Source organism: Nothobranchius furzeri, chromosome 16 (assembly GCF_043380555.1).
Source record: "Nothobranchius furzeri strain GRZ-AD chromosome 16, NfurGRZ-RIMD1, whole genome shotgun sequence".
NCBI lineage: Eukaryota > Metazoa > Chordata > Actinopteri > Cyprinodontiformes > Nothobranchiidae > Nothobranchius > Nothobranchius furzeri.
In genome coordinates, this window is record NC_091756.1 from 1,708,462 (window position 1) to 1,845,413 (window position 136,952).

Sequence of the window (136,952 nt, forward strand, 5' to 3'; positions counted from 1 at the left end):
ACGGAATCAGAACCATAAATCAAACTTTATACATTTCAATACTTGGTTGCAAATCCTTTGCAGTCAATTACAGCCTGAAGTCTGGAACACGTAGACATCACCAGACGTTGGGTTTCATCCCTGGTGACGCTCTGCCAGGCCTCTACTGCAACAGTCTTCAGTTCCTGCTTGTTCCTGGGGCCTTTTCCCTTCAGTTGTGTCTTCAGCGATTAAAATGCATGCTCAGTCGGATTCAGGTCAGGTGACTGACTTGGCCATTGCAAAACAGTCCACTTCTTTCCCTTCAAAAACTCTTTGGTTGCTTTTGCAGTATGCTTCGGGTCATTGTCCATCTGCACTGTGAAGCGCCGTCCAATGAGTTCTGAGGCATTTGGCTGAATACGAGCAGATAATATTGTCCAAAACACTTCAGAACTCATCGTGCTGCTTTTGTCAGCAGTCACATCATCAATAAATACAAGAGAACCAGTTCCACTGGCAGCCATACATGCCCACGCCATGACACTGCCAGCACCATGCTTCACTGATGAGGTGGTATGCTTAGGATCATGAGCAGTTCCTTTCCGTCTCCATACTCTTCTCTTCCCATCACTCTGGTACAAGTGGATCTTGGTCTTATCTGTCCGTAGGATGTTGTTCCAGAACTGTGAAGGCTTTTTTAGATGTTGTTTGCCAAACTAATCTGGCCTTCCTGTTTTTGGGGCTCACCAGTGGTTTACATCTTGTGGTGAACCCTCTGTATTCACACTGGTGGAGTCTTCTCTTGATTGTTGACTTTGACACAGACACACCTACCTCCTGGAGAGTGTTCTTGATCTGGCCAACTGTTGTGAAGGTGTTTTCTTCAGCAGGGAAAGGATTCGTCGGTCATCCACCACAGTTGTTTTCCGTGGTCTTCCGGGTCTTTTGGTGTTAATGAGCTCACCGGTGCGTTCCTTCTTTTTGAGAATGTTCTGAACTGTTGTTGTGGCCACGCCTAATGTTTCTGCTATCCCTCTGATAGGTTTCTTTTGTTTTTTCAGCCTAATGATGGCTTGCTTCACTGATAATGACAGCTCTGGATCTCATCTTGACAGTTGACAGCAACGGATTCCAAATGCAAATAGCACACTAGAAATGATCTTTGGACCTTTTATCTGCTCATTGTAATTGGGATAATGAGGGAATAACACACACCTGGCCATGGAACAGCTGAGAAGCCAATTGTCCCATTACTTTTGGTCCCTTAACAAGTGGGAGGCACATATGAAACTGTTGTCATTCCCACACCGTTCACCTGATTTGGATGTAAATACCTCAAATAAAAGCTAACAGTCTGCAGTTAAAGCACATCTTGTTTGTTTCATTTGATATCCATTGTGGTGTATAGAGCCAAAAATGTTAGCATTGTGTCCATGTCCCAATATTTATGGACCTGACTGTATTTATGATTTATTTCTCCTCATTAGCAGGGCTCTGGGGTTGTATGGGATTTACTCACTTCCCATAGGGATGCATGTTTCAAAAAATGTATTGAATCGTTTATTACAGCCCTTACTCGGTTAACCTTAAACCACCTCCATCCCTCAGTCACACACACACACGCACACACACACACACACACACACACACACACACACACACACACACACACACACACACACACACACACACACACACACAGTGCTGCCAGACACAGCAAAGTAGGACGCTAAATCAAAGTCAGACAATCTCCAAAAGCAAGACTGCTCATGCTGTTTTTTGTTGAATAATGGAGACACGGCAGACACACACCTTTGCCCTGCTCTATAATCCCTCTGGGATTAATAAAGTATTGATTGATTGATTGATTGATTGATAAATTCAAACACTTTCTCGTCTACTATTTTTAACATAATTCTGATGCACAACCAACGTCCCACATTCGTTAAAACATTCATAAACTAAAGTAATGTTGGATGAAATTTAAACAGGTGTACTGTGGGGTACCTCAAGGTTCAGTATTAGGATCCAAGTTATTCACACTTTACATAAATGACATCAATAAAGTAACCAATCAATTGAACTACATTCTCTTTGCAGATGATACCAACATGTATATCACAGGGAAAGACATAGAACAACTATTGAAAATGGTTGGAAGTGATCTAAAAATACTAAAGACCTGGTTTGACAGTAACAAATTATCATTACATCTAAGTAAAACTAAATACATTATATTTGGAAAACAAACAAAACAATCTTCCTAAATTAATAATAAATGGGGTAGAAATAGAAGGAGTAAGTGAAATTAAATTCTTGGGTGTCACATTACACCAAAGGCTGAGCTGGAAGCCGCACATAGAAAATGTTAAAACTAAGACGTCTAAAATTATTGCAGCGTTAAATAAATCAAAACATATTATAAATGGAAAATCATTATGCCAATCATTAGTACTTCCTCATATGATGTACTGTCTGGAGGTCTGGGGAAACACAAATCTCACATAAAACCCATAGTTTTACTACAGAAAATAGCAATAAGAGTAATTACCAACTCTGATTACCATGCACCAACGCACCCCCTGTTTATAAAACTAAAAATACTTACATTTACAGACCTGGTCAGACTACAAACAGCACAAGTACTCTATAAAGTACAAAATAAAATATTTCCGGATTGTACTCAGAAGCTATTCCAGGTTACAGAAACTCAGTATGAACTAAGGGGGAAGGACTATTTGTCAGAAAGAAAGTAAGAACAAATGTTAGAAGTCAGAGTTGCACAACAGTAGGAGTCAAATTACGGAATAACTTGGATACTGGAATCAGGGCATGTAAAACTGTTAAATCATTTAAAAATTGTACGTCAAGAAGATGATGTCATACTACCATAATGACCGTATGTGAGCTAGTGCATCTGATGTGAATGAAAATGTAATGTTCTTGTACAAGTTATAATATTTAAATCTCTGTTTTGATCATTATCATACATTGACTTATTAAGATTACTGGTAGTTTTGTATAGTTCTGTCTTTAGTTCTGGGTATTTTTCCTCTTGCTGAATTATGGTTGTTGTTGCTCAATATATTTCAGTTATTATCATAATTATTAATTTTATCTCACTCATTTTTATTATTACATTACTTTTATCTTATTATTGTGATTTACTTTTTTTTTTTGAGAAGTAATGTGATTGAGTAAATAGAGTAGGCAAAAAAAAAGCTAGGCTTCAGCCTAAACCTTTTTGGTTACTATAATCCAGATTCTGTATTACTTTGTTCTTTTTCCTTTTAAATGACCAAAATAAATAAACAAATAAATAAACAAATAAATAAAATGAGAGCTGAAATGTCCGTCAGGACCTGTACACACGGTGCTGCTTATCAGCGCATTCTGGAGGCCAACCTTGAAGTGTGTATTTTTCCTGGCGATAGGGGGCAGTAGATACCCAAATCATTGCAAGCAAGCAGTATTTTTGTGTTGGAGTAAGACGTTACCAACAGATGTCCATTAGGGTCAAAAAGCCTGGGGAGAGCAAACTTTAGCAAAATCACCAGACTCCCTTTCATCACACAACAAGTGAAGAGGTGAACGTGTAAAACAACGTTTATGAATGACGAAAGTTTTGTAATCGTTTGTAGCAAATCAGTAAATGCATTTTGTCCTGATGGGCTCCCGTAGAAGGAAACATGGCGTCGTCCAGAGACCACTCCGCATGTGTTGTAGACCTGATTTTTATGTTACGAAGCCGCCAATATTTTTCAACAACTGGATGTCATTTCATTCACTTTCAACAACATTTTGATGAACACTTCCAGAAATTAAAGGTAAAATTTACACATCATCTCTAAAAAAACCATTTTAGTTTCCTTACTGTTACTGCTGGAGCCTTTTTGCCCTGGGGATGGGAGCTCAGGACATAAATTGCTGCCACCTCCTACCTCCACAAAGGCTCAGCAATCATCAAAGACCTCCTCCTCCCTCCTGCTTCCACACCTGGACTCAATCAGCTCATCAGCCTCAGTTTAGCTAACGAGAGGAGCTGCCACTGGAAAGGGGCTGAGACTGATTGACCAAATCCGTGCCACGGCTTCTTGTTGACGCCACTGGTGTTCTAATCTGTCCCGCATTTTCCTCCATTTCTTCATGCAGTCCCCCACCTCCATTTCCAAATTGCAGGCAACTTCCTTCCAGGATCACCCTGGGCATCTTTACAGTCCTTCAGAGAAGGGTTATAGAAATGTTTGTACTTCTGCCAGACGGTCCTCCAGCTGGTCCATATCTGCTTTGAAGAAAATCTTCACCACAGACCGAAAAGTTTAAAGAAATGGCATCAAGACAGGAGTGGTCTCAGGTTTCTGGACCGACCAATCACAAGCTTGCGTTTCAGTCTTGTTCGACGGATGTGTAGAAAAGTGGGCTTAGCTTCGTCCGTCCTTGCGAGCCTTTGCAAGGACGGATAATGGCGCACCGACGCAGAAGCATAAACTAGGCTTTACTCAGCCAGTCCCACTGTTAGGTTCTGAATCTGTGCAGACGGTCTTTTGGTTTTACTGAATTATCGTTGGTTGCCCATGACAAAAACACCGTCTGATGAGGCCTCTTATGGGTAGGCTCCTGCAGCACACTCCCTGTTTGATCTATAAGTGAATGCTGCACTTGGCTCCTGTGAACAACCGGTGGCTAGGTCTCATATCCAGAACTCACTTCTTCAGGTATGTACAACTCTGGAGGTTTTCTCCTGTGGCCGTCTCGTACTCTTCTTGATGAGATCTTGGACTGCCGGACATCTACCAAGAAAGCTCTGAGACACTTTACACCCGGCTCAGCTCTGCTACACTGCTGGAGAATCACTCTCGCTGTCCCTCACTGGCCCACAGCACTGAGAGACAGAAGAGCATTTGCAGCAGACAGAGCAACGTAAAGAAGAACAGACGGAAACAAATAACTAAATGCCTGCTGCAATCCAGCCCTTAAAGCCGAGCATGTCTGGTGTGACCCGGCCGGGATTTTAACCCCGATGGTGCTGAGGCGGACCCTCTAGAGCTAAGCCACTGAGAAGGTTTGATGGAAGTTTATAGAACAAAAGTTTAAAAAATATAAATGATTTTAAACTACATAATAAAATTGGCAAAAATTAAAATTGTGTTTAAAAAATTGTGAAGAAAGAGAAAGTGAAGAGCAGGAAGTTATTGTTTGTTTTTAGTAGATTGATCTTTGTGATCTGTGGTGTTGTCTTTTGGGTTTGATCCAACGTGGCGGGGCGGGGGGGGGGGGGGGGGTAATTACTGTAAGTATATATGTTCTGTCTTTGGGTTTTAAAGGAAAGACCTTGTTCAACAAAGATGTGAATTTTCCCAGACACCCCTCCCCTGGGAACAAGAACCAGGCTGGACCAGGGTCCTCCTGGACTGCAGCCAGTGACGGATCGGGCACTGCAGACCCGAAAACAACAACTATCCTAAAAGAAGAAATTAAAAACATACAGCCTTAAAAAAGGAAAGTCATGTCAACTAAGATCGTCAAGCGCCCACAGAGGCCATGTATAATAGTGCGTCTTTAGCCTGTTCTTAGAAACAGGCGTTGGTGGACGCCTGACAAGCAAAAGGAGTGCAACCCCACTAGAATGGCCCGGCTGGGTGGAGCCAGAACATCTGCATGTAGAGGAAGATAACTCACTGATCCATCGCTTCTGATCCTCTCTGCAGCCTCGATGGGGTGATCCAGGCTGGGCCGGCCCAGATACAGGTCCTGGCTGTGGTGGTAGGAGGACAGCAGACGCAGCAGGCTGGGCAGGACCACGTAGTTGTCATCATCCACGTGGCAGAACCACCTACACACACACACCCATCAGTAATAGTTGGCCATTCTAAGTGTATGCCGTGGATGAGCAACAGTGGACTCACTTCTTCTGGGACTCGATGAATTTATCATACTCCACTGACATCTTGCAGCACAACGCCTGTCTGTTATGCGCTGCAGAGCAGTTTGTGTTGATTATGTTAACTCCTGGAAAGCAGAAGTCAGCAGACGGGTTAGGAGAACAGTAGCTGTTGTGACATGGCGCAGATGTACAGTCAGATCAATTAGGGCCCTTTTTGGTTAAATCATTCTTCTCAAGCACATCCACAAAGCTGCAGAAATACTCAGCAAGCATCTGGATGGACCTACGAATCCGGTTCCGACTACACACACAGCTACAGTTGTGGTCAGAAGTTTACATACACTTGTAAGAAATATATAATGGCTCTACTGAGTGTCCCGTTATTTCTAACACTCTGATTTTTCTCTGATAGAGTGATTGGAACAGATACTTCTTTGTCACAAAAAACATTCATGAAGTTTGGTTCTTTAATGTCTTTATTATGGGTTAACAGAGAAAAGTGATCACATTTGCTGGGTCACAAATATACATACAGCAGTGCTAATATTTGGTTACATGTCCCTTAGCCATTTTCACTTCAATCAGGCGCTTTTGGTAGCCATCCACAAGCTTCTGGTTGAATCTTTGACCACTCCTCTTGACAGAATTGGTGAAGTTCAGTTAAATTTGATGGCTTTCTGACATGGACTTGTTTCTTCAGCACTGTCCACATGTTTTCAATGGGGTTTAAGTCAGGACTTTGGGAAGGCCATTCTAAAACCCTTATTCTAGCCTGATTTAGCCATTCCTTTACCACTTTTGATGTGTGTTTGGGGTCATTGTCCTGTTGGAACACCCAACTGCGCCCAAGACCCAACCTTCGTGCTGAGGATTTTAGGTTATGTTGAAGAATGTGAAGGTAATCCTCCTCCTTCATTATCCCATTTACTCTCTGTAAAGCACCAGTTCCATTGGCAGCAAAACAGCCCCACAGCATAATATTCCCACCACCATGCTTGACTGTAGGCATGGTGTTCTTGGGGTTAAAGGCCTCACCTTTTCTCTTCCAAACATATTGCTGGGCATTGTGGCCAAAAAGCTCGATTTTTGTTTCGTCTGACCACAGAACTTTCCTCCAGAAGGTCTTATCTTTGTCCATGTGATCAGCAGCAAACTTCAGTCGAGCCTTAAGGTGCCGCTTTTGGAGCAAGGGCTTCCTTCTTGCACGGCAGCCTCTCAGTCCATGGAGATGCAAAACACGTTTGACTGTGGACAATGACACCTGTGTTCCAGCAGCTTCTAATTCTTGGCAGATCTGCTTTTTGGTGATTCTTGGTTCACTCTTTACCCTCCTGACCAATTTTCTCTCAGCAGCAGGTGATAGCTTGCGTTTTCTTCCTGATCTTGGCAGTGATGAAACAGTGCCATGCACCTTATACTTACAAACAATTGTTTGCACTGTTGCTCTTGGGACCTGCAGCTGCTTTGAAATGGCCCCAAGTGACTTTCCTGACTTGTTCAAGTCAATAATTCGCTTTTTCAGATCCATGCTGAGCTCCTTTGACTTTCCCATTGTAGCGTTTGTGGGCGCTTGTATCCAATGAGCCCTATTTACCTGGCCTAAGAGAAGTCACCAGCTGTAGTCACTCATAATCACTCACAAGAAGTTAAGAGGCCATGCTATGAAGCTCAGTTCACTGACACGTTTCTAAGTCACCTAAATTGCTAGTTCATGTTGCTGTATGTATATTTGTGACCCAGCAAATGTGATCACTTTTCTCTGTTAACCCATAATAAAGACATTAAAGAACCAAACTTCACAAAGAAGTATCTGTTCCAATCACTCTATCAGAGAAAAATCAGAGTTGTAGAAATAACGGGACACTCAGTAGAGCCATTCTATTATATGTTTTACAAGTGTATGTAAACTTCTGACCACAACTGTAACGTGTAGTGTTGTCTCTGAAGGCCTAGGCTCAGGCGGAGCTCCTGCTCCTTCTGAGGACCGGTACAGATGAGTGTGTGTCTCAGCTCTTCGGTGGGTAAACAGCAACAGGAGGGTCATGAAATGCCCGTTTGTGGGAGCAGCGCAGCACCGCACCTGCTCTCAGCTGCAGCTCTCTGTCCTCAGCGTCGGTGAAGATAAACGTCTGGAAGACACGGAGCACACGGATTACGTTGGGAAAAGAATTTAAACTAATGAGAAGCAGAAGAAGGTGAGGTTACATGTGCAGCAAAAGGCCCAATAGAGTATGGAGCAGGGACTATGAGGGCATCAAAACACGCATGACTATCTTTGTAAACACCATTCATGGATTTTCCAAGTAAACAACAACAACCTGCTATCACTCAAGAACCACACACCCGTACAGCAGCGGCACCGGGACCCTCACACGGTTCACTAGTGCTGGTAGTGGTACACAGACGGGTTCTTCATGTCCAGTCTTAACCACAGAGAGATGCCATTTCAATTGGGTTAGGTTGCTAATGCTAACGGTTAGCTTCTACTAGCCGAGACGTGCTCTGCTCTCTCCTGGACGCCAAGATGGGCGAGTCCATGAATGCTAATGTTCAGCGGTGGTGCAACAGATTAAAAAACGCACGGATCCGATCACGTCATGGTCCCGCGTCGCCGCTCGATCCTTTTCGGATCGGCACAAAGAAAAGACAAGTATCTCTGTTTACTGTGTAAAACACTTACTGCAACATTTTCTGTTGAATGCTCATTAAATACAAACTAAGTTTAACTCAAGACGTTTTAAACGCAGTTACGTTCTGTAATATCTGTAATTTCACAGACTGTTAGAACTGGGAGAGTCTCACCATCTAGCACAAACTTTTCAGATATTCAGTAAGAATGTCCTTATGGAAATCTGGGATTTCTTCCAGGAACATTACAGATGTGTGGAATACGTGCCTAATGAATGTTGAAAGGTCACCTTAGGTTTGTGGGATGCTGAGATATCTCTAACTTAACTCCTACCTAAGCTAGAACCTCTGCAGTAACAACACAGCCGCTGATGTCTTCATTTGCATGTCTGACTGAAGCGATACCATTAGTACCAGGATCAGTGTAAACACTGCCACATGAAAAAGGAAATACAGAGAGGTCCGACCTACGTGACCTGCTGTCACTCATCACCTCGCCTCTCTGAAGCGCCCTTTTTCTTGTGACCTCTTTCACCCACCGATATTTCAGCTCCATCGTAGATTTTCAGCCAAGTCCCTCGACGTGAGCATATCTGTGGACATCCAGTGCCTCTGGCTCTGCAACAGCTTTCTGAACGTCTCGCAACCAAACTCAGCCGCTAACAGTCTTCCCGTCTGTAGTTGACTAAAGGTAAATAAATGCACCTTTGGGACCACAGCAGCAAGACTCCGCCCCTCTGAGCTTCGGTGTCGATCTCACACGTTTAACCGATAAGGATGGTTCAGTAGCGTTTTGCTGCTGAGGGACTGGAGGCGACGGCGAGAAAGGAGCGATGATGAATTGATGAGTGGGTTTTATGTAAAAGGATGAGAAGGACGAACGACCAGCAGACAGATCAGCTGTTTAGCTGGACGACGGGGAAAGTAGACTCGCAGCCGGAGTCCGAGGCCAAGCGAGGGTTTTGAAAATGACCCTTCCTCTCTGAGGAAGATGAGCTGACACCAAGTGTTAAAGGTGGTGCTTTTTATCTTTTCAGCCTTGTTTTGGTTAGCGGTCTGCTTTTAGTGACGTGTGCTCATCTGGAGGTGTTCTGCTGGAGAGAGGTCCTACAGTCCTCCTCACTGAAAACCTGCGCCGTACAGTGTTACACCTCTCTGGGTTCTCACAGTGTGACATGAACAAATCCTGTGTGACGGCCCAAAAACCGCAGCGTGGTCCCGGCTTTAGGCCCTAAAAACCAGGATCCTGAAAGGAACCCTGAAGTTGACTGACTGGCAGCTGGTGACGCGGGGTGACGCGGGTGCGTTTGGAGGACTCGGTCATCCTGAACCACCTGCAGACGGTTCAGGGAGGTTCTGCTCAGACACGTGAAGACAGATGCAGTAGTGTGAGGAGCGTAACTCTATGGAAGTGTTATTTAGAGGCAGCTATCTAGAGTCGGTGCAGATGTTAAGATGCTTGTTGAGTAGGAACAGAAACATCCACGCTTACCTGCTCCTTAGCTCGGGACACCCAGGTTTGGAGCAACAGCTGCAGTCTTGACTCATGGTACTTCCTGGTGGTTTTCACTGCAATAAAAATGTCCCTCAGCTCCAACGTGTCTGGGGACCTGTATCCCATCAGTGAACCCATACGTCTTCCATCACTGCTTCTCAAATCCTCCCTAGACCCAGCAAGTTGACTGGGGCTTTTCCTCCCACTAAGTTGGGTTCTAGTGGGTGGTCCATGAGTTTCCAGGTTCCTTAGAGGACTGGCAGTGGATGTTGGAAGCCTTGCACGGTGTGTCCGATGAGCTGGGGGCAGTCTGGTGCGGGGTCGAGGTCGAGGCAAGTCCAGCTGGGACGGGGGGCTCTGGAGAGCTGGTATGAGCAGGAGGAGGAGAGAACAAAATGCCACAGAGAACAGAAAGCAGAACTTGCTGATACCCACTGAGGCCATGTGCATCCTGCCAGGCCAAACTAATGGGGTCATCAGCCGCTGGGGCAACGGTTGCTCGGGACACCTCCTCGTCTGGTCATCGCACCATCACATGGAGACCTGCAGAAGGATTTACAGCTCTTACTCAGCAACGAAACCACGTTTCTAACATGTGGCTGATGGGATTGCCTGAATTCATCCCAGTAGTAATGAAACTACTACTGAGGCTCAATGAGCAGAACCAGGGCTTCATTTAATCCCGGAGCGACCGGCTGAGCTGGTGCCAGGACCGGTTTTCGCTCCGAAGGTCCTCACACCGTTCACAGCTACCCAGGATCAGACGCCCTTTCAGGCCCTTTCTTCACTCGGAGCTTTCTAAAGCGCCTCCGTTTAAAACCATTAAAGGTCAGTAAGGTCACCAGATCGAGCGACTCAAAGCAAAACGGACCTGTGAGCTCTAGAAAGGCTCTGGGAATGACCACGTTACGGCTGGAGGTTTCATTTTAAAGTGCAGATTCTCATCTAAGACAGAAATCTGACAGCTCTCACACACATCAGAACCACGGTCCACTGACCCGTCTGCAACTGGTCTTTCTTCTGCAGCTGTAGGTGCTGATGAAGCTGTGACTCCTGCACCCAAATTCAGCCATGCCTCCAGAAGTTGCTCAGGTGAGAAAGTTGACACGTTTCTTTAGATCTTCTGCTGTTCTTGTTGAAGTCAGAAGGCCAACCTGACCTCTGATAAAACACTGTTTGACTCTCCTACTGAACTTCAAAGTGTAGAAAACAAAAATAGTATGTTTATGCACCTGCCACATGAAAACCCCTCGTAGTCTGGTGATCTGGTCAGTTCACTTCTGAAAAGCCACGGAGCAAGATGCAGAGGCATCCATCTGTGGAACAAGCTCTGGATCAGCTCCTGCAGCCTGATCCTCCTGGAGAGAATGAGGAGAGTGAAACACCTTCAGTGGACTGTGAGGTGGAGGCAGACCATTCTGTTTCCTTGACTTCTTCTCCTGACCTGTCCAGTGAAGGAGAAGGGCTCTACAGCTGCAGAAGAAAGACCGTTGCAACAGTGGCTCTTGGCACTGGCCCCACTGCAGCAGCGTCACAGAGACAAGGGGACCGTGCTTGTTGTGCACAGGAAAAAAAGAGAAAGAAAGCAGTCACACGTTGTTTTAGATGTGGCTAATTCACATGCAAACAGCACACAGTCCTGTGCTGCTAGTCTGGCTGGACTGAACTTTGTCTCACCTCCAAATGCAAGCAAGCATTCCCTCTTCTGCACATGCATAAACAACCTGAACTACTGAGAGAACTACTGAACTACTACGAATACTGAATATGTACCTGTAAAAATAAATACTGTAAATATGGTGTCCCTACTTTGCGGATTTTCACCTATCGAGTCCAGGTCTGGAACGCATCTACCGCGATAAACGAGGGATCACTGTAGTGTTTTTTTTCATAGTGTTCCCTTAGTCTATTTTAAAAATTCCAAATTGAATTTCAAAATTTGTTCAGAGAGGTTTTGTGACAAAATTTTGTACCATATGCACAAACGGTGGTGAAATGGCGTCAAAAAGAAAAAAAACTGCCCAAATGGACAAAAATGTCCCTAATGAAGCCTGAGGGTTAAAGCTGATCAGGGAGGCAAGTGTGATATGAACCAGTGCTGAAGGTCGGAGTCACATAAAACGTGCTGGACATCATGGACGTCAGGTCCATGCTGACACACAGACAAGGTGCTGGGGCTGTTGTTTCAGACACAAACACGCTAAACTCTTTTAAAGCACATTAAAGAAACAATGAGAGTTTTTTGGCCCCCCCTAGAAAAGTGCTGCTGCCCCCCCCCCCCCCCCCCAGGAAAAGTCAGTTTTAATAAATCATATTAATGTTCAGTCTAACCATATATTAATCTTGTTCATTCAAGACATAATTGTAAAACAAAATAAAAATAATACAATTAAGTAAAGAAATAATCAGAATAAATAAATACATATTTTTCCACTGCTCACCATTTTACGGAAGTTTTTATCTCCATGTTTTTTTTGTGAACACAGCAACAGGTGAATTAACCTAAAAAAATTGGAATAACATTTTAAAAACTAAAATGTACTTTTCTGAAATGTTTGTGTTTGTAAAATTTAAGTTAAATGTTTTGGATACGTCCTGCTTTTTGAATAAAAATGAATAAAGGAGCAATGCAGTACACCGCCACAGGCTAAACTCTCCCAGAGTTACCACAAGGTTCAATTTGGTGTGCCACCCCAAAAATTTGTTTGGCCCCATCTGGCCACCCCTATAAAAAATTTCTGGAGGCGCCCCTGACAAGTATGGACATTTATTTAACGGGATGTTGATTTCAGTGGAAAATTAATTAAAACAAACATAAATGGATCTACATGAGAAAGGGCAAGCAGACAGGCGCTGGTGCTGCCCTAACCCCGCCCTACCGGCCTGTCGTGGTGAGGAGCTCTGAGCCAGAAGCGAAGCCCGAGGTTAGCAGCAGGTGGAGCCGCTGCAGCGCCCTGCTTCAGCATCTGGGGGGGTGGGGGGTGTTAGATGAACGGATCTTTAAAGGGACTCAGCTCTCACCGTTCACTTTGAAAATCCGTTCAAAAGATTCGATTCGTTCCTGAACGTCACCTCACCCCGACACCATGCAGTTAAGGTGATTGAGTCGGAAACGTGGAATATGTGAAAGGCTTTCCAACTTTACTGAAGTCACACATATATGATGATTCATGAGCGACACAACGAGATTAAATTATTTATCACTTTCCATTGTCAGCCACGACGAACTGAACGATAAAGTAACAGCACTCGTCTTTCATCCTTCATGAAAGTAAAACCGCGAACAGTTAGCAGGGATGAGCTGCTGTTTCTGCCCGACGCGGGGGTTACAGATAGCTAGTTTACAGAAGTACCACAAAGAAAACGGTAATACACAGCTAAGGTCCAGACATCACCGCGTCCGGTCCTTGTTCACTGTTACAACTATTAAACCACCCAGGCGTCCGTAAACGGCTGCAGCCAGCACACGCGCTCACCTGTAGCGTGATCCAGGTCGTTACGTACCTTTAAACCAGCTCAAACCCCTGTTTCCAATCTCCTAGAGAGCGCGAGTCGAGACAAACACAACAAACGAGTCTCGTAATAGATTCCTGGGTCCGTTTTCTTTTTGTTCCGACATCAAACATCCGCCCGCTTCTATGGTTCCGACCACAGACCCCGCGTGACCCCTACTGCCTATGCGCAGAAAATACTACTCAGCCAATTTAATAAACAATATAATAATAATAATAATAACAATAACAATAATAATAGCAATAATACATTTTATTGTAAGCGCCTTTCAGGACTCTCAGGGTCACTTTAACAGAACTTACATAATACAGGTAAAACACTCAGTTAAGTTAAAAATACAAATCAAACCGTGAAACAGACACAAGTTAAAAACAAAAACAGTAAAATGCTAAAATACTAAACTAACAATTCAAGTTTAAATTATCAACAGATAAGTCATAATTAATCATTATCATAAATATACACATTACACATTAGTTAAAACTGGCATAATATAACAGGAAGTAATAGGGGTTGCATGACTTAATTTTTTTAAAAGTCGACTGTCAAGTAATGAAAATTGAGTCGACTTTGACTAGTCGTTGATTACGTCATACACCTGAGGGGGGGGGGGGGGGTTCGCTGGAGTTTTTGACAATTAATATTGCGCCCACATTTTCAAAGTTAAACACATCTCTTTTAACAACGGTAGTTTCTGCATCTATACTGCTCCGCTTAAGCCCTCTCCCCCCTCCCCCTGCTTCAGCTCTCTCCCCCCCCTCCCCCTGCTTCAGCCCTCTCCCCCCTCCCCCTGCTTCAGCCCTCTCCCCCCTCCCCCTGCTTCAGCCCTCTCCCCCCTCCCCCTGCGCAGCGGCCGTAAACTCACTGATGCGCCTGCGGCCTCTCGGAGTTCCTGCTGCTCTAAACATTAAAATAACTATTTCATTTTCTGTTCCTCACTTCTGATGACCTTCAATGGTGTCTGTTTGTTGCAACAGCAGGTACAAAAACTAACTTGTTTTTATTTGACTATTTTTCTGTCCTGTCTGTTTATTATCTTCCTGCATCTCCTCTCAGTCCTAAAGAGAAACTGCTACCTGGGTTCATATATATTCACCTCATGAGTTACCTTTGAACTGCAGTTCTAAAAGATCTACCGACCGCTAAAACAGCGGAGTGCTCGCCGACCGACTACAACGGGACCATTTTTGCTGCGGAGTTCCTGCCGGAGCAGAGCGGAGATAGTGGAATCTTGGGGGTGCGTCCCTGGAGGACAAAACAGGTGGTGCGCCTCGCTCCGCAGCAGCGAAACGCATCAGGCACAAATAACAGAAAGAAAACATAAAAGGAAATGAGCCAACATGAACGATCGCATGTTTAATTTGTTTTTGAGGTGGTGACACCTGATTTGGCGGTGCTCAGGACGCAGATGTCTGGAGCTTATCAACGATCAGAGCGTTGCAAGCTGGTTAAGATTAGCATGGGGGTGAGGGGAAGGTAAAATTGCAAGAGGGAAAAGGTCACAGTTTGGTTAAATGTCCGTTTTACCGCCGGTGTGTCAGTACCGACGCTCTGGCACAGCGCATCGCCTTCGCCTCCCGACGCAGGGGCTCGTCACCTGCTGTCTTTTCCGAGGACTGCATCTTGTCAGTCATTATCACGTGACAGCGACTAGTCGATGACAGGCATAAAAAGTCACTACAGAGCAGTGAAGTCGACTAGTTCATACAACCCCTAGTGTGTAGACAGGTCAGCTGGTACGCAAACTGCCACTTTTCTCTCGGCGTGCTGTCACATGATGACATCACGTTCATAAACTTTATGGAATGTCTCTAAAGTTGGACAAAACATTTTAAACTATTTACAAAGGAATAAAATATAAAAGCAACACTTGTTTTTGCTCCCATTTTTCATGAGCTGAATTCAAACACCTGAAACTTTGTCTACATCAGTGGTTCCTAACCTGGGGGTCCCGACCCCCACAAGGGGGCGCCAAAGCCTCTCAGTGGGTCGCCAGGACCTCTCCACTTTAAGGGGTTAAAACTTCATTTATTACTTGTTTATAGCCTACATTGTGCTCACATTTTTTCATGAGTGAAACGTTTACTGATATTAGGACAGGAAATAATTAGTACAGAAAAAGTAACACACTTTTAAGAACATTTTGCTCAGCTCACTGTTTTATTTTCAAGTGTCAAAAGTTCATTAACGATAGGACTGATTGATTAATCACAGCCTTTACAGTAAATAATCTAGTATAAACAGTAATGTACACATTTAAGTACATTTTGCTCAGTGTACTTTTATGTGTCAAACGTTTATTGAAAGGAATGATTGATTTATCAGTGTTGACAAGAAACAATGTGTTCAGAGAAGTAATACAAACTGTCAGTCACATTATGCTCTGTTTGGTTTTGTTAATGACTTTGTTCTGTACTGGAGCCTACTATTACTGTTATCTATTGAATCAAAGCATATTAAAATGTGCTTGAACAATTTTATCATTTCTTAATAATGTTTGTACTGGAAGAGAGAATGGGGGGGGGGGGGGGTCATCAAAACGGGGTCCCTTGGGAAAAAGGTTGGGAACCACTGGTCTACATGCACAAAACACCCATGACTCACATATTGTTCTGAAATCTGTCTACATGCGAGTTAGTGAGCACTTTCCCATTACCAAGATAATCCATTAACCTCACAGATGTGGCATATCAGGGGCTGATTGCATAGCATGAATAATGTACAGGTGTGCCTTAGACTGCCCACAATAAAAGGACACCCTGACATGTGCACAGTTTTGCTTTATGGGGGTGGTGGGGCAGAAAATCAGTCAGTATCTGGTGAGGCCACCATTTGCCTCACACAGGACAACACATCTCCGTCACATACAGTTGATCAGGTTCTTGATTGTGGCCTGAGGAGCGTTGGTCCACTCCTCTTCAGTAGCTGTGTGAAGTTGCTGAATATTGACAGGAACTGGAACACGCTGTCGTATACACCAATCCAGAGCATCCCAAACATGCTCAATGGGTGGCATGTCTGATGAGTATGCCATGGCCATGCAGGAACTGGGAAGTTTTCAGCTTCCAGGAACTGTGTACAGATCCTTGTAACATGGGGCTGTGCGTTATCATGCTGCAACATGAGTTGATGGTCGTGGATGAATGGCACAACAATGGGCCTCAGGATCTCGTCACGGTACCTGTGCATTTATAATTCCATCAGTACGATGCACCTGTGTTCGTTATCCATAACATACGCCTGCCCATTTCAGTACTCCACCGCCACCATGGGCCACTCGTTCCACAACCCTGACATCAGCAAACCGCTAACCCACACGACGCCATGTCTGCCATCTGCCCTAAACAGTGAAAACCGGGACTCGTCTGTGAACAGAACGCCTCTCCAAAGTGCCAAACGCCATTGAATGTGTGTGTTTGCCCACTCAAGTGGGTTACGACGACGGACTGCAGTCAGGTCCAGACCCCGATGAGGATGACGAGCATGCAGATGAGCTTCCCTGAGACGGGTTCTGACAGTTTGTAGGTGCAGCTGTCTGGGTGGCTGGTCTCAGGCGATCCTGGAGTTTAACATGCTGGATGTGAAGGTCCTGGGCTGGTGTGGTCACAGGTGGTCTGCGGTTGTGAGGCTGGTTGGGTGCACTGCCAAATTCTCTGAAACGCCTTTGGAGACGCCTTTGGAGACAGCTTATGGTAAAGAAATGAACATTCATTTCATGGGCAACAGCTCTGGTAGACAGTCCTGCAGTCAGCATGACAACTGCACGCTCCCTCAAAGTGTGTCTAGTAGGTCCTGCTCCTCGTCCGACTGCCCAGCGCGGAGCCATCGGCATTCTGCATCCCGGAGCTGCGGCGCAAAGGTATCCGGACTTGGGTCGCTGGGGCAGCAGCCTAAGCAGGGATCCCAGACTTCCCTTTCCCCAGATACTTGGGCCAGTTACCCCGGGAGAATCACAAGGTATTTCCTGGTCAGTTGAGAGACATAGTCCCTACAGCTAGGGTTGCAAGGACTAACCCATATGACTATTAACCACGGTGTGAAACGCTGCGGTTAACCCATCGCAAAGACATCTCCAACGGTAAAAAAAACAAAAAAACAATAGAGAACTAAAGCGAAAGTGAAACTGAACGAATGCACGCAGTAGAACCAGCATCAACACCCACAAGGACTTCTTCATTTCCAGTTAGGAAGTGCTAAAAGTCTCCTGTGAGGGGATATTTTAGACTCCCAAAGCTGCTAAGAGAAATTTAGAACGATGTCTCTTGTCCATCTGCAGAGCTGAAAAAAAAGGTTTGACACGCCCAACTTGTTACCATCTCTGACATCATCACGCAGACAAATGAGCTCCAACTGAGTGAGATTACATTTGTGACTGAACAGATTTACCAGTAATATTAGAACGATCCAGCGAACAACGGTTCATATTGTGTTGTTTTATGTTTCCCCTGTTTCTGTCTAGAAAAAGCCAGTACGGCAAGCCATTTTAATATTTAATCAGCAACATCTCTGTAATTCCTGTTCTAGATAACAATAATATAATTTATTCTTGTCCAAATAATATTCTTACTGATGAAATTTGCAAAGTAATGAACAAGTAGAAATTACATTTAAGCAATATTCATAATAACAAGTACACTAGTAGGAAGTTAGCTGCGTAATTCATGAAGGTGTCTCCATCCTTCAGCGCCAACCCTGACCAGTTAAACCTTTTTGTCTTTTTAAAGAAACACAAAATGGGATGTGTCACTTGGAAAAATGTTCTCTGATTATGAAAGTTTGGCTGAACAGCGCTTGTTCCCGTCTCTAATATGGAGAAGCATGACGCGTCCAGTCTGAGGCAGAATAGCCTCTTCAGCTCAGAAAGCACCTGTAGAGACATTTGATCACGCACAAAGTTTATGTGGAGCAGAAGCGGTCGGGCCACGGCAGGTGGAACGCTCCTAGCCTACATGAAGTGAAACATTAATATGTTACTGGACACGCTGGTCTGGTTGGTTAGACCAGTGTTTGAAGTGGAAAACACACACACACACACACACACACACACACACACCAATTAAAATAACGCTGATAGCGTGGACTAGAAGACAGGTGATGGTTACGTATTTAAATGATGATCAGGCTGATGTAAAATGTAATCTCCATCCATCCACAGCGCTGTGGCTCCCAGTGTTTGCTTTACTGTGGGAAACGGGTAATAATGGCTCTTTGATGGGAACAGGTTGCCGACCCCTGGTATGAGATCTGAGCTGGTAAAACAAAAATCCTCATCAGCAGGCTTTTTTTAAGTGTGGGGGGGGACACAGCTGCCAATCACAAATTTTAACCGGGTACATGTCCCCGGTTAAAATGACGCCTATGCGGGAGCGGTTCTGATACTTTTGGGTCGCAGCTGCTCGCAGCGCCGCTTCAACAGTGCGATACCCTCACGAGGGACGAGCGAAATATTAAACACTCCAGAAGTCCGTGCGAGCTCGCGACTGCTGATCGGCGGCTGGTCACGTGGTGTTAATCGCCTCTCGTGACCCCCTGTACCCTACACGCCCGCTCGGCGCTAAACTCGCCCCGATCTCGTGGATTCCCGCACGAGTGGAAAATCGGCTCAAAAAAGTGAAAAAGTCGCACAGTGCACGCCCGGCTTTACAAAACACACGTGCGCGCGCACGCGCACAATAACCACGGATTAAAACGTAAACAAAAGGCTCGTCCAGGTCACGTGATGCAGGCAGAATCAAAACAACCACCCCGCTGATGCGATCAGCTGCTTCTACTCTCAAAGAGCACCCCCACCCCGCCCACGTGCGCGCACGCACGTACGTACGCGTGACGTCATCAAAGCGATAGCTCATTACTTTGTTGCGTCATCAGAAAGAAGACCTCAGTGTGTTAAGGTCGTTGTACGAAACGGATCAGATCACCGCTCCCTACAGGAACCGCTTACACAAGTGTGTCACCACCGCTTAAGTCACCAGTTAAAATGGCTCGTGAGCTGAATCTTACAGAGTTGAAGGCTAAATTAGACAAGAGTAAGGCCAACGAGATGTTACTCACAGCCAAAATCATCGAACTGACATCAGAAGTTAAGAATTTTCAAAAAGTTTTATCTGAAAAAGAAACTGGGTGGAAGAACCAGTTGGACGATTTAACAAAGAAAAATACCAGATTTCAAAGGGAAATGAGAAAGGAGAAAAGTCAGCGGTCTAATGCAGCGCTTCAGCTGACGGAGCGTACGGCTAAACTAGAAGAAACCGAGAAATGCCTGAAGTCCTTGAAGAAGGAACACCAAAGGCTTGAAAAAGACTTGGAAACGCAAACGTCACGCAGAAAGAGCGTTGAGAAAAAACTAAACAGTTCAGTGCAAACAAACACTGAATTAAAAGTACAAAACGAAGAGTTTTCTAAGGAAAATGAAAAACTTCAAGCTTTAAATGAGTCATTATTGAAAAACAAGGAAATATTGCAACGTTCACTGGCTCAAGAAATACTTAGAACAACAAGTTTGAAAAAGAGACTCGCAAACTTCAAAGCTGAATATGAAGACGAGGACACGGTCAGGAAGAATGTTGAAGTTCCGTTAAATAACAGGATTAAAGAGTTAATGGACCACAACGACCGACTGAAAGCTGACGCTAAGAAAACGTCTGCATATGTGACACGTTTAGAAAAAGATAAGAAAAATTTACTATTAGATTACAGACAGCTGAAAAGGACAAATGATGAATGGCCAGAGAAATACTTTGCACTTACTCAGGAAAACCAAAAGCTTGCTACAGAATTAGACAACACGCGGATTCTTTTAGACAAAAATGCCTCAGAAATCCAAAATCTAAATCTTCAAATATGCAACGCTGTCAGTAAACGACTTGACGCTGAACAAGAGAAAAGGAAACAAAGTGAAGCTCATGAATCTGAACTCAATGCCATTGTGGAACAGAAGGACAGCGAAATAGAGGAATGGAAGGCAAGAGAAAAACTGCAACTGAATGAAGCCACACTTGCTAAAAGTCTAAAAGCTGAATATGGAAGCAATCTGTTTAAAGCTCAGGATCAAATTCAGTGTTTGGAACAGAAGATTAGTGTGCTTACAGATGCCAACGCACTGCTTTCAACAGAGAAAGAGTCTTTAGTCAAGGCGACATCGTCCCTGTCTCGCCAGCTGAAGGAAGTTAAGATGCAGTTAGAAAACACAGAGCAGCAACTGTCGTCAGCTCGGAATAAAGACGCCCAACATTCAAGCATCTTAGCGACTAAAGAAATGGAGAAGGAGCAAATTATCAAGGAGCTTGAAATAACAGCGACAGAACTACAGAACGCAAAAGACGAAATTAGCGATTCAGCAAAGAAAACTCAGGAACTGATTTCCAGAGAGAAAATGGAAGTTCAGGGAAAACTTGACAAGCTAGCCGAAGAATTCTCTAAAAATGGCTTGAAATCAGTAGCAATGCATGTGAAAACGCTGCTAAGTGGTACGTATAAAAAAGGCCAGAATAAATATACTGTTGGTCGTTTAAACCTGGAGTTAGAAAGCCAGAATTTTATGAAAAAGATCACAGAACAGAAGGCAGAGATTGAGCAACTGAGAGGCAAATTGCATAAAGCTATGGCTGCTCAGAGTAGAAATCTGTTGGCCAAGAGGAGAATCATTGATCCGGAAGGGCCCTCATCTTCACATGAGTTAGTTATTAAACTGAATAATGACAAGTCATTTACAGGTCAGAGGACAAATATGGTTCAATTGAATAAGCCCTGCATGTTTCCATCTATTGGTGTAGAGGGCAGAACCATCTGTGGAGCAAAGTAAGACGATGGTTTCTGGATGGGAGTTACTGAGGATGCACAGTCCGCCCTCCCTCCCCCTTAGAGCACTCACAGATACAGACAACAACGGGGCTGCATGACGGAAAGATGGACACTTTAGTCTTGCAGTGAGGTTCCTAGTTCAAATCTTGGCAGGAACCTTTCATGGTAGCATCTTGTCCTTCACGTATGCGTGGGAGGTAGGCTGTAACTTTTGTACACAATTTGATTTACCACGGCAAAGTTATTAGCAAAAAACTTTGGAAAATGTCTGAAATTTGGGCAGATTGAGTTATCCTTTCAAACGTTGAGTGTGTGGCTTTTTTAGATTTGCGTTAGCACTGTCTTGTGCCAGGTGGCAGGACCCTTTTTATTATGTTTTCAGGAATTGTCTAGTTTTTCTTACGCAGCTCGAACGACAGCGTGCACCCCTAAAACTATACATTAAAACAACCCGCTCAGCCGTGGGAGGCGTGGCCTATGATTACGGGTCGATTACCCAAGCTGGACCTGTTTAGACTAAAGAAAATCACTTTTTTCACTTTCTTCCTCACCGCATTGAAAATGAATCCAAATTCAATTCAATTCATAGATACTTTATTAATCCCAGAGGGAAATTAGAGTTTCAGTGCACACAATTCTGAGGTCAGACACACATAGGCATAGACACATGACAAGAATTGGTGACTGTGGTCATTCGCCACCCGAGTCGCGCTGCGCTAATAGAGATCAGAGGGTTTATATATGAGGATTGGTTCAGGTGGAGGAAAAAAGGCCCTTCAGAGTTACCTCTCCATATTGACTGAATGCTACATGTGTCTTTGTGTGAAGTCCGACCTTGTTTACTTTATGATTTCACACGGTTGCTATGACTACAAAGAATCATGTCATCAGCTTTAATATAATGGACATTCCGTCTAACAGGTCAGAATTAATTGACCAAATAAGGGCTCTTCTGCTGCTGCAGCAAGCAGTAAACCAGTGCAGGCCCAAACGTATTGTGAGGGTTTGCTGGGAACTTCTGGCAGTCTCCTGTCAGAAGGAGCTTCAATTCCCACCTCCGACAGAACTTCCAAAATGTTCCAGGGGAGGCAGGGGACATTGAGTCGGAGGGACCGGTGGTGCCTGTGCTCGGCAGCCTCACCTCTGTCAGTGCGCCCCAGGGCAGCTGTGGCTACATTGTAGCTCATCCCCACACGTGTACGAATGCGTGTGTGAATGGGTGAATGACCGATTTTGTTGTAAGCGCCTTGGGGGATGTAGAACCCCAAGATGGCGCTATACAAATACAGGCCAGTTACCATTTAATACAAACAGAAGCCATCCAGGCTGTTAGCACCTGCCAGAAAAAGCATACATGCTAATTATTCAGAAGAAAACCTGCTAGAATAATGTTTATACCGTGTAAATAGTTATTTTTACTCCTCCTGCCTCTTATTTATACAATGTTTTTATTTGTTTGTTGATTTGGGGTTCAAATATGTTATTTTCCCCGTGTTTTTAGAGTAGATGTTTGTATTTTGTACACAAACAAATTGTTTGGACTTTATCTTCACTACAAACTTTTGTTTTGCACAAAAATGTTTATTGTGTGCAACTGTTTAATTCTTGTGCCTTTACTGTTTGCACTGAACATTTGTTGTGATTTTTGCTGTAATTAAATAAAATAACTTTTAGTTATTTGTTATCATATCTTATAATTATACAAATAGGTACCAAAAAAGTAGTGTTAAAACTGTTGCGTCGATATGTTGTTTGTCAATTTGATTGGCTTAGATTTTGCCCTAAGAAATAAAAAGTCATGGGATCATTGAACATTTGTGTTATTTATTTTTGTTTGTTTGTTTGTTTTAAAGTACCGATTTAAATACCGTTTAGGAACCGGTACCATTTTAAAAGTACAGTGATCCCTCGCTACTTCGCGGTTCGTTTATCGCGGATTCACGACTTCGCGGAATTTTTTTGGAGCCTTATTCAAGGGAAATTCGCCGATTCGCTGTATTTTTCACAGATTCACAGTATTTTTCTATGCGAAATATAAAGAAATTCCTGTTTTTTTTTCATCAATTTCATCATAAAATGCACTTTTTGTAATGAAACTAAAAAAACAAGTAAAACATTTTTCTTGAGTTTTACCCACAAAAAGAGAATGTGATCATACGATAATTCAATATAGTACTGTATGTCGGACTGGTCGGCTGGATTCGGGAGTTGAGCTTGTAGGGAGCGCGTGGTTTCACAGACGCGGAAGTGAGAGCGTCGATGAAACGCCGGCTCACGCTTAATCTAGGAAACCCCCGAGTGTTCAAGCGTCAACGAAGTGACACGGAAATGCCGGGCTTTCCAGAAGTAAGTAAGATAACTTACTATGAGCTGATAGTTCGTTGGATTGATCGGTAGGTTGGAAACTCTGATCATGAATCTGAAGAAACGATGACTGAGTGGTGAGCTGGAAAGGTGACTTCCGTTTATAGCCGCGGTTTGTGACGTAGGTGCGACGTGGAGGGAATCCCCGCGAGGGGCATGCTGGGAGTCCCTACTTCGCGATTAGTCGACTTCACTGCTCTGTAGTGACTTTTTATGCCTTTCAGCGACTAGTCGCTGTCACGTGATAATGAGCGACAAGATGCAGTCCTCAGAAAAGACAGCAGGTGCCTGCGCAACGGGAGGCAACGCGCTGTGCCAGAGCGTCGGTACTGACACCCGCCGTAAAACGGACATTTAACCAAATTGTGACGTTTACCCTCTAGCAATGTAACCTTCCCCTCACCCCCATCCTAACCTTAACCAGCGTGTGCATGCAAAGCTCTGATCGTTGACGCGCTCCAGACATCTGCGTCCTGAGCACGGCCACAGTAACATTATCAAATCAGGTGTCGCCACCTCAAAAACTAATTTAACATGCGATCGTTCATGTCGGCTCATTTCCTTTTATGTTTTCTGTCTTTTATTCTCTTATTTGTGCCTGATGTGTTTCGCTGCTGTGGATCGGGGCGCATCACCTGTTTAGTCCTCCAATAACTTCACCTCACTGATGTGGCCGGCGAGCAGCGAGCACTCCGCTGTTTTAGCGGTCGGTAGATCTTTTAGAACTGCAGTTCAAAGGTAACTCATGAGGTGAATATATATGAACCCAGGTAGCAGTTTCTCTTTAGGATTGAGAGGAGATGCAGGAAGATAATAAACAGATACAGGACAGAAAAATAGTCAAATAAAAACAAGTTAGTTTTTGTACCTGCTGGTTGCAACAAACAGACACCATTGAAGGTAATCAGAAGTGAGGAACAGAAAATGAAATAATTAATTTAATGTTTAGAGCAGCAGGAACTCCGAGAGGCTGCAGGCGCACTGCGCAGGGGGAGGGGGGAGAGGGCTGAAGCAGAAACTACCGTTGTTAAAAGAAATGTGTTTAACTTTGAAAATGTGGGCGCAATTTTAATTGTCAAAAACTCCAGCGAACCCCCCCCCCCTCCGGCTTCAGGTGTATGACGTCATCAACGACTAGTCAAAGTCGACTCAATTTTCATTACTTGACAGTTGACTTCAGTTGTGCAGCCCCTACCAGAGAGGTGACATTTCATGTACCAAACCTAAACTAATCTAAACTAAAAGTTCATTCACACCATACCTCTAAACCCAAGTTTTAGGGTGCTTAGCATTGTGTGGACCAGCAAAATGTCCCCACAATGAGGAAATGTCCACATGTTACAGGTTAAAGTTAAAATTTGTCCACTTAAACATATAAAGACAAGTACACACACACTGACCAATCTCTATGTATGGCTGGAAGGGAAGGACTGCTGCCAGGACCAGTCTTCCAGTCCCAGGTACTAAGGAGCTCCGGATGTCCTGCAGCAGATGCAGAGGGTCATCACAGCGGTCCAGCAGGTTCAGACAGCTGATCACATCATACTGAAATCCAGTATTTTGCCACTCTTCTATTCCCAGCAATCTGTGCAGACAGGAAACAGAGAACATTACTGAAGCAACCACTGACCTAACATGGCTGATGCAGGTCGCCTCTTGTTGGTTCGCATACAGAGTGCAGACTCATTTCAGTTCTGATCATCCAGAAGGCTCAACAAACTTAGATGCTCAGTGATGTGAATGTGCAATTGGGCTGAAACAGCTTATAAAAAGTGATCTGTTACAGCAACAGCTCACTGCACAAGAGAAAACCGTATAATGGACTGGGTGGGACAACACAAGGATCATAAACACCGAACAACAGAAATACAAAAGATGGATAAAGGAAGCTATCGAGATAAGGAGACATGGATGGGGGACCATGAACAGAGACGATGGAGTTTACTCATTGGATCGCGCATGGGACTGCATCATCGGAGAGGGCAGAGCGGGCAGCAGAGGGCGACAACGTCCTCTGCTGCCCGCGGATAAACGGAGTAGGAAGTGACGCTACCATCAGCGTCAGCTCTGAAGATGTTTGCAGCTGCAAACGAAAAGTCAGCAAGGTAAAGAAAAACCTTATCTGTGTTAAAAAAAAGAACCAAAAATGGAATTTGAAGACAAACACAGCAAGAACGTACAAAAGAGGATTTATCTGTGTTCATTGAAAGCTTATTCCCATGGAACCATAGTTTGATTTTTTCCAACGCTGTTTGTATCACTTCTATCATTTGATCAATATTGTCTCCTGAATAATAAAAAGTTGTGTAATCAGCAAATAAGATACACCTTAACATATTAGATGCAGAGACAATATCATTTATATAAATAATAGTTTAAGGCCTAGTACTGACCCTTGTGGTACTCCACAAGTAATATTATACACCACCACCTTTTTTATTTTCCCGATTCTGGTAATACATCTCACATCTATTTGATAATCCTCAACATCTCCTTCTTGTAACCATGTTTCTGTAACTGCAATGACCTTAAATCTCATTTTATTTAGTGTTAAAAACACCAATATTTTATTATAATTGCAATGCAAACTTCTACTATTCTCTCTTTTCTTTTTCATCTTTTATTTCATTTAAAAACATAGTAACTTTAAAAAATAATCAAAAGAATGAATACATCTTACAATGCTTAAATGAAAAGGAGCAGATAGAAGAAAGTCTTATATGTAATCTGCCCCATTCACAGCCTTAGCAAAAAATAGACATACTCACTAACAAAGATGTCTGAGACAGCTGCCAAGCAGCGTGCCACTATTTAACAAACAATCCTTGAATGGAGTTTCAACACCTTAGTTCGAAATCATTGCTGATCAATACAGAAAAAATAAAATTAAAAGAAAAATACACTCAAGAGTATTCCATATAATTTCTTAACATATAGTTTTTTACATTCTGTTTGAGCATTATAATTGATCGGCGTCTTTCACTACGTGTTTCAGACGGTTCCATATCCTGACGCCATATACAGAAACACAGCACTCCAACTTTTTAGTCCTAAATCTAGATTTTATAAATATCTCGTACCCTTTTAAATTGTAGCAACTTAGTCTTTTTTTCAAAGTTAATTTGAATATTTATTGGTAATGATTTTTGTGATCTTCATACATGAATTTTAATATGTTATGATCCACTAAATCTGGAAACTTTAATACTCTTAACTTGGCTAATAATGGACCGGACGGTGCTCTATAATTACTCTGAGTGATGATTCTTATGGCTATTTTTTGTAGTAACAAAAGTGATTCTGTATGAGTTTTATTTATTGTTCCCCAGAGTTCAGTACAATAAGCAGTGTTGGGAGTAATGCAGTACAGAAGTAATTAATTACTGTAATGCATTGCTTTTTGATGTAATGTGGTAATGTAAGGCATTACAGGGAAAGAAAATGGTAATATTTACTCGGTACAATTGTCAGTAACGTGGTAATTACAATGCATTTTAAACCCAGAATCAAGATGCGTTTCTTAAAAATTCAAATTGCGGGAAACCCGAAAAAAGATCCAGTGTCTGCATATATTACGTCATTTATGGACTCAGCTTTGCGGGCATATAGGACGCCGCGGTAACGGCTCAGCTACTCCAGCTGCGTCCTCCACGCGGCCGCTGTAACATTCACAAAATCGCTCCACTAAAACAAAATAATTCACCTGCGATCGTTCATATCAGCGCATGTTCTCTGGTATTTTGTGCTTTTCTGACGTGCGTTGCCTCCGCTGAGTTAATCTGGGCCCCGGTGATTTCAACTCATTACTGCTGGAGCGCCGCACATGTGAAGATCCCTTTGGCTGATCGTTAGAAAGTAGGAAGTCTAGGAAACGGGTTTTCTGGAAGACGGAGAGAACATGCAGCATGCAGGAAGGTTAGAGAGAGAAAGGGCAGAAATTATTCAAATAAAATCAAGAAAAAACAAAGTGCTTGAAAAGAAGAAAAGTAGGTAGATTTATCCCCAATACACATGTTTACCAGTGAAAAGCAATAATATATAAGCATTTAATATTTATACATGTGATAGAATCAGATCACCCCAGAAGTCAGTCCCACATCCAGGGCCGTATCAAGGCGTTTGGGGACCAAGGCTAAATAGGCTTGGAGCCCCCACCACCTCACTCCCTGCTCAGTTAATCTAAGATGGCGGCGTGCTGAGAGTACAGATTGTTGTTGTTTTTATTTAATAAACAATCATTTTAAAGCACTGTTATGATATCTGACTGTTTTTAACAGCAATCCTAGCTCAGACACCACATCACCTTCCACCGGATGTGTCATGAGCTCACAGGCATCAGATTACCAAACTCATACTGAAGTTGTTTTGGTGAAAATAACTTAAAGTAATGCAAAAGTAGTGTAATGCCATACATTTTAAAATCAGTAATATTGTAATGTAATGAATTACTTTAAAATGAGGGTAACAAGTAATAAATAATGCATTACAGTTTTGAAGTAACTTGCCCAACACTGACAATAAGTCATATATGGTGCAATCAAGGAAAAATATACTTGAAGTAATGCTTTTTTATTTAAAAATGTTTCTATTTAATGCAGTAAACCAATTGCTCTGGCCATTTTTGTTTTTACACCATAACATGTGGCTTCCATGTAATATCTTCATCGATAATGACCCCTAGAAACGTAATTTCCTTCACTCTTTCAATTTTAAAATTTTCTATAGCTAATGACATGTCACTGTTTGCTCCTCTTGTTCCAAATACCATAAACTGAGTTCTCTAAAAATTCAGGGATAGTTTATTGACATTAAACCACGGTTTCAATTTTACTAGCTCTGACTGAATTACTTCTCATATTTTCTAGATTGTCACCTGCCTAAAAGAAGGGTGTATCATCAGCAAATAAATGTAATTCAACAATTTAGATACACTTGTGATATCATTGATATTGAAGTGGATGATGGACAGTGTATCATTCACCAAAGCACAGTCACGTAATTCTTGGTCGCTATAGTATTTGCATTTATTGTTATGCGTGTACAGATATTGCAGAGCCGCGGCAGCCAGCACAGCCCTTCAACATCCAAAGCCTTAAGGAAATGTGGGTGAATCTCATCCACTCCCGCAGACTTGCCACTGAGGAGCTTTTTGACAACCTCATTGACCTCAGCACCAGAGATTGGAGAGACCAACCCAAAGTCCCCAGACTCCGCCTCCTCACTGGAAGATGCGCCGGTGGGATTGAGGAGGTCTTTGAAGTATTCTGCCCACTGATGCATAACGTCCCGAGTCGAGGTCAGCAGCACACCATCCCCACCATACAGTGTTGTTAGTGCACTGCTTTCCCCTTCTGAGGTGCAGGATGGTGGACCAGAATCTCCTCAAAGCCGTACGGAAGTCTTGTTTCATCGTTTCACCTAACTCCTCCCATGCCCACTGATGCACACCGTCCCCACTGTAGTGAACCTGATTAGGCTCTTTTAATTATGTAGAGTAATGGTTTTTGCTCTTTTATGAAAGATGAACCATCCTACATATTAATTTGAGATATTAACTTTTAATAAATTAATAACCAAATTTTATAGTTTTAAGAAGACTCAAAGGTTGTTTTCATCGATAAACTGTCGATAATATCCGTGGGTCTGTGTTTCAGTTCAATGAAGAGACAAGTTTGAAAGTGAAAAGATTTAATTCTTCAAATTAAACTAATGATTTTGAAATGACAAGCATAGGAAACAACAATCAACATTGGCAACTTTGTTGAACAATCTTTAACAGTTGATATTTTAAACTTGCTCAAATAGACCTTGTGTTGGATGTGCTGAAAATTGAGAATGAGGTGAGATGAATGCGTGTGTGCGTCTGATTTTGCTTCAGGAAGAAACAGGTGTCTGAGTGAAAAGTGATGGTTTGAATAAACGTAGGTTTCGTTGGAAAAGATGCATCAAACACTATCTCTCGTGGACTGCCTCACCGTATTCGGACCCTCTTTTAGATCCGGGACGTCAAAGGAGGATGTTTCATCCAGGGCACCTCGGCTGACAGAGAAGACGGAGGTGTCCGACGCTCCGGTCCAGAGATGACCTCGGTACACGTGATGATGAAGCGTTTGCAGATGCGCTTTTAGCGGTTGCAATTCAGCTATCCTGTCTGGCTTGGCAGGAATAGCATGGGGGGGGGGGGCGTTGGGCTCCGTTCCCCCGTTAACGGTTGTTCGCACGTCCTCCCTCTTTCGTTGACCAACACCGAACTGAATCATGAACTGAAAACTTACCAAAAACCTTTCTCTTCTCAAAGCAAATGTGTGCGTCAGAGCCAATGTGTTTTGGAGTTTACTGTGAGAGTTTGTGTGTGAGTGTTTGAGTGAGTGTTTGAGTGTGTGAAGGTCATTACCAAACATCCTCAGAACATTATTTAATTAAGCAGTGATTCATTAGTTATTATGATTACCCAAAGCATAATAATCATTCATTTGATTAAAACACATTTATAATGAGCAAAGTGATAAAATGATTATTTAACAACTTAAAATAAAGGAAAGGAAGTTTAAGACTTTGTTATGTTATGACTAGCTTTTCCATGAGAACACATCTTCTGGCACTGCAGGTGTTCAGATGTTATGGTTTCTCCCAGACTCGCTGGCGTTCAGGTCTTAATCTGTGGGTGAAAGTTCTCAGCGACCCGGCTTTGACCCAGCCGAGTCAAATGAAACCTTTGGCACAGAAAACCCATATTTCCTCACGTTACACCACTATACACAGTGTTAGTGCACTGCTTTCCCCTTCTGAGGTGCAGGATGGTGGACCAGAATCTCCTCAAAGCCGTACGGAAGTCTTGTTTCATGGTTTCACCTAACTCCTCCCATGCCCAAGTATTTGCCTCTGTGACCACCCGGGCCGCATTCTGCTTGGCCTGGCAGCTGCCCCTAGAGTCCCACAGGCCAAAAAGACCCAATAGGATTCTTTGTTCAGATTGACGGTATCCCTAGCCGTCGGTGTCCACCAGTGAGTTCCGGGATTGCCACTACGACAGACACCAACAACCCTGCGGCCGCAGCTCTGGTCAGCGAAAATGGAAGCAGGGAACATGGCCATTCCGGACTCAAAGTCCCCCGCCTCCCCCGGAACGTTTTGGAAGTTCTGTCGGAGGTGAGACTTGAAACTTATTCTGACAGGAGACTGCCAGATGTTCCCAGCAGACCCTCACAATACATTTGGGCCTGCCAGGTCTGACTGGCATCTTCCCCCACCATCGAAACCAACTCAACACCAGGAAGTGGTAAGTTGACAGCTCTGCCCCTTTCTTCACCCGAGTGTCCAAGACATGTGGCTGCAGATCAGATGAAACAACAAAGTCGATCATTGTGCTACGGTCTAAGGAATCCTGGTGCCAAGAGCATAAATGGACACCTTTTATGTTTGAACGTGGTGTTCATTATGCTACACAATTTCTGACAACCCTGATCTCTAGCCTCCTTCAGAAGTTTATTCCTGTAAGGCACAGGTGTCAAACTCAGGCCCTTGGGCCACATTTGGACAGCAGTCCATTTCAAATATCAAATATATATTAAAACTGGCTCGCCAGACGATTTTGCAGCAAAGACGACAAATCCCATAGTGCTTTGCGGCATTTGTGCATCTCTCCTTTCTGTTTACATTCATTAGCATCCACACTACTACTCGGCGTCTGCAACATTACCTCCTCTGCCTCGGACAAACTGAAAACACTCCTCTTACTCAGCGCAGAGTTTACTCAGAAATTTGCCAAATCTAAAGCCCAGAAATGGATTTTAAATGCTCAGTTCCTTTAAGCATGAACATAACTTGCTTTTCATTGCGATTGAACCCACGCTCCTTCGGTTTTTTCACAAGCTGCTCGTAAAGGTATCTGTCCTCCACAGTCCACGTGAACTGTCTGGTGATCTGAGCTCCAGCTCTAATGGAGAGAAGCTCCTGAAGATCTGAATTACTCCAGTTTTCATCTATCTCAACTGATTTTGTTTACAAAAGCTAAACTTACAGCCCATGTTTACTCTTATTTTCAATATACTTGCCGGTTGACATCACCCTCTATTGTGCCAAGGCATAATATTAATTCACAACTGGCATTGCAGTAATATCACTACCAATCATGGCAGCACGAATGCCGTAAAATTCCTGCCAAGGCGCTTTCATAAGACCCACCGTGGTGGACCGCGTGAGTATTACGCCAATTAGCCAACATGGTGGGTCTTATGAAAACGGCTTTAGTGTTATTACTGTAACCCAGAGATCCAGGAGTTGCCCCAGAGCGCAGGGATCCCAGGGAGACTGTAACCGGAGAAGCCCCAGCCCCCTCTCAAGAGGCACAGAGGATTGCCCCGGGGGCCACAAACAGCAGAGTCCCGGGAGATAACAGCGGCAAGCCCACAGGCCCGCCCGCAGCCTCCCACCCCAAAGCTGGCAGGGCCCGGGACCCAGCGCCCCGGGACCCAGGGGTGACCAACCCCGCCGGGGACCCAACAGAGCCCATGGACGTAGATCCCACCAGGCAGCCACTGGGGCCAACCAGACAGATGCCAAAAATCTTAAGCCCCCTGACATGGGAGCTGCGAACACTCAGGCAGACCAAGGCTCCACACTCAGCAGCAAATGTGGCAGGGGGAAGGCAGGCAAAGATGTGTAGCAGCACAGGAAGACCCTAGAGATGGGAGGAGTCCAAAACCCCACCTGACATACACAGTCATACACAAACAGAGTCACACACTCCCTCATGGTCACACATACAACCGGAGACTTACAAAAGTGAACGCTAGGCACCCACTCGCGCTCCCCATACACACCCTGTTCAATCTGGTCCTGCTACTACTGCACAGAGGCTGCTGCTCAACCATCCCAGGACCAGTGAAGAAATAGCAGTAAAAATCCTCCAAGCTTCACAGCACATATCGCCAACAGAGCTACTCCAACATGCAGCCACCCAGAGCAGCGCAGTTCCGGAATGAATAAGGAATAAGGGAGGTGGTGGAGGACCTAAACTTGGAGACGGCCACAGAAAAGGAGCGCTCAGAGAGTTAAGAGGAGAACCACTCCAGAGCAGACCCTGATAGGCCTACCCAGTCTCTCAGCCTCTCCAGTAGCAGGTGATGGTCAACAGTGTCAAAGGCTGCAGTCAGGTCCAGCAGGACCAGAACAGAACAGTCCCCTGCATCACTGTGAGTCAGAAGGTCATTAGAGACCCTAAGAAGAGCTGTTTCAGTAGAATGAGCTCTACGAAACCAGGACAAACTGTCACAGATGAACGTGCCTGGCCCCGTCTGCAGGTGGATCACTGACTTCCTGACAAACGGGAAGCAACAAGTTAGGCTGGGGAAGAAAGTCTCGGACCTGCGGACCATCCGGTTCCCCTCAGGGCTGTTTCCCCCCCTTCGATCTTCTCCTTGTACACCAACAGCTGCACCTCCAACCACGACTGTCAAGCTTATCAAGTTTGCAGACGACACCACCGTCACTGGACTCCTCTCCTGGTGCAGCCACAACCACCTGGTGCTAAACACCAAATTTATGCATCTGCCTAATACTGTTTTAACTATTATTGCACTGTTTCTGTAAATCCTAAAAACTTGGTTTCACATCTCAAACATCACCGCGTGGGTCTCCTACATGATACGTTTAACTGGACATTTTATCATAATAATCAATGATTTACAGGAAAATCATGAAGATTAATAAGACTGCCCAAACTTTTACATCCCACTAGTTCAACAGCTGGCTGTACCTGTGTGGAAATGGAATATTTACACACACACACACACACACCCTGGAAACTCTAAATTGGCTCAGAGGTGCGTGATGGACTGGTGTAACCTTGCCTCTCCTGCAGTGACCCTGGATTTGGGCTCCAGCTCCCCGTGATACTGAACAAGTCAAAGGGTAAAATGGGAAGCGAGGGAAAAGTCCCTCTTCAGCCAACAGGAAGCTCTATGAAAGCGTTACTGTTTTGGATGATGTCATAACCAGTGTGGCCAGTTACCTGTGAGACTGTGGAGAGCCGGTCATCTGGTCTTCCAGTAACAAACATTCATAACTCACATTTCCAAATCAGAATGGAGTTTTATTGCCAGGTAGGGGGGAGTCTCACGTTACTTGGAGTTTGCTTTGGTGGAATGGTGCAAACATTGAAAAATAGATGAAAAAGATGACAAATAATAGATGTAAAGCGACTGCTGTATGGTTATAACGGTTATTTGGTGTTCAGAAGTCCTACAGCTGAGGGGAAGAAGCTGTTTTAGTGGTGCGAGGTTCTGGGCCTGCCTGATGATGGACATCTCCTGACTTCATGGGTGATGGTGGTACCAAGAAAGCAGTGAGAGTCCATAGTTGAGATGGGGGTTTCCTTCAGGGTTAATGGAGCCGACACCCTCTTGAAGTCCACAATCATCTCCACTGTCTTCTGGGCGCTCAGCTCCAGGTTGTTGTGGCTGCACCAGGATGCCAGTGGTTCCACCTCCCTCCAGTAGACAGACTCGTCCCCGTCTGAGAGGAGACTAATGAGGGTGGTGTCATCTGCAAATACGTCTCACACACTGGTGGCTGGAGGGCCACAGGTCATCGAGTCCGATGGAGAGAGGTGACCTGGGAGAAGGGATGTGTGGGGGCATCATGGTTGGCTGGTGGTGGGAACCATTCAACACAAAAATGATTCAATTAGCCATGACACTGTGAGCATGAAGATTAATGGTCCCTGGATGAACTTTAATGCATAAACATGAGGTTGAGCAAAGCACTGAACACGTCAAAGGTCAAAACACATTTATTTGTTTTCTTTGTGCATTCAAAGCATCTTCTGACATGAAGGTAAAAACCTGAGAAGGTAACATGTTCAGAACCCCATATGTCACAGAAGAGTCGGGCTCTGATAGCCAGGTGAAGGTGAGAGAGCCCAGCGGCTAACCGATAGTTAGCATGAGGCATACCACTGCTGATGGTGAGGGATGTTTTTGGTCTGAAGTGGTAAGAACCTATCAGAGGGTGGTCCAGCCAGGAGCATCCAACGTTGTCTGATGAAAGACTAGTCTGTGCTCCAACTGAAGAGCTGTTGCTCTAACATTTATACAGCATAACCGGATCCAGGTGTGCTCCATTGGAAGGGTGTCAGAACATAGACATCGGGGTACTGAGCCTATCTCTACCATCGGAACAAGCCTGTCAGCTCAAGACTTCCCAGCAGGTAGGCCTATGACACAAAAACAGGGCGGGGCTTCGGACTGCTGCACGTGTTAGGGTTCTGACCCTCCCTACACTTTAGGGATGGTTCCCCTTCTTAGAGCTGGTACTTCCAACAGGAAAACACACACCACTGGGTTGAGAAACACAAAACAGAGTCTTGAGAGTTACTTTTAAATGTCAGTCACACGAACATTTCTGCTAAACAAGTTTGATTCCAAGTCCAGCTCCCAGGACCGAGAACCTGCTGCTGATAAGTACCAGATACAGCTGAGGAGTCAAGTCCAAACAGGTCCACGATCAAACCTACAGCTCACCTGTAAAGATCTGACCTGGAGTTTCCATCCCATAATTACAGCTGTTAGATAATAACAGCCAACACGGCTAACATGCTTCAGAACCGGCTCAGGAGCCCATCCAAGTACATGACGACGTGTTGAAAGAGATGACCAACAGTTCACGATTCATTTAGCACAAGAATCTGAGCTGTTACAGAATCATCACACACTGCCGGCCCGCAGAAAAAGTCTCCACCTGGATTTACCTGAGCAGACAGGTGGGAGCCTCCTATTGGATAACTGCTGCCGGGCCATTATCTTTTAGCTGCAGCAACTCATTTACCCAACTGGTGCAACGAGCCGCTTCTCGTCTCCTAAACAACCACGTGGAAAGACACATCTGGTGGAAACCAATGGTTCCCAACCAACGGCATGCGTCCCCCTAGTGGTCTGTGAGCACATTACAGGGGTACGCAGAACAACGAATGTTATTTCTGACTTTACATCTTTCACTTCAAATTATGTAAAGTTTTGTGTTTTCATCACATTTAGCTCTTACTTTGTTTAAATAGCTTCATCTTTATTCCTTTTATGAGGATTTTTGTGTCTGGAAAATGAATCATAACAACTTCCGAAGTTTTGTAGATTTTAAAACACGTTTTAAACGTTAAATGTTCTTTAAATGGCATTCAATGCCTCATAATTGTAATTCTGACAAATATAAATACATGAAAACAATATTTTGTTATGTAGATTTTAGGCCATATGACCCATACCTTTAGATCAGGTGTGTGGCAGCAGGGAAACACCTAAAACATGTAGGACGGGGGAGCTGAGGACCAGGGTTAAGACACACTGTGAAGGAAAACCAGAGCAGGGCTGCAGCTGCGACTGAGAGAGCGCCTGAAGCCTCGTTCACACTGAATGCAGAATGGATGCGGTCCAGTTTCACATGGATCAGAAATCATCGAGTCCATGCAGAACATTTACTCCAGCTGTGGTGCTGATCCAGATGCTGAGCTCCAGAAAGTTTCCACGTGGGGTCTGGACCCTGCATGAGGATTGTTAAAGTTAAAGAGCTCACCTGAGCCAGGCAGGGAGTGAGACGTGGTTCAGCGTTGAGATTTACTGAAATTATTTTCATTTATTAATCAGTTGTACGTTCTACTTTTGGGGAATCGTCAACACGAAGGAGGAACTCGTGGTACGAGAAAATGCCTCAGGGGTTAAATGGTTTTGCTCCTATTTATCCAACAGATCCACTACTGTTCAGATTGGTGAACGTTCCTCCTCCCGTCTCCCACTGCCTTGGGGTGTGCTGCAGGGCTCCGCTCTTGGGCCTCTTTTTTCTATATATCTCCTACCACTGGGCAAAATCCTAAATCGGTACAGCGTGAATTATCACATCTACGTCGAGGATTGTGGCACTGAACGAGAAAAACTTGGGTTCCCGTTTTTCGGCATGCTTGGCAGACATAAAGAGGTGGCTGGCTGCCAGTTTTCTAAAGTTAAATGAGTTAAAGACTGAGTCCAGGGGCGGATGTAGGACTGAAGAAGATCCGGGGCTTAACACACACACACGCACGTGCGCGCGCACACACACGTGACTAGGGCTGCAGCTATCGAATATTTTTGTAATCGAGTACTCTATCGAATATTTTTTTCGATTAATCGAGTACTCTAATAAATTACCCTTTTGTGTTTGTAAACCATTATATCAAATAGCATGTTATAATTATGAAAGACCTGTTAAAATGAGCAAGCAGTTGCCAGTTATTCTTCAAGTTTTATTCAAAATTAGTTTGCAAAACTTCAGCACTTCAACTTTACTTCACAGTAAACAAATGGCTGTGCAAAAAATAAGTACACAACCTGAGCCGATTTTCCCCTCGTGCGAGAATCTGCTAGCCTGCAAGCCAGAGGATAACTGTTGAAGTAGCGCTGCGAGCGGCTGCGGCCCAAACAGATCCAGAACCGCTCATGGCGTATGCGCAAACAGCTCGCCGGCTGTTCCCTATTAACACACGTCCGTTTTAATTTCTACACTTTTTTTCTCACACAATAACAAGGATTGTCGAGAAAGCATGTTTGCCGTGGTTTTGTCAAATTATACTGATCACAAAACATTTATTTACTTTCTTTCGTTTTCCTCTCATAAATACCCGTGTCCTCCTGCAGCAATCCCGAGGGACAACGAATATCAATAACAACACAGTAAAAGTCCGACGTGTTGTGTAAAAATGCTATTTTTTAAGCACATTTTAAGTCCGACGTGTTGCTACCAGACGTACGGTGTGAGCTGAAACTGAGTGCTACAAACGAAAAAGTCGCACAGTGTCCGCAGAATATATAGAAAAACAGGCTAAAAAGCATTATCTTGTAGAGGCTCCGAGTCCGCTTGCAGAAGTGACATTTACAGGTGCTGCAGCACGGAGGATGTGGTGTTGTGGTAGGCTAAATCCATTTTACAGTATTTATACTGGACTACGTTTTCCGCCTAACGACGTGAAAAATGGTCCCACATCTTGACATTCTCTGTCTTTTTCGCACTCCACCGGGGTCCACGTTGTCCGCCATGGCTTAAGAGAAAGTTAAGTTACATTCGCTACTCTCGTGTGCAGTCCAGTGGGCATGTGCGTCACTTATTTCAGTCCGGGTGAAACATGACCACGGGCGACTGCAAAGCCACGAATTAATTAAATATGAATTAAACGAATCCTCGAGGCAGAGAATTTGACTCGAGGATTTTTTGTACTCGAATTATTCGAGGTACTCGAGGAATCGTTTCAGCCCTGCACGTGACACTCACTAGTCAACATCATATATATATATATATATATATATATATATATATATATATATATATATATATATATATATATATATGTCTTGTACCACATAATTTTTAATCTGAAGCTACATATTAAACATATTCAGGGCAGAGTATTGTTCCTGTTAGTGTTTAGTGTGAGATGATAGTAAATATTCCTTTTTTTTCTCCAACCACTTTACCTGATAAGCTAACTTTAGGCAAACCAGCAGCACCAAAAATATTTTCAAATAAGACTCACAAACCTGAGTCAGCACCAGTCTCATCAAAGCTGGGGTTCTGTTGTTGTACTTTTGGTCTAAAACACGTCCTTATGTCCATCTTCACTCATGCGTTTCAGGCAGAGAGTGTAGAAGAAGCCGGCTGCTGAAGGTCTTCTTCTTCAGTGGTGGAGGCTCAGGCAGGCTGTATACAAACTACTGCCAGCTGCGCCCTCTCTGTTGGACTTTGGTACTGCATGTTACTTCCGCGATTTAGATCCGGGGCTTATCATGAAAGATCCGGGGCTTCAGCCCAAGTAGCCGGGCCTAACGCCGCCCCTGACTGAGTCCATGGTCTCTGACACCCGCAATCCTTCTGGCTCTCACTCTGCTTTAGATTGTTTACCTCTAAATCCTGAGCAGTGTGTAATAACCTCGGGGTAACATTGGAAGCCAACATCTCAATGATCCCTCAGATAAAAATCAAGACCTCACCACTGAGTTTATCAGTTACGCCGCCTAACTCGTCCTGAAGCGGTGGCACTTGGAATTAATCATCCATGCCTTCATCACCTCTCGTTGGGACAATGCAAACGCACTACTTTGAGGTACTCGAGTCTCTGCCCTGAACTGGCTGCAGGTCGTCCAAAACGCTGCTGCTAGGTTTCTAACAAACACAAGCCAATGTAGCCATATGACCTCAGTCCTGGCACGTCTCCACTGGCTCCCCAACACTTTTCGTGTACGTTTTGAAATACTGATGTTTGTTTTTTGAGCTTTACTTGATCTAGCACCTCCCTATCTGTCCAACCTGCTCACCCCCTATTTACCTATACGCATGTTGAGGTCAGCTGACCTGCTTCTCTGCACTCCCCGGATGCGCTACAAATCACAGGATGAACGTGCGTTTGCCCATGCTGCCCCCACGCTCTGGAACTCACTGCCTGTAACAGTTAGGCAGGCATCCTCTTTGCCTGTTTATAAATCTCGTTTAAAGAACCACTTTCATGACTTGGCTTTCAGACAGTGACTCGTTTTATTGTTTCTACTGTTGTGTTTTATCTACTGTTCCTACCGCTTTTACCTGCTATCGATGCCTTGTTTAGATCCTTATTGCTTTGGTCTTTTTCTTTAGTTGATCCTGCCTGTTCAGCACTTTGGTCAGCTCTCACGCTGCATTTTAAATTGTGCTATAGGAATATAGTTGGTATGGTATGGTATCTTCCCTGATGGCAGTGCCTAGATTAATCTGGCTCAGATAGAGAGAGTGGTTCAGGAAGCATGAGACATCATTTTCACACATGGGTTGGCCACGTTGGGGGGTCAACGGGCAATCAGGCGGGGTACACCCTGGACAGAGAGCCAGTCCATCGCAGGGCAACACAGAGACACACAGGACAAACAGCCACGCACACACACACACACACACACCTAAGGACAATTTAGACAGACCAATCAACCTAACAGTAGGGCTGCACGATATTAGGAAAACCTGCGATATTCGATAACAGTGCTTAATATTGCGATATCGATATTACTCACGATAAATGAACAAATACTAAAGTATGCAGTGTTGATGTCGTCTGGCGTGTGACGTCTGCTCTGGGTTCAGAGCAAACAAAAACTAATGCATGAATTCCATTACAACATAACATTTTTATTGCAAAATTATGCAGCTGCACCCGCTACTGTGTTAGCAGCTGCACCTGCTACTGTATTAGCGGCTGCGCCCGCTACTGTATTAGCAGCTGCACCTGCTACTGTATTAGCAGCTGCACCTGCTACTGTATTAGCAGCTGCACCTGCTACTGTATTAGCAGCTGCACCTGCTACTGTATTAGCAGCTGCACCTGCTACTGTATTAGCGGCTGCGCCCGCTACTGTATTAGCAGCTGCACCTGCTACTGTATTAGCGGCTGCACCTGCTACTGTATTAGCAGCTGCACCCGCTACTGTATTAGCAGCTGCACCTGCTACTGTATTAGCAGCTGCACCCGCTACTGTATTAGCAGCTGCACCTGCTACTGTATTAGCAGCTGTACCCGCTACTGTATTAGCAGCTGCACCCGCTACTGTATTAGCGGCTGCACCCGCTACTGTATTAGCAGCTGCACCCGCTACTGTATTAGCAGCTGCACCCGCTACTGTATTAGCAGCTGCACCCGCTACTGTATTAGCGGCTGCACCTGCTACTGTATTAGCGACTGCACCTGCTACTGTATTAGCGGCTGCACCCGCTGCCGTGTTAGCGGCTGCACCCGCTGCCGTGTTAGCGGCCGCACCCGCTACCGTGTTAGCGGCCGCACCCGCTACCGTGTTAGCGGCCGCAACCGCTACCGTGTTAGCGGCCGCAACCGCTACCGTGTTAGCGGCCGCACCCGCTACCGTGTTAGCGGCCGCACCCGCTACCGTGTTAGCGGCCGCACCCGCTACCGTATTAGCAGCCGCACCCGCTACTGTGTTAGCACCCGCACCCGCTACCGTATTAGCAGCCGCACCCGCTACCGTGTTAGCAGCCGCACCCGCTACCGTATTAGCAGCCGCACCCGCTACTGTATTAGCAGCCGCACCCGCTACTGTATTAGCAGCAAAACAACAAACTGCATGCATGCAGTTTCTCAGTGACTTTAAAACATCACCTCCACCATAAAACTTTTTCTGATGCTCCAAATACAGAAAAACATCCCTTACCAGGGTTTTTAGAATAAATAAAACAACCAGAAAATAAGTTTAAATGTTAAATAATAGTTAACATCACTTACATGCAACAGCTAATTCTCTCATTGCTACTGAACATTTTCTCCACTTATGTGGTTATGATATAAGGCTGTTGCTGTAACTGGGAAGTGAACTGTGCTGGGCCAAACTAGGAGAATATTAAGATTTTTTGAGGGAAAGAGAAAAAAAATTGTCTACCTTTCAGAAGAGGAACTGGCAAAAAAAACTACATGAAAACATGTGAAAACGTTTGTTTTTAAGCCCAAATTGAACAAGTTTACCTAGATCTTCAAAAGCAGCTCAGATGATGAAACTGCAACTATGATTCTGATAACAAGCTAACAAACTGAACTAGCTCCTCTAAGATAACCGGCTAGCAGAGCTTCTGACTGACAGTTTATGTGCAGCAGCAAATCAACTATCCTGATTAACAAGGTTATAAAAGCTCATAAATGAAAAATAACTTTGATGTGTGGGGGAACTTTTCCAGGCCCTCTTTAGCAGGGTGGGACTGGGAGGAGAGTGCTGTAGCCTTTTAGCTGGAAGCTAACCGGAGCCTGGGGCTAACACCACCACCCGGTGGAACACTAGCGACATGGAGGGAGGTGGGTTGGTTCACCGGCACGTGTCGGAGTCAGCCCGGTTATTATCAGCTGCTTAACGACACTGAGCGGACTCGCGTTCTCGTTTGAAAGCAGCGCCGAATCCAGAAACCTCAGCACAAAGTGCGTTCGTTGCTCTGAGCCAGCATGACGAACAAGGGAACGGCGCCGCTATCTCAGTTCGGTGATACCTTCCATCCTAAGGGTCTACGTAGGGGGCGGGTGTATTACGTGAATGGACCCATCTGATTGGCCACATATCAGAAGGACTACATTTGACTGGTCAAATAATACTTCCGCGTAAAAAACAGAGCTGGTTTACAAAAAGGTGATGTATGACATGGATGGAAATGTTTGAACCAAACATTTATCGCTGTTTTTGACGTGCTTTGCGATGGGCCTATCGCACGTCCTGTTATCGAGATGACGATAATTTTTCAATATATTGTGCAGCCCATAGGCGGAGATCCTGGGGGGACGGGGGGGGGGGGGGGGGGGGGGGCAGCCCTACCTAACAGTCATGTTTTTGGACTGTGGGAGGAAGCCGGAGTACCCGGAGAGAACCCACGCATGCACAGGGAGAACATGCTAACTCCATGCAGAAAGATCCCAGGCCGGGAAGCGAACCCGGGACCTTCTTGCTGCAAGGCAACAGCTCTAACCACTGCACCACTGTGCAGCCCATGATTAAGTCACTAAAGAAAATCATTAAAAACAAAAACATCATAAAACAGATGACCGTGTCATAATAGAGTAAAACAACTGAATAAAAGGGTCTTCAGCTGCTTTTAAAGGTGAACAGTCAGTACTACGTAAGGACGTTCATTCCAAAGTTGGTAGCGAACAGCCTGGAAGTAGCAATCACCTACATGTCATATCTAGTCTTTGGAACTTCTAGAATGTTTGTGTACCTGAGGAGCTGGAATTTATCAAAGTAGTTTAGTTCCAGAAAAGTAATGAGTTGATCGACCACGGCTTTTTCTAAAATTTTAAAGATAAAACATCAAATTGCACCTGAAATTTTTAGGCTGAGTGCAAACTAGGGGTGAACCAAGCCCCCATAACTTGGGTCTGGAAATGAAGCAAAACAGGAAGTGACAAAAACTGCAGTTCCACCCTCATCCACTGGGGGCTGGGGAAGGCTAGCAGCTTATTTTCCACCAGAAAAACGCGTTGTTGTTTCATTTAATAACAGACTCCAAACAGAAGTCTGCTATTTCAGCTAAGGCTCGCTCCTCTGCTGTGCCAACGGGGCGTGCGTCTTGCACGGTCATCTTTTGTTTGCACAAATTACTTCATCAGTGTTTACCGGCTTCCCTTTTAAGTTTGAGTCGAACGAGAAATACTCCCAATCTGCAGAAGTCGTGTAGTGTGTAGTAGGGGTTGCATGACTTAATTATTTTTAAAGTCGACAGTCAAGTAATGAAAATCGAGTCGACTTTGACTAGTCGTTGATGATGTCATACACCTGAAGCGGGGGGGGGGGGGGGGGGTCGCTGGAGTTTTTGACAATTAAAATTGCGCCCACATTTTCTAAGTTAAACACATTTCTTTTAACAACGGTAGTTTCTGCTTCAGCCCTCTCCCCCCTCCCCCTGCTTCAGCCCTCTCCCCCCTCCCCCTGCTTTAGCCCTCTCCCCCCTCCCCCTGCTTCAGCCCTCTCCCCCCTCCCCCTGCTTCAGCCCTCTCCCCCCTGCGCAGCAGCCACAAACTCACTGATGCACCTGCAGCCTCTCAGAGTTCCTGCTGCTCTAAACATTAAAATAATTATTTCATTTTCTGTTCCTCACTTCTGATTACCTTCAATGGTGTCTGTTTGTTACAACCAGCAGGTACAAAAACTAACTTGTTTTTATTTGACTATTTTTCTGTCTTGTCTGTTTATTATCTTCCTGCATCTCCTCTCAGTCCTAAAGAGAAACTGCTACCTGGGTTCATATATATTCACCTCATGAGTTACCTTTGAACTGCAGTTCTAAAAGATCTACCGACCGCAAAAACAGCGGAGTGCTCGCTGCTTGCTGACCGCATCAGTGAGGTGAAGTTATTGGAGGACAAAACAGGTGATGCGCCCCGATCCACAGCAGCGAAACGCATCAGGCACAAATAAAAGACAGAAAACATAAAAGGAAATGAGCCGACATGAACGATCGCGTGTTAAATTAGTTTTTGAGGTGGCGACACCTGATTTGATAATGTTACTGTGGCCGTGCTCAGGACGCAGATGTCTGGAGCGCGTCAACAATCAGAGCTTTGCATGCACACGCTGGTTAAGGTTAGGATGGGGGTGAGGGGAAGGTTAAATTGCAAGAGGGTAAAGGTCACAATTTGGTTAAATGTCCGTTTTACGGCGGGTGTCGGTACCGACGCTCTGGCACAGCGCGTTGCCTCCCGCTGCGCAGGCACCTGCTGTCTTTTCCGAGGACTGCATCTTGTCGCTCATTATCACGTGACACCGACTAGTCGCTGAAAGGCATAAAAAGTCACTACAGAGCAGTGAAGTCGACTAGTCGACTAGTTTATACAACCCCTAGGAAGTACACAATCAAACAAATGTTTGCCGTTTCAGAAGGCATTCGAGGAAGAGCCCATACGGATGTCTGATGGGATACTCTTCCATAACTGCGGAGCCTGCGAGCCAAAAGACCTGAGGCCCATAGAGGATAGACGGACTTGAGGTATAACCATCGACATACTGTACATATATGGACAATGGGTTTCCATAGTCTCCAATATCACGTTTTTGTGCTAAAATGGGAGGTGGCCACCACCGCCATTTTGACCATGTCACAGGTTCCGTCAAGCCCAGACAATTCCAAAAAAGGGAAGAGAGGTGGAGCTTAGGGTGAGGCTGTAAGGCTGGGATCAACTGACGACACCCGGTCTAACTAGCTACAAGCTAACCTGAAGCTAACCCTGGCTAAACCAAAGCTAACGCAGAGGTGGGAGCCAAGCTAACGGATGTAGCCACCTAGCTACAACCGGAGCTAACTCTGTGGAACACCCATCGACCGCATGGAGTTCAGGTGGAGTTTGCGGCGCTTTTTCATGAAAAGTACCTTTCTGTGAATAAAAAAATATTAAATCGGTAGGTTTATAAGTTATTTCCGTAATGAAAATATATTTTGCTTTGACTATAAGTCGCTCCTGAATCGCACCAGTCATTAAATGTATAATGAAGAAGAAAAAAACATATATGTCGTATTTTGGGGGGAAATTAAATTATTTTTCTTACAAAATCTGAGACCAAGCGTTTCACATTGCAAGACAAGTACCGGTAACAATAACCGAATAATGCGCCCAAGGGCGTAGGAACCGGGGGGGGGGGGGGGGGGGGGACGTGTCCCCTCCAATATTGGACAAACGCGCATTTGCCCCCCCCCCCCCCCCCCCAATAACATGGAGAAGAAAAAAATTTATATGGAAATATTTGACGCGCGAGCTTTATTTTGAAAGACACCACGGACTTCTCTCCGACAGAGCCCCTCCCCTCAGGGAGTCAGGCTGGCTGAGTGAAGCAGGAGTCGGAGTAGACACAGGTGTCAGAGACAGACGACAGCAGTTCAGCGAGTTCTTGTCATGGGCAAAAGAAAGAAAGGAATTGTGAGTTGGTAATAATTTAGTCCAAGAGGATAATTGTATTTCTGGTCAAACGTTAGACTGGCTGACTAGCGTAAACATCTTGCCAGGCAGCATTAAACATTAAACAACACTACTAGTCAACAAAAAATGGCGAATTTTACAGTAACAGACAAAAACCATTTGACACAAAATAAATAAAAAAGTTGAATCTCCACTTAAAAATGGAGTTTGTAAGTGTGATTGTTGCTTGTTTGTGACATTCTCATCACATTTTATCTTTAAACCTTATTCATGTCACTTTTTTCATATAAGAGACCAGAGCAAGTTCAGCAGGAAATGATGAAGAAGGTGAGACAGGCAGCACCAGACCTGCTGAGGGTGAGACAGGCAGCGCCAGACCTGCTGAGGGTGAGACAGGCAGCGCCAGACCTGCTGAGGGTGAGACAGGCAGTGCCAGACCTGCTGAGGGTGAGACAGGGAGCACCAGACCTGCTGAGGGTGAGACAGGCAGCGCCAGACCTGCTGAGGTGCAGGTAGGTGCTACAGTGAAGAGTGAGATTTTAGATGGTTGATGATGAGAGGAAGATTCGAGCATGATAACAAGTGAACGCGACTAAATAATACTATAACAACCATGATTTTAATGTTGCACTAGTCGTCCAATAGTATTTTTACTCCTTATTCATGTCCACTGGTTTTATATTAGAGATCAGATGAAGTTCAGCAGGAACCAGTTGAGGGTGAGACAGGGAGAGCCAGACCAGTTGAGGGTGAGACAGGGAGAGCCATACCTGCTGAGGGTGAGACAGGGAGAGCCAGACCTGCTGAGGGTGAGAGAGGGAGAGCCATACCTGCTGAGGGTGAGACAGGGAGAGCCAGACCTGCTGAGGGTGAGACAGGGAGAGCCAGACCTGCTGAGGGTGAGACAGGGAGAGCCAGACCTGCTGAGGGTGAGACAGGGAGAGCCAGACCTGCTGAGGGTGAGACAGGGAGAGCCAGACCTGCTGAGGGTGAGACAGGCAGCACCAGACCTGCTGAGGTGCAGGTAGGTGCTACAGTGAAGCATGAGATGATTTTAGGTGGCTGATGAGAGGAAGATTTGAATGTAATAATAAGTGAACACAGTTAATTACAAGTAGAGCTGGGCAGTACGGTTGAAAGGGACTTTGCAGAGTTTTGAACTTTTATGCTCGCGGTCGCCCCCTCAGGCCAAAAGCGTAACGGCAGCTTCAATAGTAGGCTCGTGCACGAGGCGCGCATGCTGTACGTGCACACTCCTTAACGAAAATAACAGCTGAGACAGTCAGCTCTGTGTGTGTGTGTGTGTGTGTGTGTGTGTGGCCCGGAGGACAGAGGACAGGAGAACGTGCAGCTAATTAATTAAATAATGTGGTTCTGTAGCTTTCTCTTCAGCACAGCCGACAAAGGTTTATGATGGGTCAGTCCTCCTGCATGCTCAGATCATTCCCTTCCCTTGCTTGAAAAATTGTTCCAAAATGAAAGTTGAACCCACATCTTTTTATCTGTGAATTCAATGCCGTTCGGCGAGTCTCAAATAAAAATTTGGGCATCTTACTGTAAAAAATATACCATTAATGAAAAAAAAAACCTCTAAATAAACTATGTTCCCATCCGGAATCGAACCCAGGGCTTCTGCACAAAAATCCAACATCTTACCAGGCGAGCTAACGACCAGTGACATCACCTGTATCTGTTTGTTTTAAGAACGGTTCGGAGGGCGATGCCTGAGCGTGAACGCGCATGAAGCAGCCTGCTCGACCCGAGCATCTCTCTTTTTCTGTGATTTTACAGAAAAACAGGTAATCACAGTAAAAATGCCAGGGCTCATTCTACAGGACCAGGGCATTGCAGGAGAATGTATGAAGAAGATATTTATTATTCCTATACATGTTTTGGCTGTCACACTTCCATAATGTCCCTTTAAACCCAGATGAAAAGGGCTCGTTAAGATTTACTTGTTTGGATTTTTTGCAAACTGGCCAAGCTGGTTTATACTAATATTAATAATAACATTCATAATATTAAGACACCCAAGCACATTTTACAAGGCAGCTAAAACACGGCATGAACAACATAAGCATATGAAACAGATAAAATACAAGCTTTAAAAACAACGTATCCTCACTCATGTTTGTTTTACTACAGTGAAAAACATGAAAAATGAAACATTTCAACAACTTTGTTTACTGTAAGACAATTTTACGTGTACAAAAGTACTACTTTTATTTTAATAGATTTTTCAGGTTTTAAAAATTCTGATTTACCATGTCCCCTGAAAGAAATCTCCAGGCTCTACAGTAAATGCATGCATGCTTATCCTGCAGCTCAACAGCAAACCCGGTGAGGAGGAGCTTGTTGTTGCAACATCCAATAATTGAAGAAATCAGAAACAATCTAACCCCCCCCCCCCCCGGCCCTCCACCTCTCACCCGGAGCAACTCCAGCAAAGTAGAGTGTCCAACCCCTCTCCAGGTCTCGGGTTCCAGAGCCAATGCAATGTGTCGAGGTGAGTCCGACTATATCTAGCCGGTACCGCTCAACCTCTGCCACAAGCTCCGGCTCCTTCCCCTCCAGCGAGGTGACGTTCCATGTCCCAAAAACTAGTTTTCTTGTCCGGGGATCGGACCACCAAGGCTCCCGCCTTGGTCTGCCACCCGATTCGCATTGCACCGGACCCTTCATGTTCCTCCTGCGGGTGGTGGGTCCACAGTTGGACGAGCCCATGTATCCGGTTCGGGCTGGGCCCGGCCGGGCCCCATGGGCGAAAGCCCGGCCACCAGGCGCTCGCTCACGGGCCCCAACCCCAGGCCTGGCTCCAGTGTGGGACCCCGGTAACCCTCCGGGCCGGGTAATTCGACTCTTCGTTTTAACCGCCATGAAAGATCCTTCGAACCGTTCTTTGTCTCAGCCTTCACCTAAGACCAATTTGTCATGGGAGACCCTACCAGGGGCACTAAGTGCCCCAGACAACGTAGCTCCTAGGATCATTAGGGCACTCAAACTCCTCCACCACGATAAGGTGACGGTTCAAGGAGGAGTATTCTCAACCGGAAAAGGGTGGCTTGCCACCTCCGGGTCGGGGGAGTGGTCCTACCTCAAGTGGAGGAGTTTAAGTATCTCGGGGTCTTGTTCACGAGTGAGGGTAGGAGGGATCGGGAGATCGACAGGCGGATTGGTTCGGCGTCTGCAGTGATGCGGACGCTGAGCCGATCTGTCGTGGGGAAGAGGGAGCTGAGCCAGAAAGCCAGGCTCTCGATTTACCGGTCGATCTACGTCCCAATCCTCACCTATGGTCATGAGCTTTGGGTAATGACCGAAAGAACGAGATCGCGGATACAAGCGGCCGAAATGAGTTTCCTCCGTAGGGTGGCCGGGCTCAGCCTTAGAGATAGGGTGAGGAGCTCGGACATTCGGGAGGGACTCGGAGTAGAACCGCTGCTCCTCCGGATCGAAAGGAGCCAGTTGAGGTGGTTTGGGCATCTGGTCAGGATGCCTCCTGGACGCCTCCCTGGGGAGGTGTTTCGGGCATGTCCTGCCGGCAGAAGGCCCCCGGGTCGACCCAGGACACGTTGGAGAGGTTACATCTCCAATCTGGTCCGGGAACGCCTTGGGGTCCTGCCGGAGGAGCTGGTGGACAAGGCCGGGGAGAGGACGGCCTGGAGCTCCCTAGTTGGGATGCTGCCCCCGCGACCCGGACACGGATAAGCGGAGGAAGACGACGACGACGAGAAACAATCTAAGTGGTAAATGGCCGGTATTTGTTTAGCGCCTTCTTAGGGTTCTACAATCCCCCAAGACACCGGTACCACCGGTCCCTCCGACCACCAGTAGCAGGCAAGGCGGGCTAAGTGTCTTGCCCAAGGACACAACAGCAGCATCCTCTGGTCGGAGCCGGGGTTGAACCTGCAACCTTCCAATTGCTGGACAACCCGCTGTACCTCCTGAGCTGCTGCTGTCCCAAAATAAATAAATATATGATACAGTACACACACACACACGTTTTCATGTTTGGTGTGTATTACTTTACAGTAATATAGGCTGATGCATTTGTTTCATAATGAGGATGTGATGAATTAAATGCCTTTCTTTCGTAATGAAGGGTTAACAATGTAACACACCGCTTGTCCAAAAGGTCTCCACCTGGATTTAACTGAGCAGACAGGTACGAGCCACCTATTGGCTGTGTGAGATGTCCTTAAGCCTGCTCAGCCATTTGGTGTAGCATATTTTGAGACACCATATTTAATGGGCAGGATTACTTAACTTAACTTAACCTTATTGAGCCATCTCTACCACTTGGTTGAGTTATGTTGTACTATAAAAATCCACTAGATGGCGCTGTGTCAGCAAATTGCAGACCTCATCTGCAGGAAATCAGAAACAAAAAAAAAACTCTGGACACATGATTGTTTTGGCAGAAAATTTTGAAGGTAAGTACATTTTTCCACAGTAAAATCATGTCATAGTATTTGCAGAATGTTATTATGTCATTTGATACCAGAAAATAACTGTAATCAATTCAGAATATATTTTCTAAAACATGCTCAACCAAACGGTCGAGTTATCAATCGATGGTAAGGTTAGCAACACTAAGCTAATGTTTAGAAATTTAGTTTTGACATGTTAAATTGACTATTTTCCATGAAATAAAATGATTTAATGATCTATACATTTAAGTGTTAGGTGTTTTAATTGTTTTACATGACAAAGTAAAAAAGATTTACTCTGTCATTGTTTTTAAAATGTTGTTTTAAATGATAGGTAAAACAAAAATAAAACCATTGCAGTTATTTGAATTTTACAAAACCCTCTACAACACCTACAATTTCCTTTTCTTTTACATTTAATAGATGGATTGCAAATCCTTTTATGGTGCAAGGCAACGCACTTCTCTGGCCCTTGTGCCTGAAAATTCTCAGGACTCTGATGGTGAACTGAGTGATCATGACCCTATAGAGGATCCAGATTTTCAACCCAATTTTGCAGATGATAGTGATGAAAGCTATTTTGATGTTTCCATGGAAGAAGATACTCCTTCAACAAGCAGATCAACACAGTTGTCTCATAAAAAGAGCAAAAAAAGGAAACGCATCCTAAAAACTGTTTCCTTGGAAGAAGCAGAGGATACATTATACCCATATTCCTTCTCAGTCCCCAATAAAGATGCAAGAAGAATCCGACCCTAACCCTAACCCAACACTACCCTCAGTGAAGAGGAGCAGATGTTACCTTTGGGAGCCAAGGTGGTGACAACACTTTGTAAAACCATAACACAGCCCAGGCTTTCTGTTGTGTTTTGTGACAACTACTTGACCAGTTTTAAACTGGTGGAGTACCTGGACACCTCGCTGGGTGTCAAATGCTTTGGCACTGTTCGACCAAATCGCACAGGTGGAGCCACTTTGATGACAGACAAAGAGCTGACAAAGAAAGGGCGTGGAGCTTTTGACTACAAGGCTGCTGAAGGGGTGATCGCAGTGAAATGGGTTGACAACGAATCTGCTGAGTAATGTCGTTGGGGTCATGCCATTGTCAACTGTCAAACGCTGGAGCAAAGAGTCCGAGGCAAAGATTTCCATCCCATGCCCATCGCTCATCCATGCCTACAACGAGCATATGGGAGGGATTGATCTCTCTGACATGCTGGTACACCTGTACAAGACCCCAGCCAAGTCTACAAGATGGTACCTACCACTCTTTGGGTACGTGCTTGATCTATGCATTACAAATTCCTGGCTGGTCTACAAAAGGGCGTGTGGACAACTGAATCAGAAACCAATCTCCTTGAAAAGATTCCGCCTTGCAGTTGCCCATAGCTTGAAACAAGTCAACAAGCCAGCATCCAAAGATGGCCGACCATCATCCAGCTCTCCACCCCTATCAAAGAAACGCCACATCACAAGACCCTCACAACCACAACCAGATGTGCGATACGACAGCTGTGGGCATTGGCCACTTCACTGTGACAAGCGAGGCCGATGCAGTTATTGTCCAGAGGGTGTGTCAAGATGGAAATGCCAGAAATGCAACGTTTTTCTGTGCTTGAATGCAAATCAGGAATGCTTTGCAGCGTACCACCAGAGGTTCTAATGACCAGGAGGTTTTGGTGCAGTTGCATCATAAATGAGAAAAGAAAAGAACCTGAAAAAATTCAGCGTGTTCTCTAATTTCCAGTGCAAAGTGGAAATGGTGAATAGGACACTTTCAGAATTTTATGGAAAGTAAAAAATGTTTATGCTGTTTCAACACTACAGTGAAAGGTCAGAAGTAAACTTGCATGCTCTGAGCATCTTTTACAGTATTTGTATGAAATGTTTCTGATCATTATTTGTGTTGTTTTTTTTTTTTACACTTTGTTAGAATAACTTCCAAAGTTGAAATGGAATCTAACTGTTTGGTGTCTTACTACCAAAATAAAGTGGGTAAAAATTTTGAGTAGTTATTTTTATTTCAAAAAGAGTGTAATGCTGACCTTCTTTCCCCTAGTTGGTATGTCTATTTTACTTTATTTACTTTTACCATAGAGACACATCTCAACCGTTTGGTAGAGGGTAGTAATTAAAAAACTATGAAGTGTGTATAAAAAATATATTGATTGTGATCATTATTCACTAGAAGGAATAGAAAACACAAACAAATATTTTTTTCATTAGGTTTTTCTTGGTGGGGCCGTCAAAGTACTAGATATTAGTAACAAAAATACGGAGCGCGCCTGGTGACATTGAGGGAGAAAAATAACCCGTGACCACAGGATACTTCGACGTGTGAAACACGTTCCTACGAGTTATTAAGTCGCGGCCATGAGACCAGTATTTTGGTTTACTCATTTTTTGTTTTGGCCAATAATTTAGATTTCGATGCATCCCTGATTATTACATTTTTTAAATTCATTTCTCCTTCCTTTTGCTCAGTTTTTAATCACGTTTTTTAAATTTATTTTTATTTTTAATTTGTTAAATTTTTGTTCCTGTGAAGCACGTTGTGATTTTTTACTTGAGCTGCTATATAAAAGATGGTTTTGTGGAGAAACTCAGAGACGACTCGTCTGATCACATCATTTATTCTCTCCAAGTGAATCAGCACAACACAAACGTAACATCTTTGATGGTGGCGTCACTTCCTTCGTTTATCCGCGGGCAGCAGAGGACGTTGTCGCCCTCTGCTGCCCGCTCTCCCCTCTCCGACGATGCAGTCCCAACATAAACACCAACACAGCCATACACAACAGTTAGAAACAGACTAGTACACCCAAAAGACAAGATACCAGCTGGACTTAAACGTGGAGTCGTTTACCAAATCCCATGCAAACTCTGCAATAAAACATACATAGGAGAACCCGGACGCCAACTCAACACACGAACAATAGAACATAGAAAGGAGTGTGAGAAAGAAACAAGTCAAAAACACACAAGAGCAGCAAAAGAAGAAGCAGAAAGCACAATAAAGAAGTCAGCCGTAACAGATCACTGCACAAGAGAAAACCATATAATGGACTGGGACAACACAAGGATCATAACCACCGAACAACAAAAATACAAAAGATGGATAAAAGAAGCAATTGAGATAAGGAGACGTGGATGTGGGACCATGAACAGGGACGATGGAGTTTACACGCTGGATCGTGCATGGGACTGCATCGTCGGAGAGGGGAGAGCGGGCAGCAGAGGGCGACGACGTCCTCTGCTGCCCGCGGATAAACGGAGAAGGAAGCGACGCCACCATCAGCGTCAGCCTGAAGATGTTTGCAGCCGCAGACGAAACGTTGCAGGTAAATAAACCTTTTCTGTGTCGTAAAAAGAACTGAAAGATGGACTTTGAAAACAAAAGTAACATCTTCTGCCACACATCTCATCCTATCTTCTGGGAGTGAGTGGAGCTTCTTTACGCTTCTCTCCCATATTCCAGTCAGAACGGACAAAGCTCCATGGATGAGAAGTAAAACATTAGAGACGTTCGTTGAGCCACGGTTCATTAATTAGAATAAAAAAGTTTCTTCTAGCAGGCACGGGATGTTGGTAGGAGTTTGTATCTCTGTTACCTGCCAACAGTTTTGCTTCTGGGCTGAAGCCTTCTTCAACCAAACATGGTGGAGACGCGTTTGGTTACTATGCTGAACATAACATAAACCCTCATGTACTCATCACCCTTACATGAATTGTCTCTTCTGCTGCATCGTCTCCGCTCTGATCTGTGATGTAACTTTGTCTTCTCCTTTAGCTCTAAACTGTAATTCCATCTGTGTGTATCTTTAATGTGTTCTCGTGTTTGTTGCTGGTTCATTTCCTGCTAACTGTAAAGCAGCTGAATTGTTCGTGTTTGAAATGTGCTCTATAAATAAAGCTGCCGTGCCTTCTTCATGGGCTGTCACCAGGTGGATTGCTGACGTGGCCGATGTCCGGTATTCCCGGACCAAGCAAACCCCGACCGACGACGCAATGTCATCTATAAAGTACCTGCCTGTCATGTAAAAAACGTCACATCGGAGAGGACGACAGCTGCACATCCGAACAAACGAACATCATACGGAGTGTGAAAAAGAGACTAGAACCAGTCTAACAAGACGTAAAAGCAGGTGGCTGACAGCAACACAGAACCGGCCACTGCAGACAAAGTAATCGTGTGATGGTCTGGAACAACACGGATTACAGGAAAATACAGAAATCTATAAAAATCAAAACACACGACAGCTCAACCATAACAGGGATGAAGGAGCATACGAGCTCGAGACCCCGGGACACGCTCCTCAGCGCCGCCACACCATCAAGCGCATGTGGACACCACATCTCCACACGCTCTCTGGGGAAACCGGATATGAGCCACGTCAGCATTCCTGATGACGGCCGGTGTGGAAGGCTTCAGCCGAGAGGCTGGACCTGCTGGCAGGTAAGAGAGAGTGATACAAACTCCTCTCACCATCACCCCATGCCTTCTAGAAGAAACGGTCTCCCTAACTTTTCTAGAGATGTGAAACGTCTTCAAGAAACCAAATGGTAAACGGTCTGTATTTGATATAGCGCCTTCTAGAGTCCTGGAACCCCCCAAGGCGCTTTACAATCAGTCATTCACCCATTCACACACTGGTGGTGATGAGCTACACTGTAGCCACAGCCGACCTGGGGTGCACTGACGGAGGCGAGGCTTGTCCATCAACTTCCTGTTTATGAATCACAGAGTTTGTGTGGAAAGTCGCGTAGGCAGTCTTCAGACCGTGTTTTGTGTGTAAGCAGCTTTATAAAGGAGGCAACTTGAGACCTGTTGTAGTTAAAATAAAAAAGGTGTGTGTGTGTGTGTGTGTGTGATACGGACAGAGCTGCAGAACAACCGAACAAGCAGCAATATGTCCGCAGGTCTCCTCTTTATTACCAGACATAAGTCACCGTTCATAACAGCAGTCATCACGTCACAAACAACACCTACAGGTAGGTCAGGGCTAACGTGTGTGTGGAATGCTGTGGACCGTAGTCTTTATTGTGTGTGTGTGTGTGTGTGTAAGTACATCAATTACACTGGGTACCATCCAGTTCATTACCATGACAACGAATGCGTACAGAATTCAACAGTGAAGAGATGCTAACAGTGTGACGTATGTGGCGGATAAAGTCATGTAAACACGATATACAACACTGTTTTAGAGCTGCAGCGTCTGTAGGGGGGGGGGGGGTAGACGCAGGCCCAGTCCCAGCACTCACACTCGCACCCTTTATTCGTGCGTTCCCAGCCAGCGGTGCGACTGCGTAGGGTGTCTCGGTTCTCAAGTGCAGAAGTTGACCACGCCCTCATTGCACCCTTAATTTGCGCTTCACCCAAGTCCAAAGCGATGCGATCCTCGGTCGAGGGTATTACCCACAATTCACTGCTGCGGGAGAAAAGGTTCAAGTTCCTTTTGTGAAAACGTGTATTTTCTAATGAAATTAGTTCATTTCAGGACGATTAGTTGATGCTCTGAGTGTTTCAGACGAAGCAGCAATGAATGCAAATTTATTTCAAAGAACTGGTTGGCTGTTTGTTTAAAAGTTGTTAATAAAGGTTTCTGAAAAAGCCACCAGCAGCCCGGCACGCGTTGTGATCGATGAGGCAGCGCTCCCTGTCTCAGTGCACACTTCCTCCTAGTGCACGTAGCCGACGTCCGCGGTGTGAGTGTTGAGACTGGGCCAGAGTAACAGAGTTACAACGAGCTCATGCACACTAGTTCACTAAGTACCACCGGGGGGTTACTAGACCATGTAAACACAACACATGCACATGAATGAACGGCTGAGGAATCCGCGGGCTCCCTGTGGACCTCGGGGTCATTCATCAAACCGGCCCTCCATGATGCTCTCAAAGGAAAACGGGACAAACTTGAATCCCTGGCCCGAGTAGAACTTGTTCTGGAATTCCACCCTGAAAGGAGATGCCAAGAAGGAAAGAGGCAGTCAGGAGCGCGTCTGCGTATATCGACCAGAACACAAAGTTTCCAACTCAGGGCTGCTTGATGATGGCTAGAATGATCAACCTGCACAGAGCAGTCAGAGGGAGAGGAGAAAGCTCCTGATCCCGGGTACAGAAGAGCCAGTGCACTAGTCCATAGTGTAGGGCCGAAAGGCTCCACTTTTTCAGTCATACTCAGTACTATACGTACCCAGTTTAAGTTATCATGCATACTGACAGCAAAAGAGTAACGGGCTCGACACACGGGAGGCCACGTCGCCTCTCCTCCATTCATTTTCAGTGAGACATGCGTGACAAAGCGATAGTCGCGGGTCTCCCTCCTACCAAGCGAAACGCGAAAAACGTGCGTGTGAAAGTTTGCGCTCATGCACGTGTCGTGCACGTACAACCCAGCGATGTGATCCCAGAAAGTTGAAATATTTTCAACTTTTCATCGCTGTCGCTCGGACGAGGACCAATCAACGGAGGTTTCATTCACTGACCAATGAGCGGACAGGATGCTCCGTACATCTCCGAGCAAACATGGAGGAGAAGTTGATTATTATTATGTTTTATAGTAAAATCAGAAGTAAGACTTCACATAACTCTAGCAGCACCTTGTGAAACATCATATCTACCGCTTTATTAACTCTGAACCGCTTAAATAACCTTAATTCCCTCCAACCTGACACAGCCAATCAACACAACGGAAGTTTAGATTTCGCCATGGAACAGAACGCGTAGACGGCTTTGCCGCTGTCGGGGTCGCCCTCCGTGTGTCAGGGAATAAAAGCGACGGCGACAAATTTCGCTGATCGCGGTCGTTTGTCGCCTCCCGTGTGTCGAGCCCCTTACAGTGCATTTATAACATACAATACATAGAAACATGTATGTTGTGGTGAACTTCCACCACCTGCTGCATAATAAACATGAATCCTGTCCAGCGGTGCTGTAGGGGTGTGTACAGCAGCGGCCCGTCTTAAGCTTGGTTTATGCTTGACGCATTCACTTCCCGCTTGGTGATGCGGCTCGCGGCTGGAACGCGCTTCACAACTCGCAGCGTTTATGGTTCATGCGGCTCGTCTCTGCGGTGAGCCAATATTCTCCCAAACTGTAGGGGGCAGCATGGAGCTCTAAAGCATGCATCCAACACTACACCATAGTAGAAGTAGAAATTACTGTTTACAACACGGCATTCCAGCATTTTTAACAGCGTCCTCGTCTTTTCCGACAGTGCGAGCTATTTCTCTCCAAGAATTATTAACAACATGTTGATCACGGTGATCTCTGAGAGCTGAATCATACAAATGTCTGTGTTTACCAACCTCTGCCGTACTAGTTCTTGCCGGTCCGCCATGTTTTTCCACGTCCGACCGTCCGCGTGGTTAGAAATTTTCCGAGGTACTCGTTGCGGAAATCTTGGGCCGTGCGGAGACGCGGTGGAGGGGCGTGGTTGTTTAAATGACGCAACTTTTCCGCGCAGAGCCGTGCGGACCTCGCAGACGTGTCAAGCATAAACCAACCTTACGCAGCATCTGTGTGGTTGGACCTGTTCAGGTGAACACCCAGGTACCTACAGGTGTCCACCACCTCAGAGTCTGTTTACTGGTGAGTGAACACCAGATCTGCCGTACACATTTATAGGAGCATAACTCACCTACAGTACAGTATGTCATGTGATCACGTGCATCTCTCACCAGTGCAGACGCAGGGCATGCAGGAACGCCGAGAGCCCCTCCATGATGAGCAGGATTGCCACAGTTAGAGCAGCAAAAGCTGAGAAGATGATGGACAATCCAAAGAACCCCCCTCCACTCCGGGAGGACAGACCCAAGTGCATCACCATGGACCACAACACCTCAGACAGCTCTACACACAAACCAGCAGCACACTTTGCTTTGGTCATCTGTAACGTGCAGCATCATCATTTCTTTGTAGAGACACAAATCCTTACGTGCATGGGCAAGGCTGAGGGCCCAGAGGCGCAGGTAGGAGGCCGTGTTGGATATGCAGCCCAAGCAGTACTCAATGGTGTGGATGGCCTGGTGGACAGCTACATCCCCAAAGTTAAACTGGAGAGAACGAGTCATTTTAGCATCTGTCCGTCTGCCTGCATGCTTCCCGCTAAACTGCAGTTTTGGTTTGATGACAACAAAACTAGAGAGCAGAAACTCCAGGAAGCCGGCTAAATCAGGACAACACGGACCGACCAGTGCACCTGGCATGCATGCTTTTGTTTGTGAGAGAAAACAGGAAAGCCTGAAGAAAACACACATGCATGTGAGAACAGGCTAGCTCCACACAAGAAGGGCTGATGAGGGAACTGGAAGCAGGTGAGACTGATGAGCAGGTGAGGTAAAGCAGAAATTAGGACGAGGCCACCAACTAAACTGGATGAAAAAGGAATCCGGTAAACTAAGATTCAACTAAACGGCTGAATGAAACCTAAGAATGACTGGAAGATAAACTGAAATAACTGGAGAAGAAAAACCAGTCAGCTAGAGAGGCTGAAGGGCTGGGAAACACGATACTAAATAAATGAAACACGAAACTAAGATGTGTAACTAAAGGGACTAGAAGACAGGAACCAAAGGCAGTAGGGGGGGGGGGGGGGGGTATGAAGGCATGAGCACAGATGAGGGAGGGAAAGAGCTTCTCTGTCGGGCCTAGCATCCCTTCTAGAGCAGTTCAGCACCTATTCAATGCCCCAAACTGCCATTCAGGCTCAGCTTTCCTTTGATTTAGTTTTACAAACACTGTGACATATCAGTTGCTATGGAAACGTATCCAGTGTCCAAGTCAAAAGTCCAGTTCTGAACGGTGTTCAGCAGTCAGTCAGATGTTTTCACTTAAGTTTCAACGTATTTCACGCTCTCGAAACACGTGAGCTCACAGACCGAATATCTGAGTCTGTAATTCACGAGTGACTGTTGTTCCCGCGGTGGGGTGTTTCTCCTGTTGCGCTGCAGCTTTTGTGATGTTCGAGGCGCGTTAGACCACACCGGCGTGGACGGGCGGGGAGGACAGAGACATGCAACACAAACAAGGAAAGAGAGGGAGGGAGGATGGAGGGCGCACAACAAACACAGCCAGGACAAACATCACGATAAAGTCTCAGTCGTCATAATAAAGCTGGGCACTGCGGTCGATGTTCCTGGTGACTTTACGAGAGCAGCGAGGTGTGGAGCCTGGATTATTGCAGTGAGACGAGCCTCGACGTGATCCACGATGAATATTTTATTTATCAACATATCTTTATAAGGAGGATTGACCTTGAGATGAAACATCTCGTTTTCAGGGGGTCCTCCATTACTTCAGATCAACGATGAACAGAAAAAGCAGAGCGGCGGTCACACACACACACAAGCAGCATTACGACCTGGATAAACATAGAGTATGTCTCCGACAGGGCTGGCATGCGATGACAGGTGGGATGTCGGGGCCGGGCAGCTGTGTACTGCAGGAGAGCACCTGTTTGCAGGTGGACGAGGGACAGGAGGAGCCAGCCCACTGCCAACCAATGCTTTGTTTGAAAAATCCACATCTTTCCCCAGGGAGGGGAGAAGGAGCGGGCCAGGTAAGAACCCACCCAGAACCCGGCGTCGGCCAGCGAGCGTAAACTGTCAAAATAAAATCCTTAAGAGCGCGGCTCACAAGCAGCATCCGGTGTTTAGCAGACAGCACAACACTGTGAAAGGTTTTCTGGAGAGCAGCAGCGACAGACACGCCGGCGTTCCCTCAAACCGGAACTGTGTTAGACCTACAGGCAACCTTTGACCTCTGTAAATGCAAACAGCCTAGAAGTCTAGACCGTCTGCTGCAGAAGCGAAACGATTTCACTCCGCATGTTGGTTCAGCCACATTCCACTGAAACCTCCGCCGCCGCGGGGAATCTGGTCGGTGCTGGCCAATCACAGCACCTTACCTGTTTGGGCGAGATGTTGCTGCGACGGAGCAAAGCTGAGTTGGAGGTGGATCATTTGAAAAGGCTTTGGCATCAACTTTGGACCATGTAGATTCGGGCTTTTCTGAGTCACGAGCAGGTAGAGGTACTTCAGTCCTTTACTTTGAAAAATTAAGCACGTGTCGTCTTTGAGGGTGTATGGCGGACTACCCTGTTGACTGACATCCGTAGCGGTGAGTACGTCACGTAGTTCATTGTCCAATAGCACGAGGAGAGAGAGTGAAAGACAACCATAGATCCCGCCCCACCGTTTAAAACCACCAATCAGTCGTGGCCTGATTACACATTCACATGTATGTGATGGCCTGCCAGGCTAGCAAACAGAGACGTGTGTACTAAATGGTACGCTTGTTTTCCCAGGTGTGCGGCGGTGCAATACAAATAAATTCTTGAAAGGCCGTGTGTGTGAAGTCCAGTGTAGTCATGCTCCTCTTCAGCGCCATGCAGGTCAGCGTACGTACCACAGCTACGGTGGCCCACTTACAAGCCAACAACCTCCAGCTTAGCGTGCGCGTGACGGTATAATCAGCTTTCAGTCCCTCCAGCCTGACCCACACAACGCATGAAACTACTCGACTTTTAACTGAGACTGTTGCATCAACCTATGAGTCCTGAAGGAAGCAAGCTGGTTCTGCTTGAAGCTGTCATGGTTCACACATGGAGGACATCAGCTAGCAGGTCAGGTGTTGTGAGAAATTGTGTCCCCCTGAAATATTCTGTCCCCTCGCGTCGAGAAGTTGCTCTTCAGGCTATCTTCACAGCACTTGAGATCGACTTTTACGAGAAATGGTGCAACAGTGTTGTGCTTGTGCAGTTTTTTTATCTACATTTCCTCCTAAAAACAAAACGACACAGCAAAAACATTCTTTGTTTACTGTTTTGCAGCAAGCTTATTTATCATTTTTGAAAGTTATGTAAAAGGATGAAACTCACTCAGTTTACCCGTCTTTTACTGGAGGCTGTTTAGTCCTCATTATGGACAACAAGTCCTTTGAATTTGGAAATATTTGCTCTTGGCTGCCTAAGGGAACCAGAATATTTCAGGAAAATCCATAACTTCCCACAGCACCTGTTTCATGTGGATCTGGGAGCAGCGTTGCACACAAGCTGGCTGCTGCTACTGGCTAGTGGATCTGGAGCGATCAGCTTGTTAACCACAGCTAACGCTAACGGGGGGGTGGCTAGAGCCGGGGACTGGCTGCAGAGGTGCTGTAAACGGAGCATTTGTCCGTGCTGCCCCCAGCAAGCTGAGAGGATTAGTTAGAATTAACGTTGGTGGGAAATGAAAACGGACACGTTTGTGAACTGCAAACTCAGGAGTTGATGGTAAACAGGTACAAATATCACACGCTCATTGCTGAATGCTCTCTACAATGTGAATTTCAGACCTCCGTGATTTCTAAGTGGGAGAACTTGCAAATCCAGGGTGTTCACATACATCTGCTCGTCTGTGTGAGGCTGGAGGTTTAAGTCCGGAGGTCTGATCCCAGAGCTTTGGAAGAGATGTTTGATCACTCCAGCCTGGAGTTAATGGAAGTGATCTGGCCGAGCCCAGATTTGATTACTCTTCCTAAGCTATCATTAAATGACAGATTTGACCTTTGACCTGTAACATGGAGCCCACTCAGGTCAAAGATGAGGTGTTTTGTAAAACCACACCACCTCCTTGTTCTCTCCTTCCTGAGACACAGCTGACCTTTCCTGTGGAAAACCGAATCCCATTGTCTGGCATTACATTGGAAGTTGACTCATTTCCTTTCTCCACATAATCGTCTTCTGATGTTCATAAAGGACCCGAGGAAAGGGAGGGAGCAGTGCAACAGAACTGGCAGATAAACGATGGTGCTTCTGTTTACTCATGTGGCAGATGTACAAGACCTAACCTACAGGGCACGTTGTGACCTGTGGGGGGAACCGGAGCACCCGGAGGAAACCCACGCACGCATGGGGAGAACACGCACCTCCACCCAGAAAGGCCGCAGCCGAGTTTCAAACCTGCAACCTTCTTGCTGCGAGGCAACAGTGCTAACCGCTGCACCACCATGCAGCCCTGTGACATCTTATGAAATCAGTATAACAGAATCATGTGGTGCTGTGGTGACGTTGCCCCCGACAACAACAGACAATCAGGGCAAAAACACGCGAGTCATGAAGCCCGATGCTTGTTTTCACCAGGCTAATGACTCGGCAGGACTGGGTTCTTTGCTCTGGGTGTGTCTTTAGTGTTCATACCAGAGGTATGACCAAGTCACTGCCTTGCAAGTCACAAGTAAGTCAAGTCTCGAGTCAAGTCCAAGTCAAAGACAACCAAGTCCAAGTCGAGTCCAAAGTCAGTGATGTGGAAGTCCAACTCAAGTCCAAGTCCTTAACGTTGAATTTCCAAGTCATCTGTCCAACTTCACTTTAATGACGATGATAATGAATAAATTCCAGAATAAAACTTCTTGAAGCGTCGTTTATTCGCTCAAACAGCAGAAACTGAACTGGATCATCAACGCAGTGCCGCTGCATGTAGCAGTCAATCACACCCAGAACCAAGGAGGATCGATGGGCTCTGTCCGTGTCGGGCCACTTTTGTGCTAAAATATCAAACGTGCTCAAGTCGTCATCAAGTCAACAGATGCAAGTCGATTCACGTCGCAAGTCCTTGGTGTTCAAGTCCGAGTCAAGTCGTAAGTCTTTAGAGATTTTATCAAGTCAAGTCAGAAGTCATTAAAATAATGACTCAAGTCTGACTTGAGTCCAAGTCATGTGACTCGAGTCCACGCCTCTGGTTCATCGTGACTGGACCACAGGTGCACCGGCAGCTCACCCAGCGCTGGGTCTAACAGAAACAACTGAACGGGTCAGGCAGCATGCATGCTCATGATCAGCTCTGGCTCTTACCGGCTCTTCTTCTGAGTGCTTGGAAATAAGCAGAGGTCAAAGGTTATCAGCAAGACAGAATACAGAATACAGAAATGTCTCATGAAGATGGGCTCACCTCATCTCCCTCATCAGAGTGCTGAGAGAGCTGGTCGTGGTCCATGATGCCAGCCTCATCCTCTGTGGGTCCGTTGCCCACACGCACTCCTCCGAACTTCTGCGTGCCCTGTTGGGTGAGTCCGGTGCATGATGAGGTCACCCCTGTTTGCTCTAAAGACTGCTCTAGATTCTCTGCAGGGGCTTCTTCCCTCTTCTGGGACTAGATACAAAAGCCACAAAATCTGTGTCTAGCTTAAAGCAAGCCAAAGGGTGAAGTCTTCCTTCTTATTTTACTCCAACTGATTACAACCAAGCAGTGATGATGACAGACGAACATTCATGTAAGCGGCTGATTTATGAAGGACAACATGATTAGCTGCGTCAAAGAGCACGTTTTCATTCAGGACAACACTGAAGATGAACACAAGACAACAAATACGATCCCGTGGCATCATCCTAGGTGCAGGACTGAACAGGGAAGACCAAGTGGCCGGGAATGTGCTCAGGAACATCTGTCCAGGAGGTTCAATGGATCAGCTGGGACTTCCAGATCCAGACAGACAAACAGCTGACGGACAGATGTAGAGAGCCCAGGTGACAGGAAGACGGCACACGAGAAGCAGGACAAACACCAAGAGTTGAAAGAGGAACTAGAGGAACTGGTGAAGGCCACGACATCAGTGGTCATCAGAGCTGTGACCTTTAGACTGGTAGAGCAGCTAATGAGCAAGCTCTGAGCTCTTCCAGAAGAGAGCAGCAGGAAACGCTGAGATAAATGGTACATTTGGTATAGCACCTTCTAGGGCCCTCACCCATTCCCCCACTGATGGTGATGAGCCATCATGGTAGCCATGGGCGGTGCCAGGCCGTAGCTAGGGGTTGCTAAAGCTACGGCTTAGCGAATGCCCCACCACCCATGTGGCGGCCCAGAGAGTAGCGTGAGCAGTCTCTGGGCCGCCTTTTTGACAGTTTCCCGTTTCCTGTTTAAATCTTGTATAAACTGCGTGGAGAGAGCCGTGGCTGGCATCAAACCAGGAGCGGGACTTGAACGCCGATCCGGCGCGTGTGGAGCACTCCCTAATCATCCAAACTGATGAGTCACCTTATCCCCCCGCACTTTTCAGTCCGTGCCGACGGAGAGCACCAACCCCAAACACCGACCAAGCAACTACACAAATCCTGGAGCCGCCCATGGTGGTAGCCACAGCGGTCCTGGGACACACGGACAGAGTCTAGGCTGCCGTATGCACCACCAGACCCTCCCAACCACCTCCAGTAGGAAACACGTGTAAGCGCCGTTAGCGCAGCAGTGTGTAAGCAGACTATACAGGCGGTAGTCACGTTCAGATCACGTTTTTTTGTTTTTTTCACGGACATTGGCCGCAAATTCTTCTACTGGTCAGCGACTGGTTTTCAAAACTAGGAATCAAAATAAAAAATTCAATGATTCTGGTAAAAACTGACGGACTCTGTTCCAGTCGATGTTTGATGCCCAACCCTTCGTACAAGCTTCACTTTTAAACGGAATTACAGAAATAAATCAAATTGAACTGTGCGTGCGTGTGTGTGTGTGTGTGTGTGTGCGTGTGTGTGTGTGTGTGTGTGTGTGTGTGTGTGTGTGTGTGTGTGTGTGTGTGTGTGTGTGTGTGTGTGTGTGTGTGTGTGTGTGTGTGCGTGCGTGTGTGTGTGTGTGTGTGTGTGTGTGTGTGTGTGTGTGTGTGTGTGTGTGTGTGTGTGTGTGTGCGTGCGTGCGTGCGTGTGTGTGTGTGTGTGTGCGTGTGCGTGTGTGCGTGCGTGCGTGCGTGCGTGCGTGTGTGTGTGTGTGTGTGTGCGTGTGTGCGCGTGTGTGTGTGTGTGTGCGTGTGTGCGCGTGTGTGCGTGCGTGTGTGCGTGTGTGTGTGTGTGTGTGTGTGTGTGTGTGTGTGCGTGTGTGTGTGTGTGTGTGTGTGTGTGTGTGTGTGTGCGTGTGTGTGTGTGTGTGTGTGTGTGTGTGTGTGTGTGTGTGTGTCAGGGGCGCCAGTTCTATTTTAAGCACCGTGGCGCGAATGTTTACAACTTTGTGGAGTACTTTGCAGCAGACATTACGACGTGGAATGGCTCCACGGCACAAACCCAACCGCCAAAAGATGGACGAGGAGCTTATGAATGCGACTTGATTACAGTATTGATAACTTCAAAGCAAAGTACTATTCTATACTACAAATAGTGTACTTGCCCATTTTTAATTAATTCGAGTAACACAAGACATGACGGCAAGCCGGATCACGTATAAACAAGAGTCACATTCTGCTTCCTGTTCTCAAGTCCCGCGTGATGTTGTGACTATCGATTTTGCAATTTTCCAAGAAGCGTTCAACGGCATAGCGAGTCCTGTGTGACCATTAGGGTAGCGTAGCGCATGTGTCTTCTGTGTGCCCCGGGCTTAATGCAGCAAGAAAACTAAATGTTGGTTACGTATTGTAACCCCAGACTCTGAGTCTAGTCTTAGCCCTTAAGCTAGCAGCTATTGGAACAATGCCACTCTGAAAAGCTTTAATGTACACCTGCCTACCAAGGGCGCCACATGGGTATATAAGTAGAGTAGCTCCACGGTTCATCTCCTATGGCTCCTGGTCCTATCAGAACCAGTGGGGCCATTGGCTTAAGGGCTGCGACTAGATTCATTGAATCAGGGGTTACCATACTTAACCATTGTTCTATTTTGTCTAGTCTTAGCCCTTAAGCTAGCTGTTATTGGAATAATGCGCAGCTGGATGAGCTTACGCCACACTGGTTCAGCTCGGACCATAGGGAGGCATCCATAGGAAAGACCCTTGCTAAAGAAAGACACACTCTAGAGCAGGGGTGGGCAATTATTTTTTCCATGGGGCCACATGAGAAATAGAAAATATTGTGGAGGGCCGCAGGCCAAAAGGCTGAAGTCAATTATGCATAATATTAATGGTATTTCTTTATAAAAAGCAGTAAATACCATTGTTTCTTCAAGCTGGTAAGAGTAGACTAAATGTTATAAATGAGCAAAAAGGAAAAAGTGAGGTTGTCTTACAAAAATGTGATTTATTCAAATTTCCCAAGGCAATGGTAAACAAAGTGTGCACATTTGGTTTTTGTTAAACATTTGTGACTTATATTAGTTAACAGTTTCAGTCACATTCACTCCAAAACACATTCTGAGTTTCAAATATTGTTGGAAAGAGGTTCTTAGCGTTCTACAGACACACAGTATTGTCTGTAAAATAAAATCACTGAACTGTGATCTTGAGAAAGAGGTTTAAAAAAAGTGTCCCAGTTCACTGCTAGTTGCCTACATTTGTGGTCCAAACACCTTATTTTGTGTTTTTAAGTGATTTTTTTCTTATTCAGTGAGAGAAATCTAGTCTCTGCTGGGCTTTAACGAGTGCATCAAAGTCAGGTTGAATGTCTGAGGTGGAGAAGCGAAGCACAGCTGACACATGATCATCAGTGAGAGAGGATCTATACCTGAATTTTGTAAACTTCATCATTGAAAAATGTTTGTTCACAAATGTAGGTAGAGCTGAAGAGAACCAACATCTTCTGAGCACGTCTCTTCAGGTTTGGAAAGTCCTCCTCCTTAAGAGAAGAGTAGAAATCCAGCAGAGATCCTGAATCTCTGCTTTCGAGTCCCAAACCCTCTTCAGCACTTTCCCCAGGCTGAGCCATCTGACAGCTGTGTGGAGTCCTCCACAAGAGCCACAAACTGTCTGTGATCCATCGCCTGCGCCCTGATGAAGTTTATTACTTTAGTAACAACATCAGTAACATGGTTGATTTTTAGCACTGACTTGCACAACACATGTTGGTGTATAATTCAATGCAAAAACACCTATTTTTGATCTGCATCGATTTCTGTCACTTTATCTTGCACGAGTTTCAAAAGTCCGACATTTTTCCATGTAAAGCCGGACGTACACTGTGCGACTTTTTCACTTGTAGCACTCGGCTTCAGCTCAAACTGTACGACTTCCTCGCAGGGCAGATCTCACGAGTCATGTGCTCACACTGTACGACCCAGTTCTCGCATGCGACCTGACTGCTCACACTGTACGTCTGGTAGCAACACGTCGGCCCTAAAAATGTGCTAAAAATAGCAGTTTTTACTCAACACGTTAGACTTTTTTGTCTTGTTTTGCCTGTTGTCCTTCGGGAGTGCTGCAGGAGGACACACAGGGATTTATGGGGGTTGGATGAGGAAAACGAAATAAAGAAAGTGAATCTGTGTTTTGTGATCAGTTTAATTTGACATGAACACGACAAACACGCTTTCTTGACAATCTTCGTGAGTAAAAAAAACGTGTAGAAACAAAAACGAACAGCGTGTGTTATTAGGGAAATAGCGAGCGACAAGCGTTGATGCAGGATTGCGCGCGCATGCGCCGTGAGTGGTTCTGATACTTTTTGGGTCGCAGCTGCTCGCAGCGCCGCTTCAACAGTGCGATACCCTCACGAGGGACGAGCGAAATATTAAACACACCAGAAGTCCCTGCGACCTCACGACTGCTGATCGGCGGCTGGTCACGTGGTGTTAATCGCCTCTCGTAACCCCCTGTACACGACCGCTCGGCGCAAAACTCGCCCCGATGTCGTGGCTTCTCGCACGACTGGAAAATCGGCTCAAAAAAGTGAAAAAGTCGCACAGTGTACGCCCGGCTGTGACAGTCTCTCCCATTTCAATCCCAGAGTGTCCGTGCACGCATTTACCTCTGTAAAAAGATCACTCCCTGTCGTTGTCCCTCTCATCCACCGCATTGCTGCCCGCTCCTCTGTGAGCTTGAAGTCCGTTATCCCCCGGACAAATACGAGCAGCTGGGCTGTGTCCCGGACATCACAGCTCCCGTCTAATGAGAAAAAGTCAAAACTTGCCACTTCACGTTGCAGCTGAAGCTCCAGGTTCCCCGCAATGTCCTCCATCCTCCTGGTCACGGTTCGCTGTTTTTAGCTATTTTGTGGGATATCACAAAGCTGGTCGTGGTTGCTGCATCCCTGGATGTGTGAAGCTTAGTAAAACAGCCTTGCTGCTTTTGCAACTTTGCTAGCAAAGCTTCGGATGTCCGTGCCCTCTCAGCATCAGACAAGTTCTTGTATTTTTCCGAGTGTTTCTTGTCGTAATGCCGACTCAAATTGTAGTCCTTAAACACGGCAATCTCCTCCCCGCAAACCAAACACACGGTTTTACCTCCGACTTCAGTAAAAAAAATACTTAGCAGTCCAATTTTTGTTGAAAATCCTGCATTCGGCATCTTTCTTTTTTTTTTTTTTTTTTGCATGAGCGGACATTTCTCAGGCTACAATCACCATGTCAACCGCAGGCACTTGTTGCTATACGTATTGCGTCATTGTGCACATAAAATACAACTTCAAAATAAAAGCAATGCAGCCTTAGTCCATGCATGAGGTAAAATGAGAAAATACATTTATTTTGTAATTTCCAATTAACCTTACGCGGGCCGGTCAAAGTCAACCAAAGGGCCGGATGTGGCCCGCGGGCCGTAAAATGCCCAGGTCTGCTCTAGAGAGAGGGCTGATGCTGCCAGAGAGACCGTGTGTGGCGTCACAGTGTGTATTCACCCAGCAGGGGAACACTCAGGAAGAGTTCTCCTGAATCACAGCCAGTCGGGTAAACAGAGGACTTACCCGACCCGAAGGGTAACCAGCACCGCCCCAGACAGGAGGTAGGTGACCAGTGGGACAGAAGGAAGCCCCAGTGTAACCCAAGGCGGGAGTAATGGGGCCTGAATGAAAACCCATGGGCAATGGCTGTGGTAACACATGACTCGGGTAAACAAGTCAGCATGTGGCATATGCATTTGTGGTAGGAAGCGGAAAATGAACCAGCCATCGACGCTCTGAGCACTGAGAGAGACGGATGCTGAACACACATCTCAGGATAAGAACAAATGAACGACCAAGCTGCAGCCAGGCAGAAGTCTTAGATCCACATACCACTGTTCATCCCCGTGGAAGAGGAAAACCCTCTGATGGAATGTGTTCTCAGCTTACCGGGGAATTATGCCCCGGTGAAGCATTAGTGAGTGAAACAGCTTCACACAGGAAGCGTGAAGGTGCTGGGCCGACAGAGGGCGTCTGATGGAACGGTCTCTGTTGTTCAGCAGGTGTGTGAGCTACAGCAACCAATCATGCACACTGAGAAGAGTGGACAGAAGTAGTCTCCTCGTCAGGATTGTGGGGAGGACGTAACATTCATCCAGGTAAATGTCCTGGAATCGAAAAGGCTAATAATGCTCTAAGATGGCAGGACCACCAGCCCTGGGCTGGTAATCACAGTGGGTGGCAACAGGAACCTGAGTGAACAGGTTTATGGCTCTGATGAGGTTAAGGAGACCACATAAGAACACTGTTGAAGGGGACTAGAGAGCAGAACGCAGGTCCGTGTCACCTGATGACCTTACAACCCCATCTGTCTCTAGCCATGATGACAGGTAGACAGACTCGGCATGTGTCATAACGGTGACGACAGGAAGAGATGACTTCAGCATACATATGAAAAGTGCTGAAGGGGGGGGGGGGCTCTGACCAGTAGCACCTGCAGGAAGGATAACCAGGATAGAAGCCCAAGGAAGCTTCCTAGGAAGCTTTGAGAGACAGGAGCCCAGGACGAGAGGCCTTGGCTCTGGCCTCTCAACAGTCCAGGTACGGCCCTGGGTGGGGGACTGATTTAGACGGTAATCTGAGTTGAATGGAGCGCTGATTACAAATGAGAGGGAAGGGTGGGCACCGTAGAAAGCAGTCCACTTAGTGCATGGGTAGAGGAGGCACGTGCACACTAAATCGTGCTAACTAACGGAGTCACGAGGGGGTGAAGCCTCCAAGTGCTTTCACCACCAAATGGCTCCTGAGCGTGGCTGTGTCTACAGCTCACCGCTCTGCGACAGCTAGTGCAAACTTAACTTCAGCTCTAAACCACCGTCCCATTCAGACCTCCTGTCTGAGGAGATACGCCATTTTAGTTTTGTTTGTTTATTTTGAAGCAGCTATGGTGAGGCTCTTAACAAGCTGCTGTACACCCAGGGACCAAGGTGCAGGGCACATCGGGGACTATCAGGGTCAATGAGATCCAAATCACCCGACAACTGATCCACAAGTCAAGGAATCGGTGAGAAAACGCATGAGAAGCATCTTAGCGTCTGTTCCAGTAAGGTCCAATCTCGTGGGCTCAGGGATAAAACACGATGGTGGTTAGCCGAGCCCGTTCCTGGTCTGAGCGATCAGACTGGGATGGAAATGCCAAACCGAATGGAGTGGTCCTCCCTTGGACATTAGTTTAGGATACCTGGAAGGTGGACCTGAATGGCAGCAGGCTCACATGCTCAACACAGCAGTCCTGCATGAGTGGAGGTGGCAGTGAACAAACTCCACCATGGTGACTTATGCAGATCGTCGCTGGCATGATGCATGAAGCAGGACAACTCGTCAGGCTTCTCACAGTCAGTTCAGCAAGTTTAATTACACTGGCAGATGTGTGGAGAGGCCGATGAGATCCCAGCATGTGATGTAAACATCACAGAGAGCCGGCCGCATTAAGCCAGCGGAGAGCTGCGTCAGTTCCAGCCTTCGAGCAGTATGTGCTGGGTCTGGTCCGGTTCATGGAGATTAACGCTGTGAGCGTGGCAGGCTCAGGCTAGGTACTGGCTGATGGTCCGTGGTGGCTAGGAGGTGCGGTCGTCAGGGCTGAGGGTCTGTGGCGCCAATATTTCCCGCTAAATGGAGCCAGACTGGGATGTGGAGGATTTCGCAGTCTGAGACTGGTGAGGTGATGGCAGGCCGCTTTCCAGAGCATCACTCTGCTGGTGAGAGGCTCGGAGCGGGCGCCTAAAGAGGAGGCCTCGGCGTCAACCTCCGTTGACCAGAAGGGACTATATAGGGCCTGGACGCCGACCGCCGGTGAGACCGGGATGGCTGTAGAGCCTTGTGGCCACTTTGGGGGCCTCGTCGACCTCCGGATAGACCAGGAGGGACGGAAGGGCTGTTGTAGCCAGCCCCATCATCATCATCCTCAGCTGGAGTGCCACCACATCCAGCGAATAATCCTGAGCCACCAGAAGATGTCCTCAGAGCTTGATGTGAAGAGGTCCACTCGTAGGGAGCTTGAGCTGAAAAGGGCGCGGCACAAATGGGGCCGGAGCCCAGGAACATACCTTGTATGGTGAAGGTTGTCGCTCACAGCCATGAGGTGGACCAACGTCGAGGTAAGGTAATCTATTTCCATATTAGCATCACGTGTTAGCAAGCTAACACGAAGACCAAGGATGAGCTCTTAGCATAACAGCTGGGAAGAATGAAAAGGAGACGAACATCACCCATGTGGTGCCGGCGGTAGGCGGGCGTGCATCAAAGCGCTTCAGCGATTGGTCACAAGAGTGATGCTAGTCCAAGAGCAGCTAGCTTAAGGGCTACGAGTAGACAAATTAGAACAGGAACTGAAACTGGACTTCATATTAATGAAACTGCAGCTAATCTTCTGCAAACAGTTGTGAACGCTCAACTCCGTTTCCTTTTGTTTTACAAAGTTTTGTTTTTATTTTTATTTCTAAGCGGTTTCCTTACTTTAGTGTTCGTTATCACATTTGTTATTAATGAGCCTGATTCTGTTCTCCCTCCTGTCCTCCGCTCCGGGACTGGGACCGACTCCAGACGTCGGTGCTGCTCAGAGACGCTGCGCCCACAGCGCACCCAGTCAGGCAGGGCCGTACCAGTTAAAGAGCAGGGACGGGGGCTCCTGTGAGTTTCTAAATAAAGTAGAGACCTCTGTGACAGACGACATTTATGAAGAAAAAAAGATTGTTTCATTACTGTGAGTACAGTGTTGATTATTTTTTATTTAATGTAACTAAAATTAAATCTTTTGGGGTCCCCGTCAGCGCTGGGCCCTTCTTCCTAACCTTTGCCCCCTTTATGGTCCACTGGTGTGTGTGTGTAGGTGTGTGCGTGTGTATGTGTGTGTGTGTGCGTGTGAGTGTGTGTGTGAGTGTGTGTGTGTGTGTGCGTGGTGTCTACAGGTCTGTAAAGGTTGGTTTATGCTTGACGCGTCCGCGAGGTTCGCGCGGCAAAATTGCGTCATTTTAACAACCACGCCCCTCCACCGCGTCTCCGCACGGCCCAAACTTTCCGCAACGCACACCTAGGACATTTTCTAACCACGCGGACGGTCGGACGCGGAAAAACATGGCGGACCGGCAAGAACTAGTATGGCAGAGGTTGGTAAATACAGACATTTGTATGATTCAGCTCTCAGAGATCACCGTGATCAACATGTTGTTAATAATTCTTGGAGAGAAATAGCTCGCACTGTCGGAAAAGACGAGAACGCTGTTAAAAATGCTGAAATGCCATGTTGTAAACAGTAATTTCTACTTCTACTATGGTGTAGTGTTGGATGCATGCCGCAGAGCTCCATGCTGCCCCCTACAGTTTGGGAGAATATTGGCTCACCGCAGAGACGAGCCGCATGAACCATAAACGCTGCGAGTTGTGAAGCGCGTTCCAGCCGCGAGCCGCATCACCGCGCGGAAAGTGAACGCGTCAAGCATAAACCAAGCTTAACTTCACCATGTCCCTGTCTCACTGCTGCTACCAGTTTCCACTCTTCCACCAGGGTCACTTTGCTCAAAGTTACATTTTCTCCTCACGTTTTCTTTATAAATCATGATGTTTACATAGAAAATTACTCACACAGTTAACTCCGTAAGCAGCTAAATACATGACGCCCAGGTCTTTAGAGTGATGGGACTGAAATCGCCCACTCCTCCCCCGGGGTTCCAAGCACCGTTCAACGCAACACAACACAAGACGCATGACTAATGAGATGAGGCAAGAAAGGAGTGAGGACAAAGGCTCAATCAAAAACATCATCACCATGTGGGAAATGTAACTGGTGGTTTGAGAGACACGTACCACGTGTGTTTTCCACAGATGCTGGCGTCGAAGCACCATGGTTTTCACAATCAGCATACAGGGAACACAAGCCAGGGCAATCAGCACCAGCAGGACCTGGATCCCCATCTACAGAGGCAAACGGGGGAGGGGGTCAGCACTAGGCCCCACACAGCTCAGCCGACTAACCTGCGTACTTCTGCGGGACTTTGGAGCTGAAAATACTAAAAAGACAAACTCAGAACAGCTTTTCTACAAACAACCATGAATCCTACTGGAAGACAAGAGAAGAGGTGAAGCTTAGACATATCCTGGTCCTGGTCTGTTACCCAGCTTGTTTTAGTTGTTTCTCTGCTCTAACACACTCGCAGTGCCAGAGTTTTTAATCAAATATTCACTTTTGAGATGACTATTGCAAAAGGTTGTAGTTTGAAAATAATTACAGATAAAGGTAAACTGTAAATGGCAAAAATCGTCAGCACGACCCCACATTTGTGATGGGAGCTAATTCACTCGTCTGTGTTTTTACCGTCCTTTCTACACCCAGCCTGTCCCTTATTCCCCCTGGACACAGACCCAGAGCGCACAAACACTGGACGAGTGAATATCTTCAGAATCGGAGTCAGCCATTACCGGTAGAGCCCTGCACTGAAGCCCGGCCCTCGGGTCGGGTCGGCCCGACGGCCGGGCTTCGGGCCAACGACTGTGTAATTACCTCGGACACGGGCCGGGCCGGGCGCCTTCATTTTTAATCGAATTCATAAAAAAAACCTGAAACACTTGAACGCAGCAGCACCTGCCTGCTTCTCACACACCGTTAGCTCAGTTAAGGTGTGTGTGGTTTATAAATGCGCCGACATAAACGAATTCTCAAACTGCTGATTGAAACATGTGCCCCTGTTCTAATACGCCATCTTACGTCCACTTTGATGTCAGAAACCATTCGTTTATTCTCATGAAAATGGCAGCGTTCTGTTTTTCTGTGAATAAATTCGCTCGGCAGTTAAAAAAATACAGCATTCATCGCTGGTTTGTTTCTAACTGCAGAGCGCATTTTCAGAGCGGCAGATTAAATTTACAAACGCATCCAATTAATATGGTGTTCGTAAATTTAATCTGCCGCTCGAAAAATACGCTCTGTTAGAAAAAAAAGCTGCACTGATGCTGTTTTTCTGTCTTTTCTTTGTTTTTATTTTACTGCAGAACGCTTCCCACGGATAATCAGAACACGGAGCATCCTATCACGCTAAAACATTATGTAAGGTTAAAAAAAAAGTCAGGCTCGGGTCGGGCCAGAGAATCCTGAAAATCTTCTCGGACCGGGCTGGGCTGGGGCTCCACCCCCTCGGGTCGGGCTGGGGCTCCACCCCCTCGGGCCGGGCCGGACACGGGCTCAGATTTTAGGCCCGTGCAGGGCTCTAATTACTGGCCAATCGGCATTTCTTATATTCATGTCCCAGCCAAGTGGGCGGGTCTACTTCCATTGTGGGCTTTATTATGGTGATGTGTTTGGCCATTTGTCAGGGTTCCTGGGTCATTGTGAGCCTCAACTAAGTTTCATATATTGCTTTAGGACATTTTTAACAGGACGGAGAAGAGGTGTTAACAGCACCTGTCCACTGTAGAGGGGCTTGGTGGTTGGGTCATTGTAGTTAAACAAGCACATGTTGATGAAGTGGATGAGCAAGCTGGGAGCGTCTTTAGAGGTGTTAGCATCATAGGCTGTCCATTTGTAGAAGACCAGCAGGATCAGGTAGCCAAACAAACTGGACATGAAGACTATCTCCGGGATGAAGCCCAAGAAAATGTTCAAAGGCTTCTTAAAGTACCTGCAGAGCAGTGAAGGAAGACCCGAAGGAAAATATTTATAGCAAAGTAAACATTGTGCTAACGTTCTAATGCTAGAAATGCTGATGCTTAAAGCTACAATGGTAGATCTGCAAAACAAGCTAGCCCACAATGTTGTTTCACGCCTCTTAACAACGCTTTAACGCAGTACAGCTACAGATGTATTGTGGTGGGCACGGGCGCCAGAAGCATAAAAAATGTGTGTGTGTGTGTATGTGTGTGTGGGGGGGGGGGGTTGCCTTTGTGTTTGAAATGTGCTCTAGAAATAAAGCTGCCTTGCCTCCAGTCATTAGAAGAAAAAGAAGAAGAAACTACTTTTTATACAGCTCCTCTAAAGATAAAAATCATAAACTGCTTTTCACTTGACAACAACAATAAAAAAATAAAAACTAGAAAACATTTAAAATGATCAAATCATCCAGTTTGGAGGGGTAAGAAAGTGTGATTAAAAATGTGAGGAAAGGGAAAGACAAAATGAATAAAAAAAGAGGTAATTAGTGAATCCCAAGAAAAGCAGATTTAGTAGAAAGAACAGAAAAAGGAAAGGGTGACGACAAAGGTCACGCTAAAGAGCAGCAGATGACCTGCCCCCTTTGACCTTTAGCCTGGTGCTGCACAACTAGTAGGCTTTGGTCACTGGACCTCAGGGACCTGCTGGGGGTGTAGGGACTGAGAAGATCGCCAATGTATGATGGTGCTTGTCCATGTAAGGCTCTAATCAGAAGAACAGGGTGGATCAGAAGCAGCAGAAACATTGCTAGCTGTGCTCTCATTAAGAAAACGAGAACTAACCAGACGGCGAGCAGGAGGTGGGGACGCAGAAACTGACAAGTTAAAGAAAATGCAATGGTGATCTGAAACATAAACATCCTCAGGACAAACACTGTCAGCATTTAGACTCAGGGTAAAAACAAGGTCTAGAGTGTGCCCCCTGGTGTGTGTGGGGCCAGAAACATGCTGGGTAAAGCTGAAGGAGTCCATAAGGCTGGAGAAATTCATGGCAAAGAGATCAGAGGGATCATCAACGTGGATGTTAAAGTCACCAACAATCACCAGTCTGGACAGCTTCACAGTGGAGGATAGAAAGTCACTAAACTCCTGAAGGAAAGAGCTGGTTGGACCAGGAGGACGATAGACCACAGCACAGTAGAACGGGTCCTTACGCCCGACTTTAATCAGCTGCAGTTCAAAGGAAGCAAAGTGACCAGAGGTTGTAGAGCTACATGGAAGATGGTCTCTGAAAACAACAGCTAGGCCTCCACCACGACCTGAGGTACTTAGCATCAGAGCACCACTGGTATGAGAAGGTTCTCTGCTCAATATCATCAGAGAAGGAGAAACAGCCGGCTGTTACCACACTTCAACTTCAAGACAAACTACCAAAGTCACTAAAAGAAAACAGTTTGAAGTCACGGACAACAACAGACGTTTGGGCCTAGAAAATGGTGACTGGTGTTTAGCACTATCTTGTTTACTCTGGCATTGCAGGTGTTTGGTTCTGACAGAAGCATCTCAAGGATAATGCCCGACGAGAGTGTTCCGTTATTATGTTTGCATTGAAAAGCTAGCTTGTTTCACATATGTCACATTCAGGTAAAACTGTTGACAGCGAGAAAAGAAAATAGCTGTCGAATCTTAATGTAGAGAGAACAAGATACAGGTGGTTGAAGAGGCTGAGGGACACTCCAAACAGCATGTGGGTAACGCCAAGGATCACCGACATCTTCATCTTGAACGAGTTCAGGAACGTTAGCTTGTTGGTGGCAACATTCCAGATCTGCAAAGGAAACCAGCATGTGAGACACACACACACACACGCACACACACTCACACACACACACACACACATCTTACTGGGTCAATTCCAAGAGGATAAGGCCCACCGAACACACCAGGAACAGCAGGATCTAACTGCAGAACTGCATTTCTATCAAGAGTCTCAAACCTACAGCAGGAAATGGACAAAACAGTTTACATGTACAGGTCTTACAGGGGACTACCCCCCAGCAACAATCAGTGGCACAGCTGAGAGCTGGTAGACTTACGACCAGTTAGCTCCTTTGGTGCTAAACATGGGTCTGACACTCCAGCCAGAACCAAACATGTTCAGGGACTTTGAGAAGCAGTCATTGTAAATGAGGCCAGTGTAGATGGAGAAGATGCCCATCAGAAGGATTATGTAGCGACCAGCAAACACCATGTTGAACATCTGCCGGCACAAGCATCACCTCGTCACAGGCACCCTATGGTCAACCAGCAGGACCACTTTGTGTTTAATGAGATAACTTGTTTAAAAATACGTACCTCATTGTCACTCTTCTGAGCAAGGATGCGACTTTCTCTGATGACCAAGTACAGGGCAACACAAGTCATCAGAAGACCATGGCCCATGTCCCCAAACATGACAGCAAACAGGAAGGGGAAGGTTATAATGGTATAGGGAGCTGAAGGATGAGACCACACACTGGTTATCTGGAGGCCAACGTACACCAGTGCAAATGAATCCTCAAACACTTCTGAACAAAACCTGGATTTATTTCCCGATAGTTGCCTATCCCATAGGCATCAACGATGTTCTGGAAGCCTGATGTGAACTTGTTGGTCTTGTTGAAGGTAGGTGGTGTCTGCTTGGTTTGCATTCTGTTCAGTATGGATGGCACCGTTGAGCCACTTCTCTCCTGTCAAAAACATGATGTCAGGCATGCACCATCCCAGCTTTACCTCCTACATCACACCTAGGCCGAGCTGTAGGGCTGCTGCCAGCAGAGGCCGTTATCCGTCAAATCCACCATCATAACAAGCTAACACCCACAGCACTAGTCTGACGTCAGCTCCGTGTCTATGTGTTCTACCCTTTCTAAATGCTTCACAGGCTGAAGCAGTATAAAGGTTGGTGTATGCTTGACGCGTCCGCGAGGTCCGCACGGCTCCGCGCGGAAAAGTTGCGTCATTTTAACAACCACACCCCTCCACCGCGCCTCCGCACGGCCCAGAATTTCCACAACGCGCACCTCGGAAAATTTCTAACCACGCGGACGGACGGACGCGGAAAAACATGGCGGACTGGCAAGAACTAGTACGGCAGAGGTTGGTAAATACAGACATTTGTATGATTCAGCTCTCAGAGATCGCCGTGATCAACATGTTGTTAATAATTCTTGGAGAGAAATAGCTCGCACTGTCGGAAAAGACGAGGACGCTGTTAAAACGCTGGAATGCCATGTTGTAAACAGTCATTTCTACTTCTACTATGGTGTAGTGTTGGGTGCATGCCGTAGAGCTCCATGCTGCCCCCTACAGTTTGGGAGAATATTGGCTCACCGCAGAGACGAGCCGCACGAACCATAAACGCTGCGAGTTGTGAAGCGCGTTCCAGCCGCGAACCGCATCACCAAGCGGAAAGTAAATGCGCCAAGCATAAACCAAGCTTTAGTTAGCTCCCGTGGGTCATCCGTAACAGCGGGGGTGCTTGGCCATGACGGGGGACCAAGCAAGGCCTGGTGGCCTGCCAGGGGAAACCCTGAGTGTGGGCTCCACTACAACAGTTTTGCTGCATTTTTAAAAAGCAAAACACATCTCACCGTTCCTCTGCGCAATGCAAACTGGATGGAGTCGAGGTCTGAAACAGGACACCACACCTCAGCAATCAGACACTTCTGGGTCACATCAATGTTGCAGAGATTGAGTGTATGGTAAATGGCCTTCATCTTCCTCACTTTGATGAACCACACACGCATGGTCTTGGAGGCGGCCTGCAGCACTCGCTGCCGGTGGTCCTCTGTTTGGTTCAGAACCTGCAGCAGCAGTGAGGAACAACATTTCAGGGCGTGCTTGAAAGGTCTTGATGGAATGTGATTTAAAAACAACACCAGTCCAGGCTCTGTTCTGTAACACCAAAACCTCACTCACAAGAGCACAGTAGAACGTTTCATAAAACAGTCGGTAGAACCACATGCAGACAACTCCAAAGACATTAGTCGGCAACAGGAAGGAGGCAAAACTGTCAGCTAAAGGTAGAAAACATATCTTTTACTACTCTGTGTATACAGAAGGATCAGATTACACATCCATTGTGCAGATGGCCGATGCAGCTGGTGGTGCTGCCTGGGATCAGTGTGCTCTGTAGGAGTGGCGCTTGGAAGCTTTGTGTTCCCGAGTGAAAAGGTGGGCCGCTGCTGCACCTGGGGTTGGTGTGTGTGCGTGTGTGTGTGTGTTCAATGTTCTAATCCAAACTGTGTTGATGGTAGACAGGAGGGTTGTTGTCCTTGTCCATCTGAAAGCTGAAGTCTTGACGATATGAGGAGAGACTGAGGAGAGCAGCAAAAGTTGCTTAAACGATCCTTGATGGGTTGAGTAGATTGTAAACCCCTAATTTACTCCCGGTTGGACGTGCCCAGAAAAAACCTCTCCAGGGAGGCGTCCAGGAGGCATCCTGACCAGATGCCCGAGCCACCTCAGCTGGATCCTCTCGATGTGGAGGAGCAGCAGGTCTACTCTGAGCCCCTCCCGGATGAACAAGCTTCTCACCCTATCTCTAAGGGAGAGTCCAGCCACTCTTCGGAGAAAACTCATTTCGGCCGCTTGTATCCGCGATCTCGTTCTTTCGGTCACCACCCAAAGCTCATGACCATAGGTGAGGGTAGGAACGTAGATCCACCGGTAAATCGAGAGCGTCGCCTTCTGACTCAGCTCTCTCTTCACCACGACAGACCGGTACAACGCCCGCATCACTGCAGACGCAGCACCAATCCACCTATCGAGCTCACGCTCCAGTTTTCCCTCACTCTTGATTAGGGTTGGAATTCAAAAACCAGTTCTTGTTGAGAACTGGATCCCATTGTTTCAATTCCTAGGAATCGTTCGCCACTTTTGCAAACGATTCCCCTAATCAGTTCCAGTTGGCGCAAATGACATCACCGTGCATGCTGCGTAGCTTACAGAAGCAGGAGTTTGGTTATTGTTTACAAGAAAGGATAAAAACAGGGTAACTTGCAGAATTGCTAAGCAGATATTTTATCAAGCGAGGGCGCGTTACGGATAAACAAAAGCCGTTGGACACAAAATACGCGATAACTTAACGTTATTGACATGTTTTGACCCGCTACAACTTTTGGATTTGCAGGCAGCAGTAGCGGTGACGTTGGCACGTCCTCTCCTGTTAACACTGCAGGTAACTAATCAGCTAACGCTGTTTACCATGCTAGCGTCTTTAGCCTCCACACTAGCAGACTCCAGCAAGTCTGACCTGTGGTGAGATGTGTCCCTCTCTACTAAAGCTACAGCAACACCGAACAAGACGCCTCTGCCTTCCCAGGGTGCATAAGAAAGATGTTTCCCACTGAAACAGGTAGGACTGATTATTTATCATAAACAAACTGACAGGTATAAGTACTTTCTGTCCACCGGTTTAACTACTTCATGTTAAGGAATTGGATCGATACACAGAACTGAAAATGCCTTTGATATTGATCAAATCTTATCCCCGAGATATTTAAAGTACTCCACTTGAGACAGGACCTCATCCCTGACCCAGAGAAGGCATTCTAAATTTTTGCAACACCATGGTCTCAGCTGCTAACCGCTCCAGCAAAACTGGAGATCATGTTCTGATGAAGCCAAGAGGTCCACATCATCTGCAAAAAGCAGAGACCTGATCCTTAGGCCACCACGAAGGACCTCCTTAACACCTTCGCTGCCTCTGCAAATCTTGCCCATAAAAGTTATGAATTAAATCTGTGCAGCCCAGTGTGACAACTAGTGGGACTTTATTCTTTAAAGGGACTTTTGAATTTTTATGCTCGTGATCGCCCCCTCAGGCCAAAAGCGTAACGGCAGCTTCAATAGTAGACTCGTGCACGAGGCGCGCATGCTGTGACCCATCCTCCATGCTGTGTGTGTGTGTGTGTGTGTGTGTGTGTGTGTGTGTGTGTGTGTGGCCCGGAGGACAGAGGACAGGAGAACACGCAGCTAATTAATTCAATGATTTGGTTCTGTACCTTTCTCTTCAGCACAGCCGACAAAGGTTTATGATGGGTCAGTCCTCCTGCATGCTCAGATCATTCCCTTCCCTTGCTTGAAAAATTGTTCCAAAATGAAAGTTGAACCCACATCTTTTTATTTGTGAATTCAATGCCGTTCGGCGAGTCTCAAATAAAAATTTGGGCATCTTACTGTAAAAAAATATATCATTTATGTAAAAAAGAAACTCCAAATAACAAACTTTATTCACACCCGGAATCGAAACCAGGTCTCCTACATGAGAGTCAGCCATCTTACTAAGAGAGCTAAAGTGCCAGTGACGTTCTTGTATCTGTAACGTTTATATCCTTGATGACAGCGGAAACAACGTCAACCCAAAGAACGGTTCGGAGCGAAAATGGCTATTTTGTTGCTAATTTGCAGGAAAAATCTAGAAGAAAGTTCTGCCGCAGGTAGCTAAGCTCCGCCTCTTGTCCCATTTTTGGATTGTCTGGGTTAACGTTATCCTAACTATTTTTGGCTTTTATATGTCGATGAGAGATGTCAAGAGCATTGTTAATAATTAAACAGAGTAGTCATCCAGTAAACAAACCTGCTAATACGCCTTAGAAACCTTCTTCAATAGATCACTTAAAGCTCACCATTTGGAGGTCTTCAATGCGACTGTTGACTCCTGCCAGCATCTCTTTCCTTTCCTGTGGGGTTTCTGGGCACGGATAAAGAGAGGCACGAAACCTGCAGACAAACACTCGGTGTGAGAGGAAGACAGAAGGAAAGTTTTTTCTACTACACAATACAATGTACCACTGAGCAGCCTGATTCTCCAAGGGCAGGAACAACACAGCGGAAAAAGACAGCTAGATGAGAGCTCCGATAGGGCGCAACATGCCGGTGCACCTGAAGGCCCTTACACACTAGCGTCAGCTCCACTCCACCCGCACCGGATTGGGAGTTTTCTCATTTAGGTGTAGCCTTGTGCAACCAGATGTCTTTTCAGCCCTCTTCTCGAGGCGGTCAGCCTGGAGCCGAACATGGCTGACACGCCCACTGCCGACTGATTGGCTGGCTCAAAGCACGTGTACCAGGGAGCCTCCTATTGGAGGACATCACCGCCCAGAGACTGCCCATGTGCTCAATCACGTCAGCAGGCAGTGTGGAACGAACGTGGCTGGGGGGGCTGAGGCAGAGTGGAGCCGACGCTAGTGTGTAAGTGGCCTTATAGGATGACTTAGATGAAATTAGAATTGATTTTAAGGTTTTAGACTTTGTTTCTAAAGCTTTATCTGGGGAGGCGCCTGTTCATCTTCAGCCACTTGTAAACCGCCTGCTGTCTATGCGTTCGCTGAGGTCTGCTGTAGCGTGATGAAGGTTCTCTGATTTGTGCCAAAGGTCACATTTGCCCAGCTGGGTCAAGCTGGGTCAAACAGTACCTTGAATCCACAGGTTAAAGCCCAAAGAGCCACGATGTCTGCCAAGATCATAACACCAGTATCTGCTGCTCCGTCAGAAGAAGGACGCTTCAAGCCACGATGATAATAATTAAATAATAATTAATATTTCATTGATTTTATTACTGTTTAAATAATCATTACCACATGATCACTTGGCTCATTATAAAGGTATCTTAATTACATGAAATGGATTATTATGCTTTGGGTATTATAATGATAATTATTATAATGATTAAAGACGTGTTCAGCAAAGAAGACCTTCACCCTGTTCAGCCAACACAGAGTTCAGATAAACAATGACTGCATCACGTTTTTGACGCATGACCAAGCTTTCTTCCCGGGAGAGGGGGAGGGGTTCTGAGAGAGTTTGGTAAAAACAAACCGTCACAGATTCACGTCCAGTTCTGAACGAGACATCTTCCTGAGGAGCCAGGGACGGCCGCCCTGCTGACCTCTGCCAGCTGTTCTGTCACGCCGACAAGAACGGCTAAAGAACAAACGAACCGTAAACCAGCTAACGCAAGACTCTCCCAGAGACTTTTGATTTCCGAAGTTAAGTTAAAAGACGAAACGTGCATCTGCCAAACACTTCGTACAGCCGTGTACCCGGGACATCTCTGGACCGGACCGTCGGACACTTGCGTCTATTCTACCAGCCGAAGGGCCACCCATCCTCCTGACGTCCGGACCCACAAAGTGGTCCTGTTTTGGGTGAGGTAGAACACGACAGATGACGTTTGACGCTGTTTTCTCTAAAAATAACTCAGTTATCCGCAAAACATCATTTCATCCAGAACTCCTTCCATCCCCTCTGAAAGAAACCTTCTGAGAACTACCGTACATTCACGCGTCCAAAACTCATCATTCTGAATTTTAGCTCCATTCAAACGCGGGTTTGTGTTTAAACAACTAATATCAGAGCTGTTATTGATTTTCATCAAAACTGCCATTTATGATTGTCGTTTCAAATCTTTCAGTTTAAAATTGTTAGTAATAAAATTTCTTCATTTTTAAACTTGCCTCATTATTGAAGCGAAACACAGAAAAGGGTTGCATTTCCAGTTTATCGAATGAAAAGAATCTTCTGATTAATAAATAACCTTTTGCTATTAATTTAAGCATCTTAAATTAATTTTCACACCATTACGCTGCCGCCCAGCGTCTGCTGTCTATCACAGCACATAACATAGAATCGCCAGGTGGATGCTCGGCAGAGGTGTGACCGAGTCACTGCTGTGCAAGTCACAAGTCAGTCACAAGTCTTTCCAGTCAAGTCTCGAGGCAAGTCCAAGTCGAAGACAACCAAGTCCAAGTCGAGTCCAAAGTCAATGATGTGAAAGTCCAGGTCAAGAACAAGTCTGTTAACTCTGAATTTTCAAGTCATCTGTGCAAACTTCAATTTAACGACGATAATAAATAAATTCCAGACTAAAACTTCCTAAAGCTTCGTTTATTCGCTCGAACAGCAGAAAGTGCCGCTGCATTAGCGGGACAAGACCGAGGAATAATCTGTGGTTTTTGTCCACGTCGGGCCACTTTTGTGCTAAAATATCAAATATGCTCAAGTCATCGTCAAGGCAACAGATGCAGGTCGATTCAAGTCGCAAAATGGATGGATGGAGGTCAGAAATCATTAAAATTATGACTGGAGTCCAAGTCATGTGACTCGAGTCCAGACCTCTGCTTCTCGGTGGTTGGGCTCGGTTGTGGAACGCTCTGCCTTTGGCTGTTCGAACAGCGCCATCACTAGGACAAAGGCCATTTTTAATTCCTGGGCTTTTAATTAGGCAGGTTTGTTGTGAAGACCCCTAAAGAAAACAATATCTCATAAGAAGTGCGGTACGCAGGACATTACAACTTATTTTTGTCTTCTTTTACATCGGCTAGAGAGCATCGTATTCTTCCGTTTATCCAGGGTTTCTCCTTCCTGAATCCCGGTACCCACAATCACGGCCGGGGTTAAGTTATGGCCTCGAACAACACCCTTTAACCAGGAACTAAGGACGGTCATCGTGTGACACCAACCCCTCACAGATCTTCTTCACCCTGTTTTTTAGTTGGTCACCCTGGAAGAAGATGATGAACACCGACTTGTGAACTTGGTCCCCCTGTTGGACATAAATAGCATCATTACAACACATCCTTCATTCTTTCAGCTACTGCTCCACCGAGGTTAATGGCTGACCGTTGTGGGGTCCTCCAGAGGGTCTTCAATCTCTGCCTTCCGCAGGAACACATTACCACGACACACCCTCCACAGCATCCGCTCAAAGGTAGGAATTCTTTCTCTGCTGATCACTCCGGCCACAAACCTGCAAGGAGGACAACAATAAGCCCAGTGAGCTTTCTAGTTGGCCCGTATTTGTATAGCGTCTTCTAGGGTGCTACAACCCCCCAAGGTACTTTACAACACAATTATTCATTCACCCATTCACATGCTGATGAGCTACATCAGCCTTCAGAGAGTACAGACGCTTTTTTCTCAGCTCCCTTATCGGCTTCCCCAAGGCTCTTGTCCTGTCTGCCTACAGAGCACTTCTCTGCATTTCTCCTGAAACCACTACTCTTTTTTGGAAATATGGACTTAATTAATTGGTCATTCAACGTGATTGACAAAATTTTCTCTACGATGAGAACGGAGAAGGGGGCTCCCACCTGTCCCGAGGGGACATTCGCATCGGGATATGCACTCGATTCTTGGGAGGTCTGGCGAATCGTGTGCCTCTCTCAGCTGTCCATCGAGGACGTGGAAGATTTGTGGATATTCGGCCTGATGATCACTGGATTTCTTCTGATTGGAGTGGGAGGATATCTGGTTTTCTGGAAATTTGGGAAGACGGGAGCGATTGGAGTGCGACCCGTACCCACGGAATGTGCCGCTCGTGCGGTGACCTCACAGACTGGGACGTTACTCGAGGTGAACCGTAAGCTGGACAATGTCCTTGCGGCGTTGCCTGTGTTAGTGCGCAAGATGGATTTGATCTCGGAGAGGGTCGCCGGACGATGCGGGGATGTGGAATGTAAAATTGGCTTCACTGGTGGACATGAATGACCACTTAGAGACTACAAGACGGAGGGGAAGATTATCTCTGTCTACCCTAAACAAAGTCATGTTTATCCTTATCCGACGCCATAGCAGCCTCTCAAGGCTGCCTCAACACACCCCCACAAAAGGAGGAATGCCGACAGATGCTGTGTCCCGACCTTCACCCTCTCCCTTCAGGCTATATCTGCAGGGACCTCAATGTGCTCTCTGTTCCTTATCTCTCCCTCCCACCTGTTGTTCTGCAGCTGGTCGATGCGCCGCAGTGGCAGCTCCCATTGGAGGCTTCAGGATCCCGCCCACCCCCACCTCCCCATTGGACTCTGATGTTGTACACGTGCTGTCTGTGCTTCCATGTCGGGTGTTTTTTTGCATTGGAGTGCTACACCCTGCTGGTGTAACCCTGTTAATGCCTTTTTTTTACCTCCCTGAACTTTCCTCATGTAACACCCTTTTCATCTAACTATTAAGGTAGCGCGACTCATGTTGCGAATGACCGCAGTCACCAATTCTTGTTATGTGTCTTACCCACGTATGTCTGATCTTTGAATTGTGTGTGCTGAAACTGAATTTCATTTCTCTGTATGTCCCGCACATGTGGAGAATATGACAATAAATCTCTCTTGACTCTTGACTCTTGACTCTTGACTACATCGTAGCCACAGCTGCCCTGGGGTGCACTGACAGAGACCGCTAAGCCTAACCGGTCCCTCCGACCACCGCCAGCAGGTGGGTGGGGGGGTAACCCTGCCGCACACCGGAAGCGTCAGCGGCGCCGAACGGCGCTGCTCCAAAGGGAATTCATTATGGAGTGTTTTCAAACCAGCCGCTCCGCTGAAGATTGAATCGGGTTCTATTTGTTCTGTTAACACAGGGCTAGACAGGAAATCACACACGGTTTCAGTAATTTTCAAAATAAAAGTATTGCAGCGATGCAGTTCCATATACGTGAAGCTTAGGTGTGACCCGGCGGTTCCTTTACTGCCAGCATCGCTCCAGAAGTGCAGCGGTGTGTTTTCGTGGCTTTAATCCTGGCGGTGGAGCGGAACAACATCACATGTGACATCAAACAGCGATAACAGCGTGGTTTCCTTCTTTTGGCTTGATGGCGGTTTGCACGAACAAACCGTAACCTTTGATGTCCCGAGGGATTTAGTGATCTAGCCAGTCGAGCGAGGAGCACGGCGAAGAGGACGTTTTGCAGCTCTGCCTTCGCTGTCCGGTTTAAAAGACCAAGCTGCAGATATCTTAGCTTTCCTGAGGAGACACGTTAGCTCTGCGTTAGCCTGCTAGCTAACAGCTGCACCTTGATGTCTGAATTCGTGGCTGCCGTAAGTTGGGTGACGTGACTTTGTTGTTTTAATACAAGAAACAAATGTTACTGATGTAGAGGAACTAACTGAAATTAAAGCTAAGCCATTGTTCTATCTCTGGATGCATTTAAAAAGTCATATTTGTTGTTTTAAACGGTTACATCCAATCCAATCCTATTAAAATCGTGTGATCTGGCCTGATTTCCGATCCCGTGATCAGACCGGAGCATCCCTACCAAGCACACACCAGCAGGGGTTAGGGTTACTGTTTGCTGGACAACCCTCTCCTCTCCCTAAGCTACAGCTGGTTAGGGAGGCACATGTGGGGGTGGCCGGCCCCGTGTGGGGATCTGGGCGGGGCCTTGGGGGTCGGGTCCTGACATGTATGCTGCCGTAAGAAGGCGGAACATGTGGCAGCGCCTGGCCCGGGCTCAGGTAGACCTTGGCTCCTCTTATGTTCCATCATGGGGGAGGGGGATGTCCAGGCGGGGGAGGACCCAACCTTACCTGGATGTCCTACGTCTTATTGTCATGATTCACGAGCCGAGGTGAGTGCTCTTCCTCAATAAACCACCTTTGAGGTTCTTTTCCACAGGTGAGGAGCGGAGGGGACGCCAGCTGAGCTGGATTCGCAGTCAGAGGCTCTGGTATAAAGGGAGGATGGAGACACCACTCGACGCCGGATGATTGCTACAGTTTTGGTTGGCCCCTGCCACTCGTATTCGCCTGTTTGCTCGCTTGTGTATTTGTGATTTGATTATTCGGATCTCTGACCTTGGATTGTTTTTGGATTATGACTTTGGACTCGCCTCTGAACCCCTGTCTGCTTTGCCCTGTTTAGGAACCCACTTACTGCGTCCACTACCTTCGCCGCTAGAACCCCGGATCTTCAGGACTACGTCCCATCCTCCTCCACGGCTCCTGCCCTTCCCCCCTCCGCTTCCTCACCCACCTCACTCAACTGGACCCCCATCCTTACTCACCTCGGCTCACCACCTTCCCCGCTGTTGACGGAACTTGAACTCTGGACTAACGCCTTACGGCACCCTACTCACTGGACTAACTAGAAGCACATCAGAGCCGTTCTCCAAGGCTTTTGGAGAACAGACTGTATGTAAAGGCTGAGAAAAACATTCACGCCCCTCAGAGTTGTCATGAGTGTAAACTAGATCATTTAAACCAAAAACATGTTCTGGTACCAGGCTGTAAACATGTTTATTTCTGCTGTGAAATTGGTATTTTTAACATGGGAGTCAATGAGGATTTGCTCGCTTCTGACACCAGCCCCTAGTGGATGAGGGTGGAACTGCAATTTTTGGTTCTTCCGGGTTGGGACCAATTTTTGAGCCGCACTGTGGGGGGCTGGTTAAAATATTACACCCTCCAACCGTTTCTTTTTATTAGAGAAAGTCATTTAATAATTATGGTTTCACGTCTGGTGACATCCATGTTCTCCTGCTCCCTCCTACAGCTGGATAACGTTCTGCTGACCTGGAAGAGGAAAGGCTGGATGAGCTGATACTTTACCCAAGCCTCAGTGGCGCCCCACGACCTCCCTCACTTCCCTCCATCAGAGCGGAGGACTCCTCCAGCAGGTTGGGGTCTTCCATCTGCCAAAGACACCTTTGTTAGGGATAGTAGGTCTTTACTGATGATTGTGCAAACAGCCAGTAGTGAGCGTCTTGCAACCAGTTGATCGTTGACGGATCTAACAGGGTTTTCATCTCAATCAGATCGTTTCCTCTCCCGTTCCTTCCTTAAGCAGAGTTGATGAATGACACAATATGTTTCACAAGCTTGCTTTTACTTGACCTCTTGGGAGTTGGCCTGGGGTGAAAGTCCAACTGAACACAAGCTGTAGTTAAAGCCGTGTGCCTGCTGCCTTAGAGATTTATGAACAACTCAGTGTCAAACTTTGCATTTCAGACTGAATTTGACCGTCACTGTTGGACCACTTCATTAGCGCTGGTCCACCTTTTAGCTACATGAACAATCTCTCCTCTCCGGCTGACCTGGTTGTCAAAGCAAACCGATGTTTCAGGTCGTTGGTCAGCATGAAGGCCGCTTCAGGCTCATCTTCCTACACATCTCTACGTAGAAGTTCATACATCTCACATTTATAGCATTAACCTGACAGCTTTTCTTGGGTTTAAACATGGCTGGAGCTGAAACCAGGCCAGGCTAACGCTAACCAACAAGCAGCAACACTTATGAAGAAACAGTTTTAATCTTGAGGTGTTTTCCAGAAGCTTGGGTACGCTAGGTATCAGACACGGTTGGGCTGATGACATTTAGGGTTACACCACGACACTGTTGAGCTAAACGATTAACGCCAGCATGCTTTAGCAGCACAACAGTAACTAGCTGCATTAATGCTTTACATGGTATTTATCCTGGGCTCCGCTGGAACCGTGGATGCTCCGTATGCAGCTGAGGAAGCTAAAAGCTAGCAGCAGAGCGAACTGTCTGCAGAAATGGATTGTAGCAGTGCAGCTTTGGAGTGAAGGTCACGGCAGCAGGTCATCTGGGTACCCTAACCTGTAGGGCTTGTGTCTGAGGGCTATCGTTTATGGGGACCACTTCAGCCAAACGGAGCTTTTGGGAGACATGCAGCCGACCTTACTCCAAACTACAGAAGCCCAGGAGTGGAACAACAATCCCGATTTCCCAAACCTAAATGTCACGTTTGAATGACTCCATAAAACGGACGTGTCGCCCGCCCTTCTCTACACTGTCCCAGCGGAGTGGCAGGGTGGGTAACGGCTACGGTGAAACCCATCTGCAGCTCAGCTGGTTCATTTCTGTGATTCAGAAAGCGCCGAACATGTGACGACTCTGGGAAGGAGCCCGAACCCTCGGAGACCAAATTCAGACATAATTCCATAAGTTGCCCACCTTAATGGGGGGAGGGTCAGGACCCAACAGTTCTTGAAGGCTGGGCGTGACTGACCTCGTCAAAGAACTGCTGTGTTCGATGCAGAATGTGTTTCAGCTCAGTCAGCTCCAGGAAGTTCTTCTTCAGAGCCTCTTGGTTGGTGTTGATTTCCTTTAGTTCATTCTCCAACTTCTCGAAGGTGGCCTGCCAAGAACGATGACAACTGGAAGTCAGCTGTGAGTACTACAACTGAAAACATGGAAGAGTCTGCACAGGACAAGGAAGGGCTGCAACAGCAGGTCACTGATTACCTCCAGGTCGATCATGTCCCTTGGAAAAGGAACCTCCGGATTCTCTCCAGTGTCCACCATCGGGATGTTAGCCTTTTTGATCTCTTTCTCAACAAACCCTGATCAGAGAAAATTCAATAGTTGATATTTTATAGGCGTAAAAGTTGTTCAACCGGTTTCATACTTACTCAGTTTCCTGTCCATCTCCTCACACCTCCTCACTTCATTCACAAACTTCCGCTGAAATACGTTCACATCTGGATTCAACTGTGCCAAAACAAGAGCACAACACCTCCTTAGGAATTCCCCATTAAAAGGGACCACTCATGGTGAATAAGTACTAACACCAGGAAAAGTACTAACTTATTTTACTTGGTTTTATTTATTGTTCATTTTATGGCTTTACTTGCCAAAACCCAGTAAGAATAATAATAATGATGACTCTGGGGCTGAGGCCACTGAGGTGGTCAAAACAACCCCGGTGGGAACCAGTCCACACGTTTGTGGATTTGGGGAAGGCGTTGGACCGCGTCTCTCGGGGGGCCCTGTGGGGGGTCCTCTGGGAGTATGGGGAACCATGCTCTCTTATACGGGCTGTTAGGTCCCTGTATGACCGCTGTCACCGGCAGTGAGTCGGGCTCATTTCCACAGACTCCACCGAGGCTGCCCTGTGTCACCGATTCTGTTCATAACTGTTATGGACAGGATTTCTAGGAGCAGCCAAGGTGTTAAGGGATCTGTTTTGGTGGTCCGAGGATCAGGTCTCTGCTCTTGGCAGATGATGTGGTCCTGTTGGCTTCATCAGAACGTGATCTCCGGCTCTCACTGGAGCGGTTCACAGGGCTTCGATAATGGGTTGAACGGTGTTTGGAAAACGTTCTTCCCGTCTGGATCGAGCCTTCCTCACGCCGGCTCACAGCTTCACACTAAGCCTTTCGATGGTTCCTCAGTCTGAGTTGGATTAGGGACATGAACACCATACCATCTTTACTTGTAAAGCACACCTGCAGGACCAAAGTGCTCCAGAATAAAAGCACAGAACCGAGAATAAGTACAACGGCCAAAGGGTTCACCTAAATCATGGTGAAAACAAAACAAAACGCAGTTTAAATAACAATAATAAAGGCTGTCTGATGTTGAAAGGAAGCTCATTCCACAGTCCCCGAGCGGGATATTCAGTTCTGGTGTCGGCACGTTTTAGTTGTAACCCTGCTTCAACACTCCTGACTTCAATCAGCAGGTGATCAACCGGCTTCTGCAAAGCCTGATGATCTGCTGCAGGTGATTCAACCACTGATTCCAGTGTGTTGGAGCAGAGAAACCACTAAAACGTGCTGATAGCAGCCCTCCAGGCCTGGAACTGAACAGGCCTGATCCAGGAGCTGCTGCAGCTGAAGCACCATCTCCTCTAAGCTCACGCGTTGTCTGTCAGGAGCAGCTGATCTGCTGACCTGAGGGAGCAGGAGGAGATGCATGGCTGCAGTAGCTCACGCAGGTGAGGTGGGGCAAGGCCATGAACACATTTAAAAGCAATCAAACATCTTTAGACTAACTCAGGCAGCCATTGTAAAGAGGCCAGAGCAGAGGAGGTGTGCTCAACCGGCCTGGTTCCTGTCAGGTGAGCGGCAGCTCCGCAGGTACATGGAAGGTTGCAGGTTCCATCCCAGCTCTCAGCAGAGAACTCTGCCATTGTGTCCTTGGGTACTTAACCCTCCTGGTGCCTGTGTCAGTGCGCCCCAGGGCAGCTGTAGCTACGTTGTAGCTCACCACCATCAGCGTGTGTGTGTGTGTGTGAATGATACACTCTAGTGTAAAGAGCTTTGGAGTCCTCTGACCCTGACAGGCACTAACTACACAAGTGCGGGTCATTTGTCATTAATTTCCATCTGGCATTAATGAAGTATTTTTGAATTGAATTGAATTGAATTATTCCTGAGTTGTTCAGCCGAGTCGTACCGAAGGCTCGGGCTAGTGGACTGACCCTGACCCTGACACCTTCAGACCTTTACAGCCAAACCATAAGAAGGTCATTTAGTAACACATTTCCTTTTCAAATGCCCTGCGTTTAAAGTCCAACAGAATCTAATTAGCTGAAAGACGGCGTTCAAACTCACGTCTCTAAACTGGACCATTCCCAGTTCCCCCAGTTCGCTGACACAGCAATAGGCTGCCTCGGACTGGAGAAAGAGCTGAGCCAAAGTCATCTCTTCACTTCTGAACAGTTCCCCCATGATGACCTCCGCAGCAGGTGGCCCGACGTCTGACAGACAGAAGAGAGGCTTCAGTTAGCAGGTGGGATCAGGAGGAATGGAGCACAGGTGCTTTTAGGGGAGGCACAACAAGGAGGCACTAAGGCGAGGCAGCTTTACTCAAGCAGCACGTTTCACACGCTGAAGCCATTCATTCCAGGAGCAAGACCACCTTTCAAATCAACAACCACATAAAGCAGCAGATCAGGACATCCACATTCAAATGCACAGATTAGATTAGATGAGAGAAACAAAATAAAAAGTTAAATTAAGACTAAAACAACTGCTACACTTTATTTTAAAATAAAAACACTCAGTTTTGCTTTGCTGGAAAAAACAACAACATGTTTTACATCAAGATATTTATCCTCATCCACTGACCCTGGGAGGTAGAGCTGGGACAATAAGATGTCCGTCAGATCAGATCTGGATACACACCACCACACATACAAGTCACCGCTCATCAACCTTTGGTGTTCGGGGACTTCTAAATGTCCAACCGGGAGGAGACCTAAAGGTAGACCCAGGACACGCTGGAGGGACGATGTCTCTCACCTGGCCAGGGAACGCCTCGGGATTCCCCCGGAGGAGCTGGCCCAAGTGGCTGGGAGAGGGAAGTCTGGGCCTCTCGACTCAGGCTGCTGCCCCCGGGACCCGACTCCAGATGAGCGGATGAAAATGGATGGATGGATGGATGGATGGATGGATTCTGCTGTGTTGGCTAATAGGTGCTAGCTTGAATGCTAACATAGCACTGAAGGAGAGCTGAACGAGAGAGGACGCTAGCATTTGTGTATTTGAGTGAAGGGATGGTGTAAGCCAGGGCTCGGCCACCCGCGGCTCTCTCTGCTTGTAAAATAATGAATGATTATTTCATTAAAAGTGATTTTATTTTACTGCATTACATTTTTATCTGTATGCTAATGGGGGAGCAGTGAGCTGTCCCATTTAGTCGTCACACACACACACAGGTGTGTGTGAAATTTATTCTCTGCATTTGACCCGTCCCCTGGGGGAGCGGTGAGCAGCAGACACGCCGCGCTCGGGAACCATTTGGTGGTTTAACCCCCCAATCCAACCCCGTAATGCTGAGTGTCAAGCAGGGAGGCATTGGGTCCCATTTTTTCAAAGTCTTTGGTCTGACCCGACCAGGAATCGAACCCTGATCTCCCAGTCTCAGGGCGGACACTCTACCACTAGGCCACTGAACCTGGTAACCAGGTTCCAGGAACCAGGTAAACCTGAACAGGTCCAGGTCCTGACAGGTCACCTGCTTGTGTGTAACCAGATGTCTCTATAGGAGCTTTCTGAGCTGAAGAGGATGTGAGGTTCTGGACTTCTCCTCAGACGGGCTCACGGAGGCGTCGCCACGCTGGAGGCAGGAACAAGCGCTGTTCAGCCAAAGTTTCATCATCAGGAACATTTTCTAAGGGACACGTCCCTCTGAGAGACCGGGTTTGGACAACACTCGCTTCAGTAGGAGGAAGCTTCCTGCATGGTTCTGGTTCTGCGACGCGCTCCAAGCCCCTCCCCACGTCTTCAGCTCGCTGTCCACCTCATGTACGCGCTGACAGCGAGCTGCGCGGAGCTCAGATGTTCTGATGGGAATCTGTTCTTGAGTGACGAAGCTACCTCTGCGATGTGCGTAACCATTAAAATGTCAGTGCATCTTTCTGTTCCTTCTCCGTCGAAATAAACGGTCAAATCCAGGAAATATCCGCTCAGCGTGGACCCGTTATTTAACCGTTCGCCTTCTTGTGAAGACTGTTGCAAAGAGAAACATTAAACTTGTTTAAAGAGCCAATGGCAGGTAGATTTTTTTTCTAATTCATATAAAATGCTATTTGAAATGCTTATTGTGGATATTTGGTTTTAAAACAGCAGTTTTCTAATAAAGTGGCCTTTCTCAGCAGAGCTCCTAAAAAGGCTCGTTTCTCTGTGAACTCTGACGTAACCACAGGGAGTCGGAAGCTCGGTGCCTCAGCTCGGTGTGGAGAGTGGCTAGTTTAGGGTAGAGAGGTCATGTGACCCAGTCAGTGTGTGTTTACTAGTGATGGGTTGTGTTCATGTTGGTAAACTAGAGTGTGTGAAGGCGGTACCGACTCCAGCCTGTCTGGACATCGAGTCCCCGGGTTTCCAGATCACAGGAACAGCGCCTCTACCTCCGTGTCTGAGGGCGTTTCTGCAGCTGAAAAGACGGACCTCTGTAGACCACATCGGTCAGTACCGGGTCAGGGAGGTCCGCGCTGGGCTCGGGACACCCGAGGCGGGGTTTAAAAAATTAAATGCATATTTCTGGAGCTCAGATCACCATCAGAACCAGGTCAGAACCGACCACCAGAAGAGACGCGCGGCCCAGCAGGCCAGCTGGTTCCAGGTCGGAACCGGATCAGAACCGCCGCCCGGACAACCAGGAGAGGATCATGTGCAGCTTTTCAGAATACCAACGGGACTGGCTTGCTGGTGTTTGGGTCAGGTCCAGCTCACAGAAGCCCGCATGAGCTCCAGTACCGGAAGCTCTCCCTCTCTCCAAGCTAAACTAGGTTAGGTGGACGGATCTTAACGAGTATGAGACAGCTCATTAGTATTAATATGATATTAACTGGCCCATGCCATTTTAATTGTCTGGTACACGATAGTAATCTGTACTATATTGTGATGCTAGCACACGAGTTTAAGCTAACATGGTGTGGTCTGCGTAGACCGATGGTTTCCCCCTCTGGTCTGTCTCTGCTCTCTGGGGCGTGCAGCAACCTCATACCTTTATGGTTTTGGTCCATCGTGAGTAGAATTGTAAACATTGATAGGTTCCTCTGGGTCAGAGCCGCATCAGAATCCATGTTTTTCTCTGGATAAAACTAACAGGACTCCCTCAGCTGGCATTACTTGGTTTGGCAAAAAAAAAAACTTTCTCACAACAATGACTAAAAGCCTAAATAATTCATGTATGTGCAAAAAACCATTTAAACGAGTTTCTATTACGTTTCTCTAAACATTGGTTCATGGGAGTCTCTCACCTGCAATATGCTCTTTAACACCAGAGCCACGAGCACTGCGCCGTTATCTAAGCCACTGTAAATGAGGGCAAAACTAGCTGATCGGATCCTTTATAACATGGTTTCATGTAAAGTTTAGTTCCGTACAAAGTTTATTTACAACAACACATTCTACAGGTCACCACGTTCTACAGGGCACCACGTTCTACAGGTCACCACGTTCAACAGGTCACCACGTTCTACAGGTCACCACTTTCTACAGGGGCATCACATTCTACAGGGCACCACGTTCTACAGGTCACCACGTTCTACAGGTCACCACGTTCTACAGGTCACCACTTTCTACAGGGCACCACATTCTACAGGTCACCACGTTCTACAGGGCACCACATTCTACAGGTCACCACGTTCTACAGGTCACCACTTTCTACAGGGGCATCACATTCTACAGGGCACCACGTTCTACAGGTCACCACGTTCTACAGGTCACCACGTTCTACAGGTCACCACTTTCTACAGGGCACCACATTCTACAGGTCACCACGTTCTACAGGTCACCACTTTCTACAGGTCACCACGTTCTACAGGGGCACCACGTTCTACAGGGCACCACATTCTACAGGTCACCACGTTCTACAGGGCACCACGTTCTACAGGGCACCACATTCTACAGGTCACCACGTTCTACAGGGCACCACATTCTAGAGGTCACCACGTTCTACAGGGCACCACATTCTACAGGTCACCACGTTCTACAGGGCACCACGTTCTACAGGGGCACCACGTTCTACAGGGCACCACATTCTACAGGTCACCACGTTCTACAGGGCACCACGTTCTACAGGGCACCACATTCTACAGGTCACCACGTTCTACAGGGCACCACATTCTACAGGTCACCACGTTCTACAGGGCACCACATTCTACAGGTCACCACGTTCTACAGGGCACCACGTTCTACAGGGCACCACGTTCTACAGGTCACCACTTTCTACAGGGGCATCACATTCTACAGGGCACCACGTTCTACAGGGTACCACATTCTACAGGTCACCACTTTCTACAGGGCACCACATTCTACAGGTCACCACTTTCTACAGGTCACCACTTTGTACAGGGCACCACGTTCTACAGGTCACCACTTTCTACAGGGTACCACATTCTACAGGTCACCACTTTGTACAGGGCACCACGTTGTACAGGTCACCACTTTCTACAGGGTACCAGATTCTACAGGGTACCACATTCAACAGGTCACCACTTTCTACAGGGCACCACATTCTACAGGGCATCACATTATACAGGTCACCACTTTGTACAGGGCACCACATTCAACAGGTCACCACTTTCTACAGGGCACCACGTTCTACAGGGCATCACATTATACAGGTCACCACTTTGTACAGGGCACCACGTTCTACAGGTCACCACTTTCTACAGGGTACCACATTCTACAGGTCACCACTTTCTACAGGGCACCACGTTCTACAGGTCACCACTTTCTACAGGGTACCACATTCTACAGGTCACCACTTTCTACAGGGTACCACATTCTACAGGGTACCACATTCAACAGGTCACCACGTTCTACAGGTCACCATGTTCTATAGGGCACCACGTTCTACAGGGGCACCACATTCTACAGGGGCACCACATTCTACAGGGCATCACTTTCTACAGGTCACCACGTTCTACAGGTCACCACGTTCTACAGGTCACCACTTTCTACAGGGCACCACGTTCTACAGGGCACCACATTCTACAGGGCACCACATTCTACAGGTCACCACATTCTACAGGGCACCACTTTCTACAGGGGCATCACATTCTACAGGGTACCACATTCTACAGGGCACCACATTCTACAGGGTACCACATTCTACAGGGCACAACATTCTACAGGGCACCACATTCTACAGGGCACCACATTCTACAGGGCATCACATTCTACAGGTCACCACATTCTACAGGGCACCACTTTCTACAGGGGCATCACATTCTACAGGGTACCACATTCTACAGGGCACCACATTCTACAGGGCACAACATTCTACAGGGCACCACATTCTACAGGTCACCACGTTCTACAGGGCACCACATTCTACAGGTCACCACGTTCTACAGGGCACCACGTTCTACAGGTCACCACGTTCTACAGGGCACCACATTCTACAGGTCACCACGTTCTACAGGGCACCACATTCTACAGGTCACCACGTTCTACAGGGCACCACATTCTACAGGTCACCACGTTCTACAGGGCACCACGTTCTACAGGGGCACCACGTTCAACAGGGCACCACGTTCTACAGGGCACCACGTTCTACAGGTCACCACTTTCTACAGGGGCATCACATTCTACAGGGCACCACGTTCTACAGGGTACCACATTCTACAGGTCACCACTTTCTACAGGGCACCACATTCTACAGGTCACCACTTTCTACAGGTCACCACTTTGTACAGGGCACCACGTTCTACAGGTCACCACTTTCTACAGGGTACCACATTCTACAGGTCACCACTTTGTACAGGGCACCACGTTCTACAGGTCACCACTTTCTACAGGGTACCACATTCTACAGGGTACCACATTCAACAGGTCACCACTTTCTACAGGGCACCACATTCTACAGGGCACCACATTCTACAGGGCATCACATTCTACAGGGCACCACGTTCTACAGGGCACCACGTTCTACAGGGGCACCACATTCTACAGGGCACCACATTCTACAGGTCACCACGTTCTACAGGGCACCACATTCTACAGGTCACCACGTTCTACAGGGCACCACGTTCTACAGGTCACCACGTTCTACAGGGCACCACATTCTACAGGTCACCACGTTCTACAGGGCACCACATTCTACAGGTCACCACGTTCTACAGGGCACCACATTCTACAGGTCACCACGTTCTACAGGGCACCACGTTCTACAGGGGCACCACGTTCTACAGGGCACCACGTTCTACAGGGCACCACGTTCTACAGGTCACCACTTTCTACAGGGGCATCACATTCTACAGGGCACCACGTTCTACAGGGTACCACATTCTACAGGTCACCACTTTCTACAGGGCACCACATTCTACAGGTCACCACTTTCTACAGGTCACCACTTTGTACAGGGCACCACGTTCTACAGGTCACCACTTTCTACAGGGTACCACATTCTACAGGTCACCACTTTGTACAGGGCACCACGTTCTACAGGTCACCACTTTCTACAGGGTACCACATTCTACAGGGTACCACATTCAACAGGTCACCACTTTCTACAGGGCACCACATTCTACAGGGCATCACATTATACAGGTCACCACTTTGTACAGGGCACCACATTCAACAGGTCACCACTTTCTACAGGGCACCACGTTCTACAGGGCATCACATTATACAGGTCACCACTTTGTACAGGGCACCACGTTCTACAGGTCACCACTTTCTACAGGGTACCACATTCTACAGGTCACCACTTTCTACAGGGCACCACGTTCTACAGGTCACCACTTTCTACAGGGTACCACATTCTACAGGTCACCACTTTCTACAGGGTACCACATTCTACAGGGTACCACATTCAACAGGTCACCACGTTCTACAGGTCACCATGTTCTATAGGGCACCACGTTCTACAGGGGCACCACATTCTACAGGGGCACCACATTCTACAGGGCATCACTTTCTACAGGTCACCACGTTCTACAGACCACCACGTTCTACAGGTCACCACTTTCTACAGGGCACCACGTTCTACAGGGCACCACATTCTACAGGGCACCACATTCTACAGGTCACCACATTCTACAGGGCACCACTTTCTACAGGGGCATACATTCTACAGGGTACCACATTCTACAGGGCACCACATTCTACAGGGCACCACATTCTACAGGGCACCACATTCTACAGGGCACCACATTCTACAGGGCATCACATTCTACAGGGCACCACGTTCTACAGGGCACCACATTCTACAGGGCACCACATTCTACAGGGCACCACATTCTACAGGGCACCACTTTCTACAGGGGCATCACATTCTACAGGGTACCACATTCTACAGGGCACCACGTTCTACAGGTCACCACGTTCTACAGGTCACCACTTTCTACAGGGGCATCACATTCTACAGGGCACCACGTTCTACAGTTCACCACTTTCTACAGGGGCATCACGTTCTACAGGTCACCACTTTCTACAGGGGCATCACATTCTACAGGGTACCACATTCTACAGGGCACCACGTTCTACAGGTCACCACGTTCTACAGGTCATCACTTTCTACAGGGGCATCACATTCTACAGGGCACCACGTTCTACAGGGGCATCACATTCTACAGGGGCATCACATTCTACAGTGTACCACAATCTACAGGGCACCACGTTCTACAGGTCACCACGTTCTACAGGTCACCACTTTCTACAGGGGCATCACATTCTACAGGGCACCACGTTCTACAGGGCACCACGTTCTACAGGTCACCACTTTCTACAGGGGCATCACATTCTACAGGGTACCACATTCTACAGGGCACCACGTTCTACAGGTCACCACGTTCTACAGGTCATCACTTTCTACAGGGGCATCACATTCTACAGGGCACCACGTTCTACAGGGGCATCACATTCTACAGTGTACCACATTCTACAGGGCACCACGTTCTACAGGTCACCACTTTCTACAGGGGCATCACATTCTACAGGGCACCACGTTCTACAGGGCACCACTTTCTACAGGGGCATCACATTCTACAGGGGCATCACATTCTACAGGGTACCACATTCTACAGGGCACCACGTTCTACAGGTGCGCCACGTTCTACAGGTCACCACTTTCTACAGGGGCATCACATTCTACAGGGCACCACGTTCTACAGGTCACCACTTTCTACAGCGGCATCACATTCTACAGGGTACCACATTCTACAGGGTACCACATTCTACAGGGCACCACGTTCTACAGGTCACCACTTTCTACAGGGGCATCACATTCTACAGGGTACCACATTCTACAGGGCACCACGTTCTACAGGTCACCACGTTCTACAGGTCATCACTTTCTACAGGGGCATCACATTCTACAGGGCACCACGTTCTACAGGGGCATCACATTCTACAGGGGCATCACATTCTACAGTGTACCACAATCTACAGGGCACCACGTTCTACAGGTCACCACGTTCTACAGGTCACCACTTTCTACAGGGGCATCACATTCTACAGGGCACCACGTTCTACAGGGCACCACGTTCTACAGGTCACCACTTTCTACAGGGGCATCACATTCTACAGGGTACCACATTCTACAGGGCACCACGTTCTACAGGTCACCACGTTCTACAGGTCATCACTTTCTACAGGGGCATCACATTCTACAGGGCACCACGTTCTACAGGGGCATCACATTCTACAGTGTACCACATTCTACAGGGCACCACGTTCTACAGGTCACCACTTTCTACAGGGGCATCACATTCTACAGGGCACCACGTTCTACAGGGCACCACTTTCTACAGGGGCATCACATTCTACAGGGGCATCACATTCTACAGGGTACCACATTCTACAGGGCACCACGTTCTACAGGTGCGCCACGTTCTACAGGTCACCACTTTCTACAGGGGCATCACATTCTACAGGGCACCACGTTCTACAGGTCACCACTTTCTACAGGGGCATCACATTCTACAGGGTACCACATTCTACAGGGCACCACGTTCTACAGGTCACCACTTTCTACAGCGGCATCACATTCTACAGGGTACCACATTCTACAGGGTACCACATTCTACAGGGCACCACGTTCTACAGGTCACCACTTTCTACAGCGGCATCACATTCTACAGGGTACCACATTCTACAGGGCACCACATTCTACAGGGTACCACATTCTACAGGGCACCACGTTCTACAGGTCACCACTTTCTACAGGGGCATCACATTCTACAGGGCACCACGTTCTACAGGTCACCACTTTCTACAGGGGCATCACATTCTACAGGGTACCACATTCTACAGGGCACCACATTCTACAGGTCACCACTTTCTACAGGGGCATCACATTCTACAGGGCACCACGTTCTACAGGGCACCACGTTCTACAGGTCACCACTTTCTACAGGGGCATCACATTCTACAGGGCACCACGTTCTACAGGGCACCACGTTCTACAGGTCACCACTTTCTACAGGGGCATCACATTCTACAGGGCACCACGTTCTACAGGGCACCACGTTCTACAGGTCACCACTTTCTACAGGGGCATCACATTCTACAGGTCACCACTTTCTACAGGGGCATCACATTCTACAGGGCACCACGTTCTACAGGGGCATCACATTCTACAGGGTACCACATTTTACAGGGCACCATGTTCTACAGGGGCATCACATTCTACAGGGTACCACATTCTACAGGGTACCACATTCTACAGGGCACCACATTCTACAGGTCACCACTTTCTACAGGGGCATCACATTCTACAGGGCACCACGTTCTACAGGGCACCACGTTCTACAGGTCACCACTTTCTACAGGGGCATCACATTCTACAGGGCACCACGTTCTACAGGGCACCACGTTCTACAGGTCACCACTTTCTACAGGGGCATCACATTCTACAGGGCACCACGTTCTACAGGGCACCACGTTCTACAGGTCACCACTTTCTACAGGGGCATCACATTCTACAGGGTACCACGTTCTACAGGGCACCACGTTCTACAGGTGACCACTTTCTACAGGGGCATCACATTCTACAGGTCACCACTTTCTACAGGGGCACCACGTTCTACAGGTCACCACTTTCTACAGGGCACCATTCTACAGGGCACCACGTTCTACAGGGGCATCACATTCTACAGGGTACCACATTTTACAGGGCACCACGTTCTACAGGGCACCACTTTCTACAGGGGCATCACATTCTACAGGGCACCACGTTCTACAGGTCACCACTTTCTACAGGGGCATCACATTCTACAGGGCACCACGTTCTACAGGTCACCACTTTCTACAGGGGCATCACATTCTACAGGGTACCACATTCTACAGGGCACCACGTTCTACAGGGCACCACATTCTACAGGTCACCACTTTCTACAGGTCACCACTTTCTACAGGTCACCACTTTCTACAGGTCACCACTTTCTACAGGGGCATCACATTCTACAGGGCACCACGTTCTACAGGTCACCACTTTCTACAGGGGCATCACATTCTACAGGGCACCACGTTCTACAGGGCACCACGTTCTACAGGTCACCACTTTCTACAGGGCACCACTTTCTACAGGGGCATCACATTCTACAGGTCACCACTTTCTACAGGGGTATCACATTCTACAGGGCACCACGTTCTACAGGTCACCACTTTCTACAGGGCACCACTTTGTACAGGGGCATCACATTCTACAGGGGCATCACATTCTACAGGTCACCACTTTCTACAGGGGCACCACATTCTACAGGTCACCACTTTCTACAGGGGCACCACATTCTACAGGGGCATCACATTCTACAGGGCACCACATTCTACAGGAAACCACATTCTACAGGGCACCACATTCTACAGGGGCATCACATTCTACAGGGCACCACGTTCTACAGGGGCATCACATTCTACAGGGCACCACGTTCTACAGGTCACCACTTTCTACAGGGTACCACATTCTACAGGGGCATCACATTCTACAGGGCACCACATTCTACAGGGCACCACATTCTACAGGGCACCACATTCTACAGGGGCATCACATTCTACAGGGCACCACGTTCTACAGGTCACCACTTTCTACAGGGTACCACATTCTACAGGGCACCACATTCTACAGGGCACCACATTCTACAGGGCACCACTTTCTACAGGGGCATCACATTCTACAGGGCACCACTTTCTACAGGGTACCACATTCTACAGGGCACCACATTCTACAGGGCATCACATTCTACAGGGCACCACTTTCTACAGGGGCACCACATTCTACAGGGCACCACATTCTACAGGTGCATAACATTCTACAGGGCACCACGTTCTACAGGTCACAACTTTCTACAGGGGCATCATATTCTACAGGGCACCACGTTCTACAGGGCACCACGATCTATAGGGCACCACGTTCTATAGGGGCACCACATTCTACAGGGCACCACATTCTACAGGGCACCACATTCTACAGGGCACCACGTTCTACAGGGGCATCACATTCAACAGGGAACCACGTTCTACAGGGCATCATGTTCTACAGGTCACCATGATCTATAGGGGCACCACGTTCTATAGGGGCACCACATTCTACAGGGCACCACGTTCTACAGGGCACCATGTTCTATAGGGCACCACGTTCTATAGGGGCACCACATTCTACAGGGCACCACATTCTACAGGTCACCACGTTCTACAGGTCACCACATTCTACAGGGCACCACATTCTACAGGTCACCACATTCTACAGGTCACCACATTCTACAGGTCACCACTTTCTACAGGTCACCACTTTCTACAGGGTACCACATTCTACAGGGCACCACGTTCTACAGGTCACCACTTTGTACAGGTCACCACTTTCTACAGGGTACCACATTCTACAGGGCACCACGTTCTACAGGGCACCACATTCTACAGGTCACCACTTTCTACAGGGTACCACATTCTACAGGGCACCACGTTCTACAGGGCACCACATTCTACAGGTCACCACTTTCTACAGGGGCATCACATTCTACAGGGCATCACGTTCTACAGGTCACCACTTTCTACAGGGGCATCACATTCTACAGGGTACCACATTCTACAGGTCACCACTTTCTACAGTGGAATCACATTCTACAGGGTACCACATTCTACAGGTCACCACATTCTACAGGTCACCACATTCTACAGGGTACCACATTCTACAGGTCACCACTTTCTACAGGGGCATCACATTCTACAGGGCACCACGTTCTACAGGTCACCACTTTCTACAGGGGCATCACATTCTACAGGGTACCACATTCTACAGGTCACCACTTTCTACAGGGGCATCACATTCTACAGGGTACCACATTCTACAGGTCACCACATTCTACAGGTCACCACATTCTACAGGGTACCACATTCTACAGGGCACCACGTTCTACAGGGCACCACGTTCTACAGGTCACCACTTTCTACAGGTCACCACTTCCTACAGGGTACCACATTCTACAGGGCACCACATTCTACAGGGCACCACTTTCTACAGGGGCATCACTTTCTACAGGGCACCACTTTCTACAGGGTACCACATTCTACAGGGCACCACATTCTACAGGGCATCACATTCTACAGGGCACCACTTTCTACAGGGGCACCACATTCTACAGGGCACCACATTCTACAGGTGCATCACATTCTACAGGGCACCACGTTCTACAGGTCACAACTTTCTACAGGGGCATCATATTCTACAGGGCACCACGTTCTACAGGGCACCACGATCTATAGGGCACCACGTTCTATAGGGGCACCACATTCTACAGGGCACCACATTCTACAGGGCACCACATTCTACAGGGCACCACGTTCTACAGGGGCATCACATTCAACAGGGAACCACGTTCTACAGGGCACCATGTTCTACAGGTCACCATGATCTATAGGGGCACCACGTTCTATAGGGGCACCACATTCTACAGGGCACCACATTCTACAGGGCACCACGTTCTACAGGGCACCATGTTCTATAGGGCACCACGTTCTATAGGGGCACCACATTCTACAGGGCACCACATTCTACAGGTCACCACGTTCTACAGGTCACCACATTCTACAGGGCACCACATTCTACAGGTCACCACGTTCTACAGGTCACCACATTCTACAGGTCACCACTTTCTACAGGTCACCACTTTCTACAGGGTACCACATTCTACAGGGCACCACGTTCTACAGGTCACCACTTTGTACAGGTCACCACTTTCTACAGGGTACCACATTCTACAGGGCACCACGTTCTACAGGGCACCACATTCTACAGGTCACCACTTTCTACAGGGTACCACATTCTACAGGGCACCACGTTCTACAGGGCACCACATTCTACAGGTCACCACTTTCTACAGGGGCATCACATTCTACAGGGCACCACGTTCTACAGGTCACCACTTTCTACAGGGGCATCACATTCTACAGGGTACCACATTCTACAGGTCACCACTTTCTACAGGGGCATCACATTCTACAGGGTACCACATTCTACAGGTCACCACATTCTACAGGTCACCACATTCTACAGGGTACCACATTCTACAGGTCACCACTTTCTACAGGGGCATCACATTCTACAGGGCACCACGTTCTACAGGTCACCACTTTCTACAGGGGCATCACATTCTACAGGGTACCACATTCTACAGGTCACCACATTCTACATGGGCATCACATTCTACAGGGTACCACATTCTACAGGTCACCACATTCTACAGGTCACCACATTCTACAGGGTACCACATTCTACAGGGCACCACGTTCTACAGGGCACCACGTTCTACAGGTCACCACTTTCTACAGGGGCATCACATTCTACAGGGTACCACATTCTACAGGTCACCACTTTCTACAGGGGCATCACATTCTACAGGGTACCACATTCTACAGGTCACCACATTCTACAGGTCACCACATTCTACAGGTCACCACATTCTACAGGGTACCACATTCTACAGGTCACCACTTTCTATAGGGGCATCACATTTTACAGGGTACCACATTCTACAGGGCACCACATTCTACAGGGTACCACGTTCTACAGGGGCATCACATTCTACAGGGCACCACGTTCTACAGGGCACCACATTCTACAGGTCACCACTTTCTACAGGTCAACACTTTCTACAGGGTACCACATTCTACAGGGCACCACGTTCTACAGGGCACCACATTCTACAGGTCACCACTTTCTACAGGTCACCACTTTCTACAGGGTACCACATTCTACAGGGCACCACGTTCTACAGGTCACCACATTCTACAGGGTACCACGTTCTACAGGGGCATCACATTCTACAGGGCACCACGTTCTACAGGGCACCACATTCTACAGGTCACCACTTTCTACAGGTCACCACTTTCTACAGGGTACCACATTCTACAGGGCACCACGTTCTACAGGGCACCACATTCTACAGGTCACCACTTTCTACAGGTCACCACTTTCTACAGGGTACCACATTCTACAGGGCACCACGTTCTACAGGGCACGACATTCTACAGGGCACGACATTCTACAGGTCACCACTTTCTACAGGGGCATCACATTCTACAGGGTACCACATTCTACAGGGCACCACATTCTACAGGTCACCACTTTATACAGGGGCATCACATTCTACAGGGTACCACATTCTAAAGGGCACCACTTTCTACAGGGGCATCACATTCTACAGGGTACCACATTCTACAGGTCACCACATTCTACAGGGTACCACGTTCTACAGGGGCATCACATTCTACAGGGCACCACGTTCTACAGGGCACCACATTCTACAGGTCACCACTTTCTACAGGTCACCACTTTCTACAGGGTACCACATTCTACAGGGCACCACGTTCTACAGGGCACCACATTCTACAGGTCACCACTTTGTACAGGTCACCACTTTCTACAGGGTACCACATTCTACAGGTCACCACTTTCTACAGGTCACCACTTTCTACAGGGTTCCACATTCTACAGGGCACCACGTTCTACAGGGCACCACATTCTACAGGTCACCACTTTGTACAGGTCACCACTTTCTACAGGGTACCACATTCTACAGGGCACCACGTTCTACAGGGCACCACATTCTACAGGTCACCACTTTCTACAGGTCACCACTTTCTACAGGGTACCACATTCTACAGGGCACCACGTTCTACAGGGCACCACATTCTACAGGTCACCACTTTCTACAGGGGCATCACATTCTACAGGGCACCACGTTCTACAGGTCACCACTTTCTACAGGGGCATCACATTCTACAGGGTACCACATTCTACAGGTCACCACATTCTACAGGGCACCACGTTCTACAGGGCACCACATTCTACAGGTCACCACTTTCTACAGGGGCATCACATTCTACAGGGCACCACGTTCTACAGGGCACCACATTCTACAGGTCACCACTTTCTACAGGGGCATCACATTCTACAGGGCACCACATTCTACAGGGCACCACGTTCTACAGGTCACCACTTTCTACAGGGGCATCACATTCTACAGGGTACCACATTCTACAGGGCACCACGTTCTACAGGGCACCACATTCTACAGGTCACCACTTTCTACAGGGGCATCACATTCTACAGGGCACCACGTTCTACAGGGCACCACGTTCTACAGGGCACCACATTCTACAGGTCGCCACGTTCTACAGGTCACCACTTTCTACAGGGGCATCACATTCTACAGGGCACCACATTCTACAGGGCACCACATTCTACAGGTCACCACTTTCTACAGGGGCATCACATTCTACAGGGTACCACATTCTACAGGGCACCACGTTCTACAGGGCACCACATTCTACAGGTCACCACGTTCTACAGGTCACCACTTTCTACAGGGGCATCACATTCTACAGGGTACCACATTCTACAGGTCACCACATTCTACAGGGGCATCACATACAGCAGGGCACCACGTTCTACAGGTCACCACTTTCTACAGGGGCATCACATTCTACAGGGTACCACATTCTACAGGGAACCACGTTCTACAGGGCACCACGTTCTACAGGGCACCACGTTCTACAGGGGCATCACATTCTACAGGGTACCACTTTCTACAGGGGCATCACATTCTACAGGGCACCACGTTCTACAGGTCACCACTTTCTACAGGGGCATCACATTCTACAGGGTACCACATTCTACAGGTCACCACATTCTACAGGGGCATCACATTCTACAGGGTACCACATTCTACAGGGAACCACTTTCTACAGGGCACCACGTTCTACAGGGCACCACGTTCTACAGGTCACCACTATCTACAGGGGCACCACATTCTACAGGTCACCACTTTCTACAGGGCATCACATTCTACAGGGTACCACATTCTACAGGGAACCACGTTCTACAGGGCACCACGTTCTACAGGGCACCACGATCTACAGGTCACCACTATCTACAGGGGCACCACATTCTACAGGTCACCACTTTCTACAGGGCATCACATTCTACAGGTCACCACTTTCTACAGGGGCATCACATTCTACAGGGCACCACATTCTAAAGGGCACCACGTTCTACAGGTCACCACTTTCTACAGGGCACCACTTTCTACAGGGTACCACATTCTACAGGGCACCACGTTCTACAGGGCACCACATTCTACAGGTCACCACTTTCTACAGGGGCATCACATTCTACAGGGCACCACGTTCTACAGGGCACCACGTTCTACAGGGCACCACATTCTACAGGTCACCACTTTCTACAAGGCACCACATTCTACAGGTCACCACTTTCTACAGGTCACCACTTTCTACAGGGCACCACGTTCTACAGGGCACCACATTCTACAGGGCACCACTTTCTACAGGGTACCACATTCTACAGGGCACCACGTTCTACAGGGCACCACATTCTACAGGTCACCACTTTCTACAGGGGCATCACATTCTACAGGGCACCACGTTCTACAGGGCACCACGTTCTACAGGGCACCACATTCTACAGGTCACCACTTTCTACAGGGCACCACATTCTACAGGTCACCACGTTCTAAAGGTCACCACTTTCTACAGGGCACCATGTTCGACAGGGCACCACATTCTACAGGTCACCACTTTCTACAGGGGCATCACATTCTACAGGGCACCACGTTCTACAGGGCACCACGTTCTACAGGTCACCACTTTCTACAGGGGCATCACATTCTACAGGTTACCACGTTCTACAGGGCACCACATTCTACAGGTCACCACTTTCTACAGGGTACCACATTCTACAGGGCACCACGTTCTACAGGGCACCACATTCTACAGGTCACCACTTTCTACAGGGGCATCACATTCTACAGGGCACCACGTTCTACAGGTCACCACTTTCTACAGGGGCATCACATTCTACAGGGTACCACATTCTACAGGTCACAACATTCTACAGGTGACCACATTCTACAGGGGCACCACTTTCTACAGGGTACCACATTCTACAGGGCACCACGATCTACAGGGCACCACATTCTACAGGGCACCACTTTCTACAGGGTACCACATTCTACAGGGCACCACGTTCTACAGGGCACCACATTCTACAGGTCACCACTTTCTACAGGTCACCACTTTCTACAGGGTACCACATTCTACAGGGCACCACGTTCTACAGGGCACCACATTCTACAGGTCACCACTTTCTACAGGTCACCACTTTCTACAGGGTACCACATTCTACAGGGCACCACGTTCTACAGGGCACCACATTCTACAGGTCACCACTTTCTACAGGGGCATCACATTCTACAGGGCACCACGTTCTACAGGTCACCACTTTCTACAGGTCACCACTTTCTACAGGGGCATCACATTCTACAGGGTACCACGTTCTACAGGAGACCACATTCTACAGGTCACCACTTTCTACACGTCACCACTTTCTACAGGGTACCACATTCTACAGGGCACCACGTTCTACAGGGCACCACATTCTACAGGTCACCACTTTCTACAGGGGCATCACATTCTACAGGGCACCACGTTCTACAGGTCACCACTTTCTACAGGGGCATCACATTCTACAGGGTACCACATTCTACAGGTCACCACATTCTACAGGTCACCACTTTCTACAGGGTACCACATTCTACAGGGCACCACGTTCTACAGGGCACCACATTCTACAGGTCACCACTTTCTACAGGGGTATCACATTCTACAGGGTACCACATTCTACAGGTCACCACTTTCTATAGGGGCATCACATTCTACAGGGTACCACATTCTACAGGGCACCACTTTCTACAGGGGCATCACATTCTACAGGGTACCACATTCTACAGGTCACCACATTCTACAGGGGACCACGTTCTACAGGGCAATCACATTCTACAGGGCATCACATTCTACACGGCACCACATTCTACAGGGCACCACGTTCTACAGGGCACCACGTTCTACAGGGCACCACGTTCTACAGGGCACCACGTTCTACAGGGCACCACATTCTACAGGGTACCACTTTCTACAGGGGCATCACATTCTACAGGGCACCACATTCTACAGGTCACCACTTTCTACAGGGGCATCACATTCTACAGGGTACCACATTCTACAGGTCACCACATTCTACAGGGGCATCACATACTACAGGGCACCACGTTCTACAGGTCACCACTTTCTACAGGGGCATCACATTCTACAGGGCATCACATTCTACAGGGTACCACATTCTACAGGTCACCACATTCTACAGGGCACCACGTTCTACAGGTCACCACTTTCTACAGGGGCATCACATTCTACAGGGCATCACATTCTACAGGGTACCACATACTACAGGGCACCACATTCTACAGGGAACCACGTTCTACAGGGCACCACGTTCTACAGGGCACCACGTTCTAGGGCTGCAACAAACGATTATTTGGATAATCGATGAATCGGATGGGGTCTCGACCTGATTAATCGATTAATCGGATTACATGGGGAAATTTTTAAAAACTGCTAGGGAAACGTTATTTCTCTCCTTCCTTCACTTTATTTAACACAACATTATTAGAAAACAGTTCAATAGCAGAAAAACAACATGCCATCACCTAAATTGTCTTATAAGGTGTATAGACAGAGACCCTAAGCTACATCTATCTGTGACCTAAAATGCTTGGTCCAAGTTAAACAGCTTAAGGGCAATTCTCATCTGTTTTGTTTGATCTCATCTGTTGACATTTATTTTAAATGTAATTAAACATAGGCTGTGAATTAATCAAAATTGATCACTATTTCCAAAAATGACTGAAAAAATACCAAATAAAACAAAAGTAAATGAATGCCATCCTCCTTGCGATGATGCCCTGGGCAACTGCCATAAAGTCACATCAAGAAATGCTGCTGATCATTCCAATGATCCCAAATAGACTCACATTAGGCCACATGAAAGCAACTGAACCCAAAAATATATTAACCAGTATATAACTGCACTCACACACAACACGCCTGCAGCAACAGTTAGGACTCCTCCCTCCCTTTTAAAAGCGTTTTTGCTTCTGAGGACATTGTGGTTGTAAAACCACATGCTAGTAGTCTGGCCCCGGTGTGATCAACCAGTTTCTGCGGGAATGTGACGGCGGAACCAGGGCCAGATTAACACTTTGTTGTACCCTGGGCAACAATATTCAAGGGCCCCATCATCACGACCCGAGGATCACCATAATGTGGTCACATACAGAATATTTTACTGTAATATGCAGTAAATATACTCAATACTTGAATGCCTGACAACACGTAACCCGCCCAGAGTAACCTTTGACCCACCTCGTGTGGACTGACCAATGAGGAGAGGGTCTTAACCTGAGGACCTCTCTTCATTGGTCAGTCTGCATGAGACTGACTCTCAACTGACGTTCAAAGTCATAGGCAGCGAAGCGTCTCTGTGCAGCGCAAAAGCCCGGGTGGGCAGTTTGTTTGATGTAGGGTGATCATATTTCCATTTCCAAACAAGAGGGCAGGGGATCTGTGCCTATGACGTCACACTATGGCAACGCCACACAAACCACGCTGGGACCCATTTTTTGTAAGAACTAAATTAATATCAGATTCTGCCAATTAAATGGCTCTAAAACAATTCATATGTAAATATTTTGCATATTTAATGCAAAATCTAATTTTTCTGCTTTAGTGCTGCAACAAGGTTTTATTAATAATAAATTATTATACCTTTTGTTTTACTACAGCATCGGTAAGCTTCCTGTGCACAGATTATTAAGGGTGCTTGTTTCAGCTGTGAGATTAGACGATAGGATCAATGAAAAAAGAAGTTGTCACACACTCCATGGAAACTTTCAGAGAATCCACAAATAGTGGCTTTCAATGGTTTTGTTACTTTTAGCAAGTTTAGAAAAGCAGCAGATGAGACAGCATGTCTGATAATTTAGTTTTTCATCTGATAATATTAGAACATGTCAGTAATGTCTGAGGGGCTTTTATAAACACTGTATAACTAATACTCCTGGAGAGGGTTTGGATTACACAGGGGCTTCTGGGGAGCCCAGTTATGGGGGGGGGGGGGGGGGGGGGGGGGGGGGTCATTTTGCCTTGGCCCCCAAAATGTCTTGAAACGGCCCTGGGTGTGTGACTGAGTTTTGAAGGTGATCTGACTTGTATCAGATGTATAAATATTACATGTGTATAACTTATTGTTTTATAGGTAAAAACGTGTAGTGGAGATAAATCTACCTACATTTTACTTTTCAACACTTTGTTTTGTTTTCTTGTTTTTATTGAACTATTTCCTGTCCTGTCTGTCTCTCATCTTCCTGCATCTCCTCTTAATTCTCCAGAAAATCTGTTGCCTGGATTCTTACCTTTTCACCTCATCAGTTACTTCTGAGCAGATCAAAGGAATCTCCTGACCGAAAAGCGCAGAGCGCGTTTTCGATGCTGCGTGAGGTGACATCACCGCAGCACAGGTGATGAGCTCCGCAGTAGCGAGCTTCAGGCACAAATAAGACAGAAAATAGAGAACATGTGCGGACATGAACGATCGTGTGCTTATTATAGTTTTTTGGTTGCGCCACTTTGAGAATGGACCGTGCGCTGGAAGCAGCAGCCTGGATCGCTGCGCAACAATGCGGAACCAGTTCGCAGCAGCGCAAGTCTGCCGGCTCTCCCTCGCGCTGATCTGACTTGATCTTGTCTGCGCGCAACGTCGGGCGGGAAGGGGGGGGGGGGGGGGCGGGGGGGGGGGCTTTTGGAAGAGTTGTGCGACACAACGAATCGATGACGCAATTCGTTGCCAACGCTTTTAGTAATCGATTTTCATCGAATTTATCGATTCGTTGTTGCAGCTCTACCACGTTCTACAGGTCACCACTTTCTACAGGGGCATCACATTCTACAGGGTACCACGTTCTACAGGTCACCACTTTCTACAGGGGCATCACATTCTACAGGGCACCACGTTCTACAGGTCACCACTTTCTACAGGGTACCACATTCTACAGGGCACCACGTTCTACAGGTCACCACTTTCTACAGGGGCATCACATTCTACAGGGTACCACGTTCTACAGGTCACCACTTTCTACAGGGGCATCACATTCTACAGGGTACCACATTCTACAGGGCACCACGTTCTACAGGTCACCACTTTCTACAGGGGCATCACATTCTACAGGGTACCACATTCTACAGGTCACCACTTTCTACAGGGGCATCACATTCTACAGGGCACCACGTTCTACAGGTCACCACTTTCTACAGGGGCATCACATTCTACAGGGTACCACGTTCTACAGGTCACCACTTTCTACAGGGGCATCACATTCTACAGGGTACCACATTCTACAGGGCACCACGTTCTACAGGGCACCACGTTCTACAGGTCACCACTTTCTACAGGGGCATCAAATTCTACAGGGCACCACGTTCTACAGGTCACCACTTTCTACAGGGGCATCACATTCTACAGGGTACCACATTCTACAGGGCACCACATTCTACAGGGCACCACATTCTACAGGTCACCACTTTCTACAGGGGCATCACATTCTACAGGGCACCACATTCTACAGGGCACCACATTCTACAGGGCACCACTTTCTACAGGGGCATCACATTCTACAGGGTACCACATTCTACAGGTCACCACTTTCTACAGGGGCATCACATTCTACAGGGCACCACATTATACAGGGCACCACATTCTACAGGAAACCAAGTTCTACAGGAGCGCCACATTCTACAGGGCAGCACGTTCTACAGGGGCGCCACATTCTACAGGGGCACCACATTCTACAGGGGCACCACATTCTATAGGGGCACCACATTCTACAGGGCACCACATTATACAGGTGCGCCACATTCTACAGGGCACCAAGTTCTACAGGGGCGCCACATTCTACAGGGGCACCACATTGTACAGGGTACCACATTCTACAGGGCACCACATTCTACAGGGCACCACTTTCTACAGGGGCATCACATTCTACAGGGCACCACATTCTACAGGGCACCACATTCTACAGGGCACCACTTTCTACAGGGGCATCACATTCTACAGGGTACCACATTCTACAGGTCACCACTTTCTACAGGGGCATCACATTCTACAGGGCACCACATTATACAGGGCACCACATTCTACAGGAAACCAAGTTCTACAGGAGCGCCACATTCTACAGGGCAGCACGTTCTACAGGGGCGCCACATTCTACAGGGGCACCACATTCTACAGGGGCACCACATTCTATAGGGGCACCACATTCTACAGGGCACCACATTATACAGGTGCGCCACATTCTACAGGGCACCAAATTCTACAGGGGCACCACTTTCTACAGGGCACCACGTTCTGCAGGGTACCACAATCTACTTTCACTTGTACTGAATGAGTGAGTTGTAGTGATTGAGTGAGTTGTAGTGAATGAGTGAGTGAGATGTAGTGAATGAGTGAGTTGTAGTGAATGAGTGAGCTGTAGTGATTGAGTGAGTTGTAGTGAATGAGTTGTTGTGAATGAGTGAGGGTGTATTAATCATTGAGTGAGTTGTAGTAATTGATTGAGTTAGTTGTAGTGATTGACTGAGTTGTAGTGAATGAGTGAGTGAGATGTAGTGAATGAGTGAGTGAGTCATAATCATTGAGTTGTAGTGAAGGAGTGAGTGAGTTGTAGTGAGTGAGTGAGTTGTGGTGGATGAGTGAGTTGTAGTGAATGAGTGAGCTGTAGTGATTGAGTGAGTTGTAGTGAATGAGTTGTTGTGAATGAGTGAGGGAGTATTAATCATTGAGTGAGTTGTAGTAATTGATTGAGTTAGTTGTAGTGATTGAGTTAGTTGTAGTGAATGAGTGAGTGAGTTGTTGTGATTGAGTGAATTGTAGTGAATGAGTGAGCTGTAGTGATTGAGTGAGTTGTAGTGAATGAGTTGTTGTGAATGAGTGAGGGAGTCTTAATCATTGAGTGAGTTGTAGTGAATGAGTGAGTGAGTTGTAGTGATTGAGTGAGTTGTAGTGAATGAGTGAGTTGTTGTGATTGAGTGAGTTGTGGTGAATGAGTGTGTTGTAGTGACTGAGTGAGTTGTAGTGAATGAATGAGTTGTTGTGATTGAGTGAGTTGTAGTGAATGAGTGAGTTGTAGTGATTGAGTGAGTTGTAGTGAATGAGTGAGTTGTAGTGATTGAGTGAGTTGTAGTGAATGAGTTGTTGTGAATGAGTGAGTGAGTCTTAACCATTGAATGAGTTGTAGTGAATGAGTGAGTGAGTTGTAGTGAATGAGTGAGTTGTTGTGATTGAGTGAGTTATAGTGAATGAGTGAGCTGTAGTGAATAAGTGAGTGAGTTGTAGCGAATGAGTGAGTGAGTTATAGTGATTGAGTGAGTTGTGGTGAATGAGTGAGTTGTAGTGAATGAGAGAGTGAGTTGTAGTGAGTCAGTGAATGAGTTGTGGTGAATGAGTGAGTTGTAGTGAGGAGTGAGTGAGTGAGTGAGTGAGTGAGTGAGTGAGTGAGTGAGTGAGTGAGTGAGTGAGTTGTAATAAAGTGATGAGTAAAATCGGCCACAGAAGACCAGCCGAAGGAGACCCACGTTCCATCTGTGTTTGCCCTCTCCCTCTCTCTCTATCTGGTGTTGTGTCAGTATTCCGGTCGGTTCCGTTGTTGAAGCGCGTTTCTCCAACGCTCCGCACCGCTCAAGCGGGAAAAATATGCACACTCATCACAAGCTTGCTCCCGCTGTACGATCTGCTCACACAACAGACAGAATAATTCGCACTGTACATATACTTGGGCTGCAGGATATTAGGAAAACCTGTGATATGCGATAACAGTGATTGATACTGCAATGACGATATTACTTGCAAGTTACTTCAAAACTGTAATGCATTATTTATTACTTGTTACCCTCATATTAAAGTAATTCATTACATTACAATATTACTGATTTTAAAATGTAAGGCATTACACTACTTTTGCATTACTTTAAGTTACTTTCACCAAAACAACTTCAGTATGAATCTGGTCATGTGACGCTCAGTGAGCTCATGACATATATGTGGAAGGTGATGTGGTGTCTGAGCTAGGATTGCTGTTAAAAACAGTCAGATATAATAACAGTGCTTTATTAAATAAAAGCAACAACGATCTGTACTCTCAACACGCTGCCATCTTATATTAACTGAGCAGGGAGTGAGGTGGTGGGGGCTCCAAGCCTATATTTGCCTTGGTCCCCAAATGCCTTGATACGGCCCTGGATGTGGAACTGACTTCTGGGGACATCTGATTCTATCACATGTATAAATATTAAATGCTTATATATTATTGCTTTTCACTGGTAAAAATGTGTATTGGGGATAAATCTACCTATTTTTTTCTTTTCAAGCACTTTGTTTTGTTTTCTTGATTTTATTTGAATAATTTCCTGCCCTTTCTCTCTCTAACCTTCCTGCATGCTGCATGTTTTCTCCGTCTTCCAGAAAAAAACTGTTTCCTAGACTTCCTACTTTCTAACGATCAGCCAAAGGGATCTTCACATGTGCGGCGCTCCAGCAGCAATGAGTTGAAATCACCGGGGCACAGATTATGAACTCAGCTGAGACAAAGCACGTCAGAAAAGCACAAAATACCAGAGAACATGCGCTGATATGAACGATCGCAGGTGAATTATTTTGTTTTAGTGGAGCGATTTTGTGAATGTTACAGTGGCCGCGTGGAGGACGCAGCTGGAGTAGCTGAGCCGTTACCGCGGCGTCCTCTCTGCTGAGTCCATAAATTACGTAATATATGCAGATACTGGATCTTTCTGCGGGTTTCCCACAATTTTAACTTTTAAGGAACACATCTTGATTCTGGGTTTAAAAATGCATTGTAATTACCGCGTTACTGACAATTGTACCGAGTAAACATTACCATTTTCCTTCCCTGTAATGCCTTACATTACCACATTACATCAAAAGCAATGCATTACAGTAATTAGATTAGATTAGATTAGATTAGATATCCTTTATTGTCATTAAATGATTGCACATTCAACGAAATTTCCTAGAGCTCCACATTAGGCATCCGCTAAAAATACTAAGAAAAATAGTTAAAACAAGTACAATATGCACCATGCAATAAAAAAACAAAAACATTACAAAATACAATAAATAATATCAATAGGGTTGATTTTTCTGTCCATTCAGGGTTCTAATAGCCCAGGGAAAGAAACTCTTCCTCAGTCTGTCGGTCCTGCAGCTGAGGGATCTGAACCTTTTCCCAGATGGCAGCATGGCAAAAAGGTAGTGGTTTGGGTGGTAAATGTCCCTGGAGATGGTCCTTGCTCTAGTGAGACACCTCTGCAGGGCGATAGTGTCCAAGGAGGGAAGGGTGCATCCAATCACCTTTTCCGCTGCTCTAATGACCCTCTGGTATCTGTTTTTATCAGCTACTGTGCACCCCGCGTACCACACAGGGATAGCGTAAGTCATCACGCTCTCAATAATTGCTCTATAAAAAGACACCAAGAGGTTGGTCTGCAGCCTGTTCCACTTCAGGACTCTCAAGAAGTGCAGCCGCTGTTGTGCTTTTTTGACCAAGGCAGTGGTATTGATTGTCCATGACAGATCCTCAGAGATGTAAATCCCGAGAAACTTAAAGGAGGGAACTCTCTCCACCTCAGCTCCTTTAATGCAGAGAGGGCGGGGGGCATCCTTACTCCTTCGGAAGTCAATAACCATCTCCTTGGTCTTCTTGATGTTAAGAGAGAGGTTATGATCATCACACCATTCTGATAAATGGCAAACCTCATCTCTGTATGCTGCGTCATCGTTGTTATGGATAAGACCTACAAGAGTGGTGTCATCTGCAAACTTAATAATCTTATTAGAGCGATGAATAGGAATGCAGTCATGGGTGTAGATGGTGAACAGCAGGGGGCTTAGCACACAGCCCTGAGGGGAACCAGTGCTGAGCATCAGAGTGGATGACCGCTTGTCACCAAACCTGACAGCCTGTGGGCGATTGGTGAGGAAATCTTTAATCCAGCCACAGGTGGTAGGGGGGAGGTTCAGGTTAATCAACTTGGCTACAAGGATGTTCGGGATAATAATAATTAATTACTTTTGTACCGCATTACTCCCAACACTGCTTGCAATAAATAAAAACTTAACTCAGGAACAAAAATAAAAGCAGAATCAGCAGACAGAGCAGAACTAAACTAACTCAGGTGTTTGCTAACCATCAACATTAGGTGCCGTCCACCTCGGGGGCGGGACTCTAGCCTATGAGAACCCACCCAATTGGCTGAATGGTTGAAGAGCTCTTGTTGATGTGTTAAAAACATCATGCTTCTGCTTGATTGACAGAATGCATTATGTGTAGCAAACATCTGAGCTGACCATTCATTACGATGTTTATCTGTTCTTTGTGATATGCATATTGTGCATGGTAATATCGCGATAACGATATATTTGCAATATATTGTGCAGCCATATATATATATATATATATATATATATATATATATATATATATATATATATATATATATATATATATATATATATATATATGCACGTGGGGGGGGGGGTTGCGGAGGGTGCTTGAGACCCTGCCCCTTTTGTCCCATGTGCCCAAAGTGCCCTTTTTGAGGTTTAATGATTTTTATTTTATTTTTTTTTAAAGAATTTTCTGTTTGTGCCCCCTCAACAATAACAAAAATAGTAATTAATAAAATTTCAGCTTAATAAAGTTATATAGCTGGCGTGAGTCAGAGCGCACAACCGGTCACAACAAGCTGCGAGCACCCACGTTTTCTTCATGGCCGAGCGAGCGGTGCAGAGCCTTTAGGACATACGTATTGACTGGGAGAAACGGACTAACACCGGTAAGTAGGATGCACACTACTATACACAGTTATTAGATTATTTTGTACATTATTAAGTTGTTTTGTTTATGTTTATGTTTATGTGCTTAGCAGACGCTTTTACCCAAAGCAACTTACAAATTTTTTTTTAACCTATAGGGCATGTTGTGATCTGTGGGGGAAACCGGAGTACCCGGAGGAAACCCACGCATGCATGGGGAGAACACGCAACTCCACGCAGAAAGGCCGCAGCCGAGTTTCGAACCTGCGACCTTCGTGTTGCGAGGCAACAGTGCTAACCACTGCGCCACCATGCAGTTTTGTGGCACTAGGTGTGTGTGATATGTTACTAGCTGGGTGTGTGTCCGTGGCTGGGTACCGATTCTGAACCTCAGTAGCTTTAGGATTAACCAAAAACATTCTGTACATAAGTACTTGTACGAAAATATTTTTTCAATCTTAAATATTGGGAATTTGCCAATAAAATGTCGTTGTTGTTAACTAGGTACCGCAAAGTTGCATTCCTATCGCTGCTGCGTGTCACGTGACTGGGGTCTCACACAGCCCTGCTTCCTGTTTACACAGTCACTTCCTGGTTCGCGGACTAATAAAACTTGAACAAATTTTAAATTTAGCTACCTTTTGTGAAAGGAAATAAGAAAAATACTAAAGGTAACATCCGTCACAAGTTTTGTGTTACTAAATATTCAGTCCTTGTCTGTAAACTCTGTCCAGCGTTTTAGGGAACGTAGTTTTGTTTTAGATTTGAAGGTTTCTCAGCCCTTCTGGTGGGTTTTATTGTTCACTAACACTATGCATATTCTCAAAATGTTGGAGTTTATATTTGCTCTCTTTTTGAATGCATTGTATTAAAAACATTCTGTTTTAAAGATGTACATTTAAAAAAACTACAGTTTTCACAGCAAAATTATTTTATCTGTACAGTTCTCTGTTTTGCACAAAGTAGATAGTAAAACTGAATGAAAGCATGAACATTGTTTTATTCTTTATTTTTATTATAATTACTAAAGCACTATGATTAAAATAGTATGGAAATATTCTGGTTCAGCATCATGAAGCAAATTATATACAGTTAGTTTTCTGGAAAAGGAATGAAATGTCCCAGAATGTGTATGCATGAGGTTTATATGCATGAAAAATATTTGTAAATTAATTATGATTTATCATTGTACAGACATGCCTCGTAAGGAGAGGAGGCGGAAGCAGCGACAGAAGGAGCTACATGAGGCAGCTGAAGGCGGTGGGTCCCTCACCAGCTGGATAAAAACAGAGTGCAGGTAAGTTGCATCACAGCAACAATAATACACACAACTCATCATGGATCATGGATTAGGTGCAAGACCTGTTGAATGTGAATAACTCCATAATTCATTCATACAATAGCTAATGTTGCCTTGTTCTCAGATGGACAGCAAGTGGAGAGTGATAGATCACATGAGGAGACTGAAGACACACACACACACACACACACACACACACACACACACACAACTCTTTCTGTTTATATTCTTATCTCTGACATGAACTCTTCTATTATCCACTAATGTTTAGATTTCCATTTATTCACCACAGGTGTTGTCTCAGATATTTCTGTCTTACACTTCTAAGAGTTTTCACCAATTTTTGCCATTTTTTATGATCTTACATTAATTTTGTAATTGACTAACATTTCTCCTCTGCTCGTTATACTACCTGCAGTCTGAGATCAACACAGCCTTGCCCTCCAGCATCACCAGCAGCAGCAAGAGGAGCGACCCTGCAACAGCTACATTGTACCCCATCATCAGGTAACATAGGACAGCAATAGATCAGGAGGTGGAGCAGGTTGTCCAGTAATAAGAAGGTTGCAGGTTTGATCCTGACTTCAATCAGAGATTGATGCTGTTGTGTCCTTGGGCAAGACGCTTAACCTGCTTTGCCTGCTGGTGGTGGTCGGAGGGACTGGTGGCGCCTGTGCTCAGCAGCTTCACCTCTGTCAGTGCGCTCCAGAGCAGCTATGGCTACATCATAGCTCATCACCATCAGTGTGTTAATGTGTGTGTGTGTGTGTGTGTGTGAATGATTGTGTTGTAAGGTGCCTTGGGGGGTTGTAGAACCCTAAGAAGGCATTATACAAATACAGACCATTTACCAAAACAAGTTACTTTAGCTTTACATTGTCCTTATGTGGTAAGGGTGTATATAATGATGTGCTTCCATTTTGAATTTCTAATAAATATGATTTGTTATTCAGCCGGGTATACTGTGGTTATGTCATGGTGTTTGAAAATATTATTGTGTGTGCCCCTTTTTAGATTTGATCACCGCCCCTTCAGAGGTCTCTGCACAGCCCTGTCAGTTTGACCCAGCTAAAGCTTGTTCATGTACAGTATATGTTAGTGTGTGTACACTGTGATTGTTGTGCTTGCAATTGAGATAATAAATGTTCTCCCTTTTATGTAAACAAGTGCACATCTCAATAGTTTTTTCTTGTTTTGTAGGCTTTGTACTCGTCTTTAGACATTTTAGCTATGCAATGCCCCAAGTATCTTTTTTAAATATGTACACGGCATGTTTATTGGGTTATATTTTATCTACAAAAATATAGAGGGCCCTGAAATGTCGGTTTCCATAGGCCCGGGATTTCTGGCGCCGTTAGGTGGTTTTATTGTATTTAGGAAATGTATTAACGGTGGCAGTGAGCTGCTGCAGCTCTGCCCTTCACTGAAGGACGCCATGATGCTGCAGCCTCCATCCTCCCACCGACACCAGACCCCAGAAATGATGGGCTGCCTTCCTTCGGGTGTTTTCATGTTGGCACCATAAGGACACGGCCATGTTTTATATTTAACGTTGGGAATAACGATCCCCGCTCACGTTAAAAACACAACAGATCGTTAGTGAACGTCTCACGAAGCGTTTACTGACCTTAGCTCAGTCTTGTTCCCGGGACACCGTCAGGAACACCGGGATGCTAGATGCTGCGGTTCATGCCTCTGCGGCTCTCGAGCAAAGAACAGCCAGCCGGATACTTACTGTCAAAATAAAAGACCACGCACTTGTTGAAAAAAAAAAGGTAAATTATCTTACCCGATTAATCAAACATTCAAATAACATCAACACATTTAAATGTATTGTGTTGTTACTCTGGTCTTTATTGTATTTTTGTTTTTTACTAAATGCAGACAATCAAATAAATCAGCATTAAGTTTACGTATTTTGAAAAACCACACCGGAACCCTATTTTAAATCCCTCTTTATACGTCATCGCCGCAGACACGGATGGCACGCACTAAGCGGAGATTTCAGGCTGACGGTTTCACACACACACACACACACGCACGCACGCACGCACACACACACACACACACACACACACACGGCCCACTTATGAATTTGTAGGATGTTCGGCTGCAGGTTGCAGGAGCAACGAGAATTGACGTCACTTCTCCCGGCACGCAACAGTTCAAATCGAATGGCGCAGGTGTTATGTTGATATGTGTTCCCCCCTCGACATCGGTTTCTTTTGCACCCACCTGCGAGTTTGAAGTATCCACTCGCAAAAAATGTGTGTCCTTACCCTAACCATAACCCTAAAACAAACATTAAAGTTATGCTACACATACTGTTTTCTAAAATTATATTCATTCAAAACATAAATTTTTTGGTGACAGGGTGGTTATGGTTTTGAAATGGTTTGGCCCCTCCTTACTTGGTGTCACTGCTTCAACCGTACACCACTGCACGGTCACTCCGCTCGGAGAACCTCACGCTCCTCAGTCCCAAGATCGCGCCTAAAGACTGGTGATAGGGCCTTTGCTGTTGCAGGTCCTATGATTGGAGCTTCCTCTCAGCATAAGGGCCTTCTGTTGCGGTGTCGGTACAGGAATCAGGATCTGCTCGGGTGCAAAATCGGCTCGGGGTCCTTCGACTGCAGATAACGTCAAAGTACGGCAAACCGACTCGGACAAAATACACTACACCTCTATACTGTTGGAAAGAATTTAGCACTTTCGTTATTAAAATAATGTTTCTTAAACACAAAATGCAGTTTGGAATTGATGGTTTTTATTATTTAGGGAGAGAACAAAATCCAAACCTACATTGCCCTGTGTGAAAAAGTAATTGCCCCCTGAACCTAATAACTGGTTGGGCCTCCCTTAGCAGCAACAACTGCAATCAAGCGTTTGCGATAACTTGCTACGAGTCTTTTACAGCGCTCTGGAGGAATTTTGGCCCACTCATCTTGGCAGAATTGTTGTAATTCGGCTTTATTTGAGGGTTTTCTAGCATGAACTGCCTTTTTAAGGTCATGCCATAGCATCTCAATAGGATTCAGGTCAGGACTTTGACTAGGCCACTCCAAAGTCTTCATTTTGTTGTTCTTCAGCCATTCAGAGGTGGATTTGCTGGTGTGTTTTGGGTCATTGTCCTGCTGCAGCACCCAAGATGGCTTCAGCTTTAGTTGACAAACAGATGGCCGGACGTTCTCCTTCAGGATGTTTTGGTAGACGGTAGAATTCATGGTTCCATTTATCACAGCAAGCCTTCCAGTTCCTGAAGCAGCAAAACAACCCCAGACCATCACACTACCACCACCATATTTTACTGTTGGTATGATGTTCTTTGTCTGAAATGCTGTGTTACTTCTACGCCAGATGTAACGGGACATTTGCCTTCCAAACAGTTCAACTGTTGTCTCTTCAGTCCACAAGATATTTTCCCAAAGGTCTAGGCAATCATTGAGATGTTTCTTAGCAAAACTGAGACGAGCCCTAATGTTCTTTTTGCTTAACAGTGGTTTGCGTCTTGGAAATCTGCCATGCAGGCTGTTTTTGCCCAGTCTCTTTCTGATGGTGGAGTCGTGAACACTGACCTTAATTGAGGCAAGTGAGGCCTGCAGTTCTTTAGAAGTTGTCCTGGGGTCTTTGACCTCTTGGATGAGTCGTCTCTGCGCTCTTGGGGTAATTTTGGTCAGCCGCCCACTCCTGGGAAGGGTCACCACTGTTCCATGTTGTTGCCATTTGTGGATAATGGCTCTCACTGTGGTTCGCTGGAGTCCCAAAGCTTTAGAAATGGCTTTATAACCTTTACCAGACTGATGGATCTCAACGACTTTTGTTCTCATTTGTTCTTGAATTTCTTTGGATCTTGGCATGATGTCTAGCTTTTGAGGTGCTTTTGGTCTACTTCTCTGTGTCAGGCAGCTCATATTTCAGTGATTTCTTGATTGAAACAGGTGTGGCAGTAATCAGGCTCGGGGGTGGCTACAGAAATTGAACTTGGGTTATTTTTTAACAAGGGGGGCAATTACTTTTTCACACAGGGCAATGTAGGTTTGGATTTTGTTCTCTCCCTAAATAATAAAAACCATCATTTCAAAACTGCATTTTGTGTTTACTTGTGTTGTTTTTGACTAATGGTTAAATGTGTTTGATGATCAGAAACATTTTGTGTGACAAACATGCAAAAGAATAAGAAATCAGGAAGGGGGCAAATAGTTTTTCACACCACTGTATGTTTTAACAAATTTAAGACATCCGTAAGTAATGTTATTAATGTGAAAATAAACTAAATTGTGTTTATTACAGTTCAAAATGATTATTATTATTTTTTAAATGCAATTACACACAAAAAAGTTATTTCAGTTAGATGGAACTATTGTCAATTATTTAATGGTTTGGTGTAATGCTTCACCAGCAATTAAACAATTTTATCTTGCTTTAATAAAAATCTGGCATTTCTAACTTCTAATAAAAATTTACACATGCAATGTGATTTAAAGGCACGTTTTGAATCTACAGATGCATTTAAACACCCATCCTTTAGAGGACACTGTCTCAAACAATACAAGCCTGAATCAGCAGTCGACCTGAAAAGGCGCCATAATTCGGGTCAGGATATGAAGCAAAAAAGGAAGTGACAAAAATTGCAGTTCCACCCTCATCCACTAGGGGCTGGTGTCAGAAGCGAGCAAATCCTCATTGACTCCCATGTTAAAAATACCAATTTCACAACAGAAATAAACATGTTTACAGCCTGGTTCCAAAACATGTTTTAGGTTTAATAAATCTAGATTATACTCATGACAACTCTGAGGGGGGTGTATGTTTTTGTCACTCTTCTGTTTAAGTGTATTAAAAGCCTAAAATTCTGTATAATTAATGAGCATCAGACCCACTTGACCGCAGAGCTAGCTCCGGGGAAAGGCCTCAGCCTGAGCCTCGGCCTCGCCGGAAAACTGTTCCGTGATTTTCAGTCTCTCAACTTAGACCACTAGTTGTAGCGTTTATGTGTTCTTGTTTGGATATTATTTGTGCAATTGTTGGACAAAATGACTTGCTGTGGTATTAATTGCACTAATAGAGCATCCAAGGAGTCTCCACTTCATTTTTTACGGTAAGTAAATTTATATTTATGTATTTTAGGTCACTGCCGTTCTTGCCCTACCTGAGCTTAGATTTTAACATGTACTGTTTAAACATGAAATTTAAATGTAATAGGGTAAAACCCAGTGCATTTAACATAATGCTGCACTTTAGAGAATGGGTTGAAATATAACATGTTGGTGGAGCTGGGTTCCGACTATCGGTATGTTCCCCTCCCTTCAGTGTGGGCTGCCGGTTTGTGGTAGCCTGGCAAGCCAGACTAAATAAATGTATTATTTAGTCTGGCCACGCTCCATTGATGGCTCTCGGTTGTGGGGCGGGTTCTACCGTTGTCTTTCAAATGATCTCCGCATTCCACTTGACAAAGAATGTGACATACTCTTGTTTCACTCTGTTGCATCATCCCACCCACCAGGCATATAGAGTGCCCTGATTGGCCCACAAAGCGGATAAAGCTCTGCGATTCGTTCACTAAGCAGATAGAGCACTATGATTGGCCCACCATTATGGACCAATCACAGCTCTTTATGTGTTTGAAACCCCTCTAGAGAGCTGTGATTGGCTAGCCAGAGTCCTGGTAGGAGCTGTGGAGGTTCCAATGGAGCATGCCTAGACCAAACTTTGCAAAGCAAGAATATGGTCTAGTTCACTAGGCTAGGTTTGTGGAGCTCTCAGATGGAAATCGATGCTTTCCACCCAGTTCTCCCCAGCGGCAGCTCGGTGCATCTCTGACTCAGAAAGTCTGGTGTTGTGCACAGTTAACTCTGGTTGTAGCTAGGTAGCTACCTGCATTAGCTTAGCTTCCACCTCCGCGTTAGCATTGGGTTAGATGTAGCTACATCGCTTCAGTTCGACGGGTGTCGTCATTGGATCCTAGCCTTACAGCCTCACCCTCAGCTCCACCTCTTTTCCCTTTTATGGAATTGTCTCGGTGTGGCAAGACATGTGACCCAATCAAAATGGCGGTGGTGGCCACCTCCCATTTCTGATTAAAAACTTATAATACAAGCCTATGGACATGAACTGTTCAGTATATAAATGTCGATGGACCTGAATCTGTGGTTTCCGGGTCTGTAGCCATACACTATTGCCTTTGTTTGGAGACCTGAGCGCTACTTCCGCATTCCCCCTAGGCCACGACGTGGTGCAGTTTCTCCATCCAAGTTTTTTAATGTCTGTTTATCCTCATTCTTCAGAGGTTTCTCCTCCTCTTTCCTTCATAAGGTGTTTTTATAAATACTGTAGAGCAAACCCTGCTAATTCACATCCACGTCTACCTTATAGTTTCTGCTTCCTCCACCTCACTTAGCATGGCTCTATTAAATACCCGCTCTGTTAACACAATATAGTGATGGTGTGGTCTTTGCTCAGTGATGCGACTGCCTTCTTTTCTAAATATAACCTGAGAACCTTCACAGACAGAGTGGGCTTCATATTTAGACCACACCATCACTATGTACCCAGCTGATAAGGGAAGGTGCACCGTGGTCCTAAACACAATGGATTACCACACAAAGATCACTACTCTCCTCAGTGACAACAACACCTACGAAGCCTTAAAGCGAGACCCCACAAGCAGCTACAAAAAGAAAGTTATAGCTTGCCTTCAAGGCCTTGAAAGGGACAAAACCATCAACCGCCTCACATATCACCGCCTTTATCCAGGGGATGCCATACCCTGCATCTACGGACTTCCCAAGATCCACAAGGAAGGTATCCCTCTCAGGCCCATTGTCAGTAGCATAAAATCAGTCACCTACAACATTGCAAAACACCTTGCTACCATCCTTGCACCTCTGGTGGGGAACACCCCACACCACATCAAGAACTCCACCGACTTCACTGACAAGGTCCAGAAACTTACCCTGGATCCAGATGAAACCATGGTGTCCTTTGACGTAGTCTCCCTCTTCACTTGCATACCCACTACGGAGGTAGTGGAGACTGTCAGAAAACAACTACAAGAAGACAGCACCTTGGAGGACAGGACCAACTTCACACCCGATCAGATTTGCACACTGTTAGACCTCTGCCTCACCACTACATATTTCAAATACAACGAAGGTTTCTACAGACAAAAACATGACTGCGCCATGGGCTCCCCCGTGTCACCTATTGTAGCCAACCTTTACATGGAGGAAGTGGAAAGAAAGGTGCTTGGCTCTTTCAAAGGGAGATCACCCAGCCACTGGTACAGATATGTGGATGACACCTGGGTCAAAATCAAAACACAAGAAGTGGAATCCTTCACTACGCACATCAACGCCGTGGACAAAAACATCAAGTTCACCAGGGAAAACATAAAGGACAACTGCTTGCCTTTCCTGGACTGCGCTGTGCACTTTGAAGAAAATGGCAACCTCAACATTGAAGTGTACCGGAAGCCCACACACACGGACCAGTACCTCCTCTTCGACTCACATCACTCTCTGGAACACAAACTTGGAGTAATCAAGACCTTACACCACCGGGCAGAACATGTTCCCTCTAAGCCGGAAGGGAAAAAGAAGGAACGCACACATATAAAGGAATCACTTAAAACATGTGGCTATCCTAATTGGGCGTTTATAAAGTCAGCAAAGATGCACAGAAAAGAGGACCAGACACCAGCGAGGGAGGATAAGAAAGACAGATGCAACAACCTTGTCATCCCCTATGTAGCCGGTGTATCAGAGAAACTCAGGAGGGTTTTCTCCAAACACAACATACCAGTGTACTTCAGGCCCAGCAACACACTCAGACACAAACTGGTTCACCCGAAAGACAAAACTGCTAAACACAAACTGGACAATGTGGTGTCTGCTGTACAGTGCAGCGAAGGATGCCCAGACCTCTACATCGGAGAAACCAAGCCACTTCACAAGCGCATGGCACAACATAGAAGAGCCACCTCCACGGGACAGGACTCAGCAGTTCATTTGCATCAAAAGGACAAAGGTCACTCTTTCGAGGATGCCAACGTTCACATTTTGGACAGAGAGGACAGATGGTTTGAAAGAGGAGTAAAGGAAGCCATTTATGTCCACTGTGAACAACCATCTTTGAACAGAGGCGGTGGTTTACGACACCAACTGTCTCCCATCTATAATCCAGTTTTGAGATCCCTTCCCAGATGCCTCAACGCCCACGCATATCATGGGCCATATAACCTCAGGAATTCACATGATAGGGTGGGGCCAGGCTTCACAATGAGCTCACCCGAAACTCTGGCTGAATAGGACCCACACCCACCCTCACACCTTGGCTCATGTGTTTATGTAGAAGATCATCAGGGGGTCTTTTGTTCCCTCTTCGGGGGGAAACTCCCACTGGGTTTGAATCTGGGACTCTCCACCATTTGACCTTAGAACTGAAGAAGCCTCTCAGATGAGAGGTGAAACGTCTTCAAGCAACTCAAAGAAGTCCAGACGCTTTTCTTTCAAAGCTCCTTAGACTACAAAGCCCACTCCTTAAAAAAAAATATCAATAAAACCTTCGTCTTTAAGCAGTGATGTATTAAACCTCCAGTTTTTGTTTGGTGGGATTGTCTTCTTATTTACCAGAGTTAATGAAACCAGAGCATGGTTGCTGACAGCTATGGGGTGTATCTCAGTGTCTGAAATGTCAGTCAACAATGAGCTGCTTACTAGAGAATAATCCAAACATGAATGAGAGTGATGGACGTGTGAGAAAAAAGTATACTCTCTACGGTTAGGATGAAGAGATCGTCATGCATCACAAAGCCCAATCACTCATGTACTGTTTAACTATGTTAGTGGATTGCCAATTGCGCTGAGTCTAGAGCTGAAACAACTAATCAATTTAATCGATTATAATTGATTATTAAAATAGTTAACAACTTTTTTAGTCATCGATTAGTTGTTTAATGATCACATTTTACCGCATAAAGTCTATTTTTTACCACAATCTGACATCGGTTACAAGCTGTTAAATTTGCAGCCAGTGTGTGGCAGTAATGAGCCACAGATCTACCAGTGGAGCTGTAGAAGAAGAAACGAGCAAATAAGTGCCCTCGGTTTTCATGACGTATCACGTTACTGACGCGCGTCTTGCTGTGAGAGATGGCGGAACAAGAAGAAATACGGAAGAAAAATAGAAGCGACAAAACTGAAGAGAAACCCCAGACAAAAACCTCACGAGTATGGGAGCACTTCACTCTAGATGCCATGAAAAGACGGGTGACCTGCAAAATATGCAAAAATATGTATTACTTCTGTATGTGTTACTTCTGTATGTGTTACTTCTGTATTTATTACTTCTGTATGTGTTACTTCTGTATGTGTTACTTCTGTATTTATTACTTCTGTAAGTTTTACTCCTGTATGTATTACGTCTGTTTGTATTACTTCTGCATGTGTTACTTCTGTATATATTATGTCTGTATGTATTACTTCTGTATGTGCTACTTCTGTATTTATTACATCTGTATGTATTACATCCGTATGTATTACTTCTGTATGTGTTACTTTTGTATTTACTACTTCTGTAAGTTTTTTTCCTGTATGTATTACATCTGTATGTATTACTTCTGTATGTATTACCTCTGTATGTGCTACTTCTGTAATAATTACTTCTGTATGTATTACTTCTGTGTTACTTCTGTATTAATTACCTCTATATGTTACTTCTGTATTTATTACTTCTGTAAGTGTTACTGCTCTATGAATTACATCTGTATGAATTACTTCTGTACTATTACTTCTGCATGTGTTACTTCTGTTATAATTACTTCTGTGTATGATACTTCTGTATATTTTACTTCTTTATTAGTTACTTCTGTATGTGTTACTTCTGTGTATGTTACTTCTGTATTAATTACTTCTGTAAGTGTTACTCCTCTATGAATTACATCTGTATGAATTACTTCTGTACTATTACTTCTGCATGTGTTACTTCTGTTATAATTACTTCTGTGTATGATACTTCTGTATATTTTACTTCTTTATTAGTTACTTCTGTATGTGTTACTTCTGTATATATTACTTCTGTATATTTTACTTCTGTATTAATTACTTCTGTATGTGTTACTTCTGTATGTATTACTTCTGTATGTAACACTTCTGTATGTGTTACTTCTCTTTTAATTACTTCTGTGTGTTACTTCTGTATATTTTGCTTCTGTAGTAATGACTTTTGTATGTGTTACTTCTGTATATGTTACTTCTGTATTAATTACTTCTGTATGTGTTAATTCTGTTTTAATTACTTCTGTATATGTTGTTTCTGTATTAATTACTTCTGTATGTGTTAATTCTGTATATTTTACTTCTGTCTTAATTACTTCTGTGTGTATTACTTCTGTATATATTACTTCTGTATTTATTACTTCTGTATTTATTACTTTTGTAAGTGTTACTCCTGTATGTGTTACATCTGTATGTATTACGTCTGTATTCATTACTTCTGTAAGTGTTACATCTATATGTGTTACTTCTGTATTTATTACTTCTGTAAGTGTTACTCCAGTATGTACTACATCTGTATTAATTACTTCTGTATGTGTAACTTCTGTATTAATTACTTCTGCATGTTTTACTTCTGTATGCATAACTTCTGTATGTATTACTTCTGTATATATTACTTCTGTATTTATTACTTCTGTATTTATTACTTTTGTAAGTGTTACTCCTGTATGTGTTACATCTGTATGTATTACTTCTGTATGTAACACTTCTGTATGTGTTACTTCTCTTTTAATTACTTCTGTGTTACTTCTGTATATTTTGCTTCTGTAGTAATTACTCAGCCTTAGAGATAGGGTGAGGAGCTCGGACATTCGGGAGGGACTCGGAGTAGAACCGCTGCTCCTCCGGATCGAAAGGAGCCAGTTGAGGTGGTTTGGGCATCTGGTCAGGATGCCTCCTGGACGCCTCCCCGGGGAGGTGTTTCGGGCATGTCCTGCCGGCAGAAGGCCCCCGGGTCGACCCAGGACACGTTGGAGAGGTTACATCTCCAATCTGGTCCGGGAACGCCTTGGGGTCCTGCCGGAGGAGCTGGTGGACAAGGCCGGGGAGAGGACGGCCTGGAGCTCCTTAATTGGGATGCTGCCCCCGCGACCCGGACCCGGATAAGCGGAGGAAGACGAAGACGAAGACGAAGTAATTACTTTTGTATGTGTTACTTCTGTATATGTTACTTCTGTATTTACTTCTGTATGTGTTAATTCTGTTTTAATTGCTTCTGTATATGTTGTTTCTGTATTAATTACTTCTGTATGTGTTAATTCTGTATATTTTACTTCTGTCTTAATTACTTCTGTGTGTATTACTTCTGTATATATTACTTCTGTATATATTACTTCTGTATTTATTACTTTTGTAAGTGTTACTCCTGTATGTGTTACATCTGTATGTATTACGTCTGTATTCATTACTTCTGTAAGTGTTACTTCTATATGTGTTACTTCTGTATTTATTACTTCTGTAAGTGTTACTCCAGTATGTACTACATCTGTATTAATTACTTCTGTATGTGTAACTTCTGTATTAATTACTTCTGCATGTTTTACTTCTGTATGCATAACTTCTGTGTGTATTACTTCTGTATATATTACTTCTGTATTTATTACTTCTGTATTTATTACTTTTGTAAGTGTTACTCCTGTATGTGTTACATCTGTATGTATTACGTCTGTATTCATTACTTCTGTAAGTGTTACTTCTATATGTGTTACTTCTGTATTTATTACTTCTGTAAGTGTTACTCCAGTATGTACTACATCTGTATTAATTACTTCTGTATGTGTAACTTCTGTATTAATTACTTCTGCATGTTTTACTTCTGTATGCATAACTTCTGTATGTATTACTTCTGTTTTAATTACTTCTGTATGTTACTTCTGTATTTATTACTTCTGTAAGTGTTACTCCAGTATGTACTACATCTGTATTAATTACTTCTGTATGTGTATCTTCTGTTTTAATTACTTCTGCATGTTTTACTTCTGTATGCATAACTTCTGTATGTATTACTTCTGTATGTGTAACTTCTGTATTAATTACTTCTGCATGTTTTACTTCTGTATGCATAACTTCTGTAGTCATTACTTCTGTATGTGTATCTTCTGTTTTAATTACTTCTGCATGTTTTACTTCTGTATGCATAACTTCTGTATGTATTACTTCTGTATGTGTAACTTCTGTATTAATTACTTCTGCATGTTTTACTTCTGTATGCATAACTTCTGTAGTCATTACTTTTGTATGTGTTACTTCTGTATATGTTACTTCTGTATTAATTACTTCTGTATGTGTTAATTCTGTTTTAATTACTTCTGTATATGTTGTTTCTGTATTAATTACTTCTGTATGTGTTAATTCTGTATATTTTACTTCTGTCTTAATTACTTCTGTGTGTATTACTTCTGTATATATTACTTCTGTATTTATTACTTCTGTATTTATTACTTTTGTAAGTGTTACTCCTGTATGTGTTACATCTGTATGTATTACGTCTGTATTCATTACTTCTGTAAGTGTTACTTCTATATGTGTTACTTCTGTATTTATTACTTCTGTAAGTGTTACTCCAGTATGTACTACATGTGTATTAATTACTTCTGTATGTGTAACTTCTGTATTAATTACTTCTGCATGTTTTATTTCTGTATGCATAACTTCTGTATGTATTACTTCTGTATATATTACTTCTGTATTTATTACTTTTGTAAGTGTTACTCCTGTATGTGTTACATCTGTATGTATTACTTCTGTATGTAACACTTCTGTATGTGTTACTTCGTTTTAATTACTTCTGTGTGTTACTTCTGTATATTTTGCTTCTGTAGTAATTACTTTTGTATGTGTTACTTCTGTATATGTTACTTCTGTATTAATTACTTCTGTATGTGTTAATTCTGTTTTAATTACTTCTGTATATGTTGTTTCTGTATTAATTACTTCTGTATGTGTTAATTCTGTATATTTTACTTCTGTCTTAATTACTTCTGTGTGTATTACTTCTGTATATATTACGTCTGTAATTATTACTTCTGTATTTATTACTTCTGTAAGTGTTACTCCTGTATGTATTACATCTGTATGTATTACGTCTGTATTCATTACTTCTGTAAGTGTTACTTCTATATGTGTTACTTCTGTATTTATTACTTCTGTAAGTGTTACTCCAGTATGTACTACATCTGTATTAATTACTTCTGTATGTGTAACTTCTGTATTAATTACTTCTGCATGTTTTACTTCTGTATGCATAACTTCTGTATGTATTACTTCTGTATGTGTTACTTCTGTTTTAATTACTTCTGTATGTTACTTCTGTATATTTTGCTTCTGTAGTAATTACTTCTGTATGTGTTACTTCTGTATATCTTACTTCTGTATTAATTACTTCTGTATGTGTTAATTCTGTATTAATTACATCGGTATATGTTATTTCTGTATTAATTACTTCTGTATGTGTTACTTCTGTATATTTTACTTCTGTATTAATTACTTTTGTATGTGTTACGTCTGCATTTATTACCTCTGTAAGTGTAACTCCTGTATGTATTACATCTGTATGTATTACGACTGTATTCATTACTTCTAAAAGTGTTACTTCTGTATTAATTACTTCTGTATGTGTTACTTCTGTATATTTTACTTCTGTATTAATTACTTTTGTATGTGTTACGTCTGTATTTATTACCTCTGTAAGTGTAACTCCTGTATGTATTACATCTGTATGTATTACGACTGTATTCATTACTTCTAAAAGTGTTACTTCTGTATGTGTTACTTCTGTATTAATTCTGTATGTGTTAGCTTCTCTTCTGGCTCTCGCAGAGTACAGACGCTTCTGCTTTTGCTCCCTTATCTTTTTTTCCCAAGGCTCTTTGTCCTGTCTGCCCACAGAGCGCTTCTCTGCATTTCTTCTGAAAAACACTATTTTTCAGAAATGGATTTAATTAATTGGTCATTCAACGCGATTGATAAGATTTTTTCCACGTTGAGAACGGAGGAGGTGGCTCCCTCTTGCCCGCGAGGGACACATGCAGCGGGATATATGCTCGATTCCTGGAGGGAATGGAAGATTGTATGCCTCTCTCAGTTGTCCATTGAGGATGTTGAAGATGTGTGGATATTTTGCCTGATGATCACTGGATTTCTTCTGATTGGAGTGGGAGGACATTTGGTCTTCTGGAAATTGGTGAAGATGGGAGCGATTGGAGGGCGTCCCGCACCCACAGAAAGCACTGTCCGTGTGGAGACCTCACAGACGTTAATTCAATTCAATTCAAGTTTATTTACTCGAGGTGAATTGAAAGCCGGACAATGTCCTAGCTGCGTTACCGGTGTTAGTGCGCAAAATGGATGTCATCTCGGAGAGGGTCACCGGACGGTGTGGAGATGTTTAAAACCTGAATTGGCTTCACTGGAGGACTTGAATGATCAGTTACAGACTTCAAGGCAGAGAGGAAAATTATCTCTGCCTGACCCGAACAAAGTCTTGTTATCCGAATCTGACGCCATGGCAGCCTTGTGAATGCCAACAACAAACCCCCACGAAGGAATGCAGACAGATACTGTGAAAACCCGACCCCCCCCCCCCCCCACCACCACCACCACCACCACCTTTGGATTGGTGGACATCAGCCTGGCGAGGTCATCAACCTGCAGGTGTCAATGTGCTCTGTGCTCCTCCCAAGATCTCCCTCCCACCTGTGGCTACAGTGGCTGAGCGCTACAGGGCTGCTCTCGCTGGGGAAACAGGATCCCAGCCCCCCCTCCTTCCTCTTGGGCTCTTATGTTGTGAACTGTTGATGTTCGTGCTTACATGTTTGAGGTGTTTTTTTGTATTGCAAAGCTACGCCCTGCCGGGAGTAACTCTGGAATACCTTTTCTCCCTCCCCCAATTTGTCCTCATGTAATCCCATTTTCATCTAAATGAAATGCTGGCGGCGCGTGCACACGTAGCGACTTCTCTCTCTCTCCCATACTTAGCGAGAGTTTGAGAGTAACGTAATTTCATTTCTCTGTATGTCTTGTACATGTGGCAGAATTGACAATAAAACTGACTTTGACTTCTGTATTTATTGCTTCTGTAAGTGTTACTCCTGTATTTACTACATCTGTATTAATTACTTCTGTATGCGTAACTTCTGTATTAATTAATTCTGTATGTTTTACTACTGTATGTATTACTTCTGCATGTTTTACTTCTGTATGCATTACTTCTGTATGTATTACTTCTCTATGTGTTACTTCTGTATATGTTACTTCTGTATTTATTACTTCTGTAAGTATTACACCTGTATGTATTACATCTGTTTGTATTACATCTGTATTTATTACTTCTGTAAGTGCTACTTCTATAAGTGTTACTTCTGTATTTGTTACTTCTGTATTAATTACTGCTGTATATATGGTGTAGCCAAGCACCACAATGTGGGTGAAAAATTGAGGCCAACGCCGAAGTGACACAAATTGCAGTTCCACCCTCATCCACTAGGGGCTGGTGTCAGAAGCGAGCAAATCCTCATTGACTCCCATGTTAAAAATACCAATTTCACAGCAGAAATAAACATGTTTACAGCCTGGTACCAGAACATGTTTTAGGTTTAAATTATCTAGTTTACACTCATGACAACTCTGAGGGGGGTGAATGTTTTTCTCACTCTTCTGTTTAAGTGTATTAAAAACCTAAAATTCTGTATAATTAATGAGCATCAGACCCACGTGACCACAGAGCTAGCTCATGGTTATTTTGACCATTTTTTATAGTTGCTATGGGTTGTTTTTCCCAGTTAATTTCACTCGTGGTTTCATGTCTGGAAAACTTTCATGACTTTGTGAACTCTCGTGGGATTTCCAGGAAATCCCACGAGAGTTCAGGGAGTATAAACGATTGGAGGACCTAAATGTTTGAAAAGCCTGTGTGAACGAAGAAGCTCACGGTTGCTGCAAGTATTTGTCTTGGTTTTCATCTTTAGTATTTGAATGTCATTCTCTTCCCTTGTTGCTATCTCATATGCTGAAATGTTTTGCAGCTTGTGGATGTGCTTTGGAGAGTCTCATGATTTGTATGTGATTGTAACCTGGGAATTGGTGAGTAGCTGTTTAGCTGTTAGCCACAACCTGAAGCTGGCTAACAAACAGTAACCGCTTTGGAGCCTTCACACAGAACCGGTTCCATCTTTTGGACTCCTTCGTATCTAATGGACTCTGTAGCGGACAATGTTGCTAGCTCATCTGGAATAACCTTCTTGGACAGATATGAGTACAAGCTTAAGACTCTGTGTTTCAACTAACTTATTGATCTTTGAAAGTGCACTGCTGTAAATATTGTAAATAACAAAGGAACTAATACAACACATTTGGTTGCACAGCTAGTCTTGTTCTCTTGTTTTTTAAGCACAACTCAAGGTAAATCCTCCCTGAGTGAATTAAGTCTTCTGATCATTCTAGTCTGTCTCTACATTCCAATAAGGGTCAATTAGGTAATTTATATACATATATGTTACAATTACTTCTGTATGTATGTTAGTTTTGTATGTGTTGCTTGTAGCACTATATGTAAGTCATTTCTATGCCTGTTTTATTGATCAACCAGCCCATGTTAAGGAAACTGCACCAAAATGTATCTACACATGTCAACAAAAATCATTTACCGTAAATCCTCTAATATTAGCCTGTATTTAATTAATGGCCGTCACGCTGTCACGTGATAATGACCGGCAAGATGCAGTCCACGGAAAAGACAGCAGCCTGCTGTCAGCAGGTGACAGGTGATGCCCCCTGCTCCACAGCAGCGAAACACATCAGGCACAAATAAAAGACAGAAAACATAAAAGGAAATGAGCCGACATGAACGATCGCGTGTTAAATTAGTTTTTGAGGTGGCGACACCTGATTTGATAATGTTACTGTGGCCGTGCTCAGGACGCAGATGTCTGGAGCGCGTCAACAATCAGAGCTTTGCATGCACACGCTGGTTAAGGTTAGGATGGGGGTGAGGGGAAGGTTAAATTGCAAGAGGGTAAAGGTCACAATTTGGTTAAATGTCCGTTTTACGGCGGGTGTCGGTACCGACGCTCTGGCACAGCGCGTTGCCTCCCGGAACACCGGCAAGCAGCGAGCACTCCGCTGTTTTAGCGGTCGGTAGATCTTTTAGAACTGCAGTTCAAAGGTAACTCATGAGGTGAATATATATGAAGCCAGGTAGCAGTTTTTCTTTAGGACTGAGAGGA

The 136,952-nt window shown here is 45.8% G+C and overlaps 4 protein-coding genes across 9 annotated transcripts in view; 1 reads left to right on the top strand and 3 right to left on the bottom strand.

The window, feature by feature from the left end:
* The window catches only part of rfng (RFNG O-fucosylpeptide 3-beta-N-acetylglucosaminyltransferase), a 22,540-nt gene extending 8,967 nt beyond the window's left edge, over positions 1–13,573 (bottom strand). The window contains exons 1-7 of one of the 3 annotated variants that reach the window (XM_015940820.3): positions 13,473–13,573; positions 11,413–11,521; positions 11,201–11,326; positions 9,966–10,511; positions 7,926–7,974; positions 5,868–5,970; positions 5,641–5,794 (exon numbers count right to left, since the gene is read on the bottom strand). In XM_015940820.3, coding sequence (XP_015796306.3) covers positions 5,641–5,794; positions 5,868–5,970; positions 7,926–7,974; positions 9,966–10,445 — 786 coding nt within the window. In that variant the 5' untranslated portion in view covers positions 10,446–10,511; positions 11,201–11,326; positions 11,413–11,521; positions 13,473–13,573. Of the gene's footprint in view, positions 1–5,640; positions 5,795–5,867; positions 5,971–7,925; positions 7,975–9,965; positions 10,512–10,966; positions 11,096–11,200; positions 11,327–11,412; positions 11,522–13,472 lie in introns of those variants that run through there. The other 2 variants (XM_015940824.3, XM_054736397.2) reach the window with 2 other exon arrangements.
* Positions 13,574–55,183: 41,610 nt separating this feature from the next.
* Positions 55,184–121,441, bottom strand: LOC107374275 (V-type proton ATPase 116 kDa subunit a 1). Of its 4 annotated transcripts, none has more exons than XM_054736400.2 (22): positions 121,305–121,441; positions 91,242–91,387; positions 89,316–89,394; positions 89,149–89,246; positions 88,913–89,041; positions 87,490–87,572; positions 83,792–83,918; positions 83,632–83,714; positions 80,797–80,890; positions 77,758–77,970; positions 76,704–76,854; positions 76,481–76,620; positions 76,222–76,385; positions 76,031–76,121; positions 75,835–75,953; positions 73,941–74,157; positions 72,350–72,457; positions 62,439–62,546; positions 62,342–62,359; positions 57,446–57,563; positions 57,189–57,360; positions 55,184–55,464 (listed from the first exon to the last, which is right to left on the bottom strand). In XM_054736400.2, the coding sequence occupies exons 2-22, from the start codon at positions 91,356–91,358 to the stop codon at positions 55,371–55,373; spliced, it is 2,523 nt and encodes an 840-aa protein (XP_054592375.2). In that variant the 5' UTR covers positions 91,359–91,387; positions 121,305–121,441; the 3' UTR covers positions 55,184–55,370. The 4 variants fall into 4 exon arrangements, with proteins under 4 accessions (XP_054592375.2, XP_054592374.2, XP_054592376.2 ...); XM_054736399.2 differs by having other exon boundaries at positions 62,439–62,639; XM_054736401.2 differs by lacking the exon at positions 62,342–62,359.
* LOC139063460 (general transcription factor II-I repeat domain-containing protein 2-like) lies at positions 65,851–67,490 on the bottom strand. Its single transcript, XM_070545340.1, has 2 exons — positions 67,139–67,490; positions 65,851–66,162 (listed from the first exon to the last, which is right to left on the bottom strand). Exons 1-2 carry the CDS (start codon positions 67,346–67,348, stop codon positions 65,989–65,991), a joined length of 384 nt encoding a protein of 127 aa, XP_070401441.1. The 5' UTR covers positions 67,349–67,490; the 3' UTR covers positions 65,851–65,988.
* A 3,497-nt stretch (positions 121,442–124,938) lies between the features above and the next one.
* On the top strand, positions 124,939–128,119 carry LOC139063509 (uncharacterized). The gene is made up of 5 exons (XM_070545471.1): positions 124,939–124,999; positions 125,441–125,505; positions 125,643–125,696; positions 125,843–125,989; positions 126,184–128,119. Exons 1-5 carry the CDS (start codon positions 124,939–124,941, stop codon positions 127,981–127,983), a joined length of 2,127 nt encoding a protein of 708 aa, XP_070401572.1. The 3' UTR covers positions 127,984–128,119.
* Positions 128,120–136,952: the final 8,833 nt, after the last annotated feature.

Bases quoted from the DNA above. Each gene is read 5' to 3' on its own strand.
- LOC139063460 (XM_070545340.1), bottom strand. From the start codon at position 67,348: ATGGAGGACATTGCGGGGAACCTGGAGCTTCAGCTGCAACGTGAAGTG. The intron at 66,163-67,138 runs GTAAATGCGTGC...AAACTTCATCAG, and splicing joins GGAGTGATCTTTTTACAGAG to GGCGCAGGCGATGGATCACA.
- LOC107374275 (XM_054736399.2), bottom strand. From the start codon at position 91,358: ATGGGGGAACTGTTCAGAAGTGAAGAGATGACTTTGGCTCAGCTCTTT. The intron at 76,386-76,480 runs GTACGTATTTTT...TTGTGCCGGCAG, and splicing joins CTCAGAAGAGTGACAATGAG to ATGTTCAACATGGTGTTTGC. The intron at 76,122-76,221 runs GTAAGTCTACCA...TTCCTGCTGTAG, and splicing joins ACCAAAGGAGCTAACTGGTC to GTTTGAGACTCTTGATAGAA.
- LOC139063509 (XM_070545471.1), top strand. From the start codon at position 124,939: ATGTTGGTGGAGCTGGGTTCCGACTATCGGTATGTTCCCCTCCCTTCA. The intron at 125,000-125,440 runs GTTTGTGGTAGC...TGGAGCTCTCAG, and splicing joins CCCTTCAGTGTGGGCTGCCG to ATGGAAATCGATGCTTTCCA. The intron at 125,506-125,642 runs GTCTGGTGTTGT...ATTGGATCCTAG, and splicing joins GTGCATCTCTGACTCAGAAA to CCTTACAGCCTCACCCTCAG.